Raw genomic sequence first — 107,687 nt, 5'->3', positions numbered from 1 at the left:
TTAACTAATCGAATGAAATTTCTTGTTCATGTTCGTTCATTTATTAAACGAATGAACTTCCCGCCTAATGGTTCACGAGTTGTTCGTTGAACGTTCGGTTTGTTTACAGCCCTAGATGTAGGCAGACCGTACCTCTATTTCAGAGGATAAAGATGTTGCTTATCCTGACTCCATAAACTATAAGAATATGAAAAAAAAAACTAGATAGGTGTAATAAGCAGCGATAAAACAGTAATAATAGTAGAAAAAAAAAGACAATAAAAAACTATAAAAATAATAAAAAAAGAAAGATAAGGCTAAAAACACAAAATAATGTAATAAAAAAATAAAATAAAAATGGAGAGACACGAAACGATATAAAGGTGGAGTTACGTCCTAAAACAAATCTAACTGAAAAGTGAAAAACTATACCCTCCCACTAAAGGTCCTACACCTTAATCTTACGTTTTCAAGAAATCCTCTCATTGACCTTAATCTGCAAAGAGCGAGAATGTATTCGTGTCTTGAACTGACCAAATTAACTTCTTTATGTAGAAGTCGAACCATTATAACGATAGGGTTGAAACGTTGCAACTATTCGTGAAAAACAGATAAGAAAAGTTTTTATTTTCAGTTATTGAGTTTAATCAATCTTTTGCAAGATTATATGAAATTATTCCTGAATTTTTAAATGTTTATGACTATAGAGTATAGACTGTTTCTTAAATATATTTTTGGTTTGTAACATATAAGCATTTAGTCCCTTTAAAGCTTTTATGCACTTACATATCAAGTCAGAGTTATATTATTTAAAAACCAATAAACATTTAATTACCAAAACAACTTGATATTTAAAATTTATAAACTAGTAATCATCCATGTAAACCTTAGTGATTTCCTTAATATAGAAACAGAGATTCTTGCAACTTGATGTTAAAATTCAATCATTCACATGTTTGTTTTCTTCGTCGTTAGCTGTATATTCGCTTTGAAACGTTTTAATCAAAGCCACTCGCATAAACTATGGCTTAAAGTTGTAACTAACAGTTATAGAAGTAATGGATTTTATAAAAATGTTGAGAATGAAACTATATAAAAGTTATGAAAAGAGTTTTATAACTAGCTATTATTTTAGCAGAAAAAGAAGTTTAAAAAATCATATTATGCATGAAAGTTCATGAAACAGAATAGTAGTTTGAATATTTATAGTCTAAATTTAATTCAAGAATTAAAAAACTTTATTATATGTTATACAATTAGAAGAAGACACTCCTATTGATGTATATTTTCTGGCATGGTGTATGGCTGTTCAAACTGCTCGCTTGGAATTTGCTCGAAAAATGCTCGTTCGATTTGGAAATGAGTGTTTGGTTCGGTTTTGAAAACAAGCCAAGCACGAGCAAAACGTCGCTCGGTTCGTTTTGCTCGAATTATTTTTTATTTATTATTCTGTATATATTTTATGCGTATATATAAAAATATATTATTTTGTTAAGTTTATTTAAGTTTCTCTCTTTTAAGTTGACTTCAAAGTTTAATTTTAAACCTTAGCCGCTCGTTTTATATATGTTTTCTTGTTAATTTTGAGTTTTAGACGTTCTAGAGTTGGAAGTTTTGAATTAATAATATTTTGGAGTTTTAAAAGATTAAAATTGAAAACTTTGTACGAAACCAAGCGGAGCCAAGTTTCTCGGCTTCAAACCAAACCAAGTTCAAGCATAAAAATATCACCCGTTTCTTTAAATTTAATCCGATCGGTTCGGCTCGCTTTCCAACCAAACCGAGTATGAGCAAGCTTGCTTTCGGTTCAGCTCGGTTCGTGAACAGCCCTAACATTATGGTGTTATTCATGTAATAGCCCCTTGCAGAAAAGTTATTTTGTATTCCCAAACTAAAATTATTAAATTAATAAAACTAAGATCTACAATGTCACAAATAATAAATTGTTCACTATTTCAAATGAATAAGTTCTAAAAAGATATATAAAATTTTCACTAAACAACTTGTCAACTTGTATTTAGATAAAGTTAGATGAATAAAGTATACTATGGCTATGCTACAAACATATAAAATAAAACTAGGTTGACCATTGTTTTTCATGCAGTCACATCCTTCAATATAAGACTCAAATGAAGGTTAAGTAAACTATATCAATTATCAACTTATTAAGTATTCTGATATGAAGATATTAAATATATTTTATGGGCTTCTATGTGTTTGCATGCTCTTTGGTACTTCATTGTCTAGACCTCTTATTATCAACTTTGGTGATGCAAATTCGGACACCGGAGGTGTGTTAGCCGGCGCTGGACTCCCTATCGGCTTGCCACATGGCATTACATTTTTTCACAAAGGAACCGGACGGTTTGGTGTCGGTCGGCTTATTCTAGACTTTATATGTGAGTTAGTAAAAGCTGGTTTTGAGTCTGCTAACTTTTGAATCAGTTTTGCGTGTTAACTTTATTAAATGTTGATTTTTTGGGAACAGGTGAACATTTGAAACTTGGTTATCTAAGTCCATATATGGAATCACTGGCACCAAATTTTACAAGTGGTGTAAACTTTGCGGTGGCCGGAGGCATGATTCTACCACCGTTTATTCCTTTTCGTCTCGGTGCTCAAGTTCGCCAGTTCATCCATTTTAAGAATCGTTCACTTGAACTTCTCTCACAAGGTATGTTCGTTTCTAGTTTTTGGTTTGAGTTTAGTCTAAATGAATTCGGTTAGTTTTTGTTAAAACATTTGAACTTCTTTGGCTAACAGGTCGTGTTAGGGTCAATCTGACAGGTTTGTTTGTTTGTTGATCTATTTTTAATACAATACAAAAAAATGTGCTATATGTCACACAAAACCATTTTTATTGATTATTTTATACCAAAATTAAAAGGTTAAAATAGGAAATAACATCATGTTTTATAGTTTACATAGAGTAAACTGCGGTTTTCGTCCCTGAGGTTTGTCCAAATATGCGGTTTTAGTCCAATAGTTTCAAGTTTACGATTTTTGTCTTTGTGGTATCATTTCACTTGCAATTAAACCCAACCCCACTAACGTCGTTAAGTCTGGTCGTCAGTTTTGTTCTTTTTTCCAAAATACACACAAGCCCCTCACGTGTGGAGGGCTTGCGAAGTTGGTGTTTATTTGAAGAGAAAAAGGACATAACTGCCCCTCACGTGAGGGACACACTGATGGGTATAACAGCCAGACTTAACGGCGTTAATGGGGTGGGTTGGGTTTATTTGCAAGTGAAATGAAACCACGGAGACGAAAATCGCAAATTTGAAACTATTGGACTAAAATCGCAGATTTGGACAAACCACAAGGACGAAAACCGCAGTTCACTCTTACATTTAATTGCTTTACACATGTGTATATTTGGTTGTAACCTTTCGAATATTAATTTTGAAGTGTTAATATGCATAAGCATAAAAAAATAAATTTTGGATTAGAGGTAAGGTTGTCTACATCTTACCCTACTCAGACCCTACCATAGCTTTGCTATTGGTGGGATATACTGAGTACGATGATGATATGATGAGGTGTTGTTAAAAAAAATAAAGCCTTTTTTTGATAAACAGGTTCCGGGAACTATATCAATGAAGACGGATTCCGTAACGCACTTTACATGATAGATATGGGACAAAATGATATTTTGGAAGCACTATATGCATCAAATCTTACTTATGCACCAGTTGCAGCCCAAATACCATCTTTTGTAGCAGACATTAAACTTGCCATTCAAGTAACCTTTTTTCAATCTTTTCATACCATTTCATCTTAGCATATAAAATTATAAACTACATGTTGATAAGTCAAATTTATATGCAAAATGTAGAACCTATACCAGTATGGTGGTAGAAAGTTTTGGATATTTAGCACCGGGCCACAAGGCTGCGCTCCTAAAGAACTCGCGTTACATAAACACAAAGATACCGATATTGACAACATTGGATGCTTTCGCGTCCACAATGACCTATCAAAACTCTTTAACAAAGGATTAAGTAGAATGATTGAAGAGTTGAAAGCAGTGTTAAAAGATGCAAGTATTGTGTATGTGGATGTATACACCATCAAATATGATCTATTTGCCAACCCTTCAAAATATGGTAATAATAATAATGTGTTCAAGTAGGGCTGTCAATTTATCACACGAATCTTTTAACATGACACGTGTTTTAACATGTTTGGGTTTGGGTTTAACAGGTTTCGTGCCTTAAACAGGTCATGTTTAAATTCGTGTCCTAACAGGTTAAAAAACCTATTAACCTTGTGTAGATTTTTATTTAATACACACACACACACACACACTCCTAAAGTCTTACCCTAAAGTCATACTTACAAATGACATTTCACTAATGCCCATCTGAACCCGATATTATATTTTTTATGGATGTTGTGATCTACTTCTATGGTTTTCCGTTTCAAGTATGTTATGGATTTGTCGTCTTTTGTTTCAAGTATATTAAGGATTTGTGGTTTTATGTTTCAAATACGTTATGGATTATCTATTAATTTTTATTTTTATTTTTATTTTTATTATACTCATTTTGAAATTTTTGGTTTTGTTACACGCGTATTATTCAATGTCTTTAAACAGGTCTTAACAGGTTAACTTGTTACTAAACAGGTTCGTGTTCGTGTTTGGAAAAAATGACCCGATTAGTTATTGTGTCATGTTCGTGTTTAGTGCAACAGGTCATCGTGTTTTATCGGGTCGTGTCCGACATGTTATGAGTCTATGACAGCCCTATGTTCAAGTTTACTTCGAGCTTTCTTGTGAATCGGGAAATTTAACGAATATGTGCTGACAGGATTTGTAAAACCGCATAAGGCGTGCTGCGGGTATGGAGGGGATCCGAATAATTATAATGTGAAAGCTACGTGCGGGCAGCCCGGATATAACATGTGTAGTAATGTATCGTCGGCTATAATATGGGACGGTGTATGTGTATGTGGATCCGAATAAGTATTGTGTATGTGGATGTATACACCATCAAATATGATCTATTTGCCAACCCTTCAAAATATGGTAATAATAATAATGTGTTCAAGTAGGGCTGTCAATTTATCACACGAATCTGTTAACATGACACGTGTTTTAACATGTTTGGGTTTGGGTTTAGCAGGTTTCGTGCCTTAAACAGGTCATGTTTAAATTCGTGTCCTAACAGGTTAAAAAACCTATTAACCTTGTGTAGATTTTTATTTAATACACACACACACACACACACTCCTAAAGTCTTACCCTAAAGTCATACTTACAAATGACATTTCACTAATGCCCATCTGAACCCGATATTATATTTTTTATGGATGTTGTGATCTACTTCTATGGTTTTCCGTTTCAAGTATGTTATGGATTTGTCGTCTTTTGTTTCAAGTATATTAAGGATTTGTGGTTTTATGTTTCAAATACGTTATGGATTATCTATTAATTTTTATTTTTATTTTTATTTTTATTATACTCATTTTGAAATTTTTGGTTTTGTTACACGCGTATTATTCAATGTCTTTAAACAGGTCTTAACAGGTTAACTTGTTACTAAACAGGTTCGTGTTCGTGTTTGGAAAAAATGACCCGATTAGTTATTGTGTCATGTTCGTGTTTAGTGCAACAGGTCATCGTGTTTTATCGGGTCGTGTCCGACATGTTATGAGTCTATGACAGCCCTATGTTCAAGTTTACTTCGAGCTTTCTTGTGAATCGGGAAATTTAACGAATATGTGCTGACAGGATTTGTAAAACCGCATAAGGCGTGCTGCGGGTATGGAGGGGATCCGAATAATTATAATGTGAAAGCTACGTGCGGGCAGCCCGGATATAACATGTGTAGTAATGTATTGTCGGCTATAATATGGGACGGTGTTCATTACACAGAAGCTTCTAATAAAATAGTTGCTTCCAAGATCATCTCCATGAAGTCACTAAAACTAGACCAGTTTTGGTAGATATGAAATTGGAAAAATAAGTTGCTGTATGAATAAGATGGATGAATGATGTTTTCGAGTTTGGTTAAACGGTTAAGTTTATGTATTTGATATTGTATCCAGCGTTCAAATTGAACGAAAATATGTGAATCTAACTTTGAATTTGGATTCAGATTTTTTCTGTTGATGTATGATTAGATGCAGGAGGGATTTGACTCCGGTTTTTAGTCAACATGATCCGACCTGACCCATTTTCATGGTTTTTACCATGAATATTTGATATACCCGTTTATAATCTTATGTTGTTAATTACCTACCAGTACCCATACCCGAATCCCGATCTTAAAATGGCACCAAAATCATCAACTAAATTTTTGTAATTTTTTATCTCAAGTTTTATAACACAGAATATTGTTTATTGTACTTTTAAAGAGTATAGAATATATTAATATATCCGTTTTCGACGCGGGTATACGGGAATGGAATTGGTTCCGAATGATCATACGAGTATCACCTAATACCATGCCCGTCAGGCGTCAGGCCATTACAAACCAGGAAAACAGTTTATAGCTAAACCCATGTGCAGTCCCATACCCGAATACCCATCATTCACACTGATCTTCTGAGTTTGTATAAACAGATAACTAGCTTCAAATACAATCAAATCTATTCCAATGTAAGCATTCTTTGCTAACACGACTCGTTATATAACATTAAAACTGAAATTATAATGTTTTTATAAGTAGAGAACTTAAACTCTGCTAAATAACAAATAAGTTACACAAGGTCTTGTTTCTATGACTAGAGAACATCTAATAATAACTATATATAAATGTATGTGATCACTGTTGCAAAACAAAGGCGCTTGCGCGCACACAAAGATAACATTACATTACATTTCACTAGGACGGGCGTATTCATATGGGACGAGCGTTTCTTCTAGGTACTAAGCACACTACTACAAGGAACAAATAAACAAACAGAATTCCTTCTATCCTTACGTTTACGTTTACAAACTGAGGAATGCACATTGCTTTCTTGCGTGCTCCGGGACCAACTTCGTAAGCATCTCCACAGGCACCCCTTTAAGTTCTATGACAAGAAAAAACATCCTTTTTTTAGCATAAAATAAGATAAAATAAACGAAATGCACGTAATTAATATTTCATTTTCAGTACCATGAGACTTGAAATTAAATAGTGGTGGAAGAAATCGTCCGTTTGGCAGCCTGATAGCAGGGTCACGTAACTCATCAAAGAATGGATGAATCATTGCCTCCAGCTATTCATAAGATTTTCGTTCAAAAAATAAGTATAAACGATATAAAATACAAAGTTTTAAGTTTTAAGTTTTAACTTTTAATACTTACAGCAGTGCTTCGAAGATTTGGAGAGTACTGAAGCAGCCTTGAAACAAGATCAACCGCTTCTGGGGGTGTACGCTTATGGAATATCTGCAAGTGTATTGTTTAGGTTGTGAATTTACATGTAATTATGAAACTTGTGACCAAATCTTATTTACTTACCTTATGCCATGGGTGAGCTTTAATTTGGGGAAATTTGTATTCTGTGTAGTTGGGGTTCATGCACTTTATCTCTTCCCTTGTTGGGGTGCCCAAAATCTATGTTCAAAGTTTATTAAGCTTACGTGACACGCGTTTGATGATATTTTAAGTTTATATATAAAAATAACTTACCTTTATGATCTCCACTAGCTGGTCAACTCCACTCTCACCAGGGAAAAGAGGCTGAAATTACATATGACAATTTGTCAGGTCATATAAACATTCTGTATAAATTAAAAAAAAAAAAAAACAATAAAAAACTGCCCCTACCTGTCCAAGCAACAATTCTGCCAAAACACATCCAGCAGACCAGATATCTATTGCTGTTGTGTACTCGGTGGCCCCAAATATTAGTTCAGGCGCCCGATAATATCTTGAACAAATGTACGAAATGTTTGACTCTCCTTTCACCTATCAAACAAATGACAAACATAAAGTAAGACAATGCAACACAATATCAAGCATAAAAACAAGTAGCTGTTAAACAAACATTGATGCTTACCAAAACTTTAGCACTTCCAAAATCACATAGCTTGACTTGATGTGTATGTGGGTTTACCTGTTAACCAGAAACACGGACGCTTCGGTAAACTATCTTTGTTCATTAATATCAAACTAAACATTAAACAAATGGTGCTTTAAATCATCACTTGTATATCTTGTGTACAAATAATAGAATGTACACATATCAGAAGGCCTACCAGTAAATTTTGAGGTTTGATGTCCCTGTGACACACTCCAATGCTACCATGAATGTAAGCCAGGGCTCTGAAAATCTGTATTATGCAATACAGGATTAAGATAAAAACATAAAATCAATTAAATGATTAAGAAATGGAAGTATGGAACCAAAGAAAAGGTATTCTTACCTGATAACTGTATAGCTTCACATAGATCATCGACATCCTCTGATTCATCTTGTTATAGTGTCTAATCATCCGATAAACAGTCTCGGGAACATACTCTAACACAAGGTTAAGATAAAGTTCTTCCTTTTCTGTAGTTGAAAAGAAACAATGCTTCAAAGCAACAACGTTTGGGTGATCCAGTACACGCATTGTTTGCAGCTCCCGGTTTTTGTACCTCTTGTCCTGAAGAACCTTTTTAATGGCCACTGATTCTCCAGTTTCTAAGCATTTGGCCTGGAACACAACTCCAAATGACCCATGCCCAACTACGCGCTCGGCCATGTAACTAATCGTCTAAAATCAAAAACAATTGCATCACTAACAATTGATAGCTAAGTTGGCTACTAATACAACAGTCCAAAAGAAAGAATCTGTGTAATCAAAGTTACCTGTTTTGGCTGGCCATTTTTACCACCAATAGTTGTCACGATTATATGCCCTGTCTCTGCCCCGTTGCCATTAACTATTGCAGGCTCCATTTCCTAAAGGTAATAAGTGAAAATTTATGTTTGAACGAAGAGGTTATGCTATATTGCTATAATCTAGGGCTGGCAATTTCTAACACGGACATATTAACACAAAACGACACGTTTGGTACTTTGGCCTTCGGTTGAGCTTAACAGGTTTCGTGTTTTAAACTGGTCGCCACATTTAAGACACGATTAAATCGTGTCCAAACAGGTTAAACACCTGTTAACCAAAAATATGGCATATCCCTTAGTTACTTTACGCCCAGGCTTAACTTTTTAAAAAAATTAAATATATGTATAATTTAAGAATTTTATGAACTTGTGTTTCACTACATACATGATACTTATCGTGTCCCTAAACAGACCGTGTGTGTAATCTGTTTCTACGTGGGTTCGTGTTTGGACTTTGGAGAAAAGGATACGACTAGTTATCGTGTCGTGTTTAGCACCACAGGTAATCATGCCTTATGATGCCTGACCTGTTATGCCAGCCCTACTACAATCTACATAAAATGATATATATGATGACGCCACTTACCCTATCATCCCTAATTTTCATGTCATTCATCTGATCAGGCAACCTTTCCACAGCAGCTGTATTTACACTAGGTTCTCTAACTCCAGATGCAGGTAAAACACTTACCGAAGCCATCGGTGTGGTGATTAAAGTTACACGACTCTTTCTTAAGCTTTATGAACCTATCTACAAATAAAATAATGCAAATCTGAAACAAAAAAAAAGTTATTCAATCAACAATATATATAAGCTTTCCATTCCAACTAACTTGCCCTCAAAACATCACAAACTGTAAATTAGGCGCGAAATTCAGCAATCAGGTAACATACACACAACATCAATTAAGCAATTTCATATCAACATAAAACAGATCTTAGTATCTTACAAATAACCACACAACTCTTCCTTTAGCTTTATGATCCTATCAACAAATAAAATTATTAAAAAAAAATAAACTGATTCAACACAACAGGCATATAAAATGTTTCCATTCCAATTAAACTGCCCTAAAAACACCTCAAAGTCTCAAACACAAAAGTTGGAGTGAAAATTAGCAATCAGGTAACATACACACAGCATCAATTAAGCAATTTCATATCAACATAAAACAGATCTTACAAATAACTACAAAACTCTTCCTTTAGCTTTATGATCCTATCAACAAGTAAAAAAAAAACTGATTCAACACAACAGCATATAAAATGTTTCCATTCCAATTAAACTGTCCTAAAGGCGCGAAACTCAGCAATCAGGTAACATACACACAGCATCATAAAAAAATAAAATAAAATAAAAAAACCTGATTCAACACAACATCATAATAAATAAAACTGTTCCATTCCAATTACACTGCCCTAAAAACACCTCAAACACAAAATTTGGCGCGAAATTCAGCAATCAAGTAACATACAGCATCAATTAAGCAATTACAGATCAACACAAACCAGATCTCACAAATAATTAACAATCTGTACGGATAAAACATAAGTAATTCAATAATTCAACAAATAAGCCCTAGAAACTGCTTGCAATTGAAATTAGCGTACGGATAATCAATCAATAAAGTAAAGTAAAAGAAAGTGAGTATGAATGTACCGATCGATGATGATGATATTTATGAAGAATAATTGAGAGCTGAGGTTTTGTTTGTGTGGATGATAATTGAATTTGCAGAAATGATATTATGAAGTGGAATAATAATAATGATGATGATGGTTAGTGTTTGAAGGTGGATTTAATCATATACATATTTTGACTGGTCAAAGTTATATCTATATGTATATATCGTAGTGAGTGTTATTGGTATTATTATTTATTTATTTGTTGGTCAAAAATGATGGTGCACATGCATTCAACGTTTTATCGTGTTTGAATGTATTGAAAATCACACAACTTAACGTGGGTTAAGGGTTGTAATTTGTAAACTATTATTATTATTTTCTCATTTCTAATCGGATTAGGGCTATAAGCAATCTGTTCGGCAAAAAAATCGTTTGTGTTTGTCTGTTTAATAAATGAACCCGACTTGGACAAAAAAGTTTTGTTCGGTAAGCTTAATGGACGAACACGAACAAAGGCCAGGTCTGTTCGATAGTGTCCGTGAACTTCCGGTAACGTCCGTTCGATTACATCCGATAATGTTCGTCCGGTAGCGTCCAAACTGATAGGTTTGTATATGTTTGTTCGTCGTTAATGACAATATTAGTGTTCGTTGTCCATTAGTGTCCATTAATGTTCATGTGTTTGTTTATCCATTAGAGTCGATTAGTGTACGTCTGTGCATTAATGTTCAATAGTATCCGTTTGTCCATTAGTGTCCGTTAACGTCCGTTTACAATATCAACGGACGGACACAGACAAACTCAATTTCTTAATGGACTAACACATACATGAATTTCGTTCGGTTGAGTGTTCGTGAACCGTCCGTTTGTCTGTCAACATATTAACGGACGGACACGGACAAGGTCTCGTCTGTGTCCGTCCGGTTCGTGTACACCCCTAGATCGGATAATTTATATTTCTAACGCAGTGTAATGGTAGAAAGTCCGAAACTTTAAATGGAGACCTAGGTTCGATCCCAACAAATAATACTTTGGAGAGGACGTGAGAGACTCAATGAAAGAAGACTGAGACCTTTGTGATCTCTGGTTCGATCATCAGGGTGTCTGTGTTTTATTACCAGTGGGCCTTCGGACGGATGAGTTTTCTTTGGAGCCGAAGATAACTTGAAGGAGCTTAAGGGCCAGGTACGTCTGGGTTAGGCCAGCTTGCAGTGGGTCGGTGGTATTTCACTCTGTACGAAGTATTTAGGTAGCTTTTTGTTTGTTGGTTATTAACAAACTAGAATCGGATAATTTATATTGTTTAAATGAAATAAAAGAAGTGGCATTTACATGAAATTTTATTATTGAATGTTGAAGTGCTTTAAAACTAGTAAGATAGAAGTTGTGCGTTGGGCTAATCATAAAACCTTTCGGATTTTATGTACTTGCTATGATAAATAAAAAATGTTAAAATATACTCGTAATATAAATAAAAGGATATAAAAAAACGTGTTTTATAATACTATTTAACTTCTAAACACGCGCTACCAAAACGTGGGCTACGACTGGTACCAAAGAAAGATAATGTGTAAAAAAGATAACGTGTGTATAAATTGATTAAATTAATATGTGAACTAAACTAAAAAAAACGAATACAAAATAAAATTTTGAGTGACATTAATATCACTCACATTTTTATTTTGTAATTTCTTTAAGTTAAGGAAATCACTATTTATTATTGGAACATCGTGTACAGAATACATAGATAATTTTGTTTGTTGGTCATTCAAAAGAAAATCACTATTTGCCTCTAACCGTAATCGTTGTTATGGCAATCATGTTTTCATGTACAGATTTATTCACCTTTTAAAGTTGCTAGTTTGTATAAAATTAAAATATCCATTTATACACTATTAACCGGTTAGATTATAGTTTGCAGTTTACACTAGTTAAAAGGTTAAAAATATAAGGAAGACTATTTAAAAACATATTTGCTGTCAATGTGACATTTAAACTTGTTTTAATAATTAATATAATGGTTTTAATATAATAGTCATAAGTCAGTGTTGTACAACAACGCAAATAAGTTAAAAGAAAAAAAAAAAGCTTGCGTCCATGGTTTTAGACTTTAGTCACGTGGCACGTGTTTCATGCCATGAATTAATTATGAATAAACTTAGCACGTGGAAAATGTTTTTATTAACAATAATAATATATTTGCTAGTCAAATATAAACGAGCATGACTGGATGAGAAATTGGATACCCGCCTACTAATCTACTATTATAATTTATAAATTTATAATTATAAAAAGTCCAAATCCTAGTAAGATAGAATGAATATTGAAGAGTGTGTGAATGGTAGAGACCATAACAAAACTTGTAGTTAAAATATATTCTTGGTATAATTTACTTTTATTAACAACGTTATTTTTTATTAAAATAAATATAAGCTTATTTTACTTTCAGATACTCGAACCCATAACGTTAATACGATATAATATAGATTAACTTTATTCAAATAAATTCATGTATTATTTAAATGACTTGGAATATACTTCAGCTAGAATTTTGTTATTTTTTTTATTTTTAAATCTAAGGGTGTTAATCGGTTAAAAGATTGATGAAAATCTAATTGAGGTGTAGGAAGATTATTGAGAATTATTACTTTTTATTTAATGTAAAACATCAAACTTTGAACAATAATATCACTCGGTGACAATCATTTCATGGTTTTCACTTTCTCTCTCCCCCCTTCGGGTTATGATATAATTAATTTTTAGTACCGTTCGTAGCACCATTAATGAAGCTTACTTAGGGCCCGGGGTGGCCCGCCCCCCTGTTTTTTTACGCAGTAGTGTAAATTTACCCGTTTTCGTCCGAAATTTTGTGTACGTAGTGTAAATTTAGCCGTTTTCGATAAAAGATTTGAGCCCGACCCCCTATCTTTTGTGAAGTTTTGTATACATTTCGAGTCCGGCCCCCTTACAATAGCACACAAGTTTGGTAACTTGGTTTTAAACATTACATTATAGAAAAACAAAGAAGTAGCATGTTTTAGTAACATTTTACTTATATTACAACTATATTTTAGGACTTAAGAAAACCAAGTACTTGTTTTAAAGTATTTTTAAAATTCAAATATCACAACAACAATTTCTTGTACATCATGTCATTCCTTTTAATATATTTTATTTAAACAAAATAAAATACTCGATTACACTGTTACAACAACCAAACATATTACTCATCTATAATCTATCTATATAATATATATAAACGAATACACAAAAATCCTACGTGTCGCGATGTCGTCGCTCCCTCTGTTTTTGGAGTCACCAGATTTGCTTGATTTTTAAATGTAGATTTCTCATGCATTTGACCCGAATTCATGGGTACGGGTCTCATCAAACCCATATATTTTTTAAACGTGTTATAACATCTCATTAAACTAAAACTAATATCACCAAATATTTGATATAAAAATCCTATAAAGTAGGGATATACTAAAAATTAATATATGATTTATTTAATATATATATATATATATATATATATATATATGGGGATGGTTCATGCGAGAAGTGTAGTTGTAGTGAGAAATGCGAGAAGTGAATGTCAACCGTTTATTATAAAAATCAATGGTCAATAGTACACAATGGCAGTTTTGTAAATTCTTTGAACATTTAACACTAGTTTTCTGGAAGAAAAGGGCAGGATGGTCTTTTATGTGTAGCTTAAAATAAGTTGTGTATTAACTATCCCTGGTTTCAATCGTAAACGGCCCCTGGATACATGTGCCACGAAATCCTCTTAGAGTTGGTGATGTGATACACACAATCGATAAATTTTAAGGCGATTGATTCAGTTTGTGTAACTATAAGAAGCAATCAAAAGTCCCTGTTATGTACAAATTGGGGTTTTAGGGTTTAACTGGTGTTGTGCGAGGTGCAACAGAAACTGAAACCGCGGACAAGAAATTGAAGGTATGCTGGCTAATTTATGTTGTGTCTTGTGTAATATAGTTCTTTAGAAGTTGCAAACTGCGTGCTACATGAAGTAATTGATGGTTTTTGATTGATTTTTCTTACAAAGCAGATGTGGTTGGGTTGGTCTGTGTAGGCTGTAGGAACAGTTAGGTTTCATTGATATTTGGTTAACACACTCATGAAATTTTGTTGCCTTGTTATAAAAAGACTGAAAAAGGTCGATTTTTGTTACGTTGTGAATGGTTTATGACGAATTTGTGTAGGTACAGTTAGGTTTCAGTAAGATGTGGAGTCTTTGTTAATGAAGAACATACATGTTGTCTAAATTAAATTTTTGCAAATACCGTAGGTTTTTATAGGTTGAGTTTTGTTTTAATGTTAATGAATGTACTGAGTGGTGTTAGAAGTTGTTTACAATTCATGTTTTGGTTGTCTAGTTCCTAATAAATGAGGGTAGTCATAGATGTTAGTGGTTGTGGATGTACTTTCACTTGAATGTATGGCATGTGTATGAGTCTTGGATGAGTTGCGGGTTATTGTGTACTGTGGGTGTAATGTTTAATTTCTGGTTGCGTAGTTTACTTTGTATGTTTGTTGTACTAGTTGTTTTAGTTAGTAGTGACGTAAGATATGGCATTCCTTTGGTGTGTTATGGATGCAAACATGGTAAACCATCTGTGTAAGATGCAACATGCCGTTATTGTATCTGTCATTAGTCTATGTAGCTACTGAGTTTTACAAAAAAGAATAAAAATTTAACTTGATATGTAATTGCAGGTGAGAAATCTCAAAATTTAACTTGTTACTGTGTAGCTGTATGGGGGGGGGACTGTGGATGATGTGTATGATGGTTGTTTATTGTGTAGTTTACTGAGTTTATTGTGTGTGTGATTTGTTTATTGTGTATGCTTATTTAGGCAATGTGTAGATTGTATTATGTGTAGGCTTGTTGCATGTGTAGGTGTATGCAGTGTGTTTTCTATGTAGGGTTAATGGGTTTGTTGTGTAAATAGTTTATTACTGTGTAGGGGTAACTACAATTGTGCATGCATGTTGTTTACTGTGTAGCTTATTGTTTTCTGTGTAGGCTTGTTGCCTATGTAGGTGTATTTAATTTGTTTTCTGTGTAAGATTAATGGGTTTGTTGTGTAAGTAGTTTGTTACTGTGTAGGGGCGACTACGGTTGTGTATGCATGTTGTTTACTATGTAACTTATTGTTTTCTGTGTAGGCTTGTTGCCTGTGTAGGTGTATGCAGTTTGTTTTCTGTGTAGGGTTAATGGGTTTGTTGTATGAGTAGTTTGTTACTGGTAAAGGCGACTACGGTTGTGTATGCTTATTGTTTTCTTTGTAAGCTTCTTGTGTATGCAGTTTGTTTATTGTGTATGCTTATTTAGGTAATATATAGATTTGTTTTATGATGTTAGGTTGTAGAGATTTTTTGTATGGTATGTGTAGACTTATTTGAAGGTTTTTGGTTGGTTTTGGTGTATGATGTTAGGTTGCTATATAGTTATGAAATGGTGAATTGTTATGTATGTGCTTTGTTCACTATAGAGGATTTTACTTAATATTTAGGCTGTTGCTTGCACACATCAGTTTCAAAACTGGTAATACCCCTAAATTTATGTATTTGTAAGCGGTTTATTTCGTTTTCTATATAACTTATTTATAAATTTTTTATTTTTATGTAAAGGGACTATACTTTGTGAGTTACCAAGGATTGTTGGTTATCTGAAAGGTTGATGCATTTGGTTTGTTAATACCAAAATGGTTAAAATTTAAGTGTGAAACAGAAGATAATTGTGCATAGTCCGGAAAGATAAATTAGGATTGTGTAAGAATATATGCTCTACGTAGATTTATGATTATCTATTTAATCTTTATTTATTTCGTTGGATTATATGTTATTAAGAAGGTTGTTTGATGTTTGGTATTGAAAAAATAGAAAGCTAGTTTTAGATTATTATTATTATTATTAATATTTTTTATTTGGTTTTTTAAACAGGCTGAGAGGCATTTAGCTTTTAAAGACTTCACAACCTCACGAGAGTTCGGTTTGATGAAAAACAATACTAAGCACACACTCGGTGGCGATATAACTAGAATGACATTAAAAGACATATGTCGTTTATAAACATTTGTGGCGAGGATTCTATTAGTTATTTAACTTAAAAACGAAAAGGATCACATATTAGGGAGGTTCTAAGTTTGGATCGAATGTTTGGTTGATCAAGGAATAGTAGGATAATGTTATACTTTGTTTTGTGGTTTTTACCCGTTTTTTAACCCTTCTGTCTGTTTTAGAAATCTTGTGTATGTAGGATCAATTGTTTGTTGTGTAAGGAGTAAGAATGAAATGTTTATGAAGTACAATGTATGCATGTAACTATTTGTTATGTAGGTACAAAAGTAGGTATTATAAATAGTTTGTTATATATGGATTAATTATGAAAGTGTTTATGAATAACTTATTTATCCATTAATTTGGGGATAAAAAAGAAAAGGAAACAGATTTTCGTCGTATATGATGCATGTAGATTTTCATCAATGGAATCACAAAAAAAAGAATAGGATAAAATCGATTTTTGATTATCGAATATATTATTGGTTGAATTGGACGTAAAGTTACATAATGGGATTAAATTATTTGGGTTCAATAGAATTTGAAAAAATCGGTTGGCTAGAATCTCGTGTGAGTTATTCACAAATTTGGAAAAGGTGATAGTAAGGGTTATTCACAATTTGGAAAAGGTGATAAATAATAAAAAATAATTATAATAAAAATTGATATGTAACTTTCCTGGTAGTAAAGTTACTTACCAAGAATATAAGAATTGGTTTTTTACTTATTTGCCCTTAAAATAAAATAAATAGAAAAGAAAAAGGTTAAATTGTGATTGGTTGGATTTATTTCTCGCACTTCTCACTCTAAAAATATTTCTGAAATGAACCTAATCCATATATATATATATATATATATATATATATTATTTATAATTAAAAAACCAATTTTATAGTAAAAAAAATAAACGGGTCTTGGGTCTCATCAAACCCATATAGCTTTTAAACCGGGGTATAACATCTCATTTATTTGTGAAACAATTTATCATTAAACCATAAGTATATTAACTTTTATACAATAAAAAATATTAAAATTCAAAAAATAAATAAATATTAGAAACACATAATATAAAACACCCCCCGTAATACGGGGGATAAAAACTAGTAATATATACACGATAATACGATATAATAATTTTTTTATCCCTTAAAGATGTTAAAGGTTGTGCATTTCATTTCTATCGTTTATTTACAATGAAGATCATGTCTCATGTAAATGACTTAAATATACTTAAATTATATATATATATATATATATATATATATATATATATATATATATTATAGTAGTTATGTAATTAAAATATCAAAAAAGTAATTTTAGACTTATTTTTAAAAAACAAAAAATTGGCATTAGACTACTTGAGATATACTTCAATCGCGACCATTGTTTCTTATTTTTGTTAGTTTTATGTTGTCGTTGTTTCTTCTTTTTCATCAATAAACCTCCGAGTTGTTTGCATAATGTTATGATAGGTATCCTTATAGATTTACCGTATCGTGAAAATGTGAAATGCAATATGTTGTATACCTTTGTAACATCAACATGTTTCATATACATGTATGTGCATACATGTCTTCAACTTAATAAATATTAGCCTAGTTCATGGCTAAATTTACAAAAATAAAGAATATGGCGTGATTATATAATTATTATACTTGTACAATACAGAGTAAGAACTCTCAGACCGAATGCGGTTGGTATGTCTTTACATAACTTGCAAACCTTTCCAAGCCGCGCCTCATCAAGTTTTCATTGAAAGGCTGTAATATCTAGTTGTAGTTAAAATTAAAGAAAACTTAGTTACTTGTTAACATATTTAAAAAAAAAAATCTATTTGCAACAAGTTCAAGTACACTTACAGATGCCACAGGGGACAAAAATTGAGGTACTTCATATGAAACAGTAAGCTGTAGAAAACAAGAATTATATCGTAAGTTCATAACCTTTGTATAAAGGTGTATCGGTTTTTATTAATCTCAACTATCATCTTTTGGTTGTTGTCGGTTCTAAATAACAAATTGGTTGCTGACGGTCCCATCTTTTAACCTATTTGTTCCCAACGGCACGCGACTAACAGAATTCTAGCGTTGTTACTTGCAGGTCGCCAGAAAAACGCTTTTGGCTGGAAAAGACACATTTTTTTCCAGTAAACTCAACCTAAATAGTAAATACCACCTCACCACCACCACCAAACGACTCACCACCACCAATTGATTCGACGATGGTTCTAGGGTTCTGGGGACCTCAATAGCTGAGACTTTTACTAGAAAAATGTTTCTAAAGATCCGATCTAAGGTTACAAAGATGTTTAGGATGAAAATGTTGAGTTTTCCGGCCAAACACATTTTCCCGACGTCTAAAGATGTTAGAATTTTGTTAGTCGCTGACTGTTGGAAACAAATACGTTAAAAGATTGGATCGTCAACAACCAATTGACTAGTTGTGCTCGGCAGCGACCAAAATATGACAATTATGATTAATAAAAACCAATACACATGGTATAAAACATAAATGTAACTGAAATGGTTTTTGGTCAATGAAGACTTACTTCAACCAAACATGTTGAAGAACCTTTACGAAAAAATCTTACAGCTCCTCTGTAACAAAAAAAAATTACAAGCATTTCAATATTTTTGATTTTGATACTCGAAAGAGTACTATTATTTTAGCGGATTAACGAATTAATTTACTGGTTGGGAAGACCTTCTAAGGGCCTCCAGTGGATTTTTTGATTTGGAATTGGCTGCAACATTCAACAATATGGCATCAAAGATAAAAATAAATAAAACGAAGGATATGCGGGCTTTAGGTACCCTTTTACTTAATTTACCTGCATATAATGAGCAAGCCAAGTGAATTCAAGATCGCGCCCAAGTACTTCGTACTTGAGAAACCACCATGTTAACTCGGGCTTGTCTTCTATTATCTGAAACCAATATATTTAGCATAAGTATCGTAACATATGTCTTTGATGCATGATGCAAGAAATGACAAGTGTATAAACAATTGTCTATGCGGCGACATCAGTATTATAGCTTTAGGAAAATTCAAAAAAAAAAAACATTTTTAGTGATGTCTGAAAACTTAAATTTTACTCACTGCATAAGTATGCCTACATATAGGAGTATGCTAAGTTATGAAGTATGTTAATATTTGTATTATGCCAACATAGGTATTGCATCCAACTAGGGGAAAATCTTTAAGTGACGAAATCGGGCAATAGATTTCGGACTCACAACTGAACAAACCGCCTATATATGGTGTTTGCCACTTGATTCGGCTCGTCAAAACCTTTTTGTCGCTGCATGTAGGCCTGTAATTCCCCTCGTAGTCATAACTTATATGAGACTTGTATGGGCCCGATACCTCCATCGATAGGATCTTATATTCAGGGCCGGCCCTAGGCAAGGGCGAGCCGTACTCCCAGGCTGGCCATGTTTTTCCAAGGTCACTAAATTTTTATATATTTTTTAAATTACAAAACCGAAAAACTTATCGAGCCCTCTAAATAAAAAAATAAAACCTCAAAAACTAATACTATGATTTTGCTATGATTAGTGTTATAACGCTAATCGTCATTTTACAAAAAAAGTTACTTTATATAATTCATTAGGGCTCAAGGAACCTTTTTTATCGATCTTATAGGACACTTGAATCCCCAGGGCTTTAGTGCTGCAAAAATCATGACTATGCGTCGATTAATCACTAGTCCTACTTCACTGATTAATTTTGGGCTATTCGGCCAATGGTCAAATCCGGCCAAAATCATGATTAATCGGACTTAATCGGCTTTTCTGGCCAAAATCATCTGTTTCCAGCGGGATTCCAGCCAATTCCGGCCAAAATGTGTTTGCATATGTATAAAACTGAAAATTGCATATAAAAATGTGTGTGTGCATTTTTACCCCACTTGTTTGCATTTTTACCCCATATAAAACTGAAAATTATACACGAAAGTCCAATCCTATTAATCTCTAGCCCTTACCCCACCTCCCGATCGACTAGTGATTTTTACAACACTGCAACCGAAAGCATTTATGGGCTAGAGAGAAAACGCACCTTAACAGACGAAACGAGCGGCATCCATTGAGGAGTGGCTTCTCTATCAAGGTAACAATTATACGCTACAGAAACTGGCACATTCATTTCCCTTTTAACCCTACATAAATAAATCAAACACTTAAATTAAAATAAATAAGAAACTATATATACACGCATACATTTTTATACTAAATCAAATTCTAGTTGATTAAATAAATAAAGTAATTAAGTACGTGCAGTCCTGCCATTCCATGCGGACGGTACATCGTCGAGGTTTAAATGCCATTGTACAGCGTCGATTCATTGACTGAATTGACGCAGATGAATGTGATGGTAGTGAGAGGATACCGGCGGATGACATTTGAACGGAAATGTAGCGATCAATGGAAGAAACTGTTTGGGACATGTCACGTTTATGTGGAGGGTTTTTAATAGTGAGTAGTGCACATGCATGCAGTAGTAATACTACACTGTCCCAGCCGACATATGCATGTAGAAGCATTAATAAATATCGGCGGCTAAAGCAACTTATACCGAATCCTGTAGAACTCGAGTACAAGTTCGTTTTTTCATTTATTTTTAACGGTGTTTGAAACCAAACTCAATCGTACTAGGGGTGCAAATGAGCTCAGCTTGTTTTATTTACACAGGACTTGACCTCGGCTCGTTTGCGATCTCTATTTCTAAATCTCAAGTTCGGCTCGGGCTCGACTCGTTTACTGTTTCTTGATTTATTTTTATATATTTATAATTATTTTTTATATATAAAATTTTCAGTTATAACTTTATATATAAAATAATATGTATAATTTAGTTAGGTTTTCATAATATTAAATAGATTAATTAAAAATTAATAAATACATATATTTTAGAAATATGCTAATGACAGGCTCGTGAGCTAGGTTGAGCTCGAGAAGTGAAGTTTGGGCTTGGGCTCGGTTATTTAATGAACTTACTTTTAGGCTCGAGCTCGGGCTCGTTTAAGCTCGGCTCGATCGAGTTTGTTCACGAGCCGGTCTCGAGTCAGCTCAGCTCGTTTGCATCCCTACTCAATACCCAAGTGAGTATTTATTTTTTTGGAACATGAACTTTCATTAAAAAAAACTAGCAATAAGCTAGATCCCTCTCTTTGCTTTTTTCGTCCCCATGCCGCCGGTGTGGTGACATGAGGACGAAAAAAGGGGGATCCTATCAACTTGTTCCGACCTGAGATAATAAGCTCATGAGCTTGGTCTTACTTCACTGTCGAGAAACCAAATTAGTAATAATGAAACAATCAAAGAAATTTACAATGAGAAATTACAACAATCTTTCCAAGACAAGCTATGTATCTTAGATCTACCGTGAGTATCTCTAAGATTTACTACCCAGGTGAGTATTTCTTTTCTGAGACGAGATATCAACCATTCATATTGATTTCCTCCGCCGTAAGAAAACACACTTGAGTCAAACTAAACTCGAATGAATTTTTGAGGCTAAACAAATTTAATATTTATTCAACATATTAGACTTGTATTTATATGATCGTTATTATCAGTCTCTTTTAACATAAGTGTTATTGTTATATACAAATTTATGGAGATTTATGAATTGTAGAATGATATTTTAAGACAAGTTTAATATGTATAAGTTAGACACTAATAATTTTATAAATTTGAAATCAAATATTTCAAATACGTTCCTATGTACATTGAAATTAATATATTAATTTGTATTATCATAAATTCAAAATAGTGAAATAAGAGAAGCGGAAAATAAATTTTTGTTTTGGGCTAACGGAACCATGACACGAGACTCAACCGGTTACTTATTCATTAAATATAGATTTTCATGTCCATTTTCTTTATATATTTTTCATAATATATTATGTTATATTATATATATCTATAATCAAATTATATTTGCAACATGATATATAAATTTAAAATTTGGTTGTAATTATATATAAAATTATCTTTTATGTACTTGTATGCATTATATAGATATGTTTTAGATATGTTATAAAAGCTATAGATTCGTCTAGGCTCGCAAGTTTAATAAAAATTGATGTATGAAAAATGCTTATTGAACAAGTTTTTTAAAGTTTGAGCTTGTATAAACCCAACTTGATTACAAACATAAAAAGGTGTGTTGGCAATACCTTATATTGTATATCTAAGTCTCCGCCGTGTAGCTCAGTTGGTTAAGGAGACGTAAGACTTGAAACAATATATTGTATAACAGATAATTTTATTTTTAAAAGGTTAACTAACACACGTGATTATTCTGTTTCTAATCTACATCATTATTCCTAATGAAAATTAAACACTAAACTTTGATATCACTAGGCTAGAAGGCAGAAACCCTTTGGTACCTAAGTAATAAATAAAGTAGTATTTACATGTTGATGTTTTATTAAAACACATGTTCTATAAATAAATTTAAAAACCTCATAAAATAAAATTGAGGAACAAAAGAATGTTGGAACAAAATTAGTAAATATTAAAAGAACTAACAATAAGCAGATTTAAATATAGCTATAAAACTACAAATTGATGAACAAATATATGAAGCATAGGGCAAACCATAACACTTGCAAAATTGATTTTTAGTAAAACAACAAATTACATAACTACAATAAACATGTTATTACATTTGTTTTTTTTTTAATAAAACTGAAGGACCCACCAAATCCATCATCGAAGGATTTTATTCTTGGCATACCCAAGCAATATTTGTCAATGCCACGTCAACATTCCAACTCATCCTTGTGGGACCCATTATGCTCTCTCATTTCAAATACTAAAAATAGTAACTTTTCAACTTATAACTTATAACCCAAGATTCGCAGGCACACCATATTGAGGCAACCAACTTCCACCAGCCAAGAATGTACCAAGAGTATAATCTTGTGCTTGACTCACATCCGCGATCGGCTTATACCCTGGCCATGTCACCCGACCCGCCTGGTTCGCACCGGGCCCACTGTTTCCAAACTCTCTAAAGTTACATGTCAAGTGGTTATTTGCACCATCAGGTGACGCCCATACAGTCCAGCCTTCGGGTTTGATAAAACCATCAATGTTACACTTCAATATGACTGAAGTGGCCGCGGGTTTCCATGGTCGTCCTAGATACGATGGAAAGTCACCCTGCACTGGAACAAATTCTGGTGCAGCCATAATATGACAATTGTGAAGCACCACCCCTCCCACTTCTTCCATTTTCATCCTTCCATCGGCGGTACACATATTGCCTTGGTTTATATCCGGCTTTCGGACAACAATATCCGAATCCTGGATATAAGCCCTACCCGTCCCGAATATGAAGTCAATGGTTCCATAGATTGTACAACTCTTGTAGAACTGGTCATGTGCGTGGTAGTATAACGTGTCTTGGTAACCCTCGAATCCGCAATCCAGCATAACTGTGTGCGGGGACTGGGACCTGAACGCGACCGCCTGGTGTCCTGCGGGGCCAATAGAGTTTTGGAATGTGATTCCCTTAGCCATGAACCGTTCTCCCAAAGCAATCACCGTCGCGGTTTGTGAAGTTCCAATGTTCGCAAGCGCGTAGTTTAAATTACCAGTGATTATCGTTTTCCCTTGCCCGTCGCCGTACATATACACATTATCCTGGCCTTTGTCTACGGTGATTTGTCCTTCGTTGTATGTACCCGCTTTGATATAGATTATATATCTTCCCGAAGGCCCTGGCGCGTAAGCAGCTACGGCTTGTTTGATGCTTTGAAACTTCCCACTACCATCCTGAGCCACGACCGCGTCAGGTGTAGGGTTTGCAGGAACTGGTGGTGGCATGTGAGATTTAAACAAAGCTTCAGAGTCACCGGCCGTGGCCTGTAGAAGCTTACGGTCCCCGGCCGGGACCCACGACGGGAAACCTTGACGCTCAATCTGGTCAACCTCAGCCAGAAGCTTACGGTTTCCCGTGTTAGGCTGTTTAAAAGCATCCATTACACCAATATCCTTAAGGATATTATGCACATTGTAAATAATCTTTTGCGCATTAAATGTTAACTCATTGGACGCTTGCAACGCTTGTTGCATATCATCTTTCAACTTCTGGTCTTGGATCTCATCCACACAAGTAGTCTGGTACGACCGGACCGCGGTTAACCAGACTAGAATCGGGTCCATTTGTTGCACCAACGACGTCGCTTTCGTCTCAGACACGACTTTAAGAACTTGCTTAAGCTCGTCAATCGCGTACCCAATCATTTTCTCACACGTATCAAGCTCGGCTTTGGATTGTTTATTACCACTACCCAAATCTTTCGAGTTTTTGATGGCTGCATCAAGGGCTCTATTGAGTTCATTCGCGGTCTCACGAATGGCCGCAACAATGTAATCCTGAGGTGTAGCGGACGAGTTCTTCGCTACTTCATCGACAGCGTCCAAACAAGCGTCTTTGTACTCGGTTGGCTTGCATATTAAGTCGGCTGTTTTCGAACTAGTGCTCGTGCTAGGGCTCGTGCTACCGAGCTTAATAGGAGACCGCCCGTTGTTATTCGCGAGTAACATAACCACGGCGATCACGCAACCGATCACCAAGATTGCGGATGCAACAGACACAATGACTTTACCCATGGTGTTATAGATATATATATATATATATATTTGTGTTGTTTGTTTGATGAATATGTTTGGAGTGTGCTTGTATGTATTTATAGTTTATGTATGGGAAAACAATTAATGATGATCCTATACTTATGGAGAAGTTGAAGTGGTCTAATGGTGTCCGAAAATATACTAAGGTTGACATTTAATGTACTATAATTATATTGACTTAAACACATATTAATATATCTTGTATTATTACATAAAAAAGATGATTATATGTAGGGATGACCATAGGTTATATTGAGTTGGGACAGGTTTAGTAGTCTCAACTTCATACTTGATTACAGGGCCAGTTTAATGAATGTGAAGGCCTAAATCGAAAAACGATTTTGGGACCTTTTCATGACAACTGTTAATATAATAAATTTTGCTTATTATAAGTTTTGAACTAATAACTTATACTTTAGTAACAACCAAGCTTACCACCACACAAATACATTACTTTGGGTTTACTTAACTCATTATAATATATCTATATATAATGTTTTTTTAGACTTGAGGGGACTTAATTAAGCGTGGGCCTAAAGCCCTAACTTGTTTTCGTTGTCCTACGAGCCACTCATGCTTGATTATAAAAGTTTGTTACATTATTTGGTATGAAACTTGCCAGGTATCTATCATGTAATTTATTACCTATTGGATATCGGATATCGGATATGCCGGCAGGTTTCGAGTATATAGTCAAGTTAATATTAATGTTGTACGTATATAAAATATATGATGTATATCATATACCGTATACAAAAATCCGTCAACAACTTTTTACACGTTAAAATCCTTGTGCATGTTATTTTTAAACAGAATTGTGATATTTTTTAAAAGGTAATTAAATAGATGGTTCTTGTGGTTTGACTATATTACAACTTTAGTCCTCCAAGTTCAAAACGTTATAATTTTAGACCACCTTTTTAATTACATGAACATAACACCATTAGTCTCTAAAATAGATGAGATTAACTTTAGTTCCCCAAGTTCAAAATGTTACTTTTTTTTAGTTAAATGAGAAAGTATACTGGTTTTTTATGGAGTTATGGACGCTGATATGATACTAGTAGGTAGCTAAACAAGTAGTGATTCTCTTATGTGTGTTGATTATCAATCTTCAAGAAGTATTCTTCACTTTTCGTTACGCTTACTCAAGTGATTGGCCTATGATTATTGGTCTCAATCACAGTTCTATCTTGTTTGTGATATCAAAAATTGTATATCTTATCACACAGTATTAGGATTCTTCACAATCACATATTCGAACTCGTCAATCAATTCCTTCTTCTATTTCTTCCTGCTTAGATTTTGCATCCAACAAAAATGTGACCAACTTAGAACGACGGGCAGCCGAATAATCCTTGGTTTCACTACCATTTCATTGTTGAAGATATTAAGATTTGGTCCAACTAGCGAAGGAAATCAGGAGATATCTAGAGATTTGGTCTGAACTAACAACGAAAATAGCGAAGGAATCAAGCAGAACAACATATGTTACAGCTTGAAACATGAATGCTAGTTTCTCTCTTATGTGTAGATGAGTCGATGTTAGTTTCTTTCTTATTTCAAATGACTTTATAACTTTATTATGTGTTTTTTTTCGACGACAATGTACGATAATTATTAATATAACTATATTGTCTTTATTAATATGAATTGACCCAAAAAAAAAACACTTAAATCTTTTTCCATATGGGTCGTGAATAAGTAGTATAAAATCACCATGTTTGAATCTAATATGACGTGTATGTAAAGTATAGGGTCTAGTTAAACAAAAAAGATGTTAACCTAACATGATGGTATATACAAAAAAATTTAACTGAAACTGGGTACGGTAAACAATAAAACTACGTAGTTTTGATTAACAGTTTCTAAAAAACTGAATTTATTCTTTTCTTATTTCGGTTTCCTCTCCACTTTATTAGCAAAATTAGATTGAATATCAATAATCCTTAATTCATCATCATCGATTATCAATATTTCGGTTCAAGCAAATTATCTTTTCAATCTTAAATCACAATTTCTCATATTAAAAAAGCTTCTAAGCCCATTTCATCTATAGACGTCCTACTATTATGATGAGTGATGACTCTTTTATGTGTGAACCGCCATTGGTCTCTACTTGTTCAACCTATATCTTACTGTTTTGATCTACGAAAATTATTGTTAATCAAAACTACCTAGGAAACTAGCTTTTGTCACACGAAAGATTGGGTACCTAATAACCCCATCATAGTATGTTGATAAATCACTAAAACAAAACCTAAATTCGAAACCATCTGTTGAGTCCTTGTAATCTTCGACTTTAGGCGTATACTTATAAATTTCAGATTCTTCGCCTATTGCCGATGTTTCTGGTAGACCACTTCCACTTCCACTTCCATTTTTATTGTCAACCAGACTAACTCCAAACCCGCTAATTGTATCATTAGTGAAATGAACAGACGACACGTTAAACAAAACCTCTTTGTATGCTGAGTCCCACCATGTCATGTGTGTCATTGAAGCAAATGGAACATACCAAACTAATGTCCTTTTGTCATGTAAACTCTCCTCCCAGATCACATCATCTTCATTATCCATACCAGCCCGCGCCTGCTCCATACTTACCGTTGGGGGATCACTTCCAAGCGTGTGAACGGTGCACATTAAGAATCCCGAAAAATCATTGGACCAGTTATCTGGAAGTATCAATCTACATCTCCTCCCTCTAGAAAGTGGAGGTCTAAACCCCTTTGCAATCTCAATGCCTTCAAGTCTTAGAATCATTAAGGCTTTTCTTATAACAATTCCCTATAATAAATACAAATTCATTACTCTTATAACAACAGCTATCTATCGAGTATTGGTATGCCTCCGTATTACACCAAAATATAGTATAGGGTGGCAAAACAAATTCAAATGAGTTGTTTTGGATCAACATAGATAACCTATATATTGAAATGAATTAGGACGAATCAAAAAAATTTCAAGGAGGACAAGATGCGTTGGAAAATGCTAGTACTTTTGGTTATGGATTAGATTGAGTTTGTTTGTGGGTGGTTAACATGGACTATAACAAGCTTCATCCTATTTTATTTCAAAACAAACCCAGGAAACAAAACAGAAACCGAAAAATCGAAACCGATGACCAAAAAAAATCGAATCGGAAAAAACCAAACCTAAACCGAGACAAAACCACCGAGGACGACGTTGGAAACATTTGAGTTGTTTTACTTTTTTCAATTTTGATATACATTTTGAGTTATTATTTTTTATTAATATTTTTTTTTCTTTAGAATTAGGTTATTGTTTAAAAAACCCTTTGTATTTTAATATTTACTTTAACCCATCTTGACCCATATCCATCCTAACATTTTCTTTAGGAAAACATCTTGACCCAAACAAATTTTGATTCATTACCCAATCTAACACAACCCAGTCATTTTTCCGGGAAAATTCTCAAAATAAGCGTTTATGAAAACGTTTTTCAGGTTTTAGGTGTCATATGCAAGACATTCCCAAAATAGGTATTATAATCTAGTCATGACGAGTAGTTTGTATAACCAATTAAAACTTGACACATGTCTTTAAACTAACCGTAATGAGCATATTTACTAACCATTTACTCGTCATGACTAAATAAGTTTTATGCCTCGTAATCAACGACCACGAGTAATGCATAAGTTCTTTAGTCGCGATGAGTAGATTGTAATGTTAAAGTAGTCGCGTCGAGTTAACTACTAATAAACTACTCGTGTGGGGAATGTAAACCAGGTAAACTAGTTGTCGCGACTAAATGACTTATGAATTGCTCGTGGGCATTGATTACGATGCATGAAACTTATTTAGTCGTGACGAACAAATGATTAGTGAACCTGCTCGTTACGGTTAGTTTAAGGGCACGTGACAAGTTTTAACCGGTTCTACAAACTAATTGTGTGTAATCATAAACTACTCGTCGCGACTAGTTCATAATACCTATTGTGGAAATTTGTTGCAAATGACACTTAAAACCTGAAAAACGTTTTCACAAACGCTTATATTGGGAATTTTCACCATTTTGCCACCTCTAGTATATATTTAAAACTTCATCAATAAACATTAAAGAATAAATAGGACCATACATACCTCAAGCATACATTGTAGTAACCTGCTGCCACAAGCTACAACTCTCCCTTTTACAATTGAGACTTCACGTAACCATTTACAATTTATGTAAAAATCTTTGAAAGTTGTGAGCGAATAGCAATTATCTGCTACGAAAATAACCACACTTGATGGGAGCTTGGGCAATTCAACAAGCGATTCACATTCACTTAGGTTGAAGAGTTTGAGTCGAGTCAGTTGACAGAGGCTGAAATCTAATCGTGTAAAATCGTTGCCACTTAGATTTAACTCTTGTATGTTGAATAACTCCCTAATAGCATACAAGACTTCTCCATCTTCTAAATGGAGGTAACCCAAATCTAACTTTCGTAGGTTATGTGTCAAGTGTGGGATCACCAACCGCAACAAATGAGAAACATCATTTATGTACCATTCTTTTACATAAATATCTTCTAAACAAGGGATGCAACAAAGGTCTAGCTCCCTCTCACGACACGATCCATTAAACTTGAACTCTTCTGAGTGTTTCAATCCATAAAACTTGACTTCTTTCTTCTTTGAATAAGAACATAAACCTAATTTTATAGAAAAAAGGTTGGGACATTGGTCTCCAATTGACGAAAGAAGAACATCTATCCCCATATGACTCAAATACAACTTAACCAAGCTTTTCAATTTTGATTCTATCTTTGGGAACTCCACAATTTCACGGCAGTCAGTAATTTCAAGGCACTCGAGTTTTTCCATACGGACAATCGTTGGAAACATTCTAAGCTTGTCACAATGTGTTACACTTACACACCTAATATTTGCAAGTTTCCCAAGTGATGGGTGGACTTCTTGTAAGACTACACAATTATTGAGTGTTAACTTTTGAAGGCATGGGAGTCCATCAAAATTTGGTGTGCTAAGTAGATTCTTCATGTCTTTGAGTATAAGTACTTTCAAGTTTGGTAGATACTAAACATTATATAAAAGCATACACTAGTTAATATAAGAGTTAATGGTAATGAGTATTATAATAGATAAATGGCATAATTCAAATTATCAATACCACCGCTAACACTGTATTCTTGAGTTTTTTATTTAAAGGTTTGGAAAAGAAAAGATAAGATTTTTTTTATCATTCTTGAGTTTTTTTATTAAAAGAAAATAAATAGAATGTAAAGAAAACTTAGGTCTTTTTTCCTTTAAGACTTTCCAGCCAAATATGAAATGAACTTACCATATCTCAATTCTCTTTTCTATGTTACTATGAGGATATAATTGTAAAGTTACAATTTTTTCCCTATATTTTCCTTCCGATCTAACTCAAGAATGTAATTAACACATTCTTTTTCTTTTCTTTTATTTTAACTCCAGAATTCATTTTAAGTATATAATTTTTTTCCTTTCTTCCCCTATCCAATCTTATCATTTCTTTTCCTTGTATTTTAAACCCGAGAATGCAGTATAAGGGATTTTATTAATACAGCTACGCGAACTTTTAAGGTGTAAATTAGTCACTCATGATTCATTTTAAGGTGTTAATCAAATGATTAATTAGATTACCTTATAATCTCTCCAAAGTTGTTTTTGCAAGCTGGTAGACACTTTAAGAGTAGCAAGCTTCATTGGTTGGAAACTGTCTGGAAATGGACTTTTGGGATAACCAAACCATCTAATATATTGCAACTCATTTGAAAGAAAATTAGGCCCTTCGGCATTCTCATATTCAACATGTTCAAGAGTCAAACTAAGCCACCTTAGTTTCTTCATGTTTGATACGATCTTACTCAAAGGTGATAACTGACCATACCGCTTAAACCTTATTGCTTCAATTTTGTTATTTTCCTACAATATAGGAGAATTACAAAGAATATATTTGAGTTAAAAGTACAAGTATTTTGGGTAAACCGTAGTTTTTGTCTTTGTGATTTGTCCAAATATGCAGTTTTGGTTCAATAGTTTTAAATTTGCGATTTCCTTCCTTGTGGTTTCATTTTATTTGCAATTAAACCCGAATTTATTAATCCCGTTAAGTCTGGTCGTTAAACTCATCAGTGTGCCCCTCACGTGAGGGGCAGTTATGTCCTTTTTCTTCTCAAATAAACCTCAGCCCTAATTCGCAAGCCCCCTCACGTGAGGGATCGAGGTGTATTTGGGAAAAAAAAGGACAAATTTCTTCTCACGTGAAGAGCACACTGATGGGTTTAACGACCAGACTTAACGACATTAGTGAATTCGGGTTTAATTGAAAGTGAAATGAAACCACAGGGACGAAAATCACAAATTTAAATCTATTTGACTAAAACCGCATATTTGGACAAACCACAGGGACCAAAACCACGGTTTACTCAAGTATTTTTTTTTAGGAATGAACATGTGCATCATTCATTAAACATAGAATGAGTTTTTCAAAAATTAGATAGCTTAATATATACCATTGATGCATCCCCAAGACACATGTTTATGATCTCTTCATGTATCCAAACTCGACTGTGTTTATCAGGATTGTTAGGATGTTCTCCTCTGACGATGTAATGCGCCATTTCTTGAACCATATCATGCATATCAAACTTGTCATCCACAATATTTATGAGAGCTTTTTGTGTTAACACCTTTATACCTATATCAGGGTGATAACCACAATCTTCAAATAGCTCCATTGCATCATCACCAAAAATACTAGAAGGGCACTTTGTGCTTCTTCCTCTAAAGAAACATGCAATATCCAAGAATAACTCTTTCTCTAGAGTTCGAAGACCATCATAGCTAATTTTGAGCCTTTCCACAATTTCCGTTTCTGGAATATCGTTTAGTCTAGCCAAAGAACACACCCATTCCTTCTCGTCTTTGTCATATAAAAAAGAACCTAAAACTTTGATCGCTAATGGGAGCCCGTCACAATAAGAAACCACATGCAATGAAAGTTTCTCATAATCTCTTATGAGGTTATTTTTGTTATATGCATGTTTATTAAAAAGCATAATAGCCTCTTCATGTGATAATAACGTGACGGGACACACATGGTCTACCTTGTGGGTTCTTAGCAAATGTTCATCTCTGGTTGTAATTATTATCCGAGTCCCACTACCAAACCAGTTATGTGATCCAACTAAAGCATCTAACTGCTTACAATCATCAACATCATCAAGAAGAATCAAGACATTGCTATGGTTCAACCTACTTTTTATCATGTGCTTTCCTTCTTCAACGCTCTGCAGGCTCATCTTCGTTTTCAAAAGTCTTGATAGCAAGTTTTCTTGCAGAGTTTTTAAACCATGTTTGCTTGATTCCTCTCGAATATTATCAATAATGCAATGACCTTGAAAATTTCTAGAAATTTTCATATAAAGCGTGGATGCAAGAGTAGTCTTACCACCGCCCCCGACCCCTCATACCCCAATCATGCGCACACCATGTGATCCAATATCTAGTTGTGCTTCTAGTTCTTGTAAGCGAGCACTCATCCCAACAAGGTCTTCATCAACATAAAAATTCATGGAAAACAACTTATCAAAAATTGTATCGACAATTTCTTTGATAACTTTCGCTTCATGCCTGCATATCGAATGTATGATTCAACTTTGTCACTCTTTCCCTCCCGTCTCTTGTTTGGAAAAACCTCTTCCAAAGTCCCCCTTTGCTTTCTAACTTCCACGTCATAGAATATGGGCATAACTATTAGCCCTTTGTTATCCTTGCATTTCATAATATATGAAAGTTCTTCCAAACACCACGAAGAGTCTGCATAATTCTTGGAGAGTATAACGATAGCAATCTGTGAGCCTTAAAGAGAGATGGATTCACCTCTTGGAAGTGTCTCATCGTCCTTGTAAGTAGGGATTTTCCTATCTACAAGTACCGAGTAGAGATGATCTACAAACGTCTTTCGGGTATCTTCTCCTCTAAAACTAAGAAATACATTCCAATTCCAATTCCAATTACAGCTAAAACAAAGTTTGATGTGGTTTTGTTTGTTTTCCTGATTGGAATTATATGAATATAAAGAGAGGTGTGATTATTCTTTATATAAAGTAATTATAATTATTTAAGATGGAAATTTCCTAGGTGACTTTATTAAAAAAGCAAAAGAGCCATATCTTACACTAATCTTAAACAATGTCTTGGTCGGCAATGGTGGCATGTACATGATAGATTACCCCATTGTAATGGAAATTTCTTATTAATAAAAATAATGAACCAAATTTTTTTAAAACTAAACAAGGACGAAAAAAAAAACTAAAACAATCTTTAAAACCGACCAACTAACAGAATTAACTGAATTGAAATAACCAAAAACCGATTGTTTAATAAAATTGATTAACCAATGACTTCGGTTATGGTTCCGGATTTAGCTTACGTACATAAGTGTTATTAATATCTATCTATCTATACTCTCTAATAAAAGCCTACAAGTTTTGCCACTTGTCACTCTTACATTAAACCTTATCCTTTTAACAAATTTATAATAGTAAATATAGTTACCATTATTAAAATTTATGCTTCAAAATTTGTTAATTTAACATTTACTTCCTACTTTTTTTCAAACATTTGATATTTATAATTATCTTTTACTTTAATTTTTTTTAAATAATATTGTATAATGACTGTATTAATAGTGTTTAATGGGTGTATTGTTTTTTGTATACTGATTATTTATTAAATATTGTATTTTCAAGAACTACTCATGTCGATATATTTATTAAATATTATAAACTTGTTTAGCCTTACCATCCTGATTAATACTTGGCCTTATCAAAATTGATGTATGAAACATTTTTATTAAACAAGCTAGCTCTATTTATATTCGAGATTCTAATTATATAATATTCATATTATATATATATATATATATATACTCTATTAATTAATACATGCACATGCTCTTAAGTCTTAAAAGAGACAAAAAAATAAGTTCATACTATATATAAACAAACAATTGATGAAGTAAACAATGAAACTTAACTTGCAAAATTGATTTTTTATTAAAACAACAAATTACAGAACTATAATAAACATTTTATTACATATGTTTTTTTAATAAAAATTAAAAGGACCCGCCAAATACATCCTCACGTGTTCTTGAAGAAGGATTTTATTCTTGGCATACCCGAGCTGCTAGCAATGCTTGTCAACGCCACGTCACTATGCCAACTCATCCTTGTGGGACCCATTATGCTCTCTCAACTCAAATACTAAATATAGTAGCCTTGCAACTTATAAGTTATTATAACCCAAGAGTTGCTGGTACACCATATTTAGGCAACCAACTTCCACCATCCAAAAACTGGCCTAGTGTATATTGTTGTGCTTCATTCACGTCTGTGTTTGGCTTGTACCCGGGCCATGTAACTCGACCGGCTTGGTTCGCGCCCGGTCCAGTGTTTCCAAACTCTCTAAAGTTACATGTCATGTGGTTGTTAATCCCATCTGGTGCTTGCCAAGTCATCCAGCCTTCTGGTCTTATCAAGTCATCAATGTTACATTTCAAAATCATTGATGTAGCAGCCGCCTTCCACGGTCGTCCTAGATACGACGGAAAGTTCCCTTGGACAGGCGCCAATTCGGGCGACGCCATAATATGGCAGTTGTGTAGCACCACACCTCCAATTTCTTCCATTTTCTCCCTTCCATCAGCTGTACACATGTTCCGTTGGCTTACATCCGGCTTTCGGACAACAATATTCGAGTCCTGGATGAAAGCGCGCCCCGCCCCGAATATGAAGTCAACGGTTCCTGCAATGGTGCAACTCTTGTAGAACTGGTCATGTGTGTGGTAGTATAACGTGTCTTGGTATCCCATAAACGCGCAGTCCATCATAATTGTGTGTGGGGACTGGGACCTGAAGGCGACCGCCTGGTGTCCTGCAGGGCCGATCGAGTTTTCAAAAGTAATTCCCTTAGCCATGAAACGCTCTCCAAGTGCAATCACGGTTGCAGTTTGTGACGTTCCAATTTTGGCGATCCCGTTGTTTAGATTACCAGTGATTAAGGTTTTCCCTTGGCCGTCGCCGTACATGTAGACATTGTCCTGGCCTCTGTCTATGGTGATTTGGCCTTCTTTGTATGTACCGGCTTTGATATAGATTATGTACCTTCCTGATGGGCCGGGCCTGTAAGCGGCTATGGCTTGTTTAATGCTGTTGAACTGGCCGCTACCATCTTGGGCTACGACCGCGTCAGGTGTAGGGTTTGCAGGAACTGGTGGTGGTACTGGAGATTTGAACATTGCTTCAGTATCACCACTGGTAGCTTGTAGAAGCTTCCGGTCGGTGCTTGGGACCCACGATGGGAAACCGTGGCGGTCTAGCTCCTCGATCTCAGCTAGAAGCTTACGGTTTCCGGTCGGTGGGAGTTTAAATGAGTCTAGGTTGACTCCAACATCCTTAAGGATATTATGCACATTGAAGATAATCTTTTGTGCATTATAAGTTAACTCTTTAGATGTTTGCAATGCTTGTTGCATGTCTTCTTTTAACTTCTTGTCTTGGATCTCATCCACACATGTAGTTTGGTACGCTCGGATCGCGGTCAACCAGTCTAGAATCGGGTTGGTTTGTTGGGCTATCGTGGCCGCTTTGGTCTCGGACACGACTTTAAGAACTTGTTGCAGTTCATCCGTCGCATAACCAATCATTTTCTGACACGATTCAAGCTCAGCTTTGCTTTGCTTATTGCCGCTGCCCAGATCTTTCTGGGCAGCGGTGGCCTTTTCAAGGCCCTTATTCAGCTCAGCTGCTGTCTGACGAATGATCGCGATAATATAATCCTGAGGGGTGGCGGATGTATTTTTCGCCACCTCATCGACAGCGTTCAAGCAAGACTCTTTGTACTCGGTGGGCTTGCATACCACGTCGCCTATTTTTGAGCTAGTGCTACCAGCCGCAGTATGCGACCTTCCATTGTTTGCGAGTAGGAGAATGACTCCTACCACGCAACCGAGGACAATGATTACCGAAGCGACGGACACGACTACCTTGTTAGCCATGTTGAATTGATAGTTGAAGTGTGAGATGAATATGTTTGGAGTGTGAAGGTATGTATTTATAGTTTGTGTTTAGAGTATTAATTAATGATGATCCTGTAAACTTGCATTACTTAATGGTTTGCTTTTAACCTATTATGACGATTGAAGATGATCCTTAATTGAAGGAAGAATTCGAAATGTTTTGTATTATTAACATGTAATTACATGTTGTAATTAAGTTTGGATTTTAATTTTTGAAATATGTTGATACCTTTATATAGTAGTAAAACTTATAGAGCATTTATTATGTCAATATTCACAAGATACATGATTTAAAACTTATTAATACACACTGTGTCTCCAATTATATTTGATTTGTCTATACTAGTTGGATTTAGTATTAATCACAATGTAAACATTTTAGAGACAAATTTAGTTATTGTAATCTAAAAGCTCAAAGCAAACTGTTGAAAGTAGAGATCTTCACGAGCCAAGTTTAAGTCAAGCTAGAAGCAACTCGACTCGTGCTTGAGCTCAGCTCCTTGCAAGCGGCTTGGTTGGACACGACTTGTTTACAACTCGTTCATGGCTCTAGCTTGTGAGTCGACTCATTTTCAACTATTTACTTTTTGGCCTGTCAACATTAGTAACAAATAATTTGTTTTTTCAACTTACATATTTACTTTTTGACACTCAACTTTGGTAATTAAACTTTTACCATAACAAACTTAACCAACACCGAACGACTTCCCGATACTTACTTGCACAAAGCACGGTAGCTTTCGAGCATATAACGCATAGACAAAAATATTTTTTTTTTAATTTAATCCGTTCTTAACGGTCATCTTACATCACACAACAACAGAGGTGCACAAACTGGGTATTTTCAGAAATTGGTAGGAACCAATTATGGGTATATTCGGCTATTTGACTGAGTTTTACGGGTTTCGGGTAGGTCCGGGTCGAATTTTGACCGGGTATTTCCGGTCTCGGTTTCGGGGAGAAATCCAATACCAGGTCATACCCGCGGGTCGGAGAAATCCAATACCAGATCATACCCGCGGGTCAGATACGGGTAGGAACCGGTTCCGGCTTCAGGTTCTACACAGTAAGCTTTTTATTTGAATTTCAACCCATTCTTATTGGGCCAACTTATACCACAACACCAGCCCACACCATAAACTTCACTTAACGACTTAACGTCCATAGTCTTCAAACCACCGCTCCGTTTTCTCCCGCCGCCGTCTCCGCCGTGAACAACCAAACGTCCGCCGTGAACAATATGCAGACCGGACAATACCTCGGCGAAATTTCAGCTCTCTCTTTTCTACACCTTCCTCCACCGTCTACGTCACTTCCATACCTCTTTGCAGGTCAGCTTATCTTCAACTTAATAATAATAATAATAATAATAAGTGCTTTCTATTGTTAATTAGGAACTGTTTCGCAGCTTCTATTTTATGACCTAATTACTTCGAACACGATTGCTTCGTTTCAAGTATTTTTTGACGGAATAATAATAATAATACTAATAATACTAATAATAATAATGGTAATTGCATTTTATTGTTAATTAGGTACTGGATTGCAGTAATTACTTCGAACATGATTGCTTCGTTTCAAGTATTTTTTGATGCAATATAATAATAATAGTAGTAGTGGTAGTAGTAATAATAATGATAATAATAATAATAATAATAATAATAATAATAATAATAATAATAATAATAATTGTTTTTTGTTGTTAATTAGGCACTGGTTCGCAGCTTCTATTCTATGACCTAACTACTTCCAACATGATTGCTTCATTTCAAGTATTTGACGGAATTAGGGTTCACGGAATACTGTGTGTTGATTCGGTTGATACGTTTGGTAGTTTTAGAGTGGCTGTGTTTGGAGAACGTAAACTTAAATTGTTTCAGTTTAATGTTGAGTTAACGGATCGTGATAAGGAAGTGGTTGTTAATGTGGTTTCGGTTCAGGCTTTGCCTAATTTCGGTCACTGGATATTGGATGTCTGTGTCGTACAGGTGTATATCTCTGATTTCGGTATCCATTATTCATGTTTAGACTTTGTCCTGTAAACGAACTGAACGTTAAGTGGGAATGCTTGTTTATTTAATAAACGAACGAACTTGAACACGTGTTTTGTTCGTTACTTCGTTCATTGATGTTCCTGAATGTTCGTTTATGATCATTTAAATTTTAATAAGTATATAAGTAGTTAGATTTATGTAAATAGGAGTAACATAGAAGGCCGTTCAAAAAAAAGGAGTAACATAGAAGGGGCTCGTTTATACACGCAGACACACTTGGTTAATTTCAGTAGGGGTGTAAATGAGCCAAGCCCGAGCTCGAGCTCAGCTCGTTTCGAGTTCTGTTTCTAAAGCTCGAGCTCGACTCGTGAGTTATTTTTTGAAGCTTGAGCTCGGCTCTTTTATTATTAATTAATTAAAATTATTATACATTATTTTTTGTTATTTTTGTATATTTTGAGAAAACCTTAAATGAGCCTAAGCTCGGCTCGAGCTCGTTTAGTACCTTAAACAAGCCATAGCTCGGCTCGAGCTTGGCTATGAAGTGTTAACTTAATACATAGAAGTTCAAAGGAGGTAAAACTTAAAGTACACAAGACTCGTTAAGGCTCCACGGAATAAATTATGTTCATTTACGTTTGTCTGTTTAAGTTCGTGAACAGTTTGTTTAGGTTTTGAACGAACGAACATTAATGAACACGAACATGTTCGGTCATATGTTCGTGTTCGGTTAAAGTTAACGAACACGAACATGTTCCCATTCGTGGTCGTTCGGTTCGTTTACAGGCCTATGTTTAGTTGTGTACTTACTGTGTTAGATTGGTAGTAGGATTCTGTAAATCAAGGGAGTCAGTTTCTTGCTATCGGATGCACTGACAACTCCGTTTATTTTTGGGACATATTGACATCTAAAATTAGCTATCAGGTTAGCTCTCCAGGTATGGTACACATATACTTTTGACTTCTACACTAAGAAATGTTGTTCTTTACTCCGGTTTAAATACTACATGATTCTTAATTATTCACAGATAGATGTCTTCTGTATACTATGCGCATATGGGGTGACAATATTGATTCTATCCATGTAGCATCTGGTACCATTTTTAACGAGGTACTTAAGTTTCTCCCTCCTTTTAATATTTTATTATACGGTTGAATACAATTTTGTGATTGATCATGTGCCTTCTAATTCAGTATTTCTTCGGTTTTGAACATTTGAAGCTGATTTTGTTCTAAATTTGTGCTGGCAGATTATAGTCTGGAAAGTTGTTTGCGGGTGTAATACTCCTTGTTTAGGCAATCCTTCAAATGAAGGTGAGGTCCATGTTTGCAATCGCCAGTACAAAGCCGTCACCGTTTGTAGACTGGCTGGACATGAAGGTTCTATATTCCGTATTACATGGTCTCTGGATGGATCAAAACTAGTGTCTGTCTCTGATGACCGCAGGTCAATTCTGATAACGATTTCATTGACTGTTAAAATCCTAGAAGCAGCAAAATAAATGTATATATAATGTGTTTCTTTGATTTGCGTTTAGTGCAGTGCTCATGTATGGGAAGTTCTTAGTGCTAAAAAAGATTCCAATAATGCTGCAGAGATGACCATCTCTCCTTCTAGTGGACCTGTGCTGTTCGGTCACAGTGCTAGGGTTTGGGATTGCTGTATGTCCAACTCTGTAAGTCCTCTCATCTCTTACAATTAGTTATAAAGTGAGACAAAAATAACCAACTTTGTAAGCCTGCTAATTGTTTTATTGCATGGGGATAATGGTGGTCATCTCAGTTAATCATCACTGTGGGCGAGGACTGTACATGTCGTGTATGGGGACTAGATGGAACCCAACTTAGAGTAATCAAGGAGCACATGTAAGTAAAAAAGGCCACATAAGCAATTTGCAAAAGGAACATATATTATAAAACCAATTTTTAAAAAAAAAAAAAAATCTTGTTTGTGCAGAGGGAGGGGAGTATGGCGATGCTTGTATGACCCGGTTTCGTCTCTTCTTGTTACTGCTGGATTTGATTCTGCCATAAAAGTGCATCAGCTGCACTCTTCTTTGCCAGTAGGTTTAACAAGATGCAATGGTGTGGAAGAATATGATAAAAAACAAATCTTTACAATCAAGATTCCAAATTCAAACCGTACTGGACTAAAGGACAGGTATGTTCAGTGTCAAAAGTATTATAATGCATCTTATTTTTTTATTATACCTATTATATTCACAATTGGATTGTTTTGTTGCACATGCAGCAAAAGTGAATATGTACGATGTACGCATTTTGCAAGTGAAAACGCACTTTATGTTGCCACAAACAATGGTGTCTTGTACCTTGCTAACATAACCAATACTGGTGATGTGGCATGGACTCAGCTTTTCCGTACCAGCGAGGGCATTGCAATAGTTTGTATAAGTGTATTTCCAGGTGGCACTTCTTGTGTGGACAACTGGATTGCTCTGGGAGATGGTAAGGGAAGATTAACAGTTGTGAGAGTTGTTGGTCTCACAACACCAGAAGTCAACCATTCTTTAACTTGGTCTGCTGAAGCTGAAAGACAACTTTTAGAAACATTTTGGTGTGAGTCTTTGGGCCCCACTTTTGTCTTCACTGCTGATCCTAGAGGAAAGTTGAAGCTATGGCATATCGAGTCATTTTCTGAGTATTTAGTAGCAGAGTTCACATCATGCTTTCCTACAAGGATATTATGTTTGGATGCATCGTTTCAGGAAGAAGTGTTAGTGTGTGGGGATCTTCGTGGTAATCTTGTGTTATTCCCTTTATTAAGAGACCTATCACTCAGTACACATGTTTCTTCGGTTGCCAAAATTTCCCCTTTAAATTACTTTAAAGGAGCTCATGGCATATCAACTGTGACCAGTGTTTCTATTCACGGTTCAAGTTCAAGTTCAAGTAACATTGAACTACACTCGGTCTGTTCAAGTGTTTTTGTTTTACATAAATTAATGAAAATGTAGAAACTTGATTTGAGATTAACTTGACCCATTGGTTATTTCTTCAGACTGGTGGAGATGGGTGCATATGCTATCTGGAATATGATAAATTTGAACAAAAAATGGACTTCATTGGAATGAAACAAGTCAAGGAGCTGAGTTTGGTCAAATCTTTCTTTCCCCATGACAATCCGGACTATGCAATAGGCTTTGCATCAGCTGATTTTATAATCTGGAATTTGTCAACCGAGACTAAGGTTTGATAATTTTGACCTACTATATACAGTATACACATTTTATATCGCTTGACCATTTTTTTATTACAACAGGTAGCTGAAATCCCATGTGGCGGATGGCGACGTCCTCATACTTATTTTCTTGGTAATATACCAGAAATGAAGAATTGCTTTGCATTTGTGAAGGTTTGTGTTTGATTATCAAGCAATTATTCACAACGTAAATTATAAAATCTGAAAATTGTTTTTTTTTCATAGGATGAAGTGATTTATATGCACAAGCACTGGGTAGTTAGTAGTGACAAAATATATCCTCAGAATCTTCATTTGCAATTCCATGGCAGGGAGATGCACACGCTATGTTTCATTGTTGATCATGCAAATAGTTTTCAGTCAAGTTTCATAGCAACAGGCTGTGAAGACGGAACTGTGAGATTAACAAGGTATACTTAATTTAAACAAATTAATCTTATCTTTTATTAGTTTGTGTTTAACTAATGACGTAAATATATATTCAGGTATTCTTCGGGTGTTGATAACTGGTCTGCTTCAAAGTTGCTTGGAGAGCATGTTGGCGGTTCTGCTGTAAGATCACTTTGCTCCGTGCAAAAGGTATATACCTTTACAGATCATACAATGAATAAGCAAGGAACAGATTTAGATGATCAGGAAGATCATTTCCTGTTAATTTCAGTTGGTGCAAAAAGGGTCATAACGGCTTGGAAACGCAAGAGTATTTCTACACCTAAAAGTGAAATGCTGTTCCAATGGCTTTCTAGTGACTTGCCAAACAGAAAAGGTGGTACAAATTTAAACGGGTCAAAAAAGAACGAAGCCAATGGAAATCTTGATAATGTGTGTTCCAATGACGATAATGAAAATGATTGGCGGTACTTAGCTGTGACTGCATTTCATGTGAAGATTTCTGGTTCAAGGTTGTTTGATATCCAAAGATTTCGCTTTCTTTGTTTTAGTTATTCATGTCCAAATATATAAATTGAAATATATTTATGAAGATTCGTATTATGTTTGATTGCAGGACATCTGTGTGTTTCATTGTTGTTTCCTGTTCAGATGCCACAGTTACATTAAGGGCTCTAGTATTACCGCATCGCCTCTGGTACACATTTTGCCACTTAACAATGTCAAATAACATAAATTATTTGCTCTTAAAACGAGCTGTTATTCTCAAATTTCATCATTTTTATATCGTTTCAGGTTTGACATTGCAATATTGATTCCTTCAGCTTCACCAGTTCTGTCATTGCAACATCTCATTATTCCCGAACTTCCAAGTTTTCAAGGTTTATACTTTTCAACTTCTTATTTTTTAAAACAATATTTGCTGCATTTGATGTGTTATTGATGCCAAAAACCCCTATTTCTTATCAGATAAAAGTCAAACAAAAAGTGTGTTTACGGTTATTAGCGGGTCAACAGATGGAAGTATTGCGTTTTGGGACGTAACTGAAGCAGTCCAAACTTTTATGCAAAAAGTATCAAACTTGAAAAAAGAAGACTGCAGAAACTTTCAGAAAAGACCACGAACCGGAAGAGGAAGCCAGGGTGGACGCCAATGGCGGTCACTTGAAAAATCATCCGCCGCGCAACCAAAACCCTCAGAGAACACCGAGGATGATACACAAGACCAAACATCACTGACCATGATTCAACCGTTGCATGTTTTTAAAAATGCTCACCAATCTGGGGTGAACTGTCTCCGTGTTTCAGATGTTAAAGATTATGAATCTTGTTTTTCCTGTAATGTTATAAGCGGTGGTGATGATCAAGCACTCCACTCTTTTCGTGTTAACGTGACGAGTTCTAATGAACCAGCTTCAGAAACTCACTTCACTCATCAAGTCGACACTTCTAAAAACTTCAAGATTATATTTTCACATCCTGACAAAACCGCCTCGGCTCATAGCTCAGCTGTAAAAGGTTAAAACTTTCTCTTTAATTGTGGCTTTTACCTGCCAAGAACCATTTAATTTTCACTGAAATTAAGTATGATATATCGTATACGTGTGTTACAGGTGTATGGAGAGATGAGCTTTGGGTATTTTCAACTGGGCTTGATCAACGTTTGCGCTGTTGGCGCGTGTCAAATGATGGTAAACTAAGTGAGTATTGTCATTTGGTCGTTAGTGTACCAGAACCAGAAGCACTTGATGTTCGAAAATGTGGAAAAAGTCGTTATCAAATAGCAGTTGCGGGAAGAGGGATGCAGATGATGGAGTTTTTAGCACCTGCAGAAGGTTAGTTAGTTCGGTTGGGAATTAAGCGTAGTTCAATTGTTATTTTTGTTTAGATCAGTCTTTGTTTTTTGTGTACAATTCATTCAAATTTCGAAGTAACAATCCTGTATTTATTGTTATACAGTATTAAGTTCTTTTACATTCGTTCCGTCGGAAGTCAGCCGAGTGTCATCCAAATGAAAAACCGAAATCCCAAACTGGAATTATCCGAAAATTCGGATATCTGAGTATGAAATATTTTTACTTGCAAACCATCAATTATGAGTTTATGACCATATTACTAAAACACTGTTTAGGGTATTCGAAAATTCAGAGCCTTTGTCTCCGTCACCACTAGCCGACGTAAAGACAAATGTAGTAGGTGAACTCGCTCTGACCCAAACCAATTCGACCATGTTTTCTAAAGTTGCCCGTTTGCCCAAACTTAACATTACAAAACCCAGCCCGTTACATAACCAATTCGTACAAGGTCGCGATGCGGTGGTATATTAACGTGCATTTGGTTGGTAAAAGTTCGTCATGATACCGACACTAAACTTAAAACATTAATCTGTCAACGTTGAAAACAGTAATGACACCGCATAACTTATAATATAAAAATTAACATATTAAAAAATATATATACAACTTATGATCAAAACGACACAAATTTGGTTGGTATCGGTTAGCTTCGTTATGAAACTGACACTAAACCTAAAGATTAAATTAGCAAACGTTTAGAATTACTCGCATAACTTACTATACCAAAAAGTAACTCATTTAAAATGATTTTTATTAAGTCGGTAAAACTTAGGCGTTACAGCGGCAAGTAGACGCTAATTTGGTCGATTCCGGTTATGTTTGTTACGGAAAAAAAACTAAAAACCGAACAAAACAATGGCCGGTACACAGGCGTTACGACGGAGAGTATATGTGAATCTGGTAAGTTTCGATTACGTTCGTTACGATACTTAACTAAAAAGTAATCGAAATATTGTATGACTCGCCACAAATTGGTGCCGCCACATGGACCAATGATGTATGTTACTGTTGTAGGAAAAAAAACAACGGTCGGTAAAACCTAGACATTACGGTGAAAAGTCGATCTGGATTTTGTTGGTTTCGGTTACGTTTGTTACGATATTGGAATTGAAATTAAAATTCAAATAAATATTGGATGATGTGTCATAAGTTGGTGTCGCCACATGGACCAATTACGGTCTTGCGGCACCAAACTTCTCAAATGTATTATATAATAATAATCCGTACAAGGATATCGTATTTAATTGAAAAATCAACCTCTAATGTAATTATTATTCGTAAATGTAACATTTTTGGTGTTAGCGTGTAAGTTACATATCGTAATTCAATCAGTTTCACTTGACATAGTGCGATATTAAAAGGCGTAATAAGAAGGATCGTGAAGCGTATTCTTGAATCTTAAATTATCGTTTTGGAGATATTAAAAGCATAGAAAACAGTCGCAAGTCGTAAGTATATAGATAGATTCATTAATATATGTAGAACCTCTTAATAACATTTTTTCAAGATGATTTGTGACAATGAGATTGAATCTTTGCTATCAATTGACAAACGAATGAACAATCCTATACTTGTATCAATTGTCAACTGTTTTGCATTACTTAAAGGAGCTTTTAAGCGGGAGTGTAAACAAATCAAACCGCTTGCAAGCTACTTGAGACCAAAAAAACTCGAATTAAGTCGAGTTTAAATGGGCGAAATTTAGGTGGTTAACTAAACAAACCTGTGCCAAAGCCCGAGCCTAAAATTCTGGACGTTGACTAAACGAACTCGAGCCCAAGCCTAAGCCAAAAATTTAGGTTGTTGACTAAACGAGCTCGGGCTTCACTTATCGATCTCGCTCATGAGCCTATTATTTATACACATACATTAAATATAATTATACATAAGTTTATAATTAAATAACTAAATAATGCATATCATGTTATATATAAAGTTATAACAAAAGACATTTAAAAATAATACTACATTCGTCCGTCGTTAAGTGTCATGGTTTGAAAAACACAAGGTTCAAGGTAGATTAAATAATTACTTTTTTTTTGCTTACCAAATGACAATAATGCGCTTAAAAATTTAGTTCATCAATGCTGTTTATAAATGCTAGTTGTGTGTGTTTCAAGGGTAAATTTGGCAATTGACTTATAACTTTTGAAAGTGGACATTTATTATAATATGACAAATAAAAAAAAAGAAATATGAACATTTTTAATGAGACGGGGGTGAGTAGGTAATAAAAGAGTAGAGTTTGAGCTCGCATAACTATTCACGAACCAAGCTTGAAACGAGTTGAACTTGAACTAAACTCGTTGTAAGTAAAACTAGCCGAGCACAAGCTCTCAAATTTACACTTTACACCCCTCCTCTCTCACTGAGAAATGATACTAAAAGGGTGTTTGGAATTGCTTATTTTTACCAACTTATAAAATAAGGAATACGATCCTAAAAAATCAAAATCCATTATTCATTTATATTTGTTTCCTGGACACATACATAATACTCTTGAATAAACCCTAATATAATCTTTGGAAGAAGAAGTGAATATGAGAATTGGTGGGTTTAGGGTTTTATGCAGAAGCTTGGTTCGAGCATTCTCACCAAATGGAACCCATCATCATCTTCGCTCAAAGACTCATCCTTTTTATATACCTTCATATTCAACTGGTCAGTTCATTTTTTATTTTTTTTTTTAATTATGCATTTTTTTTGTGGGTATGTTTGTTAACAAAACAGTTATTAGTTAGTTGAAACTACAGCACAAAAAGTTGTTATCTTTATTGGTTTTCAGAAATTAGGCCAAATGATTACTGTTAGGGAAAACATTAACCGTTAACCGCACGCCACCGAACCGAATTAACCGAAGATATGATTAGTTGGGATGAAATGACAGGAGAAAAAGTTGTTATCTTTGTTAACAAATCAGTTATTAGTTGGATGAAATTATAACAGAAAAAGTAGTTATCTTTATTGGATTTCAGAAATTAGGCCAAATGTGCTGGTTGTATGATTAGTTGATTATTGTTAGTTCACCATGGTAGAACATACGAATGATGATACTGAATTTAGGGGTAACCGGAAGTGAATTAACCGATGACTGATACTAACCGACAGTTATGGTTAAGGGTATATGATTAACTGACTGGTCGGTTAAGGTTAAGGACGTACCATAACCAAACTGAAAGAAAAACCAAGACTTGCTTTTGTCGAGATAATATATGTATATACTAGAGAGGTGCCCGCGGATGCAACGAGGAACAAAGACGTTGGCAATCATGTAACGTTAATTTTTATGAATTGAAGAGAATAAATTGGTCGTTTTTATTAGTATGCTTTTTTTAAACAAGACATTAACGTATGAAAAGTTATGGTCATTTAAAAATCGGGAGGGGGGGGGGGAGTTGGTTTTAATAGCATGCTTAAAGTGATTGTACCATATGTTTCGAAAGTTGTAATTTGTTTTAATTCTTGAAGCTATGTAAAATTACCCTTTTGCTCGTTCTCATATGTATTATAATATAGTATTAGTCTAGTATTAAATAGATATATGTGGATTGGGTATATGTGTCAATGTTTTAACGAAAAACGTTGAGAATATGCATATTCCCGTTTGACCTTCATGCAATTCCCGTTTGATGTAACCGATTCTTTTTCTATGTTCATTTAGTTAAGTTTTAGTTAAAACTTAGCTTGATTAATTAACTGAAAGCTAACCATAACCGAGCTTCATAAGCGGTTCACCGAAACCAAAGTTTGGTTATGGTTTTGAGGTAAAAACTGAACAGAACTGCAATTTGCACACCCCTTACTGATATTATATTTCTTTATTTCTCATTTTAAAAGTGGCGGAGGTGCAACCTCAATCATCAGCTGAACTGATCAAGATTATGGAGCAGAGACTCTCGGCTATCGAGCACAGGAATGCTTATCTTGAAGGAATAATTAATCAGGTAACAGCGATCAAGTCTCATTTATGTTCAAACTTCCAGTTTCGAGTTTATACACCAATACAATGCTATCGTTTTTCGATTTCTAACTTTTTATATTGAATAAAGACAGCCGGAAACCTCACCAACCGAGTATTCAAAAGCAAACAAGGAGCTTCAAAGTCTGAGTGATAAAATGGATCTCATAAGTAAGTTGAGGACGGTAGAAAAGGTGAGTCTTTATGCTTTTGAATAATTATTAAAAAAAAAAATTTTGTTTTTAAAAAGTTAATGTTACCAATATGTTAATTTAGTATCTGCTTTTATTGTTATGTACGCGGTTGTAGGAAATTGAAAGTTTGAAATCATTAATGGGCGAATGCGAAGAAGATAAAGACATGCAGGCCATGGCATGTGAAGAACTGGATCAAGCCGTAAAAGAAGAGCAAAGACTGCATAATCTGCTGCTTAAGTCTTTACTGCCTAAAGATGATGCAGATGTAAGAGATTGTATTTTGGAAGTTAGAGCAGGTAACACGGTCATTCATTATTACAGTGTTTTTAAACATAACACCGAATCTTTATTATTTTGATTTTTGCATCAGGAACCGGAGGCGAAGAGGCTTCGCTGTTTGCTATGGACATCTTTAAAATGTGTGATAGTTTAGACTTTTCACTGAAGTTTTAAAAGTGTTTTTTTTTTAATTTCTGACTGTTGATACTTGAATCACGCTAGGTATGAAAGATACTCGCATAAAAAAGGTTGGAGATTTGAGGTGGTGGAAGTCACAGATTCAAATATGAAAGGATTCAAGGTTATATTTATTTTTTTATTTTTATTTTTTGATCATTTAACAAAGAGTCATGCGTGACGAGTGTATATTATTTGGCAGGAAGCAAGTGCTGCAATATCCGGGGCAGATGTTTATGGAAAACTAAAATTCGAGAGTGGGGTCCACAGAGTGCAGGTTTTATTTATTTATTTATTTTACTATTTTTACTAAATTACTAAATTTGATGCTAATGTGAAAGACATTCTTTTATAATTTTATAACATTTATTTTTGTTTTTGCAATTTTGCAGCGAGTTCCCGTCACAGAGAAATCAGGGCGTGTTCATACAAGTGCTGTGTCGGTTGCTATCCTTCCTCAAGCAGATGAGGTGATCGTCTGATCGATGACTTTAATAAACTAGTTTACCATTTTATTATGCTTTTCATTTATTAAATATTTTGTGTCACACTTGCTTTTTGCAGGTAGATGTTCAACTAAGAAACGAGGACTTGAGAATCGACACATACAGGTCCGGGGGGTCTGGTGGTCAGCATGCAAATACTACTAATAGTGCTGTTAGGATCACACATATTCCAACTGGCCTCACGGTTTCCATACAAGACGAACGCTCACAACATATGGTAAACTATATTCATAAACTTTTGCCACAATCATACAACATGCATATTAATATTGTTTTCCTTTGGTTTGTTAGAATAAAGCTAAAGCGCTAAAAGTATTATGCGCACGACTTTATGAGCTGGAAAGGTGTAGAGTTCATAACAGTAGATCCGAACTAAGATCAAAGCAGGTATTGTTATTATTATTATTTATTATTATTATTATTATTATTTTAGTAAATTGCGGTTTTCATCCCCGTTGTTTGTCCAAATCTGCGGATTTAGTCCAATAGTTTTAAATTTGCGATTTTCGTCCTTGTGGTTTCAATTTACTTGCAATTAAACCCGAATTCACTAACCCCGTTAAGTATGGTCGTTAAACCCATCAGCGTGCCCCTCATGTCCTTTTTTCTCCCAAAATAAACCCCAGTCCGAATTCGCAAGCCCCCTCACATGAGGGGTTGGGTTGTATTTGGGCCTTTGGGGAGAAAAAGGACAAAATTGCCCCTCACGTGAGGGGCGCGTTGATGGGTTTAACAACCATAGTTTAACGGGGTTAGTGAATTCGGGTTTAATTGCAAGTAAATTGAACCCACAAGGACGAAAATCGCAAATGTAAAACTATTGGACTAAAACCGTAAATTTAGACAAACCACATGGACGAAAATCACAAATTTAAAACTATTGGACTAAAACCGTAAATTTAGACAAACCACAGGAACGAAAACCGCAGTTTACTCATTATTATTATAATTTGAAAAATTCATTTGATTTTTGTACGAATATTGAAATTTGACGTGAAACCAGATTGGTAGCGGGGATAGATCTGAGCGTATACGTACATACAACTTTCCACAAGGGCGCGTTACGGACCACAGGATCGGTTTTACTCATCATTCCATCAGTGATGTGTTACAAGGAGAGAGTTTGGATTACTTCATTGATGCACTTCTTCTGCAGCAGGAAATGGATGCAATTGCTGACTTTACTTCCACCTCAGCTTATTGATATATATTATTATTTATACCAACAAAATGTTTTTCAGAGCACATTGTAATTGATTTTTCATCTATAAGCTTTTTCTAACATTTATAATGATGATGAGTTAGTGAATTATGTAAACTATTAAGATGATTTGACTAACGATAACCCAAGATCGACGAAGCTTGAACTCGGTTTGGTTTGACTAACGCTAACTCGAGCTTGGTTCTTTTCGAACTCTTATTCTAAAGCTCCATTGTGAGTCGTTTTTACAAGCTCGCTCTTGTATCATGCTCGGCTTGTGTGTCACTTATTATATAATCTTTTTAACAAATTTAGTTATTTTTATGTATTTCAAGAAACCTTAAACGAACATAAGCTCGAGTCGAACTCGTGTGAAGTACCTTTAAACGAGCCAAAGCTTGGCTCGAGTAGATACTGGGTATTCTTAGGAACTGGAACCGGGTATGGTCAACAAAAGTCAAAACAGGGTCCGGTTAGGAACCGGTTCTAGGTATAGTCGGGTATTTGACCGGTTCCATCGAGATTTTTTTTCGGATTTCGGGTAGGGTAGGGTAGGGTTTTGACCGAGTATTGACGGAACCGGTTCCACCGGGTCCAGGTCGGTTCCAGGTACAGTTCTTGGAGGAAAACCAAAGCCCGGTCTTTACCCGCGGGTAGGGTCGGATCCGGTTTCGGGTAGGAATCGCCAGGTCAGGTCTGGAACCGGTTCTTTTGTGCACCTCTAGGCTCGATCTTGGTTGTGTCGTGTGAAATAATACATGGAAATCCAAAAGAACTAAAAGTTTTAAAATACACAAGGTTTGTTAAGGCTCGACGAGCCTAAATTGAAACCTAAGATTAGCTTGTCTTATACAGATGTGTTAAATATTTCCAATCCATGAAATGATGCACACAAATTATCTATAAGCAAGGAGCCAAGGATACAAACTTTAGGACAAAATCAAAATGATAGAAACAAATGCCTAATCATCATCACTTTCATCGCTATACGAAACAAGCCCGCCAGTAACAACATTGTTGACGGGAACCGAAGGTTTACATTCTTCAGGTGAACCAGTCTTTGCTTTTTTTGGTTGCGGTTTCACTTTTATAACTACCCCTAGCGGGCGGGCACGTGCTTTCTTCTCTACAGATGGTTGTTGCTCCTACAAGCCAATACAAAACGTACAAGTTTATCCAATGAAACACTTAATAGAAGTTGATCATAACTCGTAAGTATACAACACTATAAATCTAACCTGAGGTTTGGGAAGGACCGTTGGTGTTTCCCTTAGCTCGTGTAGAATAGCTGATTGTGCAGCCACTTGTTCCTGCATGATACAGACGAATATTATTTGGAACGTATAATGAATTTTTAAAACCTAACACATGCTTGCATGAAAAATATATAGCTTACCTGAAAGCTCCGCAGCTGTTTGGCTTCATCATTTGCTACTTGCTGCTCATATTCTCTCCTTGACTAGACAAAAAAATAAATTTTCAGAAACCAAAATAAAATTTAACCGTATTTCATACAATGTAAACGAAAATTTTTTTTTACCGTGTTTCATACAAAAACCGATTTCTTTTACTGTGTTTCGTATAATATTTTACTTTTTTAACTTGTTGGACCGATATCATCATTTTGTTGGAATTTTCGTTTAAAAAGATGGCTAATAAGACTGTATCATCTTACAAGTTCTCTAATTTTAGAAGAAACAAAATTTAAACCTTAAATCCCCAATCAATTCCAATTTACATTGTCCAAATATCCAATAAACCATAATCAATCATTCAAATATTCGATTGCCATAAACGAATCCAAATTAATAATCTATATAAAAAAATTAGCAATTATAGTTTTAAATGAAAGTATAAGAACACCTAAACTGAACAAATAGAAGTCGAATCGTGAAAGAGGGACTGAGGGAACACCGACCGACGGCTATTCGGCTGCAGCATGGTAATCGTGAAAGAGGGACTGGGGTTTTATTGGTTTTATTTTTTAATTTGGTTGGACTTTAAACATACAGGGGTAACGTTATATTTTATCAGGGGTAGCAGATGCTACCCCCCTGCTTATTAGCTACGTCCGCCCCTAGACCAAAGCAAGTTTGTATTTTGCAACCATTTAGAACCAAAAAACGACGTTGTAAGAACGCGTATGCTATATTGCTATTCAAATGAAGCAAGTGATATGAAAATGTACTCACCATTTCAAGCTTATCAAGAAACTCAGTCTCGTCTTCATCCAATGCCTTTGGAGGTCCTATAATAATAATAAAATATATAAACGAACCAACTATATTTCCAGACTACATATACTATTAAGATTCATCAAACGAACAAACAAAATCCAGTGAGCAAGGCCACGTGGGAGCATCGCGTCGAATGAAGTAACGAGAATTACTAGCACTTACTATGCTTGAACCGTTCGTTAAACTCTGCATCTTTTTTGTCCTTATTTTCCTTTAAAATCTGCATCAAATTATTAAAAACGGTCAAATCAACTATTCAACTATATGTATAGTTGAAGTTACAAATTAATGCAAAAGTGCGGTCATGTCGATGTTCAATCACACACAAACACAACTGAATTGAGGAAAACCTCGCCCTGACTCCTTTTGATTTATCAAATTGAAAAACACGTACAGGACGGATACCATAACTCTGTATATAAACACAAATAGACTCGCTTCGAATCCAAATACAACTCCTAAAACTTAAAAAACTTGAAAACCTTAAATTAAACAAACCGATAACAACCAAACCAAAAGACTGACTCCAATTAATTTGACTCACACAATGACACCGACACAACCAATTGACCTAATCCATTTTGACCCATTCAGAAATAAACCAACAAAAGTAATGCATAGAGAATGTCAGAAAAATGTTTCACATGTTGTATTGCATATGTTTAATCGCATATGGATCCTCTTCAAGAAGAAAAGTTTAATCGCTTTGAACTCGATTTTCAAGTATCTCAGTACAAAACTATAAATATAAAAAGGTTTGCACAATAGGCAGTTGGGTCGGACCATTTATTCAATTAGCAGCCCCTTGCAATCTATAATGTACTATTCGAGCAAGCCAACGGATACACTACCTTAAGCTCATACATAGACAGATTCCACAACAGATATAATATACCTCTTTATATCTAACACGGTAACACCTACTTTATTCCACAACAGAAACTGTTTTTAAGGTAATATTTTTGGTTGCTACCATACATACACCAGCTGTTATCACACAGACCGTATGACTGGCGAAAAATAGTCATACGTGCCGGTATGATTCGAACAAGCATCACCTCATGCTGCCCATGTGCCGTGTGACCAAATTTTTGGCTGTATGAAACAACATCATGTATGTAGTTACTACTTACTAGTTAGTATGCCAATGGTGTTTCTTAAGCTATGCCTGGTATTTTTATTTTTATTTTTTTTCTCTTATTACAACTGAGCAAAAAATATAAATATGGTGAATAAAAGTAATCAACTAAAGTAACACAAAGATGAAGGAAACAATTAAGCTTATAATATATATGTATACATATATACATATAATGGGGTAAGTTAATGTACAAACTAAAAAAACATGCTAAATGTGCGAATCAAGTACAGTAGTGTATCTACTTATTTTTTTTAATTTGTGTTTGATCCAAACCGTACATAAAATTGATTAATAAGATAATAATAAGCATAATAATACCTCAAAAAGGGGTCTATCTCTTTGGGCAGTACCGTCTTCAACCCTAGGTCCTCTATTTTTCTTGGCTTCATCCAACTGTTTGTTTGTTTGTTCAAACAAACAATATTAAATAATAATAATAATAATAATAGTAATGATGTACCTGGTCCTGGGATAAAAAATTAATCAGCCTGGTTGCCGGACGGAAACCATCGTCCGTCATCTCTCAAATCCAATTTGCCTGCGATTATTAATCTTTCAATTTGATATCAAAACTGCTTAGGAAGCTACAATATTATATTTATATGTACTCACCTAAAAATCTAAAATTGCATTATATTGATGTTAAAGTTCGTGTGAAATTTTATAATTAAACAAATAAAATAAAATAAAAAGTAAAATTATTATGTTATATTAGTTTTGTTAATCACAACTATAGTATCTTTTGGTCGTTGACGGTCACAATTAACGAATTTGTTGATCACGATCCCACATTTATCATATTAAACTATCATACTTTGGTCGTTGTTGGTCACAATTAACGAAATGGCTGATAACGATCCCACATTTTATCATATTTGTTCTTAACGATCTGCGACTGACGTAATCCTAACACAGTTAGTTGCAAGACGTCGGAAAAACGCTTTTGGCCGAAGAAGTTACATTTTTTGTTGGGAAACTCAATGCGAACAACACCACCACCAAGTCTAATACAGTAACACGACGGTATATATAAATCTCACATTATTTTATCAGACATACCATCTTATGTCTTTCTTCTTGATCACATCCATGTTCTAATCAAATTATATAACTTGGGATAGTGACTAAGTCTAGTTTTATATCTTTCGGGTTTTCTTAAGAAAAATGTAAACTGAAATAAAATCACAACTGCAGTTTAGTTCATTATGTTATAAATATTGTGTTTGTAAATTCTGTTTTAAGGATCCAAGAGGTAATATAACCAAACTGCTTATTCCGCCTGAAATAAGTATTTCGGACGATCATAAGCAGTCTGCTTCCATCCAAGCACTCCAAAATACCTATCTTCTATATCAGAACAGAATAAATAGTTCCAATCGACAATCCAAACACCCTCTTAACAACTCGTTGAAGCTCTAAACACTACACATAAATTTCTACCGCGTTTTACATCAAGGGCGTTTTTCTTAAGCAAGTATATTACATGTTACAGAAGTTGCACAGAGACAGAGTGAGGATAATAATCAGGAAGGTGCAAGCTCAAGAACCTTTGAGACATTTGATCTTTCTGCTGGTTCCTGTATCGTTACAGCGTCATTCGCAAGCTTAAGATCCGAGAGGGTATTACTCAATGATTCAACTGTTCCTGTAGTACCATCTGCTGATGATATTCCACTGTCTTCCATGAGTTTATCCAACTCGTCTTCGAGATCTTCATCAAAGTCATCATAAGACAAAACTGACCCTGCAAGTCACACATACAAACCCGTGTTAGTAAGAACTAGGGGTGTGCAAGAAACCGAAAAAGCCAATCCGGAACCGAAAAAACCGAACGAAAACAAAAACCGACGGTTTGGTTTATGCTTTTGTAAAAACCAAACCAGATACCTAAATTTTGGTTTTTTATATTTTATATTAAGTAATTTATAAGAATTTAATAAACATGTAACTCAAATATTTTTGGTAAAATGTTTAATAGTCTATTATTTTACAATTAACCAAATTTTTATGCCTAAATTAATTATTTTTTGAAAACTTTCTTTTGACCTAAAATTTTCAAGATCAAATGGCAAAAACCGAAAAAACGAAAACCGAACCGAAACCAAAATGAAAACCGAAATCCAAAAAACCGAAACCGAACGGTTTTAGATACTCCAAAAACCGAAGTTTTGGTTTTCGGTTCGGTTTTAACCAAAAACCGCACCACGCACACCCCTAGGAAGAACATATTAATACCATAATAAGTTATTAGGACTTTGTTTGTCTTAATATGGAATCAAATGTGGGAGTACCTAAAACTTTGTCTACTTGCTTTTGTGAACTGATTGTTTCATCAAGATCATCTAAACAGTTCTGCACTTCTTCTATCGTGATCATCTTATCCTTCATTGCCTTCGTACCGCTTTTAATGGCTTCGAAAACCTGCCACTTAAAGCAACAAAATTAGAAAACCAAATGTGACTTAATTTAACTATTTACCACATAAAATATTAAACAAACCTCTTTTGAATCTTCAGCATCTGCTATGGCTCTAAGGACTTCTTCTACTCGCCTTAAAAGCACATCACACTTTTCTCTACGATCAGATGACAACTTCAGTTCCCTTACGTGCCTCTGTGCAATAACTTTGTTCCCTGATTTTAAAGAAGCCAAAGCCAATGTTTTGGACCTGCACATATCATAAATCAATTGTCGGAATTCATATCAAGCGATACTTTCAGCAAATTAAAAAATATGCGAGTATCATATGCAATATGCTTACTTGTTACAAAGTTGATCGATCATATCGATTTGTAGCTGGAGCTTCTCTGCAGTCCAAGTCAAGTGCAGAACAACATAATCTGAAGGTGTAGTACCCGAGATAGTTTTGGAAGAAAGAGAGACTTTCACACCCTATTACAAGTAACCAAAGCTTCAAGTACTGTTTCGGTAATAGCAATAATTGTAACAGTAAGAACAATAATATTATAAAGGATAACAGTACCTCTATAAGATCATTCCGCCTTATCGCGAGGTACTTTGCCTTCCCGCATTTGAACAAATGGCTCAAGATCACTGACGCTTGTTTAGCCCCTCCACAAATCACTTGAAATTTGTTCATAGTGACGATGCATGAAGATGTCCAGCGATTTTCCGATAAAATCTTGACAACTTCATCACATTTCTCCTATTGGGGATAACAGTATAACTAAGATTAACAAAAATATTTCATTAACTCAAGGCGTGTTCTATCTGTAGAGTATAGGGTACCTGTAAGAGCGATGAAACGATGAACTCATCTTCTGATGGAATTGCAGACCTAGATACTGGGAGCAGGTGTCCTACTTTGTGAAATAATTGGGTGAGTTGGCCACTTTTGGGATCGATAAGATCGCTGCTACGTAACAGGTCACCGGAATCATACATTTCAACCTGGAAGAAGGAAACAAAACCCTATGATGAACACTACAGAGCACGTGTTGTAGTGTAATTACTAGGGGCTGTTAGGCGTGAAGTTCGTTTATGTACGTTTATTTGATAAATGAACGAACATGAACAAGAAATTTCGTTCGATTAACTAAATGAACGAACACGAATAGAGGCTGCACTTGTTTGATTGTGTTTGTGAACATTCGATAATGTGTTTGTTTACTTCCTTTTGTGTCAACGTTTATTTGTTTATTAACGGTTTTCAATATTTTTCAATGACTTTTCTAATCTGATCATACAGATTTAAGCAAAATTATGAACTATAAAACAAAAATATTTACGAGTATTATGTGATTAATATATATATATAAATTGAAATATGAATATGTGATGTAGGCTCAACCACTTGGTAAGTAAACTAAAATTAAAAAAGAAAAAGGAATAAAACATGGTAGCCGACCGAACCATTGAAGTTGACCATTCTCGGTTAGCCAAATCAAATAAAACATTATTCGCCTTCATTTGTGTTCGTGAAGCGTTCGCTTGCCGGATAAACACTTAACGGACGAGCATCGTCCGTTAACCTTTTATGATCAGAAGCGAACGATTCACAAACACCTAACCAAACAAATTCTTTTGTCCGTGTTCGTTCGCTAAGGAAATGAACTTGTTCGTGAGCGGTTTGCTGACACAAACGAGCGAACACAAATGAAGGCGAATAATGTTTTATTTGATTTGGCTAATCGAGAATGGTCGACTTCAATGATTCGGTATAAGTTATAACTTATAACATATGAAGTAGTTAATAACTACCAGAACAGCATCAATGCACAACGGAACCAATCCTCCATGATTAAACCACTCGTTTCTAACCTTCACAAAAGCAAACAATAACCAACATTAATAATAATAATAAATAAATAGGTTTTCTATACAAGCTAAAACCAATTAAAATTGAGATATTAAGAACTCGCACCACTGACCACTGATGAATGAATGATGAAGATATTAAGATGTTGAGCAATTTTGATTATTAAATCCTTCCAGAAATGGTACCTTGGTTCCCAATCAGACCTTTGGCCACTGAAAGCTTTGAATCTCGTGGCTACCATGACGTCAGAATCCCAATCAGGTACTTGTTTTCGGATTAATTCTTGAACCTTTTGACTTGTGTCTTCCATTTTCTTCAACCTCGAGTTCGTCTTCCATTCACGGCGTCACTAGATGTTATTATTTTGGGAAGACTAAAGTCTCATACGAATTCAGTCCAAAAAGTTTATTTTTTGCATATAGACCCTCTAGGTTTTTCAATTCTTATCAATTACATCTAAATCACTAATCCCGTTAAATTTAATCGTTAAGTCAAGGGTTGACATGTTTTTTCACTCTTTCTTTATTATAATACTTATTTCAGTGAACTGCGATTTTCGTCCCTGTGGTTTGTCCAAATCTGCGGTTTTAGTCAAGTAGTTTCAAATTTGCAATTTACGTCTCTATGGTTTCATTTCACTTGCAATTAAACAAGAATTCCCTAATATCGTTAAGTCTGATCGTTAAACCCATCAATGTGCCTTTCACGCGAGGGGCATATTTGTCCTTTTTTTTCCAAATACACCCCATCCCTTCATGTGAGGGGCTTGCGAATTAGGACTGAGGTTTATTTTGGGAGAAAAACGACAAAATTGGTCGTCACGTGAGGGGTACGCAGATGTGTTAACGACCAGACTTAATGGGGGTTAACAAATTCAGGTTTAATTGTAAGTGAAATGAAACTACAAGGACAAAAATCGCAAATTTGATAGGGACGAAAATTGCAAACTTGAAACTATTGGACTAAAATTGGAGATTTAGACAAACCACAGTGAAGAAAACCGCAGTTCACTGAAATAAGTATTATAATAAAGAAAGTGTGAAAAGACATGTCTACCCCTGACTTAACGATTAAATTTAACGGGGTTAGTGATTTGGATGTAATTTGCAAGAATTGGGAAACGTGGAGGGTTTATATGCAAAAAATAAATTTTTTGAACTAAATTCGCATTATTTGTCAAACTACAATGACGAAAGTGGCACTTTACTCTTTTGGGAACTATTAATATTACGCCCGCCAACCGTTCGATAGAAAGTTCGTTTATATTTGTTTATTTAACAAACAAATGAACATGAACACATGTTTCGTTTTTATGTTCGTGGGCGTTCGTATAGGTTCATTTAATTAAATGAACGAACATGAACGCGAAATATTTGTTCGATTAGTGTTCGTGTTCGTGTTCGTTCGGTTTGTTTGGTTCATTTACAGGTCTAAATTTGATATGTTAGTTACTTCATTCCGAAACACAAAAAAGTTTTTAGTTGTTCCCACGCGCCCTCGTTTACGTGTGCTCTTTGTGGGGATTATGATGAATTGACGGAACTGAAAACGAATCGAACGAACACGAATAACACTTTGTTCATGTTCGTTTGTTAAGGAAATAATGTGTTCACAAATTGTTCACAAACATTTACCAAACGAGATTTTATGTCTGTGTCCGTTCGTTAAGGAAATGAATGTTTTCACAAACACACATAAAATTGGTGAAGCCTAAAGATTGATATCGATGTATACATCAATGTGAATAACAAGAAAGAAATGGAAATAATTAATGCAAAAACAATGTCAGATAATGGTTTCTTATTTTATGTTAGGGGTAACAACTTAAAAGAATATATAATGTTCAGATAAAATAAATAAATGTACAAAAAACTTTCATTACCAACATATACAAATGAACACAAACGAACGTTCATGAACACTTTACCAAACACTCACAAACATAATTGAACGAACGGGGGCTCTGTTCATGCTCGTTTGATTCAATAATCGAACAAAATTTATTATTCATGTTCATTCGTTTATTAAACGAACAGACACAAACGAATTTCCCACCGAACAATTCATGAACCGTTCGCAGGAGTTTGGTTCGTTTACAGCCCTAGGCAAAACACATATTTGTATCGTGTGGCTTTGCCCAAGCGTATGGCAGACTATCTTTGGTGCTAGTTCCTCGCGATATAAGCTTTTCGAGCCTGGGACCTCCTCAAAAAGCAAAGCTTTTCGAGCCTGGGACCTCTTTGGTGCTGTTTACCAAAAAAGAAGGCTAAAGTTTTGTATGTTATGTTATTTCGATGCGGAGGTTATGGAAGGCCCAAAATGAAGCGGTATGTGACGAGGCGATCATTTGGTTGGCTAGCTTGGTAGAGCCGTTGAGGAGATCAAGGTGATAAGCTTCCTTTAGGGTGTGAGATAGATCGAGATCAAATTATGTAGCACGGGTAGATTAGAATACTTTTACGTTTAGTTTTCAAGCGGTTAAGAAAAGTCATGGAACTATTGCTGGACCAACTTCCAGAAACATAAACAGTAAATAACACATAAAAATAAGCATAAAAGGTCAAATAAATTATAGAGCCTACAATTGAACAAATGAAGTAACATTACAAGTTTAACCTACAAATTTTGCCACTAATTTATTCAGAGGAAACGGTTGACCAAGTCAACAGGGCCATTCAGCCTTTTGTATCAATAGAAGAAATGGTTTACTTACTACCTGTGATTCTATTTAAGTATACATGCATCATAGTAACTAACTAATCAAAACCAATATCAATGTTTCTAATTATCAAACTCGTAACTTTCGTATACTTTCAGCAAAAGGTCCCGACAGGGTACCACCGCCCCGATCTTGATGCAAGCCAAAAACGCACCAGCCAGTTTGCGATGCAAGCTATACACCTCGTCAGGTGGTGGTGTTAATCTGTGTCTCAACATTGTTCCACCGATGTTTGAAAGGCTTTGAGTTATGTTATTAGCACGGAAATCATAGTCCCCGGGTTTTGCAAAGGGCAAACCGACAACAAAAGCAGCCTGCACATGTGCCTCCAACATTATCTCTGGTTCCTTGCCAGTTAAGAAACCTAGCCTCTGTGACATCTCGATTACTCCTTCCCGGTCACAATTTGCACATGCAACAACCTGATTGATAATTTAAAACCTCCATTAACTACTATTTTGTCTAGTTACTTTTAGGATTAATAGCATATAAAAGGTAATGAAATTTGGGTTGATTAATATTTTTGACTTTTGTGTAACTAACTTATTTTTGGCCATAAACAAACTACCAGACATTTAAATTGATACAATTAAAGAAATAAAATGACAAAAGAAAAGGCTAACTAAAAACAATAGTGTACCAATGTTTTAATTAATTCCGCAGTATTTGTTATGTATTAAAAACTTTTTTAAAAAATGCATAAGCAACCTGACTTTTTAACTTTTTTAGAATAAACGCAGTGTCAGGAAAATAAAGTCCAAATTAAAAAGCAGCAAGCAGGCTAGTTACTTGCTGACTAAACTTTTTGACTACGGGCCTGTATCGATTACCCTAAATGAAAAAAAAAATCAAAGTTTGATCGGCTTTTTATGGCCAAAATAAGCCAGTTACCAATATAAGAACCAATCCAAAAGTTGTTACTCTTCATGCAATTTGCCTTTATTTTTATAAACTTTGTGTTTAAAAAAAATCTTAATCTTGAGCTGAAAACCACAATCACAAAAGCTATGATTAATAGTGATAAACTAATAATAATACTCACCATTCTCAAGTAATCATCAACAAAAGACTTGCGATAACTTCGAGCTGCACCAAAGTCGATGAGATTTATTGATCGTGTATCTTCATTGTACAAAAAGTTACTCCAATTTGGATCGGTCTGCATTAAATAATTTAAAAGAATATTTCAGAAAAAATAAAGGAACGTTCACAATGTCTTTTACATGTGAAAGAAATGAAAAGGATGCAGGAAAGGCATGCCTGCATGAATCTGAATACAAATAGCTCCATTAATGTAAGCTCAAGCAACTTTGTCCCAACATAACTACGGGTCTCTTGATCTAGAAGTGCAACCTTATCAATTGGAATTCCTGTTTCAATAAGAAAAAAATAAATATAAGGCTCCAAAATAAAGATTTAATAATCTAAATCTTAAAAAAAGATAATGTTTTTACCATGAACAAGCTCTGTGGTAAGAACTTTTTTACTTGATAGTTCATCTACAACGAATGGAACATAAAACCCGTCTACATTTGATAGCAATTCACGGAATCTTTTCTGGTTTGATGACTCCAACTCGTAGTCACATTCGCGTGATAATTCTTCTTTTGCCACCTGTCAAGGGTTTCAGGTTCGCTCATATATTTTCAGGACATTTTAACATTCATATTTCAGGAAAACGAGCATGATAATATTAGATGATAAAAAAGGTCAAAAGCTTGTGATGGTGAAAGTTACCTTCATAGCTCTATCAAGATACAAACCCTCTGGAATCAGATTTGTATAGTCTAAGATCAATTTTACATTCTCAATGTCGCTCTCAATGCTATCTGCAACTCCAGGATATTGAATCTTCATTGCAACTTTAATATCATCCTTGGTGACAGCTAGGTGTACCTAGGAATACATTTCAACCCTTAAGCACCAAATTTGAGAGATGCGCACACTTTATTGCATAAAATACATAAAGAAAGAATCTTAAACGATATTTAAACTACATAACTTTTTAGAGGATCATGGAACTGCCAACTAAACGATAACTAAAGACAAACCAAAATGTTAAACAAGTCGGAAAAAAAACGACTTTTGACTCACCTGGCCTATACTTGCAGCAGCGAGTGGTTCATAATCAAAGCTTTTCAACTTGAAAGACCAGTCGGGACCTAATTCAGAGTCCAAAACTTGATTAAGTTGGCTTCTTGGCATTACATCAGCACCCTGACGAACAATATCTAAAGCAGCCAATATCTACTAGGAATAAAAAGTCAAAAGTTTCATAAGCAAAACACCAAACAAGAATAAATTTTTCATTTTATGAATATAAGTTTAACGCTTACTTTATTACTTCGGAAATAAATACAGATAAGTATAAGTTATAGTTATTACATAAAATTATATATCAAGCGTAATTTACACACAATATATACGCATATCTATGTATATATGTATCTATGTATACATATGGGAAGTGTGCATATGTATATCATGTGAGTATACATATATATCTATGTATGCAAGTTTATGTATATGTCGGTGTGTTTTGTGTACATACGCATGCATACACACATAACATATATCTACAAAGTGTTACAATATTTGAATTTTATAAACATTGAAGTACATTTTAAATTTACAAAGTTAAAATATTTGAATTATAACAAATAATTGTGGAGTAGAACTAGTGATAGGAAGTTTACTAGTTAGACTTGCACAACTCAAATGTGAATAATAAAAACAAGTAATGTGACTCAAATTATGACTCACTTCAAATGAGTTAAAACAATTGTGTTCAGCAATCTTTGCTCACAGTTTACTCAAGTGACACATCATTGTTAGTTTGCCGTTGGTCTCATTGACCTACGATTAATATTCACTTACGCAGTTAAGCCTAATATAATTATCTTTAGAACTAACAGGTGAAATTAACTAATTTCCATATAATGAGGTGCTAATCTATAAAACCTTAAATGGACAGAAAAGGGATATACCGGTGCAGGAACGAGAGATTCATCCTGGATACTCAACATCTGCCCTAGTTTTAATGCTGCTCCACGCATCCTGCATAGAGCAAGTGCCAACCGCTCTGCATTCTTTTCAGACAAAAACGGTGAAAGTGCAGACTGTTTCCCTTGTGATTCACTTTTACCATACACAATTCTCCTTGCAGATTCCTGTACCGTTCCCCAAGCAAGTCCAGCTCCTAGGCCAGCAAAACTTAACAACTAAAGTTAGCAATCTAGCCACCACTCTACCAAAATCATAACACATATATACATATCAGACTAATCTAATAATATAACCGATTTGTACAAATCACAAGCTACAAGTTACAAAAAAAAAACACAAATTTGATGGTGCACTAATCAATTCCTATTATAAGTGGCATTGTGCGTAAACGGTAAACCCAGGGTGAGCAATAACAAATCGTTAACCGAAAACCAACAAAACCGAATTAACCAAAAATCGGTTATCTGAATTTAACCGAACCGAACATTCATATTTTCATATATAACTAGCTTTTATGCCTCCAGTCTCACGTATTTCAGGTTTTATACCTACATTTCATGTATTTATGCCTCGTTTTATACCTCCATTTCATGTACTTCTACCTCCATTTCATGTATTTATACTTCCATTTCATGTATTTCTTAGCAAAAATTCTAGCCCAAATTTGGTTTCGTTATTAACCGAACCGAAAACCGACAAACTAACCTAATAAACCGAAACCGATTAACCAAAAACTGATCAGCTAATAAAACAAATTAACTAATGACTTCAGCTGCACTTTAGGCTAATAACCGAAACGAACCGTGCACACATTAACCCTAACTTCTAACTTCCAAATCAAACAACTTAAACTCACCCAAGCGCTCTCGAAAACGGCGTAGACGGAACCTTCCTCTCCCTCCTTCTCCTCTGCACCACCGGCGCCATTACTTTCTCCGTCACCGGAATATTATTATTAACCTCTTCTTCAACCACCACACCTTTATCATTATCCACGTCACCATTCTCCAAATCCACCGCAGCAGCAGCAACAACCGTAGCCTCACAATCATCTCCGGCAACATTACTCCGATCAGAAACCGTAGGCAACTGTATATTATTATTATTATTATTATTATTATCAAAATACACAACGGTGTCGTTTTGGGGACCGGCATTGGGTTTATGATTGGTGAAATTACGAGTTTGACCTTCGGTGAGACCAGATAAGTCGGTGACGGATAATAAGGCTTGTCGAGCTAGGGTTTGTAGGTCTGGGTTATTGAAACTGCTACGGCGAATGGATTCCTTTGCGACTAATGATAATCCGTTCATTAGCTTCGTTAGGTCTTTTAACGGCGGCATTTTTCCGGTGAGATGGTGGCGGCGTGATTGATTGATTGATTGGTTATATTATTATTATTATTATTATGGAGAAGGGAAGATGTTCGTGTAGGGATGGTGGCCAAGGGTCCGTAACGTGAAACCCAAGACAAATGAGCCCGTGAATACTTACTCGAATGCACAAAAGTGCGGTGAGATATAGCGATAAGCCGATAAGCGTTTTTGCCTTTTTGGTATAGCTTTCGAATCGATATCAATTTTTGAGTTTTCGGTATCGATTCCAGTATTTCTTCAATTTTGCACGAAATGCAAGTATTGTACCGTACCTGGTACCGAATCTAACATTTCGGTACCGTAAGGGTACCGGATATTTTAAAATTTCAGGGTCGGGATTTTCAGGATCGGTATTGTTACCATCCTGAGCTCATCCCTAGTGAGATAAAACATGTTTGTTTCAAGAATTTAACTAGTGAACATCATTTACTCGCAAGTCTATCATCATCACACCGGTGCCACTAAAACTAAATTTTGCACTAAATAGCGTTTTCGGATTGTTCATAATATTAATGGTCGATTGAAATAAACAGCTTCTTAGTAATCCCCTGAGTCGTCAATAACCCCGTTAAGTAAAAACAAAAGTCTACCGGTTGTTGCTTGCCCACACATAGTGAAAATTAAATCGACACTCATAAAATGAAGAAATGAAGGCTTAAATGAATAAATGAAGTCTCGTCGAGTTAAATAAATCTATAAAAGCATACCCACATCTGAATCATCCCACGAGTCCCTGCTAGGTGCAATATTAATAAATCTAAAAAATATTTATTTATTTATTAGTTTTTTCTCACAATTGAGTGCTCTTATACACATTGTTCAAATAAAGTAAATTTTTTTGAAAATGCGAAATTTTAAGTATATTTCATAATATTGAGGGTCGATTGAAATAACCAGCTTCTTCGTCATCCCATGAGTGGTTGACAACCCGTTAAGTAAAAACAAAAGCCTATCGGTTGCTGCTTGCCCTCACATAATGAAAATAAAATCGACACTCATAAAATGAAGAAATGAAAGCATAAACTGAAGAAATGGAGTCCCGTCGAGTTAAATAAAACTTGAATAACAGACTCACCATCTTAATCATCCTACGAGTCCCTACTAGGCGCAATATTAATAAATCTAAAAATTAGTTATGTATTTATTTATTTTTTTCTCACAGTTGAGGGCTCTTATACACATTGTTCAAATGAAGTAAAACTTTTTGAAAAGGCGAAAATTTAACTATATTTCAAAATATTGAGGGTCGATTGAAATAACCAGCTTCTTTGTCATCCCATAAGTCGTCAATAGCCTCGTTAAATAAAAACAAAAGCCTGCTGGTTGCTGCTTGCCCCCACATAGTGAAAATAAAATCGACACTCATAAAATGAAGAAATGAAGTCCCGTCGAGTTAAATAAAACTTGAATAACAAACCCATCATCTTAATCATCCCACGAGTCCCTACTAGACGCAATATTAATAAATCTAAATTTATTTATTTATTATTTTTTTCTCACAATTGTGGGCTCTTATACACGTTGTTCAAATAAAGTAAATTTTTTTGAAAATGCGAAAATTTAACTATATTTCAAAATATTGAGGGTCGATTGAAATAACCAGCTTATTCGTCATCCCATGAATCGTCGATAGCCCCGTTAAATAAAAACAAAAGCCTACCGGTTGTTGTTTCCCCGCATAGTGAAAATAAAATCGACACTCATAAAATGAAGAAATGGAAGCCTAAAATGAAGAAATGAAGACCTGTCGAGTCAAATAAAATTTGAATAAGGATCCACCATTTTAATCATCTCACGAGTCCCTTCTAGGCACAGTATTAACAATCCAAAACATATTTTTTTTGTTTATTATTTTCTTTTCTCGCAATTGTGTGCTTTTATACACAATGTTCAAAAAAGTAAAAATTTTTGAAAATGTTAAAATGTAACTATAGTTCAAAATATTGAGGGTCGACTGGAATAAACAGTTTATTAGTAATCCCATGATTCGTCAATAGCCCCATTAAGTAAAAACAAAAGCTTACGGGTTGCTGCTTGCCCCACATAGTGAAAATAAAATTGACACTTGTAAAATGAAGAAATGAAAGCTTAAAATGAAGAAATGAAGTCTCGTCGTATTAAATAAAACTTGAATAAGATAGCCACCATCTTAATCATCTCACAAGTTCCTACTAGGCGCATTATTAATAAATATAAAAAATATTTATTTATTTACTATTTTTTTTTCACAATCGTGGGTTCTTATACACATTGTTCAAATAAAGTAAAAAATTTTGAAAATGCGAAAATTTAACTATATTTCAAAATATTGAGGGTCGATTGAAATAACCAACTTCTTAGTTATCCCATGAGTCGTCGATAGTCTCGTTAAGTAAAAACGAAGGGCCAACGGTTGCTGCTTGCCCCACATAATGAAAATATAATCGACACTCATAAAAGGAAGAAATTGAAGCTTAAAGTGAAGAAATAAAGACTCGTCGAGTCAAATAAAAATTGAATAAGAGACCCACCATTTTAATTATCCCACGAGTCCCTACTAGCCGCGGTATTAAAAAATCCAAAACATACTTATTTATTTTATTTTTTTCTCACAATCGTGGGCTCTTATACACATTGTTTAAAAATGTAAAAAAAATTTAAATTGCGAAAATTTAACTATATTTCAAAATCTTGAGGGTCGATTGAAATAACCAGCTTCTTCGTCATTCCATGAGTCGTCGATTGCCTCGTTAAGTCAAAACAAAAGGCTGCTTGCCCCCACATAGTGAAAATAAAATCGACACTCATAAAATGAAGAAATGAAAGCTTAAAATGAAGAAATGAAGTCACGTCGAGTTAAATAAAACTTGAATAAAAAACCCATCATCTTAATCATCCCACGAGTTCCTATTAGACGCGATATTAATAAATCTAAAATTTATTTATTTATTATTTGTTTTTCACAATCGTGGGTTCTTATACACATGACAGAATGACAAAACTGGTCATTTATCTTTGCACGTTTTTTCAATGGTAGTCTTTTAGAAAACTTAATGACAAAAGACGTACTTTATGTTCCAAATCCCTATCACTTTACTTGAAGGCACAACAGTGCGATGAGAATAACGATAAGCATTTTCGGAAACGCTACTGAATCGGTATCAAATTTTGAGTTTTCGGTACCAGTATTTCTTGAATTTTGCATGAAATACAAGTATCGTACCGTGCATGTACCGAACCTAACAATTCGGTACCGGTACCGAATATTTCCAATGTTCATGATCGGGATTTTCAGGGTCGGTACCGGTACCATCCCGAGCTCATCTCTAGTGAGATAAAACATGTTCATTTCAAATATTTAACTAATGAGCGTCACTTACTCACTTAGTCTCTCATTATCACACTGGTGTCACTAACATTAAATAACGAGAGCAGGAATCGAACTTAGCTCACATAATATACCAAACCAAGTCTTTTTTTGTCATTCCATCACAGACTCGTATTCGCTACGATGAAATTGATTTGTTTCTATTTTTTATTTTATTGTAGTTTTGTTTAACATCATTTTTAATGTAACTATGATGAAAATGAATTTAGTTAGACGACTTGAGTTAGTAATTGGTTAAATTTCAAGTCAAGTCGAATTTAAAAAGTTCATGTTTAAATTAAAACTTACAAGTAGTCTTTTAAAATAAGCTCGGTTTTGTTTGTAATAGGCAAATTCATGGAAGCCCTCACTCAACATCAACCCATTAGATCATGAGCGATGGTTACAGGCTTGTAGCCGTGGTTGTAAAAATCCTGACCAGACATCGATTAATCCAAATTTATTATGATTAATCCCTAGTCGCCTAGTCCCCACCTAATTACCGCCCAACTAGCGATTACTACAATACTTTATAGCTGGTTTTGTTTTCAAACAACTCCACATCATCAACACCATGTCTCTCTCGCCTTCTCCCTTCCTTTATCTCTCATCTCTCCTCTTTCTCACTCACAAAAGAGTTTGTAGCTATTTGTCATTCCAAACACTTTATTCTCTTTGTTCCATGTGGCCACCTCCAATGGTGGACATCTGTTTATGAGTTTAGTTTGCAATCAAAACGGACGCCACATCAATATCATTAGAGATGCTCTTATACATTCTCTTAATTCAAAACTGAATGCATAGTTGTATATGGTTTTAAACCTATAGCTACAAGTCAATTAGTTATTATTTGCTTTTCTTTATTTTATTTGAATGTAAATTGATGTACATTGTGTTGGAAAAACAATGTTTAAGCTTTAGTTAATCTATTGGTATTAATAATGATCTAGAGTAAAATGATTTTTAATGTTATTTGTTCATTGTTCGTGATTATATGTTACATACATCCCCTAAAATAGCAAACACTTAATGAATCATATTAAGTCATACATAAAAAATTAAACGGTTATTACACACATTTTGGGGTTTATAAATACCAAATTAAGGACTCATAACACAACCAAGCAACTAAATATAGTCAAAGGTAAGACTTAAGAGACCATACACTATGTCAATGCCACCATTCATATCTCAACACTACCTATGTGTCTGTTTATGTGCTTTTTTAAGCTAACTAGGCTAGGGATATTGACATTTACCACTGTTGTTACTTAATACTTATTTTCACGTTGGTCGCATAAAGACCGCCTTTGCCATAGCAAACGTGCTCTTGAATCTTGATGCTAGCTAGTCCTTTTGTTACCGGAGTAGACGTATATATCAAGGCCAATGCACCAATGTGTAAGTAGACAAAATGAGGGTAGTAGCCATCGGCTTGCTAAGAGACAAAATGGTGGCCGTTCATTTAATAAATCTTCATTTTAATATAGCCGACAAATCGCATTATTGTGATGAAGCATGTATAAATTATTTCTTAATAACGTGTTTGAAATAAAATTAGAAATTCCAACCTAGTATTTTCTTTTATAAAGTTGACAAGATTTAATAGATATAAAATCATACCTAACATTTTAAAGGCACTAGGCTAGCTCACTGATCGAATTATTAGGCTATGTGTAGTGGAGAGGCTATAAAATGAGGCGTTTTGTGCTATGTGACGCCCAATTAACAAAATGTGAGTTTTTGTTTTAGGGTTGTAATGGTGTTGTAGCCCCTATATGTGTGTGTGTGTGTAACACATTTGAATATAATAATAATATTAGAAAGGAAAAAAGGGCGACAACTACTCCCCCCTCCCCAACAAGTCGCCCATTTGTAGCTCAGGGGGCGGTGTTCCACAACCTTTATCGCCCCAAAACCGTCAAATTTATCGCCCATTACATAGAGCCTTATGATGTTAGTTGTGTTTTTCACTTTTACATTTATTTATATAATTTTATCTAATCTAGATGTATTTTAGTGTTCTATTGTTTCTAACTTACTATTTTAATCGTATATATCATTAATGAAATTTGGTTTATGTATTAGTATACATATTAATAAAACGGTAACCTTTATAAATCATACATCGTATAGCTTAAGTGATTATATGACTATATATGGGACTCATAGTTGATCAAACGTGTTGCGCTAGTCTTCTTAGAAATCGTAACATTCCTTTAATCCAACCATATATATGGCATATGATCTTAGGACTATATAATATCGTAATGAACAAATGATCTTATGCAATCAAATAACCAAAAGTCATAATCACTATAAATCAAATTGTCTTTGGTTTAATCCCTTAGTGGCTTAGTGAAAGGGTAAGAACCGTCATTATTTAGTTAATGAAGGTTCATAGGAAAACATTACGGAGTTAAAGACACATATACAAATCATTAACTGATATTACCAGCGAAACATCTATAGATATTAGCTATGGAATACCGACGGATCATGAAGCCATCACTAATCATCGATGACATGTCAACTAAGAAATCAATAGTGAGTATAATCTTATAATTGTGATTTAAGGATACATTGATTTCTAACACTTGCCACTTTCCAACATAAAAGGACAAAATTTTGCACCTATACGGCTCGTATAGTCAGGCTGGCTCCGAGAAAGCAAAAAACGTTTTGGGTCAAATGCCAATTTTTTTTTGGGCCTTAATTTAAAAAGATGTATTTTGTTTGGTTTAAACAATTAAATTTTTATATTGGTTTACCTGGTTATAATTTGGGTTGTGTAAAAAAATTATGTATAAAAATAGGATTAAAAATGTATCAAATGAGACTAGACCCCATAACCTGTTGGTTGAACATAAAAGACATTTTCCACTAGACCAAGCTAGTGGTCATGTAATTGAGTTTAAACATTAAATATACATATTATTTTTAATAAAAATAAATATATTTTAAAAAAAATAAAATTTCGGGCCTAACAGTCTATTGGGCATGTGGCCGTCGACCACCCCGCCACCCCTATAGGCCGGCCCTACGTATAGTCTCTATACGAGCCGTATATGCGTATAGTTTGTCCAAATTACCTATATAACGTGGGGTAACCTATGTCTAAACTTAAAGGTAAAGCTGTAAAAGTTGTCCATGACATTGGTAAAGTACAAAGAGTACAACTACTCTATTATTACAATATATTTAAATCCTATGTTTAGCCTTTAAATTCCTGATGTCGTATGCTATTCATATAGGTTTTGTCCTTTAATGTTTAATTATTTAAGTATTTAAATCCTATGTTTAGCCACCGCACCCATCAACATTCAACAGTCAAGTGTTTGTTTGCATATCAACTACATATTAGGCTGAGGGGTGTGGGGGGCGCGAGAGGGGGCGCGAGTGGAGGCGTCAGCCAATAATATTGTGACGTGTGGCAGAGAGAGAAACTTGATAAGATAGGTGTTGGTTGTGGTGCTCGCGCCCCGGGACATAATGTGGAGGGGCGCGAGAGGGGGCGCGAGCAGTTTTAAGAGATTTGGGGCAAAATCACACATAGATCAAATTAGCAAGCAATTAATTAATCAATAAACACAAAATAATAAACCTCACAATGAGTAGTAAGTAAGAACCCTAGATAAAATAACCAAGCAATTAGGCAGTAAACACACAAAAGAATTAAACAATTTGGGGCATAATAACACAATGGATAAGAACCCCAGATCAATTAAGAAGCCATTAAGCACCTTATAACGAGTAACAAGGTTCTTCCACTTGCATTTACACTGCTCCGGCGTCCTCCGGTACCCTAACTCCTTCATCCTCACACTCACCACCTCCCACAGACTCTTATTCCTCTTCGCCACCGTGAAATCTCTCTCTAGCTCACCTCGTATCGCTATGAAATCACCTGCTTCCTTGTGCTCCGGCGTCCTCCGGTACCCTGTCTCCAATCACCGGCTGAAATTTTTTTTTTTTAATATACTTTAAGAGCCAACGGCTCAATTTATAAAGCCCCAACGGTCATGCACGCGCCCCGATGCCCACTTTACGCCCATTTCCAGCCGCTATCACCCTTGCGCCCGCCTCTTTTTCCGTGCTCGCGCCCCTCTCGCGCCCCTCTCGCGCCTCGGTGGTGTGGTGCTCGCGCCCCGGGGCGCGAGCGGATGGGCTCACGCGCCCCCTCTAGTGCTCCACACCCCTCAGCCTTACTAGTTTTATAAAATTGATTGCAAGCACGTGCACGAATTAATTAGTTGTAACACATTTTCAACACATTCTCAACAAACTTTTTTTCACAATCTCATACTCGATCTCATACTTCAATATCATAACATGTATACAATTAATAACGATTAATGACTATCCAATCTTCTGTTGTGTGGTCGACTGGTCGGTTTTTATGACCAGGTTGATTTGTTAAACCGATAAACTATCATAATCAACAGTCTAACAATCAGTCAATCGGTAAGAGCATTCATAGCCCATTCTCTACCATATCTATATAATTACACTCATGGACGAAGCTTAGTCCCCCCCTGTTTTTTCGCAGTAGTGTAAATTTACCCGTTTTCGACTGAAAAGTTAACCGGGGGCCCCAACGAACTTGTCCAAGATTCACCACTGATTACACTAAAATCATTAAATTTCTTCTTTCATTTGAAGTAAATACTATTTTTTTATACCTTATCATTATTTTTTATCTCTTTCACTCACAATCACTTTTAGAATATATTAAAAAGTTATACGGTATGAACAATGGAAACTCAAATTTAACTTTATCATATTCTCTCTTATGTATTCACAACTACTCATAATTATATCATATAATTTATAAATTTATTTATATATTTACAGAGAATGAGTTAAAAATGCTTTAAGGTTAATATTGATCACAAGCTAATAATATATTTTTATGCACACAACTTAAACAAATTCTAAAATATATCCAATGTGGTGCATATAAAATAATAACCAATATAACTTTTTTACTTATGATAATATTCTTAATACATTTCATGAATTTTAAACATGTGTCATGCATATATATGTGTGTATATATATATATATACACACACCAAAACCAAAGCTCAAAAAACACACAACATGGCGTTTCAGACAATTTCCGGTGATCTCCACTTACCGGAGAATATTAATCTCGAAGATATCCATTACATTTTACAAATTCTTTCACCGGAAAATCATTCGCCGGAAAATATTTCACCGGAAAATTATTCACCGGAATATATTTCACCGGAAAAATGTTCGCCGGAAAATATTTCACCGGAAAAGTATTCGCCGGAAAATATTTCACCGGAATGTGCTAAGAAGAAGAAAGCGCCGGCGCGTGGAAAAGACGCGCCGGTGGATTGGGCGCGGTACCGAGGGATAAGGAGGCGGCCATGGGGGAAGTTTGCGGCGGAGGTGACAAACCCGGTGAAAAAGCGATCGAGAATGTGGCTCGGGACGTTTGATACGCCAGAGGAAGCCGCATTGGCATATGATAAAGCCGCATTCGAGTTATACGGCTCACGAGCCAAGCTTAATTTCCCTCTTTTGCTCCGAGCCGAGGATCGAAGCCCGAATTTGGCTTCTAAGTTGTTAAAATATAAAAATACATCATCGTCAGCACCCTCCTTATCATCCAATTCCACGTCAGCAGGAAAACGACACCGTAAAAGACAAAAGAAGAATGAGATGGATTTGCAGGTTTTAACCGCTGAGGTGGACCAACAGGCAACTTCCACTAGTGCCACGGAGTACGAGGTGGGTAGTGAGTGTTTATTGTTCGATTTGGGTCCGTGTTGAGTTTAAAACGAACCAAAAAGGCAAAAACCGAAACTTTTACTTTTGTCGGGTTCGTTTCGGTTTTTTGCCATTATAATTTTCACCCAAAAAAATTTGGCCCAAATAATGAATTTAGAAATAAAAATATAAAACTAATTTTTGTTAATTAATAATTAATTAGTTATTATATATTTGACATACAATATTTGGGTTACATTATTTATTGAATTATTTATATTATAAAACTTTAACATAGCAAAAAAAATCTATTAGCTCGGGTCGGTTTGGTTTTTTGGTTTTCAATACATGCAAAATCAAAACCAAACCGAAAGTTGGTTATTATGAAAATATAAAACCAAACTATCAGTTTTGTTTTTAATAAGTTTTTTTAGTTTCATACACACCCCTAACTATCTGTGCATTTCCAGCTGGATACACTAATTTCCGATAGCATTAATCCGAACGACATGGCGGAACCTACAAGTGCTGAGGTAGAGGGTGTTGATATCTACTTAAATTGGGACCAAATTTTGGGTGAGGGCATGGTGGAGCCACCGCTCTCTACCAGTGTAGAGGTTGAGCCACCGGTGACCACGGATAAACCGGTGGAGGTGGCTAATGCTTCTAATTCACCTTTGGAAATACATATTGATACATCCATGTTTGAGAACATTTTTGAGGATGATGGTTATTTACATTCACTATGGAATTGTCAAGTTGTCAGGTGCTAATGTAATGGTAACACCGGGCGCAATTGGCTTGGTTTGTGAAATTCGTTAACAAATTCGGGTTAGTGAAACCGAAGAAGAATGTTTGTTTGGTAACACCACCCCTACTACAATTAGTTAGTTGTAAAACCGAAGGGAATGATTAGTTGTCACGCGGCTTGCTTGATTTACGCGCCTGGTACCCTAATAAGATTGAGTTATCTTTCCTTGTAGTTAGAATTATTCTAATTGTATTTTTTGTATATATTTGATTAATAAGTGAGAGTTTTAAATACCTTCTTTTAGTTTTTAATCATTACGGAACTCATATGGGTAGTGAAAATGTCATGTCACGTCACTATCACATAGATTAAAAACGCCCCACACTATTATGCATAATCGTTTCACCCACTCGATATAAAAAGGAAATAAAGTTGTAATGTAATAAGATAAAGTTAAAAAAAGTAAGAAACAAATTCAGACAATTGTTAGTTATTACTTATCGGCATATTGTTTATATATAAAGTACAAATAAATCATGCATGTATATTAAACTTGTAAAATGCGGTGTTGTTTACAACTTGATTACTTGAACTTTCACACTACACTAGTTGTGTGTTTTTATAATAATAATAATCCTACCTAATCCAATTTAGTGTGGTTATTAGTTTATTACTAACATCTACATTTCGAAAAAAATAAAAAAAAAATAAAATATCTAATACGAAACGTGTTGTCAGTTGTCAGATCCTCTCTTCCGTGATCTTCCATCACTGCCAACTAGGGCTGCGAAAATATCATTTGAGACCGGTTGATTCAACGACCCAAATAAAGATCGTCTAAGAAGCAACGTTATGTTCTCACTTAAGCCTATTTGAAATTTTAAGCAAAAAATGAGTTTCTTGGTGTCATCGTCGTCATCATCATCGTATTCAGTAAATCCCACATATAGCAAAAGCTCTGATAGGGTCTAATGAGGGTGAGATGTAGACAACCATACCTCTACCCCGTAGGAATAGAGAGACTGCTTCTGGTCCGACTCATGGCTTGATAATAGTTTTGCATCAAGCATTTGACATAAGGCACATAACACTCAACCATCGGCCAATTAGTGCATGCACCCTTGTCTTTCGGTTATCAACGCCACCATATGATGCCTGATTAACCTTCCGCCACTTTTAATGTTATTTTCACGAAATTAGTAAAATAACGTCAAAATTAGTGCAATTTTACTTTTGTCCCCCAAGAGCCCACACATATATACATTATATGCGCACACTAGTCGTATGTTTCTTGATTTATGTTTGATAATTTGCATAAACATGAAAATGGTCTCATTGTGTTTTTTTTTATCTATGAAATCTACTTTATGAATAAAATAAGATATCTCTTGGACACATGGAGCCTTATTGATCCTCGAATTTCAACAACCCTCTTCAGAACATCCATTATAGTCCTTAAAGTTGATAGTTCAGGACAGTTTTAAGAGCCCCCATCAAAGATAGTGTCAGACCAGCCTTGTGTAAGAAGGGATGAGAAGGTGAAGGTGCTTTAGGCTAGTTGTGAAGGACATTAAAACATATTATTACATGACCAGTTATTTTAGACCCACCATACTGATTGATTTTATAATGTTTACCCTATTACAGATAGGGGTGTGCGTGGTGCGGTTTTCGGCTAAACCCAAACTAAAAGCCAAAACTTTGATTTTTTGATTATTTGAAACCATTTGGTTTTGGTTTCATTTGGTTTCGGTTCGGTTTTTGTCATTTGAGCTTGCAAAATTTTAGGTAAGAAAAATTGGTAGAAAATAATGAATTTAAGTATAAATAATTTTGTTAATTTTTAACTAATCACTATTATACATTTGACAAAAAATATTTGAGTGACATATTCATTAAATTCTTATAAATTACTTAACATAACAAATAAAAAAATAAAATATAGTAATTCAGTTCGGTTCGGTTTTTTCAGTTTTTATTAAACGAAAACCGAACCGTTAGTTCGCTTTTTACAAAAACATAAAACCAAACCATTGGTTTTTGTTTTGATTCGGTTATTTCGGCTTAGATTTTTCGGTTTTTCGAAACGGTTTTTTCGATTTTTTGCACATCCCTAATTAAGACTACAATTGAGAAAAATCAGTAATATAACACGAGTGTCGTGATCGTTTATACAACGATCCATTAAACCGAGCAACGTTACCGGAAAATAATAAGATTGATAACTTAAAACAATCCTCACACCAAAATAATCCCAAAAACAATCCATAACCATCACAGCCAAATGATTCCTCCAAAAATAAAAATCCATAGTTTTTTAAACTCATAAAGTTCAAAAAATATCGTCTCTTGCTCTAGTAAAACAGATGTGTCATGTGTGTAACCCCGCTGAGAAAACTAACTAGCCCGCATAACAATCTCCGTCACATAAACTTGATCGCTAACTAGCTCCTCCCTTAACCCAAGGGGTGTCGTCTTCTGTAAAATTATATATGTATTAAAAACCACATTTAATGGTCCAAAAAGTCGGTAGTTAGGGATTAAATGTAAAGAAAACGACTAAAGTTTGCTATATAGGTAGTTAGGGATTACATGTGTTATATATATATATATATATATATATATATATAAACAAATGGGAAAACAACATGAAAACGACTCTCTTCGGTTATCATGAAAATGACTTTTATTAGTAACTGATTTTATTTTAGTTGCTGCGTATTTTATAAGGACAAATGTGAAACGCAAGTAATGAAAATATTTAAAATGGTCGGACCTATCACCTACCTCTTAGGTCGGCTTCGGTCTTCATCATAATCCATCACTCCACCAGGTTCGGCGAACATCTCCTCATGCCCTCGGAAGTCGATGTCTTCCTGCTCACAGTGTGTGACTTCTGCCACAATGTAAGTAAGATGCATACACAAATATCACTCAAAATTACAAGACATGCCATTAACGGTGTCAAAATGTTACTTTTAAGGTTTAACTATTTCATCATTTACTTCGTTTCCCATAGTTAAAAACACAAAGCAATGTAAAAAATAAATACGGCTGACCTTGAGGGAGAGTGTCTTTTTCACTTCTTCCATTCTTTCATCGGCTTCTTTCTTGTGCTTTTTATCCAGTTCACTCATTGTGTCGGCCCATTTTATCTTTTCTTGAATTGTAATAAGTTATCTGATGTACTTAACCTATGAAATGCCCAAAACATGTCAAGACAAAGTATTATTATAGATTAAGTACAAAATGCACAAATAACAGTCATAAAATATGACTAGGATTACCAATTTGATAATGTATGTATCATGTTCTCCAACTGTCCAGGCCTTAGATCCCTCCCGGCTGCAAATTGCACCTACGGTAACGACGAATAATATAAAGGAGAGAAAATTAATAAAGTTATAAATGATAAACTTACAAGTAAAAGAAAATAGATACAATTTCACACCTGAAAACATCTTCGCAGCTGTCCAGCTTGCCCCTAACGATACCCTATCAAGACGAGAGAATAAATTAAAACCACTCAAAAGCTATTCACTCAAGTAGCCAATATAAAATGAGAAATACGATTATAAAAATGGAAAGTACCTACCACATACATGCACTCATTGATCAAGAAATCTTCAAGCTCACGGACATTTAAAACATCCAATTCTTGCATCAGCACATCATATGGGAGTACCTGAAAAATCCCATAACTAAAAGTTAAAAAATATAAAGAGATAAGAAAGCAACCTGTATTAAATAAAGACAATAACAAAAAAGAAACATTGTTATCATATCATTTATTTAACTTACTAAATATGATTGACCAATTAAAAAACTTGAAGACATGTCTTTATCACAAACTACCCATCTAAGCCAATTTGAATTCAACTTAAGAGTCCAACAAAAACAAGAAAATTTAACATAATGATCCTAATGGACCCACCATCAATCCATCATAAATATACAATGATCAAACGTACACATGGGTTCCTTGTAAGTTTTGACAAATCATATAAATAGTTTCTCTAAATTTTCCAATTTTAAGGCCACTCACTAGGAAGTCTATTATTTCTCCATTTACTGTTCCAATATCAGTCTTCTCTAAAAATTTGTGAAAATAAACTTAGATATATGAAATATGTAAATGTTTGCATACACATATATGCATTGAGATCCAATGACGTACGTAAATGTTTTCATTCACATATATGCACTGAGATCCATCAATCACAATGCAAATTTCAAATAAATAGTAAAGCTAGGATGATGCATATATATATAGATATATATTCACACCGTATGTCCTGTCAAGCATATAAGAATTACAATAAGTCAGGCCAAACTCTCACTACACGTGCATATTTAATTCTGGTGAACAAAATTTGAGTAGCAGTTTTTCACTTTAATCAATACTTGAAATTGGTCATGCTCGAGAGGACAGGCAGCTTATAGCTTACATTATTTCTCAGAAGGAGATATTTCTATCCACAAACATCGGTTACCAATTCTAGTTGTGCTTATGCATTTATTGATTGCATTATTTTGAACTTGTTAAATCACTGTTTCTACTGACATAAGACTGAATACATGAAGAAAGACTTTACCTTGTTTGCCTCGGCTAGTGTGAGCACGGTGAGCTGCTTTAACTTGCGAACTTGATCAGGCACCAATGGTGGAAGACTACCAGCATTTCCTGCATATTATAGATATAAAAAAACTTTATCCCATCAGATATGTATCATAATGAACTACTCGGTAGATAGCATGCACAAACAATTAACACATCAATAAAGTCATCATAATCTAAATACACAGTCTCCGTAACCATTAGACCCCCACACATACAACTCTACATATTATAAGCAAAAATATAATCCTGCTTTGCATGTGGCATATGTTCGAATACTAGAGGTTTTCTTCTAATCTTATTAGATCATGGCTACTCAAGAATTAAGAAAAGAAAATGATTAGATACAAAGAACTATGAAAAGCATCCTCCAGTTCACATGCAAGCAGATGCAAAAACTTGGTATCTATATTGCTTGCCAGGCCAAATGATAAATAAAATAATTACAAATAGACAAAGTGAAAAAAAACGGAGAAACCTACTCTTATATTCACTCCAGGTTCCATGAGCAAACAATCGAAGCAAATCAATGTAAATAGAGTGTTCTGTGCCTTGAAGCTGCATAAGATCAGACATGAGAAATGAAATAAATTGAGGTGCTTGCAAAAACAAAAGGAAATCAAATGATGATGTAAACTGATGCCTATAATCAAATTACAATATAACAGATAATCGATACAATTACAAATCCAGAAAATGAATTCTGCAATAATGAGAGCATGATCAAATAACAGAGTGTGCAAACGATTACAAAATTATGCCCCAAGAAGAGTGGCCCAGTCTATGAAGTAACGGGCCATAAGGCCATTTGATTATGCTTTCCACATACACCGAACATATTTATTTATATATATCATCATCATCATCATCATCATCATCATCGTACTCAGTATATCCCACCAATAGCAATGCTATGGTAGGGTCTAAGGAGGGTAAGATGTAGACAGCCTTACCTCTATCCCATAGGGATAGAGAGGCTGCTTCCGGTGAGACCCCCGGCTCGATAGTAGTTTTGCATCAAGCCTTGGACATAAGGCACATATCACTCAATCATCGGGACACCGGCTGATCGGTGCATGTGCCCTTGTCTTTCGGCTATCAACGCCACCACATGATGCCTGATTAACCTTCCGCCACTTTTAACGTTATTTTCACGATATTAGTAAAATAACGTCAAAATTAGTGCAATTTTACTTTTGCCCACCCGAGGGTTCACACATATATACATTATATGCGCGCACCGCAAGCAGGGCGTCATATTTATTTATATGTAAAGCTAAAAATGTGAGTGATTGTTCCTCCTACATAATGAAACGTTGGCTCTTGAGTGACTGTGTCCTAGAACAGGTAACGCCGTAACAAAACGTTTGCACTGTGCAAGTGGGCTAAATCACTCAAGACATTACCAGAACCAGATGTCATAACTCATAACGACACAACCACAAAAGTGCATAATCAGCCCACACTAAAAAATGATAATGATAGTTAACAAAACGTTTGCACTTTTCAAAAGGCTTTCCTTTCTTAGCAATGTATCAAGTAGTTTCCAGAATCATAGGTAAAAACACGAATTTCACCATCACTAATGTACCATATATGATGCAAGAGAAACCTAGTTTTCATATGAGAGATGCTCCATTATATTATCTATACAATAATAACATAACCATAGTTTAAAACGCACTAACAAAAAAAATGAGTCCTAACTTCGAGCACGCATAAAGGCCGCTAAATCAAGTGCAAAAAATATCAATGTTTTAACCAATCAAAGAAACAGCAAACATAATCCATCTTCACTTGTGTACTACAAAATAGTAACTGACTTCAACTCTTTATGATACACGCAATTCAAAGTTTTAGCACAAAATCATCAATTAAAATTTTCCAATCATCTTTAGTTTTGCTATCTAAAAAGGGTTAGAGGCGTAGCTTGTTGCCCATAACGAACAAGTTTCGTTCAATGGAAAATGTAGTGTGTCTTTGCCCGCAACAACATTTTCCATTCAATGTAATACAACTATAATCGCTTAATGAAATAATGATGTTAATTACGCAATCTAAAACAAATCCTTATTGGTTATATATATATAACAAAACCAAAAATCACAACTTTGATAACAAAACCAAAAATCATACATACAATCTTTAGTAGTTAATTTCCCAAAAACAAAGAGAGAAGATGTCTTCTACTGTTGTCCCGCTAGATATATAATTCGAAGGTAACGATGGACCACCTCCTACTCCCCGGTTTAACTTTTAGAAATGGGCTATAATAGGAGGGATCGTTATGGTATTCATGTTGATGTACTACCTGTTTGTAGCAGTCGGCGTATTCAAATAAGCAAAAGCCGGCAATAGAAACCGATGTTAAAGAGGTAACTGTGAGAGATGGCTTCCATGTTGAAGTTGGGCTTGGAGTGGGGTTCCACTTGCCCATGCAACTGAAGCTCACCCCGAAACAGGCTACATTTAAGCTCACAGCAGAAGTAAAAAACCAAACCCGTAGCTCGGTCACAAGTTTGAATTACACCATCAGCAAGGATCAAATTCTGAAGCTTGAGTTCAAGTTAACGCCAGTGCAGATATCATTTAATAATGTAAATATTTGGTTTAGGTTGACCAGGGGGTTCGAGATGTTGGCTGCTATCCCATCGTTTCTCCAAAACCCCCTCAATCCCAAGTTTGAATGCGGTTTTGGGATAGTGCCTACTGAACATGACAATATTCATTCTAAGAGTTGTTGACCGATTGGCGAAGAAGAACAGCCACTTGATCATTTTTCTATTAATATATATATTATTTTTCTTATTATATTAAGTTGTTTCAAATATTTGTGTTATTGTTTGCTATAATCAAAAGCAAGTGTTTAAGGTTGAATTTTGATTATAACAAACGATAACACAGATATTTGAAACAACTTAATATAATAAGAAAAATAATATATATATATTAATAGAAAAATGATCAAGTAGCTATTCTTCTTCGCCAATCGGTCAACAACTCTTAGAATGAATATTGTCATGTTCGGTAGGCACTATCCCAAAACCGCATTCAAACTTGGGATTGATGGGGTTTTGGAGAAACGATGGGATAGCAGCCAACATCTTGAACCCCCTGGTCAACCTAAACCAAATAATTTCATTATTAAATGTCATCTCCACTGGCGTTAACTTGAACTCAAGCTTCAAAATTTGAATTTGATCCTTGCTGATGGTGTAATTCAAACTTGTGACTGAGCTACAGGTTTGGTTTTTTACTTCTGCTGTGAGCTTAAACATAGCCTGTTTCGGGGTGAGCTTCAGTTGCCTAGGCAAGTGGAACCCCACTCCAAGCCCAACTTCAACATGGAAGCCATCTCTCACAGTTACCTCTTTAACATCGGTTTCTATTGCCGGCTTTGCGTATTTGAATACGCCGACTGCTACCAACAGGTAGCACATCAACATGACTACCATAATGATCCCTCCTATTATAGCCCATTTCTGAAAGTTAAACCAGGGAGTAGGAGGTGGTCCATCATTACCTTCAAATTCTATATCTAGCGGGACAACATTAGAAGTAGAAGACATCTTCTCTCTTTGTTTTTGGGAAATTAACTACTAAGATTGTATGTATGATTTTTGTTTTTGTTATCAAAGTTGTGATTTTTGGTTTTGTTATATATATAACAAGTAAGGATTTGCTTTAGATTGCGTAGTTAACATCACCATTATTCCATTAAGCGATTACAACTGTATTACATTGAATGGAAAACGTTGTTGCTGACGGGCAAAGACACACTACGTAGTTTTAGCACACTAAGTTTGTGTTCATTTAATTAAACAAACGAACATGAACACATGTTTCGTTCGTTCATGTATGCTTGTAAACGTTCGTTTCTGTCCGTTTATGTTCATTTACATGCTAATAGAAAAATAATTAAATATTATTTTCACGGTAGGCCTACTTAATGGTTTTATATTTGTACGTTTATGTTCATTTATGTTTGTTTGTGTTTATTTACATTTGTTCATATATATTTGTTCAATTATGTTCATCTATGTTTGTGAACTGTTCGTTTAGATTTTAAACAAACAAACACGAACATGTTCATTTCATACACAAACGAACATGAACATAAATATCTGTCCAACTAAGTGTTCATGTTCGTTTAAAGTTAAATGAACGAACACGAACATACCCTTGCTCGTGTTTGTTCGGTTCGTTCACAGGCCTATCCATAACTAGGACACAAACGCAATGCTATTAATTTCATAGCCCTAAAAACGTCAGATACAGACCGAATCTTTATAATACAGAAAATTAAAAGTTTAGGCACAAAATCATCTTTATAATCTACTTGCTTCTTCAAACATTATATACATATGTGCAATTCTGTAGAATCTACGTATTAATCCTTAATCAGGTCTCGATTCGAACATAATGTGGTTCCATAGCCCTAAAACCAAATCCCTAATATGCAGCTAGTACATATTATGTTCTCAAACAAAACCTATTATACCTAAACATGATCCATCAATCAATCAGTTAAGTAAACTAATAATTAGCAAAATATAATATTATATAACATAATAATAATAATAATATAATAATAATAATAATAATAATCAGAAGAAAATGGACCTGAATAACGTTAGGTAGCGATAGAATCTCGGAGAAAGCAAAGAGTGAAGGATGTGACGTGGCGTCAGCGATGACGTGTGCGATAGATGAACCACCGTTGAGATTAGATGCTTGATTGACGAAGTGTTGGATCAGTTCTTCTTGCTTTTGCTCGATATCCATTATTATTATTATTATTATTATTATTATTATTATTATTATTATTATTATTATTATTATTATTATTATTATTATTATTATTATTATTATTATTATTATTATTATTATTATTATTATTATTATTATTATTATTATTATTATTATTATTATTATTAGTATTATTATTATTATTATTATTATTATTATTATTATTATTATTATTATTATTATTTATTATTATTATTATTATTATTATTATTATTATTATTATTATTATTATTATTATTATTATTATTATTATTATTATTATTATTATTATTATTATTATTATTATTATTATTATTATTATTTTATTATTATTATTATTATTATTATTATTATTATTATTATTATTATTATTATTATTAGTATTATTATTATTATATTATTATTATTATTATTATTATTATTATTATTATTATTATTATTATTATTATTATTATTATTATTATTATTATTATTATTATTATTATTATTATTATTATTATTATTATTATTATTATTATTATTATTATTATTATATATTATTATTATTATTATTATTATTATTATTATTATTATTATTATTATTATTATTATTATTATTATTATTATTATTATTATTATTATTATTATTATTATTATTATTATTATATTATTATTATTATTATTATTATTATTATTATTATTATATTATTATTATTATTATTATTATTATTATTATTATTATTATTATTATTATTATTATTATTATTATTATTATTATTATTATTATTATTATTATTATTATTATTATTATATTATTATTATTATTATTATTATTATTATTATTATTATTATTATTATTATTATTATTATTATTATTATTATTATTATTATTATTATTATATTATTATTATTATTATTATTATTATTATTATTATTATTATTATTATTATTATTATTATTATTATTATTATTATTATTATTATTATTATTATTATTATTATTATTATTATTATTATTATTATTATTATTATTATTATTATATTATTATTATTATTATTATTATTATTATTATTATTATTATTATTATTATTATTATTATTATTATTATTATTATTATTATTATTATTATTATTATTATATTATTATTATATTATTATTATTATTATTATTATTATTATTATTATTATTATTATTATTATTATTATTATTATTATTATTATTATTATTATTATTATTATTATTATTATTATTATTATTATTATTATTATTATTAATATTATTATTATTATATTATTATTATTATTATTATTATTATTATTATTATTATTATTATATTATTATTATTATTATTATATTATTATTATTATTATTATTATTATTATTATATTATTATTATTATTATTATTATTATTTATTATTATTATTATTATTATTATTATTATTATTATTATTATTATTATTATATTATTATTATTATTATTATTATTATTATTATTATTATTATTATTATTATTATTATTATTATTATTATTATTATTATTATTAATTATTATTATTATTATTATTATTATTATTATTATTATTATTACAGAACTTGCAGTTAACTGATTGATAACTGAATCAACAGAAGAAGAAGAAGTTGTTGATAGATGTTTGAATAATATTATTAATTAGGGTTTGAAATCGGAATGAATTTAGGGGTTTCGTGTTCATTGGAATTTGCACTGTTTCATCATATGCTGATACACGAGATTTGTGTACGTAATTCTAGATTTGATTACGCGATTATTTTCGGGTTGTATTTTCGGGTTTCGGGTATCACGGGTTCGTGTTAATTGGGTTTGAGAAATTTAAATCTACAATTGAAACTAGATGCTAATCTCTCTCGGGTTTTGGTTACTCAAAAAGCTTGCGGGTCGCTCGAAAAAGCTTGATTTTAAATGAGCTCGGCTTGATTTTTAAACGAGCCGAGCTCGAGCCAGGGTCAGCTCGGCTCGTTTAGATTAAACACTAAATTTTAATATTTATATATAATAATAGCATACCAAGAAATAAATAAATAAAAAGTATACATATATTATGTCAAAGAATAACTTAAATAGAACATATAAAATTATAAATTCTCTAGTTTATAAATTTAATATAATAGGTATGTTAAAATTATAATCTTTGTCTTTTATATATCAAAATTTGTAAAATATAAAATTAAAAAAAATAATAAATAAAAAGTTAAAGGAGCCCGACTCGACGAGCTCGGGCTCGAGCTTTAAACGAGCCAAACTCGAGCTCGATAAAGAAAACGATCCGAGCTCGAGCCAGCTCGATTAAGTTTGAGCTTGAGCTCGAGCACACTCTAGCTCGACTCGACTCGACTTGGCTCGTTTATAGCCCTACTCGGGTTCTTTGGGTTTGGGTTTGGGTTTTTATGGTTTGGTTAACTGGGTTTCGAGTATTTGATAGAGATTGTTGGCCCTATTTTTGTTCCTAGCCGTCTTTTACGAGTCTGAAAAGCTTTTTTGTTCCTAGCAGTCTTTTACGAGTACGAAAAGTTGGATCCTCATAATAGAATAGAGAAGGGAGGGAACGTGGAAAATTGAAAAGGTAGAAACAAGTAACTAAATAAACTGTTACAATCAAAATAATCGCAATGCATTAGTTGTAACCGAAGGTAAATGAGTGTGAACGTAATGAGCCGATCGAACAATGATGGAACGCAAGATAAAGATGGGTGTGATTGAAAATTTGAGCCGCCCCCCTCGTTTATGATTTTTTAATACATTTTGAGTCCCCCGTGCGGGCCGCTCGAGTCCAAGCTTCGCCACTGCTAAACACCCTTAATCACTATGCTAAAACCTTCCAAGAAAGTGAACTAGTATTACTCATTTAAATAAATAAAACCACCAGTCATCACATCCAACCAACCAAAATACAACAATAAACACACACAGTCAGTCATAACTCATAACAACATAAAACCAAAATCTATATAATCTATTATCTATATTAGACAAAGCTAAAAGAACTCAAAGTCCACAAAATTACCACCAGACTTGGTTTCCATACCCACCATTCTCTTACTGTCATTACTACCACCCGAACCAACCGAAGGCGCGTCCCGAAAACTCACAGGCATCGGTTCCATTTCCACCGCTCTGGGCACTTCAGGTGGCGTACTGCAACGAATTAAAGCCCAATTCACACCTTCAAAAAATGCATGTTGTTTAATCTCAGTAGCTCCTCTTTTAACTCCAAGACGGTTTTGTGGCTCTTTCGCTAACAATCCTTTTATTAAATCACAGGCTGCGTAACTAGTAGCGGGTGACTCGGGAAACTTTAACTGCTGGCCCACCACATTAAACAATGTGGCTCGGTTTCCCGAGCCTTTAAAAGGTGTTTTACCGTATAACAACTCGTGTAAGAATATCCCGAATGTCCACCAATCCACAGCGCTCCCGTGTCCTTCGCCTTTGATAATCTCGGGCGCTAAGTATTCATGAGTCCCCACAAATGACATGGACCGAGCTGCAGTCGGCTCTGCAACGAGTTCAGGCAATGCTCCAAATAAAGGAGTGAGGTCCGCTCGGGTTTTTAAAATGGTTCTTTTTTTGGCTTTTGGAGTGAAAACACGCGGGAGGAAGCACGAGGGCTGGATGCAAGTTGACGCGGGCTCAATGCACGATGACTGTCGTTTGGTAACGTCATTGTTTTGTGATGATTTAACGAGTGTAGGTAAAACTGCGCATCTTAACGAAAGGTCAAAGTCGGACAACATTATGTGACCGTCGTCACGTACCAACACGTTTTCGGGTTTTAAGTCTCGGTATACGACTCCCAGCATGTGGAGATACTCGAGTCCTAATAGAACCTCAGCTGCATAAAACCTGTTTGAAGAAAACACATTTTAAATGTCCGGGTGTGCATGAAATGAAAAGGCTGAACTGAAACAAAAACCAAAAGGTAAAAAGCCCAAATATATAATAATCATTTAGTTTATTAACTAAAAAAATAATTTAGGCCCAAAGTCATTATCTCGGGCCTATTTTTTTATCGGCCCAAAATTTTTCAAGCTCAAATGACAAAACCGAATGGTGTGCATGAAACGAAAAAACCGAACTGAAAAAAAAACCAAAAGGTAAAAAGCCCAAATATATAATAACCATTTAGTTTATTAACTAAAAAAATAATTTAGGCCTAAATTCATTATCTTGGGCCTATTTTTTTTATTGGCCCAAAAATTTCAAGCTCAAATGGCAAAACCGAAACCGAGCCAAGTCCAGTCCGAAAAAACGAAAACCGAGCCCAAAACCGAACCATGCACACCCCTAGTTAAAATGTTAAATAATAAAAAAATATCATACCTTGCTGCATGTTCTGAGAAATGTCTGCCGGGTTGGCGTTGTCTTAACGTGTGCAGATCGCCACCCGGGCAATACTCCATAACCAAACAAGTGAACCGATCGGTTTCAAAATGTGTATACAAAGTCGGTAAAAACGGGTGGTCAAGCAGTTGCAATATCTCTCGTTCAGTTTGAGCCCGCGACAGTTTCTTTCGACTAGCAAGCAACGCTTTATCCATCACCTTCATCGCAAAGTAGCAATGGGTCCCACTCAGCTCGGAAAGATACACGCTACCAATATCCCCACAACCGAGCCGTCTCAACAACCTGAAATGACTCATACCCAAAAGCCCGTCTCGGGCCCGAATAGCTAAAATCGCTTTCCACCTCGGGTCATTACCTTTATGAGGCTTGTTAACACTCCCAGTGAAGTTACACCAGTTACTATCATCACTTAACCCGCTACTATCACTCGCTCGACTAATACTCGTTTTCCCACTTTCGTAAAACTTATCAACACTAAGCATCCCGTGACTCCCGTCACTTGTAACATCAGTACTTGTACAACAACTATTCGCAACACTCATTGTAACAATGCCAGCACTATCAATGCTACTATGCGGGCTTACATTACCACTAGGCGGTAACGAAGCATCCCAAATACACCCCTTATCCGAATCTTGTAACGAGCTTTTTATTGATAAATCTTCTAGAAAAGGGCCTTTTATCGACAATGTTTTGAGTAAGCATTTTGGGTCAGGTGATTTGTTCTGGCCCATGGGTACATGAACCGGGCTCATGTCGATGTCAACGGGCTCAGGGGGATGACTAGCTCCCAAAAACAAAGCGGGCCCGATATTGGGCCCGATTTCGTCTAGAGAATCATCAACTTCTTTTAATGTAGTAATATCTAAAATAAGTTCTTTTTCATCATGGAGTGAGTTTTTACCATTCCATGTGTCCATAGACAGCGGGAAGTCAAAATCGAAATCAGAATAGCGAAGATCATCGTCGTCGGCTTTTAATGAAGCGCATTGCGTGTTCGGTAACTTATTCATATTGAATGATTGTTGGTGAACCGGAAGCTTTCGTGTTTCATGAATCCTTTTCATTTTTGTTCAATGTATACCATCACACGCCCGTTCAATGTGATCGATGGAACTCTGAAAGGCGAAAATGAACAGTCGATATTAGGGGGTGTGTATGAAACGGAAAAAAATGACCAGAAACTGAAATAACTGAAAAAACCAAACCAAAACAAAAACCGACATATTGGTTTTACGTTTTTGTACGAACTGAACTTATTATGCGCTTTTGGTTTTGCATGTAATAAAAACCAAGAAAACCGAACCGAATTTATAGAGTTTCACTTTTTTATATTTATTTTGGGTAATTCACAAATATTTAATAAATATAATACAATATATTAATATATAACTCACATATTTTAGCTTAAATGTATAATAATCAATTGGATATTAATTAACAAAGTATATTAGGCTCAAATTCATTATTTTGGGCCATTTGTTTTTAGGCACAAAACTTATAAGCTCAAATTGCAAAACTGAACCAAACCCAAACTGAAAACCGAAGTTTCACTTTTTGTTCGGTTTTAGCCCAAAACCGAAGTAAAAATTTGACCGGAATGTTTGTAAAATGTGGTGTGAAATCGAAGAGTAAAGTGACGTCTATAGAATCTATCTATAATAATAATAATAATAATAATTATAACAAATAACTTTCCGAAATCCTTAACTTCGTTCACAATCATGTCAGACAAAACGATAATAATAATAATAATAATAATAATAATAATAATAATAATAATAATATGTAGGAATCGAAAAGATTTAGGTGAAGATTTAGGTGCATAAACAATGGATATAATGTCAGGCCTCGCATCAGTGAAGGTAATTTCGAAATCCAAAATCAAAACCCACAAATGAGTTCCTATCAGACAAAGTGAAAAAAGAACATGGACTGGGTTTTGTGGCACAAAATTCATTACTTATGTCTATATCAAAAATGGCCTTTTTGATTTCTTCAATTTGGGTAATTGGAATATGGAGCAAAGAATGGTATGATTGACGGAGATTAAGTTTGTTGATTTTCATTGTGTATCATGATTTCGAGCATGGAGGCATTTCAATGGAGATCACAACAAACTTTGTGGGGGAGCTCTAGAGAAGGCGGAGATGGTGTTAGGGTGGATTGGAGAAGAAGTTGATGGTAGGGAATGATAAATAAAAGGTTTGGGGGTGTTTAACCTATTGGTAAATATTTTCAAAAGAACCTATATTGATAAATAATTATTCCCCTCAACCTATTTTCAGCTCGTTTTGACTTACGAAGGCTAGAGCTTGACTTACGAGTCGTTTTTCTCAAATTCTGACTCGGCTGGTATATCATTTATTAATAAACTTATATACATTTTAAATTATTTTTTATAAATTATGAGAAGAGCAAAAGTTCGGTAAAATTAATATGTAGGAATCGAAAAGAGGTAAAACTTAAAAATGTGCAAAGCTCGTGAGCCTAAACGAGTTTTCCATAAAAGGGCTCAAGCTCATACTCAATAACTAAACGAGTTTGGGCTAAGCTCATTTTATTATTATTAATAAATTTATATACATTTTTAGTTATTTTATGTCATGAGAAAAACTTTAAACAACCTTAGGCTTAACTCGAGCCCATCTAGTATAAACGAGCCTCAGCTCAACTCGAGCCCATGTAGTACACAAACAAGCCTAAGTTCAGCTCAAGCTTGGTCAGAATTCCAAAAGACACAAAACTTAAAAAATACACAAAACTCGTTAACGCTCAACGAGACCAAACGAGTTTCTCATACAAGGCACGGGCTCAACCTCGGTAACTTAACGACAAAATATTAAAAAGCCAAATTACCTCGGATCTTCAGCAAAAATAACCCAAAATCAACAATCTTAGATGATGATAATGATCTTTATAACCTGTGAGGTTATTTATGTATGTATGTATATATCTAGTAGTGTTTGGTGATAATAATAATAATATTAATAGGTCTGCTGTGTTCTGTTGTGTAGAATAAACGAAAGGTAAAAAAAGAAGTCTATGAATACAGAACATGTCATGTCATGAGCATTAATAGCATTAGAATGACTCAACATCTTGCCTTTACCTTTTTCTTTCCACCTCTCTTTTGCTTTTTTCCCTTTGAATACAACAAGACATGTTGTCTTTCATTCCTTAAATATATTATTATTATTTTATTGTTTAAAACATTATTTTTGGTAGAATAATAAGTTTTGTCATTTTTATAATTTAATCTAGTTATTGTTTTTACTTATTTGGTTGATTTTTAATTAATTACATGTGTTTAAAAAAGGTGATTTGGATATGTACCATTTAATGGAATTTAATAAATGGGGAGTTGGTGTTCGCTTGTTTGATGACATATGAAGGCGTAAATTAAGAATTTGATGTGTTATTGTTTTTGTGGCATTACGTCTTTTGAGCCTCGAATAACAACATTGTTTTTAATGGATATATTGTGTGTAACGCTGACATGATACTTTTTGAGCTTCGAAAAGCATAGATTGAGTTTGTTTTAACTATCATATGTAATGTTATTATGTAATGACTAAATAAATGAAATTATTAGAAAAAACTTGGTCAAAAGAATGTTTTATAAAAACTTCAATCCATGTTGCCATGAAAAACCAATGTTGGCTTTAGTTATTGCGGCTATGTTGATTTTTCCTATCACATGTAGGAAACAAGGGTCCCACCCCCTCCCTCGACATTTAAGTTAATGAACATGAGGTGGCTTTGACGCCCAACCCACTTGTGTTTCGGTTTAACGAACATCATTCTTCCTAAATCCTAATTAACATTCGTATCATCGGTCGTATATCTTGTTGCGTCAACTCTTTTAGATATGTCTTTTAGTCTAAACTTTGCGGCCCTATTTTTCTAATTATTGCAGGGCTTAATATCGCTCTTAACTCCTTAAAGTTTTTCACAAGTGACTATATTCCAAACCCGACGCCGAATATTTGTTTCAAATTTCAATATTTATTGTCCTTAACCTAGGACATCAGATTATATCAACGCGATAATATTGACATATGTTTACATCCTTTTCTTTTCTTATTTCATAACTTATATTATCATGTTATAGTTATAGAATAAAAATTAGAATTTAAAAGAAAAAGAAAATCGTGTCATTAAAGTGTATATGGTACATTTTGTAGGGATACATCGTCAAACTGTCGGTGTGGGGCCAATAATGAAATTGCTTTAACCCCGCACGACTTTTCATAGTCGATATTATTCAAACGTTTGTCCAACTTCCTTTACATGTTTTCACATCATTTTATGATTTTTTTGTTCCCAAATTCTATTTGTATACCATTAAAAAAATGTGTGTAGAAAATATTATGAAACTTTAGTAAAGTTGTATTTTATGAAGAAACACTAATCGGCCCCGGGCAGATTACGGATAACCTGGGGGTTAGATAGGTGTTTCCCACGAGGGGTTAGACCCGGCAAAGATGGTTCTTCTGATAACCTGCAAAACAGACACCGTGAGCTCGTCACTGAGAAGGGGGGGGGGGGTTCCTCCTTGTGACCACCCTCCGGCGTGAGAATCAGACTAGATTGCTCTTGAATATAAATGTATATTAAGAGATTGCTAGGGCAGATATCAGGTATAATATGTAATACGAGATAGTATATGATAAGATGAGATGATCATACCATTTGGGGTATTTATAGCCGAAGGTAGGTTTCCAAGAAGGTATAGCCGGCTGAATAGTATTCCTGTTCTACCAACTGTGGCCTACGCACGTGCCATGCTGGTAGTTGGTGGGTAGGCAGCGGCTGACAGTGACCAGGCCTGCTGTGTACTATTCCTTTTCCACCAACTGCAGGCTATGCACGTGGTATGACAGGAGTTGGTGAGTAGGCAGCGGCTAATAGTGACATACAGTACAAGAGCATGCTGCTCGCCATACTGTTGTCAATGAGCTGTCGTATCTTTGGTCAGATCTTTTGCCCATACCTCGTCAGGTACAGTACAAAAGATCTTCCCGTATCGTACGGACTGACTTATTTGGGCGGGAGTATTCCCCCTCCTGCCTTTGTGCGGGATTGTTCCCGGCTTTGCTCATTCCTTAAGGTGACAGCTGAATTATTGAGAGCTAAGTGCCTTGTGCGTGTAGCCTTGCTGCGCGGGTGGCCTTCCCTGATGGCTTGTATCCGCAGCTGCGGGAACAGGCGGAGTACTTCACCATTGGGAGGCATTTCCTGCGGGAACAGCTTGCGTACTGCTCGTAAGGACGTCACGTCTCTGAGCATGGTGGGTCCTGCGGATCCAGTTGGTTTCTGCGCAGACGTCTCTCTTCAAGGTGAGTCCTGCGGGTCCAACTGGGCTCTGCTGGGACCTACCTCTTCAAGTCCCCCCAGTCCAATGTTCTTCTCATGAATGTTTAATAAAGTGAGGTGAACTTTTGGACTTAAGCAAAGGGTTTTGAAAAGGGTTTAGTTTTAAGGTTTTCCATGGGGATTCTTCCCGCGGAAGTCCTTATGTCACTTGCAGAAATTCCCGACTTTCCTGCTTGATCTTTGGGTATGATGCGGGTAGGTCTGTAACCTCCTCGCAAGTCAGGAGCGTTGAGTCCCACTTGTGTGGATTCTCCATGAGGTTTTGGTAGTTTTGAACATAGTGATCAATTATGTTAAAACCACCAATTCCATCCTGGAGCTTCAAACAATGTAGTTCTCGACGTTCCCGCTATGCGGGGATGTTATTCCCGTTTTCGCAATCATTGCCCAGAAGATCCTTCTTGGTTTCAATTCCCTGCGGAGCGCTAGGTATGTGAAGGGTTTTGCCTTGACACTGTACCCGCACTCGTCTTACGGTTACTTTACTTCCAAGGTATTCCTGGCGTCAATTCCCTGCGGGTGCTAAGTATGTGAAGGGGTTTGCCTTGACACTGTACCCGCACCCGTCTTATAGTTACTTGGTTGCCAAGGTATTCCTGGCGTCCATTCCCTGCGGGTGCTAGGTATGTGAAGGGTTTTGCCTTAACACTGTACCCGCACCCGTCTTATAGTTATTTGGTCGCCGAGGTATTCTTGGCTTCAATTCCCTGCAGGTGCTAAGTATGTGAAGGGTTTTGCCTTGACACTGTACCCGCACCCGTCTTATGGTTACTTGGTTGCCAAGGGGTATTTTCCCGCTTACTTTTGAATCTTTTTGAATTTTTGAAATTCGAAGAGTTGGTGAAAGGATAAGAACAGTCCAAACTGCTGAAACGTCGTGCGACGGTTTCTTCTGACTGTGTCAGGACGTGCAGGAAGTTATGGTGACGTGACAGTACATGGTCATTCCAGACGCTTTTTCAGGCGCGTGGGCGCGATTTTTCGGGCGCGTGGCCACGAAATTAATGGCACCCATCCTTTCAACAGCTGTTGCCAGCTTGCTTTTTGCCACGTGTCATAGTTTCATTGCACATTCGATTTCTCTCTCTTCCGCATTAAATTCATCGCATTAATTGCTATTAGTATATAAAGGGGGAGAGGGTCCTTTGTAATCCACACTTTCACTTTTCTCTTCATCTTCAAAACGATTTCCGGCGAATACTCACCTTTTCAGTCGAGCATTCTCTTGAAATCGTTCTCTTCTTTCATACCTGCAAGATGTCTTCTCATGATCTTGAGGCTACAGCCCAGGAGGCTGGGGTGTACGCCGATGACAAGAGTACTGCTGGCGAGTGCCAGTGTGCTCTGCCTGTCGATCTATATCAGTACATCGTCAGGAAGTTCATGCTCGAGTCTCTCGAGCCTGAGTTTCCTGAACCTCATCAGACGGTGTATGATGCCCCCAGAGGCAAGATCGGGGTATATGCTGCATTCTTTGTCTATGGGAATCTTAGGTTCCCTTTGACAAAGTTTGTGTACCGTGTCCTAGAGAGGCACGGTGTACACCTGACCAAGGTGCACCCGATGGCGATCGCGAAGATTCGCCACTTCGATTGGGTGTGCCAGATTCTGGGCATTGAGCCCTTCGTCGACCGCCTGATGACCTTCTACTCTTGGAGGTGCATCCAGGGGTGGTATACTCTGATAACCCGGATCAAGGGTTTAAAGATTTGCGCAACCGAGCGCTGTCTTCGCTCATGGAAGCGGGAGTTCTTTTTTGTCTCCGCTCGCGCCATCCCCCTTGCCATGAAGTTCAAGAATGGGCAAGCACTCCCCAGCCTTCACGCCTCCAACTACCAGGAGGCGGAATGGTTATCGAAGATATCCCGAGTCCAATCTCCGGTTTACCGCTTTGCGGAGTCCGGGATGGTGATGCTCGGGATGAGCCGGGTGTGGAAGGATGCGGAGGCGCAAAAGATCCCGGTCGTCCTCGAATACGGTTTGAACTCTGTTCCTTACGGTATGCTCTGTTTACTTTGTTTATATAGGTTTGTCTTCTAACTGCTTTTCTTTTATTTCAGAGGGGAACGACTTGCAGGCGCTCCTGTATCCACGGGAGGCTGACAGTCCCGCTCGGATGGGTACTCATGCTCTAGATGAGAACGAGTTGCCCATCCTTGAACAGACGGCGGATCGGTTTGTGGAGATCTACCCGCCAGGCCACGAGATCCTGAGCGCCAGGCGGCCAGGTAAGGCGTTATTCAACCCTCGACCCCTCAATGCTGAAACCTCTGCTGGAATTCCTCTAATCTTGTGTTCTGATGATGAATCCGCAGATGGTCCTCCGTTGGTGCGGAAGAAGAAGGCTGCCGGCGGGAAGGGAAAGGCGAAGGCCTCCACTGCCGATCCGGTGCCTCGGTCTGATTCAGAGACCGAGAGCGAGGAGGTGGCGGGGAACCCGGGTGGTGATAGGACCACTGCTCCGGAGGCTGCGACTGTCACCTCCGGAGAGCCCCGGATGACGACGGTGAGCGGCGTAAAGAGGCCGGCTCCATCGGGTTCGTCCCCGCCTGTCCGCACTTTTAGGCTCAAGAAAACCCGTAAGTACAAACTTCCTTTATTTTTAACTTCATAGCTTTCCATCATTAATACTTATCTTCTTTGCGCAGGCGTGGATGCTACCGCATTCCAGGGTGGAGCGGGGAGGAGTACCTCCGGACCTATGACGGTAGGCTTGGTCAGCCTACCTGAGGCGACGACCCAGGCGGCTGCGCCTGCTTCCGCTGGTTCAGTTGCTCACTCCGTTGAGCCAACTGTTCCAGCTGTGATGACATCACCGCCGGCTGTCAGTGCCATTTTTACCGCATCTTTCACTGAACCGGCGGTTACTTTTTCTGCGCATTCCGCAGCGGCGACCACGGTTGTGAGTTCACCTCCGGTGAGTTCACCTCCGTTTGTTTCTACCGCGGCGGCCTCCATGCCTCCGACGTCGGCAGCTACAGCCGATCCTTCAGGTATGCTTAGGGCTTCTCGCCAACCTCTGCCTCCTTCCCATCTGCCTGACCTCTTGGATGGATTTCCCTTGGGTTTAGGAGATGGGTTTGGCGGCTATCGGCCTGTTGTTGACCCTACAGGTGCGTAGGGTTCTTTTGGCCTTTTTTTTATCATCTTTTCCTAACTGCTTTTTGTTTTTTGCAGTGTCGGATTCCAATGAAGTGTATGTTCCACGATGGAACATCCGCCGAGGAACAACCCTTCGCACACCTGTGGAGTGCGTGGAGTGGGCTCGTCACGCAGCTCCCAGTGGTGCGTTGGGGGAAGCCATGGCTAGCTACCAGGAGGGTAGGCTAACTAATGAGCTTCGGGTTCTCCTGGCCCGGATGCAGCCGCGCGTCGAGCTGCTTTGTCGTGAAAACGACAAGTTAAAAGCAGCTCGCATTCAAGAAGTAGCTCGGGCGCGGGCTGTCCGGGAGGAGAACGTAAGGCTTACCGCAGTGGCTGCGGAAAAGGAGAAGGCCTTCAAGGCCCTCGAGGTTGAAGTTCAGGCCCGTCTCGAGGCCCGTTCCAAGGCTGCCCAAGCTGTTAACGAACAGCTTCGGCTGGCTAAGGAAACTGCACGGAACGCAACCGAGAGGGCCACCAAGGCTGAAGCTGTTGCTGAGCCTTTACGCCTCGAGAATGAGGAACTCAAAGCTAAACTAGAGGCGCTCCAACAGGCTCATGATGCCTTGGCGATGGAAGACGCCAAGAAGCTCCAAGAGATCTTGGGCCAGAGGGGCGTGCTTGACCATACTGAGCGGAAGCTAAAGGGCGTTGAGGAGGCTGCTGCAAAGGAAGTGTTGCTTGCCAACCTCAATAAAAGTGAAGCCGAACGCGCCCGTAACCAAGCTCAAGCTGCCCTCCAAGAGGCTCTGGTTGCCAAGGAATGGCTTCTTCGAGAAGCGTTGTCTCAGGTAAGCTTAACTTCATAATGTCTTTACGCTTTTCTTTGTAAATAGAAAAGGTTTTGATACTTGTATTTTCTTTTTTGTAGGTTGTGCATCGGGTCTTCACGGATACGTCTTATGACGATGCTATGAGCGCAGCCCTCAACGCTTCTCATGAGGATGGGGAAAAGGCCGGCTTCCTACTTGGTCTAGGGTTCATTGAGAAAGGCATCCCGCCTTCCAACTTCCCTTTATTTGATGTGGATACTGAAGCTGTATACGACCAAGCAGTGAATCAGTATGCCGCCTTCCTGCATCCGGTGGTGGAGAAGGTAAACGAAGTTTCCGCTGCTGATGATGGGTTAGCTATCCTTAAAGCTTTCCTTGAACCGCCACGCTCTACTGATGGTGCTGGTCCAAGTGGAAGTGGCCCTGAAGCTTGATCCTGAAGATCCCTTCCCACCGTTAGGATAGGTTTAGCTTGTATAGATTTATATTCTTGTAGGCGGGTAGTTACCCGGCCATTCTTGTAATGAATATTATGAAATATAAATCTTTGTGCGGGTAAGACCGCTACTTTCACTGGATTACTTGCTTTATAAACGTTATATGACTTGCTCATGCATACTTTAGTTTAAATTAGCAATTTTCCAAGTGTTTAGAATAAGTTAACCTTTGAACGTGGTAGATAATAGGTTGAAGTTTTGCTTCCTCTTTCGTGATTGTGCGGGTAGGACAGTCACTTGCACTTAGTAGGATGGCTAAACTTTACCTACATCTGACCTGCGTGGAGGTTTTCCTCATCTTTTTAGAAATTTCTAAGTGTTTAGGATAAGTTAACCTTTGAACGTGGTAGATAATAGGTTGAAGTTTTGCTTCATCTTTCGTGATTGTGCGGGTAGGACCGTCACTTGCACTTACTAGGATGGCTAAACTTTACCTACATCTAACCTGCGTGGAGGTTTTCCTCATCCTTCTGTTAGAAATTTTCTAAAGTATTTTGAATAAGTTAACCGTTCGACGCGCGGTTGTCAATAGGTTCGGTTTCCTCTCATGATTTGTGCGGTTAGGACCGGCACTTTCATTTAGTTGGATGACCAAAGTTTACCTATGACTGACCTGCGTGAAGGTTTGCCGTTTTTTGGGTTTATGCGGGTTTTGCCGCCTTCCCCACGCAACGACTTTCCACGTAATTATGCGGTGAAAACCGGCATATCAGTGTTGAATAAATTAACCGTTCGACGCGCGGTTGTTAATAGGTTAGTGTTCAGTTTCCTCTATCATGATTCATGCGGATAGACCGGCACTTTCATTTAGTAGGATGACTGAACTTTACCTTTAACTGACCTGCGTGAAGGTTTGCCGTTTTTTGGGTTTATGCGGGTTTTGCCGCCTTCCCCACGCAACGACTTTCCACGTAATTATGCGGTGAAAACCGGCATATTCGTGTTAAATAAATTAACCATTCGATGCGCGGTTGTTAATAGGTTAGTGTTCAGTTTCCTCTATCATGATTCATGCGGATAGACCGGCACTTTCATTTAGTGTGATGACTGAACTTTTGTTGGTGCATGTTTTGTGGCCGTCGCTTGGCGAATAGTTTAGAATGTTTATGTTGTATGCTGTACACCTAGGTAGTGGTTCACGCTGAAAGTGATCCATTTGAAAGAGCATTTTCAAATGGATACTCATTCGATCGAATGAGTTTCTGATTCGATCGAATGAGTCTGCCATTCGATCGAATAGGACTCATTCGATCGAATGAGTCCTGACCGAATGGCAGCGGGTATAAATACCCAGCTTTCAGGCGTGGTTTGAAAAAGGAATTTGCGTGCCCGGGGCCCAGGTGCTGTCCGGATGAGGGGGGAGGCCATGCTCGACCTCCCCCTGCCATAGATCGTGATTTCAGTGTTTAAACAAGCATGTAATCTTTCGTTTTTATCAATGAAATCGTTTGTTTCGTGTTTGTTTCTATCCGTCTTTGGTTTTCAAACCTTCCGTCTCGAACCGGCTCGTATCGTCTCGGTCCCGGCTGAACCAACAACTTTACCCTTAACTGACCTGCGTGAAGGTTTGCCGTTTTTTGGGTTTATGCGGGTTTTGCCGCCTTCCCCACGCAACGACTTATTTCACACTTATGTATGCGGTGAAGACCGGCATATCCGTGTGGAAAGTTCATAAGTATAAATGTAAAATCATCAGCGTCGATGTTCTAAGGAGAATCATTTCCATTAGAAGTGGCTCTGGGCCTTTTCTTTACAAATTTGGAATTGATCTACATGCAAACTGTGTAATTGAGCTCCCTTCCATGTTGTTGGGATGGGAGTGCCATTGAGCCGATATGCACCTGGTTCGGGATCTCGTTGTTTACGCAGTATGTAGTCTCCAACATTGAAGCTGCAATTTTATTCGTGTTTTCCCCAACTGGGGTTCTACACGCATCAGCCTGCTCAGCGTTCATTGCGCCACGAGGTGCGCGAGCGTCCCATCTCTGACAAATGCTTCGACCATGTCCTTTACGTCTGTGCATTCTTCAGTGTTGTGGCCTTTTGTCCTGTGAAAGTCACAGTATTTGCTCCAATCAGCATTGTGACGATGTCGGATTATTGGAGCCTTTGGCCATGGGAGCTCCTCAGTGGCGAATATCTCGGTGACGCTTTTGGTGAGTGGCGTCCATCTGGAGTTCTGGTTCGACTGTACGTTATCCCTTCCGCCTAACCGATGTTGCAAGCCGGATGAGGTGTCAAAGTTTACCCTTGACTGCCAAATGCCTAGCTTCCGCTTTTTGTTTAGTCGGGCGGTAAGGACGTTGTCTTCTCTTGTTTTCTGGGTGTAGAGGTTTGTGCTCTGGGGGAGATCTCTACCCAGTTGCTTCTCCGTTTCCGCAAAGCGTTTTGCTGCTGTCATGATGGCATCCCATGTGGATGGCATGCCATCTTTACCCGTTAAGGTGCGGATGAGCTCTGGGTCGTTCGCGCCCTGGATGAAAGCAGCGCGAACAAGATCTTCGCTGATATTACCCAAACTTAGCTTCTTTGAGTTGAAGCGAGTGATGAAGTCTGGCAAAGATTCATCTTCTTCTCGAATGCATTTGAGGATTGTCCATTGCTCTTCGGTATACTTTCTTTGTTGGCTGAAGTGTTGGCTAAACTTTTGTTGGCTGAAGTGTTGGCTAAACTTCTGTTGGAAGTCTGACCGGTAAACGATCGAACCACGCTCTAGCTGGCCCAACAAGCGTCATTTGGAACATGTAACACCACGTAGGTTCCGTCCAATTACTGACGGTTGCCCCCGCTATGAATCTGTTTAAATGATCGTCTAGATCAGATATACCATCGTAAGTGCCGATGTTGGACATCTGTTTGGCACTTTTCGGGGCGATTGCTTCCGCAATGTCCCTTGCAAATTTGGACGTTCCCACATTTGTCACAGTTGGTCTGAATGTTTTGGAGAAGTCACGTGGGTTTCCACCCGCGTTTTTTGGTTTGAAGGTTTCTCCAAAATGCCTTCTCGGTTGGGAGTCCGTTTCTTTACGCTTCCCTTTCGCCCTATGGCGAGAGTTTGCGTCGGTGTCGGATTCCTCCCGATCATCGTCCGAGGACTCGCACTCACTGCTCATGTTGAGCTGTTGAGTGCTTCCAAATTCGTCAGCCTGTTGGACGGAACGCAAGCGTTCGTCCAACTCAGCTTGGAATTCCTTCTGACGTGCCTCCGCCCACGCTTAAACTTGTTCAAGCGTTTGGCGGGGGAATCTCGTCTGTTGTCTTTCCGCCTGGGTATTATTGAATCCCAGGGGATGGTTGTTTACTGCACTTGCCCCAGCTTGGGTAACTGGGGTAGTGTTCGTAAAAACTGTGTAGTTGCCGGTATTCCCCTGAGTAGCTGGGGTTGTGGTTACCGGAGTTTCTTTAACCATCTTTCCAGAAGTTTGAAAAAACTGAAAAGAAATGAAGTTCTAGCTTTTATGCACGGATGGCGCCAATGAAGAAACACTAATCGGCCCCCGGCAGATTACGGATAACCTGGGGGTTAGATAGGTGTTTCCCACGAGGGGTTAGACCCGGCAAAGATGGTTCTTCTGATAACCTGCAAAACAGACACCGTGAGCTCGTCACTGAGAAGGGGGGGGGGGTTCCTCCTTGTGACCACCCTCCGGCGTGAGAATCAGACTAGATTGCTCTTGAATATAAATGTATATTAAGAGATTGCTAGGGCAGATATCAGGTATAATATGTAATACGAGATAGTATATGATAAGATGAGATGATCATACCATTTGGGGTATTTATAGCCGAAGGTAGATTTCCAAGAAGGTATAGCCGGCTGAATAGTATTCCTATTCTACCAACTGTGGCCTACGCACGTGCCATGCTGGTAGTTGGTGGGTAGGCAGCGGCTGACAGTGACCAGGCCTGCTGTGTACTATACCTTTTCCACCAACTGCCGGCTATGCACGTGGTATGACAGGAGTTGGTGAGTAGGCAACGGCTAATAGTGACATACACTACAAGAGCATGCTGCTCGCCATACTGTTGTCAATGAGCTGTCGTATCTTTGGTCAGATCTTTTGCCCATACCTCGTCAGGTACAGTACAAAAGATCTTCCCGTATCGTACGGACTGGCTTATTTGGGCGGGAGTATTCCCCCTCCTGCCTTTGTGCGGGATTGTTCCCGGCTTTGCTCATTCCTTCAGGTGACAGCTGAATTATTGAGAGCTAAGTGCCTTGTGCGTGTAGCCTTGCTGCGCGGGTGGCCTTCCCTGATGGCTTGTATCCGCAGCTGCGGGAACAGGCGGAGTACTTCACCATTGGGAGGCATTTCCTGCGGGAACAGCTTGCGTACTGCGCGTAAGGACGTCACGTCTCTGAGCATGGTGGGTCCTGCGGATCCAGTTGGTTTCTGCGCAGACGTCTCTCTTCAAGGTGAGTCCTGCGGGTCCAACTGGGCTCTGCTGGGACCTACCTCTTCATATACGTATAAACCTTTTGTTACTGTTCAGGTATAGTGAAACAGACAAAAGAAATAAAGTTAGTTGCGTGGTTATTATAATAACCATCTTATAATATTAAAACAGTTAAAATAGCAAGCCTAGGTGCTATTTCAACTCACAATTCGTAATTCGTGTACGTGGTACGGTTCGGTACGGTTATTAATTAAAACCGAATAAAAAACCTAAATTTCGGTTTTATGATTTTTTTAAAACCGTTTGGTTCGGTTTTTGGGTCCGGTTCGGTTTTGGATGTGGTTTTTTCAGTTTTGCTAATCAAGGGAAAACATTTTAGGCAAAAAAAAAAAAAAACTCACTTGACCTAAGATATTGAAATTGGGCATGGTATATTTTTTTCCCGTAAACCAGTGATTAATTGAAAATATTGAATATTTTGGCTTCAAACATTAAAAAGTAAGAAAAAATACATTTAAAATAAAATTTCAAAATTAAAACTAAAAGTAAAGGTATTATTAGTTACTAACCATATGTAGCAACCGGATATATTTGTTATTAACCATATGTTAAAACTAAACAACTGGTCGTCGGTAGATTTTGTTTGAATGATTATGGTTAAGATATTATGGTTGTTTCAAATTTTTTGGTTATTTCGGTTTGGTTCGGTTATTTCGGTTCTTAACGAAATACAAAACCGAACCAAAATATTTTAAGATATTATGGTTGTTTCAAATTTTTTGGTTATTTCGGTTTGGTTCGGTTATTTCGGTTCTTAACGAAATACAAAACCGAACCAAAACCAATATTTTGGTTTTTGCTAAGTTCAAAACCGAACTGTCGGTATCTAATTCGGTTTGATTTTTCGGTTCGATGTTTTTGGTTTTCTCAATTTCGGTTCGGTTTATTCGGTTTTGCGCGCACCCCAAGTTATGTATCAAACAACATTTGTATTATATGATGTTTTTTTTTTGTCATTTTATGTATCGATTTGACTATATACTACGTATTTATTGGTCTAATCTACGAGTATAATTAGATGGGTGTGTTACTAGCCGTACGAAATAAAGTTATTGCGTGATTACCTATTAGTGTTTGGATGGTTTGTTTTGTATGGGCTGTAGATTTGTTCAAGTTGGTTGCTAAATGCTACTTGCTAATGTTATGCTAAAGTTGGGCTAATCTCTTGCTAGTTTGGGCTGAAGATTAAAGGGGTGATAGATCTCCATTTATGGGCTAAAGTCTACTTAGCCAGAGATGTGTACATAATGGGCCCCTGCATCACTAAAGACTAGAAGGATTATTTAGTCATTTCCTTGACATCACTTGTGTTTGTATGGGAAAAAGTAAAATAAAATAAGTGAGATGTGGTAGGTTAATTAGAATAAAGTGAGTTAAATTTATACTTAGAATGCTCATACATAGTGTAAAGAAGCTTTTTTTTTTTGGTTCTAAAATCCAAACTATTCTGTTAAAATAAATTGATTTTAAGTTTCGCTAAAATTATCAAGTACAACCTAATACACATCTAACATTTGGTATCGGCATAAGTCGGTTACACAAAGTCATAGGCCTGTAAACAAATCGAACGTTCGGTGAATTGTTCGTGAATCGTTCAGCGGGAAGTTCGTTTATGTTCGTTTAATAAATAAACGAACGAACATGAACACAAAATTTGTGTTCGTTTTATTAAATGAACGAACATTAACACATGTTCCGTTCATTCATTTATGTTCATGAACGTTCGTTTATGTCCGTTTATTTATTAATAGAAAATAATTAAATATTATCTGGATATATCATCTGCTTAAAGGTATTATGTTTGTTAATTTGTGTTCATTTATGTGTTTTCAAATTTAAGTTTGTTTATTTTGTTTGTGTTCATTCACATTGGTTAATATATGTTTATTTATGTTCGTTTATCTTTGTTTAGTTATGTTTGTTTAGATTTTAAACAAACGAACATAAACGAACACAAATGTCCATTTTTAAATAAACGCACATGAACATAAATATTTGTTTGATTAATTATAAAGTTAAATGAACGAACACGAATATGCCCCTGTTCGTGTTCATTTGATTCATTTACGGGCTTTCAATATTCACATTGATGAATATATCGGTCTTATTCTCTAGCCTCTACCATTTTATTTGTGTTCGTGAACACATTAATTTTCTTAATGAACGAACACGAACATAAAATCTCGTTCAGTAAGTGTTCGTGAACACAATATTTTCTTAACGAACAAACATGAACAAGGTCTTGTTCGTATTCGATCGGTTCATTTACAGCCCTACAAAGTCATAAAGTATCTAGAAGAAAACCTTAAAACGGGTGCAAAAGATGTAACCGAGTCGGGTTGGGCATTCAACTCGAGGTATTTTTTATATAACATAAGAGACTAGATTGTACCTATATTAGTGTTATAGAAACCTTCAATTTTTTAATTGTAATTATGTTCTAAAAATTAAAGTTTCTATCAAAATTTCACAGGAAAAAAATTAATTTATTTGAAAAATATATTGTCTTCACATGGGCTCATTAATAACCCATTTATGCATTCAACAAGTTTGGCCCAATAAAAGCTCATCTACTTAAATTTACAACGTTTTGGCCCAAATTAATTATTTTAATTTGTGTAAACAAGTCGTGTTAAAAATAGCTTGATAGATCTTTTTCTTGATTATAGAATCACCTTGTTCTTCCCAAAAGTTCAACACATCTTGAACCGGTAGGAGGCGCGTTGGGGATCAGAATCTTAGACCAGATGCAAATTTGCCACCAAACCAATTTGACTATCATACAGGAAACCAATACATGGTTTGCTGATTCATACACAATGTCACTGTTTGGGCAAAACCGATTATGTAAAGGAATAACTCTTGCGGAACTGGTGTTTTTAGTAGTTTTACCCATCTCGGCTCTACTAACCCCTTTGTTGTACTAATAAGATTGTCCCCGTTCTTGATCAATTTTATCTTTTTTTTTCACATGTTAAATGTATATATGTGTTACTTTGTGCTAATAGATGTGTAAAAATGTTAATAATATACAAATAAGTAGATGTCTGATAAGTTATGTTGTGGAAAAACCGTTCACAATATGATAAAGCACAATATAAGTGGAAAACAAATATAATTTGAAAGGAAATAAAATACGAGTTACAATTGAAGAATACTATGCAAAGAATGGGGGTAGGAGGAGAATCGTCGAGGCTTGATTTGGACACCGCTCTTTCAAAAACGGATTTCGTGCCTCAACTAAGAATACATTTGTCTCCTAGCGTACAACATCAAGAATATTTATGTATGAAGGTGTTGTTAACATTTAATCATCAAATTATAAGTCAAAAGTTGGCTAATCATTTTAAAATGATTGTTATATTAAAAGAAGAGTCAAAACTAGATAATTAACTACATTAAAATGATTTAGAATGGTGATAGTTAATCAACTTTATATATCATTAGTCTCAATGCGAGATGTCATGCGGTTATATCTTAGACTAGGTTCGACGAAAAGTCTAAAACGTAACTTTTTAAAAAAATTAAATAAGTATCGTCACATATTTGCCCTACATTTTTAATAAAATCATCTAGTTGGGTTTATCAAATCAAGAAACTAAGAAAAATGACACTGTCATAACTCAAACTCTCAAAGTGACTTAATAAATTAAAATGATTTTTAAGTTCTCTATTTAGATCTATGAATAATTACTGTTTACTGGTTGGTAATTGTTGTTTTTTCACTTTTTGCCTTTACCCATAAATTTTTTTCCCAATTTGTGTAGAATGAAACACCGACCAATGTTTTTTAATGCAAAATTATATTACTAGTTTGATTAATAATAATAATAATAATAATAATAATAATAATAATAATAATAATAATAATAATAATAATAATTTACTTTTGTTTTATGTTTTCGTCTTGTTGATGAACGTTTTTGGCCTAGTTCATAGTCAACACGTACAAAAGCTTTTTCTAAAGTTTATTTTGACTTAATACGTATTCAACTTTATTATTCGTGGTCAACTGGTCATGTGTGCAATTAATTTTGAATTTAATTTGGTATATTTTCTTTTATTAAAATAATACACTCTACATAAACTTCTCTATTTCCAGGTTCATATTCATAACCATAAGATTTAAACAAAAGGCGTTTAACCTTTAGGTCCGTGAGTTACATAATATAAGAGATAAATTAAAACGTAATATCAAAAAAATATGTTGCATTCTATAACGTGAGTGATTATGAACACGTTAGGGAATATCAAATAGAGGAGCACAAAAAACCTGAACCCGGAACCAGATCTGAAAAAAAACCTAGAACCGGGATTTTTTAAACCATGGTTCTTAATTCCCGAACCCGTACCCGACCGTACTCGTATGGTACAGATTGGGTATGCATTTCAGTATCAAAACTCGTACCCAAAACCGGACCCGATTTATACCCGGTAATACCCGAAAACCCGAACTGGTACCATACCCGAACCCGGTTTTTTCCAATATCCGACACTGGTTTTTTAAATACCCGGTTTTTACCCGAAATTACCCAAAAAAAACTCTAAATACCCCTAAAAAGTGCAACTTTTAAAAAATCTAATATATACCCGAAATATACCCCAAACAAACCCAAAAACGAACCCTGAAAAAAGGGTTTTTTTTTCAATACCCAAAAATAGGGTTTTCAAATACCCGGTTCTATACCTATTTTCGGGTATTGAAAACCCTATTTTCGAGTATTGAAAAAAAACCTTTTTTCAGGGTTCGTGAACCTGATGCATAGGGTAGGGTTTTTAAAGACAATGCACGGACCCGAACCCAACCCGGTTATTGCCAATACCCGATTTTCCAATACCCGGTCATACCTGAACCCGGTTCTATACCCAGAACCGGGTTATTTGAAAAACCCGATGTATGCACCTCTAATATCAAACATTCAAACACGCTAGCTGTAAGGCCCCGTTACCGGTAACCCTACTTTCGTGTTGGATTTACTCATAAACACAGTTCTAAATATCAGAGTTAATTAAAAACTTTACGCGGAATATAAAACTTTCATAAA

The 107,687-nt window shown here is 35.6% G+C and overlaps 10 protein-coding genes and 4 pseudogenes across 14 annotated transcripts; 4 read left to right on the top strand and 10 right to left on the bottom strand.

Moving 5' to 3' along the window:
• The first annotated feature begins 1,933 nt into the window (after positions 1-1,933).
• LOC143554585 (GDSL esterase/lipase At3g62280-like) lies at positions 1,934-6,080 on the top strand. The gene is made up of 5 exons (XM_077044304.1): positions 1,934-2,378; positions 2,468-2,653; positions 3,558-3,721; positions 3,815-4,085; positions 5,714-6,080. The coding sequence occupies exons 1-5, from the start codon at positions 2,159-2,161 to the stop codon at positions 5,926-5,928; spliced, it is 1,056 nt and encodes a 351-aa protein (XP_076900419.1). The 5' UTR covers positions 1,934-2,158; the 3' UTR covers positions 5,929-6,080.
• Positions 6,081-6,675: 595 nt separating this feature from the next.
• LOC143554608 (shaggy-related protein kinase gamma-like) lies at positions 6,676-10,621 on the bottom strand. Of its 3 annotated transcripts, none has more exons than XM_077044322.1 (12): positions 10,462-10,621; positions 9,388-9,574; positions 8,769-8,861; positions 8,341-8,673; positions 8,173-8,247; positions 7,974-8,030; positions 7,742-7,882; positions 7,604-7,654; positions 7,433-7,528; positions 7,277-7,360; positions 7,086-7,188; positions 6,676-6,999 (listed from the first exon to the last, which is right to left on the bottom strand). In XM_077044322.1, exons 2-12 carry the CDS (start codon positions 9,499-9,501, stop codon positions 6,917-6,919), a joined length of 1,230 nt encoding a protein of 409 aa, XP_076900437.1. In that variant the 5' UTR covers positions 9,502-9,574; positions 10,462-10,621; the 3' UTR covers positions 6,676-6,916. The 3 variants fall into 3 exon arrangements, with proteins under 3 accessions (XP_076900437.1, XP_076900438.1, XP_076900436.1); XM_077044323.1 differs by having other exon boundaries at positions 9,388-9,548; XM_077044321.1 differs by lacking the exon at positions 10,462-10,621 and having other exon boundaries at positions 9,388-9,684.
• An 8,435-nt stretch (positions 10,622-19,056) lies between these two features.
• LOC143554597 (uncharacterized) lies at positions 19,057-20,970 on the bottom strand. Its single transcript, XM_077044312.1, has 5 exons — positions 20,798-20,970; positions 20,583-20,682; positions 19,354-19,449; positions 19,214-19,266; positions 19,057-19,120 (listed from the first exon to the last, which is right to left on the bottom strand). The coding sequence occupies exons 1-5, from the start codon at positions 20,968-20,970 to the stop codon at positions 19,057-19,059; spliced, it is 486 nt and encodes a 161-aa protein (XP_076900427.1).
• Positions 20,971-23,188: 2,218 nt separating this feature from the next.
• Positions 23,189-25,150, bottom strand: LOC143554596 (pectinesterase pseudogene; annotated as a pseudogene).
• Positions 25,151-27,334: 2,184 nt separating this feature from the next.
• LOC143554594 (disease resistance protein Roq1-like) lies at positions 27,335-33,392 on the bottom strand (annotated as a pseudogene). The gene is made up of 5 exons (XR_013139047.1): positions 33,348-33,392; positions 31,681-33,224; positions 30,809-31,090; positions 29,279-30,217; positions 27,335-27,961 (listed from the first exon to the last, which is right to left on the bottom strand). The product of XR_013139047.1 is annotated as a disease resistance protein Roq1-like (transcript).
• A 1,077-nt stretch (positions 33,393-34,469) lies between these two features.
• Positions 34,470-36,248, bottom strand: LOC143554583 (pectinesterase pseudogene; annotated as a pseudogene).
• A 1,177-nt stretch (positions 36,249-37,425) lies between these two features.
• LOC143554607 (uncharacterized) lies at positions 37,426-43,787 on the top strand. The gene is made up of 17 exons (XM_077044320.1): positions 37,426-37,582; positions 37,962-38,239; positions 39,075-39,183; positions 39,274-39,356; positions 39,496-39,692; positions 39,789-39,921; positions 40,029-40,111; positions 40,203-40,406; positions 40,497-41,175; positions 41,265-41,453; positions 41,526-41,618; positions 41,691-41,875; positions 41,951-42,367; positions 42,472-42,552; positions 42,651-42,736; positions 42,825-43,373; positions 43,469-43,787. Exons 1-17 carry the CDS (start codon positions 37,492-37,494, stop codon positions 43,693-43,695), a joined length of 3,684 nt encoding a protein of 1,227 aa, XP_076900435.1. The 5' UTR covers positions 37,426-37,491; the 3' UTR covers positions 43,696-43,787.
• Positions 43,788-46,199: 2,412 nt separating this feature from the next.
• LOC143554582 (peptide chain release factor 1, mitochondrial-like) lies at positions 46,200-50,098 on the top strand. The gene is made up of 11 exons (XM_077044303.1): positions 46,200-46,372; positions 47,549-47,655; positions 47,765-47,863; positions 47,979-48,162; positions 48,237-48,285; positions 48,368-48,446; positions 48,525-48,599; positions 48,715-48,792; positions 48,887-49,045; positions 49,120-49,215; positions 49,832-50,098. The coding sequence occupies exons 1-11, from the start codon at positions 46,252-46,254 to the stop codon at positions 50,030-50,032; spliced, it is 1,248 nt and encodes a 415-aa protein (XP_076900418.1). The 5' UTR covers positions 46,200-46,251; the 3' UTR covers positions 50,033-50,098.
• Positions 50,099-50,887: 789 nt separating this feature from the next.
• On the bottom strand, positions 50,888-53,927 carry LOC143554581 (uncharacterized). The gene is made up of 7 exons (XM_077044302.1): positions 53,868-53,927; positions 53,726-53,800; positions 52,429-52,486; positions 52,222-52,277; positions 51,426-51,488; positions 51,268-51,339; positions 50,888-51,174 (listed from the first exon to the last, which is right to left on the bottom strand). The coding sequence occupies exons 1-7, from the start codon at positions 53,925-53,927 to the stop codon at positions 50,992-50,994; spliced, it is 567 nt and encodes a 188-aa protein (XP_076900417.1). The 3' UTR covers positions 50,888-50,991.
• Positions 53,928-54,927: 1,000 nt separating this feature from the next.
• On the bottom strand, positions 54,928-58,016 carry LOC143554580 (uncharacterized). The gene is made up of 8 exons (XM_077044301.1): positions 57,799-58,016; positions 57,629-57,688; positions 56,657-56,818; positions 56,391-56,573; positions 56,169-56,299; positions 55,907-56,075; positions 55,699-55,828; positions 54,928-55,151 (listed from the first exon to the last, which is right to left on the bottom strand). The coding sequence occupies exons 1-8, from the start codon at positions 57,994-57,996 to the stop codon at positions 54,931-54,933; spliced, it is 1,254 nt and encodes a 417-aa protein (XP_076900416.1). The 5' UTR covers positions 57,997-58,016; the 3' UTR covers positions 54,928-54,930.
• Positions 58,017-60,443: 2,427 nt separating this feature from the next.
• On the bottom strand, positions 60,444-64,848 carry LOC143554579 (protein ABC transporter 1, mitochondrial-like). Its single transcript, XM_077044300.1, has 8 exons — positions 64,268-64,848; positions 63,393-63,618; positions 62,500-62,652; positions 62,143-62,301; positions 61,860-62,019; positions 61,666-61,775; positions 61,448-61,564; positions 60,444-60,827 (listed from the first exon to the last, which is right to left on the bottom strand). The coding sequence occupies exons 1-8, from the start codon at positions 64,753-64,755 to the stop codon at positions 60,468-60,470; spliced, it is 1,773 nt and encodes a 590-aa protein (XP_076900415.1). The 5' UTR covers positions 64,756-64,848; the 3' UTR covers positions 60,444-60,467.
• An 8,389-nt stretch (positions 64,849-73,237) lies between these two features.
• LOC143554593 (uncharacterized) lies at positions 73,238-74,947 on the top strand. The gene is made up of 2 exons (XM_077044311.1): positions 73,238-73,897; positions 74,347-74,947. The coding sequence occupies exons 1-2, from the start codon at positions 73,238-73,240 to the stop codon at positions 74,647-74,649; spliced, it is 963 nt and encodes a 320-aa protein (XP_076900426.1). The 3' UTR covers positions 74,650-74,947.
• A 2,010-nt stretch (positions 74,948-76,957) lies between these two features.
• Positions 76,958-84,079, bottom strand: LOC143554605 (COP9 signalosome complex subunit 7-like; annotated as a pseudogene). Its single transcript, XR_013139049.1, has 9 exons — positions 83,869-84,079; positions 79,728-79,803; positions 79,223-79,311; positions 78,223-78,312; positions 78,079-78,122; positions 77,915-77,985; positions 77,687-77,821; positions 77,415-77,503; positions 76,958-77,105 (listed from the first exon to the last, which is right to left on the bottom strand). The product of XR_013139049.1 is annotated as a COP9 signalosome complex subunit 7-like (transcript).
• Positions 84,080-87,010: 2,931 nt separating this feature from the next.
• On the bottom strand, positions 87,011-89,483 carry LOC143554604 (serine/threonine-protein kinase D6PK-like). The gene is made up of 2 exons (XM_077044319.1): positions 88,371-89,483; positions 87,011-87,893 (listed from the first exon to the last, which is right to left on the bottom strand). The coding sequence occupies exons 1-2, from the start codon at positions 89,459-89,461 to the stop codon at positions 87,026-87,028; spliced, it is 1,959 nt and encodes a 652-aa protein (XP_076900434.1). The 5' UTR covers positions 89,462-89,483; the 3' UTR covers positions 87,011-87,025.
• Between the last annotated feature and the right edge of the window lie 18,204 nt (positions 89,484-107,687).

This window comes from Bidens hawaiensis, unplaced genomic scaffold (genome assembly GCF_021521415.1).
Source record: "Bidens hawaiensis isolate Kalapana, Puna unplaced genomic scaffold, B.hawaiensis_p1.1 tig00017762_1, whole genome shotgun sequence".
In the NCBI taxonomy this organism is placed as follows: domain Eukaryota; kingdom Viridiplantae; phylum Streptophyta; class Magnoliopsida; order Asterales; family Asteraceae; genus Bidens; species Bidens hawaiensis.
This window is presented reverse-complemented; position numbering and strand designations above follow the sequence as displayed.

Coding starts and splice junctions, on each gene's coding strand:
- LOC143554593 (XM_077044311.1), top strand. CDS start 73,238: ATGGCGTTTCAGACAATTTCCGGTGATCTCCACTTACCGGAGAATATT. Junction 73,898..74,346: donor CTAGTGCCACGGAGTACGAG/GTGGGTAGTGAG, acceptor GTGCATTTCCAG/CTGGATACACTAATTTCCGA.
- LOC143554607 (XM_077044320.1), top strand. CDS start 37,492: ATGCAGACCGGACAATACCTCGGCGAAATTTCAGCTCTCTCTTTTCTA. Junction 37,583..37,961: donor ACTTCCATACCTCTTTGCAG/GTCAGCTTATCT, acceptor GTTGTTAATTAG/GCACTGGTTCGCAGCTTCTA. Junction 41,454..41,525: donor ATTTGTCAACCGAGACTAAG/GTTTGATAATTT, acceptor TTATTACAACAG/GTAGCTGAAATCCCATGTGG.
- LOC143554581 (XM_077044302.1), bottom strand. CDS start 53,927: ATGACGGACGATGGTTTCCGTCCGGCAACCAGGCTGATTAATTTTTTA. Junction 52,487..53,725: donor GAGATAGACCCCTTTTTGAG/GTATTATTATGC, acceptor AATTTGATGCAG/ATTTTAAAGGAAAATAAGGA. Junction 52,278..52,428: donor TAACGAACGGTTCAAGCATA/GTAAGTGCTAGT, acceptor TTATTATTATAG/GACCTCCAAAGGCATTGGAT.
- LOC143554608 (XM_077044322.1), bottom strand. CDS start 9,501: ATGGCTTCGGTAAGTGTTTTACCTGCATCTGGAGTTAGAGAACCTAGT. Junction 8,248..8,340: donor TGAAGCTATACAGTTATCAG/GTAAGAATACCT, acceptor TGCATAATACAG/ATTTTCAGAGCCCTGGCTTA. Junction 7,529..7,603: donor AGCTAGTGGAGATCATAAAG/GTAAGTTATTTT, acceptor CTTTGAACATAG/ATTTTGGGCACCCCAACAAG.
- LOC143554585 (XM_077044304.1), top strand. CDS start 2,159: ATGAAGATATTAAATATATTTTATGGGCTTCTATGTGTTTGCATGCTC. Junction 2,654..3,557: donor ACTTGAACTTCTCTCACAAG/GTATGTTCGTTT, acceptor TTTGATAAACAG/GTTCCGGGAACTATATCAAT. Junction 4,086..5,713: donor TGCCAACCCTTCAAAATATG/GTAATAATAATA, acceptor ATGTGCTGACAG/GATTTGTAAAACCGCATAAG.
- LOC143554580 (XM_077044301.1), bottom strand. CDS start 57,996: ATGGAAGACACAAGTCAAAAGGTTCAAGAATTAATCCGAAAACAAGTA. Junction 56,300..56,390: donor GGCGGAATGATCTTATAGAG/GTACTGTTATCC, acceptor TACTTGTAATAG/GGTGTGAAAGTCTCTCTTTC. Junction 55,152..55,698: donor GCAAGTAGACAAAGTTTTAG/GTACTCCCACAT, acceptor TGTGACTTGCAG/GGTCAGTTTTGTCTTATGAT.
- LOC143554582 (XM_077044303.1), top strand. CDS start 46,252: ATGAGAATTGGTGGGTTTAGGGTTTTATGCAGAAGCTTGGTTCGAGCA. Junction 47,656..47,764: donor TTGAAGGAATAATTAATCAG/GTAACAGCGATC, acceptor GAATAAAGACAG/CCGGAAACCTCACCAACCGA. Junction 48,163..48,236: donor TATTTTGGAAGTTAGAGCAG/GTAACACGGTCA, acceptor TTTTTGCATCAG/GAACCGGAGGCGAAGAGGCT.
- LOC143554604 (XM_077044319.1), bottom strand. CDS start 89,461: ATGAAAAGGATTCATGAAACACGAAAGCTTCCGGTTCACCAACAATCA. Junction 87,894..88,370: donor TTCTCAGAACATGCAGCAAG/GTATGATATTTT, acceptor TTCTTCAAACAG/GTTTTATGCAGCTGAGGTTC.
- LOC143554597 (XM_077044312.1), bottom strand. CDS start 20,970: ATGTCCCAAACAGTTTCTTCCATTGATCGCTACATTTCCGTTCAAATG. Junction 20,683..20,797: donor ATGGAATGGCAGGACTGCAC/GTACTTAATTAC, acceptor TTATTTATGTAG/GGTTAAAAGGGAAATGAATG. Junction 19,450..20,582: donor CGCTCGTTTCGTCTGTTAAG/GTGCGTTTTCTC, acceptor TATTGGTTTCAG/ATAATAGAAGACAAGCCCGA.
- LOC143554579 (XM_077044300.1), bottom strand. CDS start 64,755: ATGCCGCCGTTAAAAGACCTAACGAAGCTAATGAACGGATTATCATTA. Junction 62,653..63,392: donor AATCTCTCGTTCCTGCACCG/GTATATCCCTTT, acceptor TATTCCTAGTAG/ATATTGGCTGCTTTAGATAT. Junction 62,020..62,142: donor ATCTTGATAGAGCTATGAAG/GTAACTTTCACC, acceptor AACCCTTGACAG/GTGGCAAAAGAAGAATTATC.